At 47.0% G+C, this 144,179-nt stretch overlaps 1 long non-coding RNA gene across 1 annotated transcript; it reads left to right on the plus strand.

The window, feature by feature from the left end:
• The first annotated feature begins 48,127 nt into the window (after positions 1 to 48,127).
• Positions 48,128 to 100,778, plus strand: LOC140425786 (uncharacterized). The gene is made up of 3 exons (XR_011948005.1): positions 48,128 to 48,255; positions 49,185 to 49,455; positions 100,644 to 100,778. It is a non-coding gene; the product is annotated as an uncharacterized lncRNA (long non-coding RNA).
• Positions 100,779 to 144,179: the final 43,401 nt, after the last annotated feature.

The following is a 144,179-nucleotide window of genomic DNA, read 5'->3' on the forward strand; positions in this document are numbered from 1 at the left end:
AACGCATTTTCCCTTTGGTTGAAATAGATACATTATTGTGATGATATGCGTATAGGCATATCTATGTATCGTGTATCAATGTATGTATTTCTATATAACAGCGCCACTGTACATAGACACTGACCAACACATGTAGGGACAACTATGACCTCCCGCCAGCAGGTGAAACCAGACACCGACACAGATATCTATATTTCAGGGGACGGACAGGCGGCAGACACTTGGTAGCAGGACGGACAAGAGGATAGATATCTCCTTCCATAGTGTTACAGTATCGGAGACGGAATCGTTTGTACATAGAAATGCATGGTTACCATCAAGAATAAGTACTTGTAGCAATCGCATCTTCGTGTTCTATGTGTACCTTCATGATCAAGGAAGCAACCGAAACAATAATCAGGATTTGTTTTTCCACACAAATGCCTGATTTTAATGTTAGTGGATTAAGAATCCCCCAATTTGAAAAGAGGAGCAGAACATCTTAAAATAATGAAACATAAAGACAATTCTTTTGCATAAAACCTTCCTTTAGTTAGTAAGGAAGATATGGGATTCATCATGCAGCGGACTTCAGTTACCAGGCTATCTTGCTTGAATTAATTTTTAATACTGAGTAATAATCGGAATGACACTACTCTGTGTATGGAATTATAATTTCCCTGATTTAAAAGAAATATTTGGCAAGGGTTTTATGAGAAAAGGTGACCTCAGGTCTCCAAAGCTGATTGAGAAATTACAGCTAACAGTGAGCTTAACCCTCCATGCATTTCAAACTTCCCTTTGAATCACTGAAAAAACATAAGCTGACAAAACAAGCATGCTGTCGACCTCCAGAATTTTTTTCTTTCTATATTAAAACGGAGTAGTGTGCTGCCTGTAGCTCGATTGCCATAGCTCCTGAGATTCTTACCAATACATTATGGGCCATTTTAACCTAAATCACACAGCAGGTAGCTGATGGAATGAACTGACCAACCATTTTACACCCAGCTTGATTTTACTTTCTATTGAAGTCCTGCTGCTGTTCAAATCCCATCAGTTTCCTTCCAGGTGGGTTAGCTTAAGACTACTACCCTTATCTACCAGTTTAATTCCTGTATCGCGTAAGTTCCTCAACCCTTCAGTACCCATTAGTTTACAGATTTTGGAACTCCCACTCAAAAAGTACCTTCTCCGTGTGGATGGTGGGGATTCAAGAAGGCAGTTCAGCACCACCTTCTCAAAGACAAGTAGGGATGGACAATAAATGCTGGCTTTGCCAGTGATGCCTACACCCCATGAATGAATAAACAAACATGCGACTTGGGAATTCATGATTTCTTACATTACCATTTCTTAACCTATTGGAGGAACTCAGGATTTAAGTAAAAAAAATCCAAATCCTGGCATTTGGACAGTGAAGCAATAAAAGCTTCCCTGTTTGCAAATAAACCTGAAAATATGCAAACAACCAAAGAGCAGAATAGAAATCTATCGAGTAATTCCTATCTTAAATAGCTCAGTGAGAGCACAGTAACGTGTCAGTTTTTTCTGGAACATGTCACTGAGTTCAGCACAAGTACAGTTCTGGCCCACCGTATTTCTGGACGTAACAACAAAGTGAGTTTGTGAAACTGTAATGCTGACTGAGGTTGTCCTGAGTTGAGCATACCAGAGCAATGAAAATTGCTTCTCCCCTAACTGCGTTTGGTTTGTTGCTGCAACTCAATTGATGAATTGGTTCCAATTCTCCAAAGTAGATCTTTAGCGATAAGCTGCCTCCAGTTCAAAGTTAAAGATGGCATGAGTTTTGCTTGCCAGCCAGACAAACAATGACACAAATGCGAGTGTTAGAACGAATTGCAACTTATGCTGGGTGCAATTATATTAATTGAATTCTTCAGCTTCCAACCATTGCAGTCAAAAGATGAGGCAATCATCAGAAAACACTTCAGGGCCTGCAAGCAATAAATGTGTCCAAAACAAGCTATAGTTTGTACCACACCTACTTGGCACTGAATGTGTTTCCATCTGTCCATTTCAGCACTACCTGAGTTGTGATTTGTGCAGAAAGAATTTGTAACCAGCTAACCTCCCTGATGCAACAGGTGTCTGTATATCTTTCAGACATATACATGTCAGGAATGACATTATCCCTTCAGCAAGGGGAGTACGTGAGCGTAATGCAATTGTTGGGAATTGTTTTATGTAAAACATGGCGAGTAAAGCCAGTTCTGAACAGTAAACATCAAAAAATGAAACCCATGTAATTATGATGACATTTCATTCTTTTAACCTAAACCCGTTTTACCATTCGGATAGTTGTCTTTTATAAACATAACTTCTGTTCTGAGAACATTTCTGTGAACTTCTCAGAAACAAATAAAACAATGGAAATAGATTTTCCCCACAGAGATAAGAAAGTTACACCTTGCGCTCCTGTTGCTAAACATAGAGCTGAAATAGGTTAAACAATTGTTTTTCTTTGTATTTTTAATATATTGTCCACATTGGAGACCTTAGTTCGAGGGAAACAATTAGGAAAACTACTCTTTCATCCACAAAAATAAAGCATGACTATCTTGATGACAAATCTGTATTTTTTGTTTTTGTAAAGCTACTTTAAATTAAAACACAGAAACACGATATCTGAAGCAGGGTTATGCTTAAATTTGGAACCATTGTTTGCTTTTAATTCCGCTTTGGAAGCTTTGTTGCAGTTTCTGGCTGATGTCACACTGAGAGTTAAAAGAGAGCACAAGAGGCCAATTTTAAGTTGAGTTGTTGAAATATATGCTCAGTTCAAGTTAAACAATGCCAGCCTGCATAATATCGAGCTTGGAGGTGCTGAGCTGTGAAAAGAGTGTTGTGTTGGGTCCAGTTACTTGAATAGACTTGTTAAAGCCCGTGGCTGATGTATGCTAAGAAGGGCCAAGCAGGAGGGAGAGGGCAAGGAGGCTCAGCCAGCATATCACTCTCTGAGCCTGGGCCTGCACTTTGATTGCTCCTTTGGAGGTGTAAGTGAAAGCCAAACCTCGGAAACCTCCCTTTCTTTGCTTCTGCCATGCAAAGATAATCAGGTTTATGTAAAGTATGTGTGCTCTTTTGACAGTCCGCGATACCTCATTAATTCAATCATACCCAACAGCATTGTTCCAAAGTGTTTGAAATGCGGATAGGGACTGGGCTTTTTTAAATCCTGTCAATCAATGTTAACATTTTTCTTGCAGTTGCCATGGCCAGGGCCAGAGTTCATGAAAACACAGAATAAGCGCCAACAAAACAGGAATAAAGACTTATTTGAGATACTTTTTTTAAAGGACATCTACCATGCACAAAACATGGGAAGTAAATGTAGACAAGTTTAGACACTATAGCTCCACTGAGGGAGAAAGAGAATTTGAAAATCAGCAGGCCTATGAAAGCTTGACCAAAGAGTCTCTGGGAAAAACCTGATGAATCGGTCTTTGGTACAACAATGTTCTTTCTTTCGTGTGTTCTCCAAAAGTACAATGACTAATACATTTTAACACATGCCACTGATGTCTTTACACTGTTGTAAGCCATCTAAAACTGGCAGAATACCACAGGAGAACAAGAGAGGTTGTTCTTTGGTGACTGGAACCCGAGAACTGGGGACAGAAACAAATTTTGCATTTAATACAAAACAAGTGCACGCTCATGGATTAGTGAAGTCTCTGGTTAATGCATTTCATAATTCATGTTTCACAAAATGTCCAGGTGCTTCTTAAAGGGATATACAGTTGTTCAATTACTTTTACCGAATGCTGCGATTGGCAACGTCACAGATTATTTCAGATTACAAACATAAAAATGTTATTTCTAATGACAGAAAAAAATACAAAAGTAGCATTTTGTTTGTTTATATCGCAGCGTAGTGAAAAATAAAACTCTTTCACAAAATTTAAATGACCGATTGTAGCGGTCATTCATAGCACAAGGGTCAGTTTGTAGTAGACATTTTGCCTTTCAAAATAACTTCTGAAATTACTTCTAATGCGATCTATCCTTCTACCTTTAAAGTAGATCTTGTTTTATGTTAAATCATCTTAAAAAGGTTTGAATGCAACTTATGATTTAATCATTGTCAGGGATACACAATGGCTCAAAAGTAATTTGTACACTCTCTAAATGCCTAAAGGTCACTCTGTGACTGACAGTCATTTATAATACACATTTGTATAGATAAATATTCAGTATTGTTGTGTTTCTTGTAAAGAGAACTGCAATGTCCTGCTTAAGATGTACAGAGTTATTCAAATAATTCAGGTCTGTGGATATTTGTATGTCAAATGTCTGAATTATGAAGACTTGATGAATTAACAATTCAGGTCTATTCTAAAGCTTTGAAATGTAGGTTGTGAATTAATTTAAGAGTGGCACAAATGCCAGTCTAAGGCCAAACACACCAGGTGTTTTATTTTGATACATGTAAAATTACTTAAAATATGCATTGTTTTAAAACAAACACCCTGTTTACAGCCAGATCTACCACCAGAAAACAGGTTTTGTTTTTTAAAAGAATGGAATGTTTGATTTCTGACTCTAAGTACAGAATTCTGTGCACTCCCACTGTTCACATGATTAGTGCATGCCATTGATACAGAGCTATTGTGCTGTTAAACGTTATTCCATTATTAATCATTCAGTAAATATTTTCATAGTTGTCCTTTTTACTTTTTCATTGCATTGTGCTGTTTTCTGCCATCTTAGATGCTGCACATTGAACTGTCAGAGCTGCATTGTAGCTAGTCATTGTAGAGGTAAAGACAAACTGATAAACTCATTTATTAATATGTCAGATTCCTGACCAAAATGATCGAGATATTCAGAAACAAATTATATCGCAATCCTTTAGACTTCAGATCATCTAGATTGATCAGGCTTTAGTTATGTAAAATAATTTAATATTATCCGTCCTTTATTTCACAATCTCTCCCTCCTCCCCCCAAAAAAGTCAGAGAATAATTTTGGTTGTGTAGTGCTATGTTCTTTCAGTCTGTAAGATTGATCAAAACCTGATTAACATGGTGTATGCTCATTTACAGCACCTGGTTGTCATTGAAATACGTGAATGGAGTTTACAGGCTGCCCAATCTCCTACCAGCTAATTAAATTAGCAATGCATTTGTTTCCTAAATTTTTCTATCTTGGGGTCATGCTCAGTAGAAATGTACTTTTGTTCACCATGACTCCAAATGATTTACTTTTGTTTTACAGCTCCCAGCTCAGCTGCTAAATTGTAACTAGTAATAGGCAACCATTAGGTTTAGTGAAGCGTGTCGAAGATGTCAACGGAAATCGGTTCTTGAATGCACGCCACTGCTCTCATAAAAGGTAAGGTCAGGAAGGAGACTCTTCCACATTGTGTAGAGATTCACACATATTGGAGAGGAAAACATTCAATATCACTGCATGAAACCAGAGAGCAGCCAGTGAATATTTAATACTTTTCTTTATCATCTGCTGTACTTAACCTGAACCAATGACGCAAAGTGCACTTTGACTCTTGTATGACAGATGAAGGTTAACTTTTTCACTGCCATAGAGGCCATTCAGTGGTACGTCGTAAATAGATACAGTGTCTGATTTTTTTCTTTGACAGAAGCATGATTCTTAAGCTAAGAAGTGCCTGAGGATGTCCTTGTTTGCATAGTAGTTTTTCCCTGAAGAATGAAATCAGATGGAATCACTTTGAAAGCATAGCATACATACAATGATTGATGATTACACAGTGAAATATGCCCTTACACAGGAGGCCTGGAGGAAGCATACATACTATTAACATGCTACACAGAGGAAACCTTAGAAACTATAGCTTTACTGAGTAGAAATGCAACAGATACAATCATTAAGTTAATTCTTCAAACTTTAGAAAATGGTTTAGATGTTCCTCAAGTATTAATATTGAATCTTCTAACCAGATTGGAATTGCTTCCTAATTATTATCCTGCTGTGTTTCATTCCACCCCCATCATTAGCTTTATTTTCTAACTGTGATTCTCCACTTTCAATGTCTTTCTCTGAATGTCTAATCTGCAATGTGACCTTCGCACTCACAAGTAACAATACTGCAAGTGCATCCTGCCAGGCTAGGTGAAAAGGTCTAAACAGAAAATACTTTACCTGAAGAGAATGAGGCAAAAAAATAAACCTGTTGGAAAGTATGTGTGTGTGTCGGCATTAGGTGAAGACAGGGCAAGATTCTCCATTTGAGAGACTAAGGGCGCGATCTAACAGAAATTAAACTGAGTCCCATGTCGAGTGCGTTTAACGGGGTGTTTCCCAATGCCAGCAACACCGAGAATGACCCCTCTATCAACTGGGACTCTGCTTCATTTCGGAGCCAAAGATGCACTTATTCCCATTCCCTGCACTAACGAGCTCTGGCGCTTTAAAATGACGCCTCGGTCTCGCGATGGTCCCAACGCTAAACTCACCTATAAGGGGGTCATAGTCCACCACCCCCCTCCCCCCGCAGCCTAGCCATAAGGTCAGGGCACCCCTGCCAGCCTGGAAGAACCACCTGGGCACCCTGGCACCCACCTGGCATTGTCAGGGTGTCAGGCTGGCAGTGCCAGGGTGTCCCGATGGCATCAGGGGTGCCAGGGTACCACAGTGCACAGAGCCCAACCACACAGGGGCCTCTGATCACCTGTGAGCTCACCCCAAGTGCCATTACGTTGGTGGAGATCAGTACTAACCAGCGCTCGCTTGGAGTCTCTGAGGCGCGGGGGCTAGATTCCGCGTTTGGGTAACTCCAGTGTGTGCATATTAAGGTGAGCCAAACTGCACATGTTAATATGAAGATTTGTGTCCTGCCCATTGTGGGCATTAATATAAATAATAATCTTTATTAGTGTCACAAGTAGGCTTATAGTAACACTGCAATGAAGTTACTGTGAAAATCCCCGAGATCTTGCGAGGGACAGCGAGCCGGGTATTTAGCGGCTGCATCGTGTCCCGAGTCGTCCACAGTGTGGCCATTAGATTTCGCCCTAAGGGCAGCACGGTAGCATAGTGGATAGCACAATTGCTTCACAGCTCCAGGGTCCCAGGTTCGATTCCGGCTTGGGTCACTGTCTGTGCGGAGTCTGCACGTCCTCCCCGTGTGTGCGTGGGTTTCCTCCGGATGCTCCGGTTTCCTCCCACAGTCCAAAGATGTGCAGGTTAGGTGGATTGGCCATGATAAATTGCCCTTAGAGTCCAAAATTGCCCTTAGTGTTGGGTGGGGTTACTGGGTTATGGGGATAGGGTGGAGGTGTGAGCTTGGGTAGGGTGCTCTTTCCAAGAGCCGGTGCAGACTCGATGGGCCGAATGGCCTCTTTCTGCACTGTAAATTGTATGTATTGTATGTATGTATGTTGATGCCAGGATTGAATTTCGCAATCACATTGGGGATGCTAGTTCCGGAGATGCAAATGGGCCAGCACTGTCCTCACATGAATCTAGAGCAATTCTCATTCCCGCTGGTGTCGGATTTGCTGGGGCCGTAATTGGTGATAGAGAATTTGACAAGCTGGAGCTGCTCATAAGCACTCCATTCCCCATACACTCTCATTCCAGCCAAGAAGATAGCCCCGTGAAGAGCTGCCCTCGGTTTATGGACACAGATCTGGATAAAATGTTGGGTGCGGTGGAGGTGAGCTGGGACACTCTTTTCCCTAGGGTAGGCAAGAGGCTTCTGTCCGCGATGTGAACTGGGCCTGGGTACAGATGGTAGAGTCAGTGAGTGACACGCAGGGCAGGAAAAAGATGAACAACCTCATTATGGCAGCTCGGGTGAGACACCACCTATAGGCCCCTGGCATCACTTTTGGCCCTCGCCCTTCACATCACCCCCACTCCCCTCGAGGCCAATCAAAACTCATCTGCCTGCATTCCCCTTACATCCCACCCTGCACCAAACTCCAACACCTGTAGTGTCCTCACTGGCCAGGTGCCTCGCACATAGACCATCAGCTACAGACTTCCCGAGTAATTCGCCTCCATGCGTCTCACCGTGTCCTTTCTATATCCCCCAGGAAAAGATGGCCCATATCGCCAGGAGCAGGAGAAGACTGGAGGGGGTGCGCCGGAACTCAGGGCTCTCACCACCACGGAGCAGAGAGTAATGGAATTAGCCGGGAAGACAGAAGAAAGGGCTACATCCCATGCGGAGGTCCCAAGTGAGCCCCAAATGCAAAGTGATGTCACAATGGCAAGTGAGTCACCCCTCACTCCCACACCACTCCTATCCAAGATCTCACCGTGTGTCTTATATTCGGCTTGCAATATCACCGTCAGACCAGGCCCGTCTGGGGTACCTCGCCCCCAGCCACAACCCCAGCACACCCCGGAGAACCAGTCCGGGGATGATACCGAATTCTCGGCATTGCATTCACCTGCATCCTCCACCATCACAGAGACTATCACCTTGGTGGGTCATATTAGTGAAGAGGCTCCTGGGTCACCATCTGGTGCATACGTTACATAGAAACACAGAAAAAATAGGAGCAGGAGGAAGACATTTGGCCCTTCAAGCCTGCTCCGCCATTTATTATGATCATGGCTGACCATCCAAATCAGTAGCCGAATCGTGCTTTTCCCACATATCCTTTGATCCCCTTCATCCTGAGTGTTTTATCAAACTGCTTCTTGAAACCATACAATGTTTTTGAACTTAACTACGCCCTGTGGTATGAATTCCACAGGCTCACCACTCTGTGGGTGCAGAAATTTCCAGGTCCATGTCCAGGCCCTCCAGAGAATGGCCATCAAAGGCACCACAGATCAGAAGGTGAGATAGACAGCAAGCTCCCTCCACGTCTGATGTGTTGTCTGGGGTCACACCTAGAAGAAAAAGTAGGCCATGTAAAATAAAGAAGTTGGGGACCAGTTAAGTTGGCACGGGTGCAACACAGACATTAGAGGTAGGGGCCAAGGTACAATCATGTAAATAGGCAACATTAAAAATCTTTGCAGCAAAATTGTGACTTGCCTCATTCCTCTGTCTGAAGAGCGTGAGGAATGGGCTAGGATGGGCTGTGTGTGGAGGGTACGCCTGGTTGGAGGGGGGCGGATATGGGAGGTTGGTAGTGTGGGCTGAATGTGGGAGGATGGCATGGAGCAGGGCCCCAGGACAATTGGACGTTCTACCTGGGATCACCTTCAGAGGCAGCAGGCAAAGGGGCCAAATGTGTGGGACAGCTTACCCGCTGAGTGGCCCATCACGGCTCACCATCTCCATAACAGCCCCCCAAACTGACCAGGAGCAGTATAAATGGGAGCAGGGGAGTAGTAGGCAGGCATAGCTTGGAGACAGCTGATGATCCTGCAGAGTGCGCTAGCTGATAGTATCACTGATGAGGCCTCTGCCCTCAGAGGGGTAGTGTGTCAGGGAGGGTGCCAAAGGCTACGGTGCATGGGTCCTTTGTTTGGAGTGAGCTCTGCTATCCCGCTGCTTCCCTGCAGTGGGGCTGTGCTTCTGATGAGCGCACTGAGGACTGGCAGCACCTGGTGTGCCACTGATTGAGCCTGGCCACGCCCATCCTATTGTCCTATTGATGGGTCAGTTGGGGTCTGATGGTGTCCAGAGGGGTGGCCTGGGTGGATTCCCAAATGAACATTTACAGGACATAGTGAGAAGTCAGCAGAGTGAGCAACCAGGGGCCTGTAAACTATACCAACCAGGTGCATATAAAACAAATACTGCAGCAATGGTGGTCAGAATCAGGCTACCCTAATCCGGGTGGGGACATCCCGAATCCACAGATCTGTCATCAAGTCAGTCCCTAGTGCTCATCCCAGCCTTGGTGGCCACCCCCCAGCAAGCGGTATAATTTTTTTTCCAGTTTTTCAAAGTCTGCTTACCTTCTCTTCGGGATCCCTTGGCAGGGATAATCCCGGGAACTACAGGCCGGTGAGCCTTACTTCAGTGGTAGGGAAATTGCTGGAGAGAATCCTTCGAGACAGGATCTACTCCCACTTGGAAGCAAATGGACGTATTAGTGAGAGGCAGCACGGTTTTGTGAAGGGGAGGTCGTGTCTCACTAACTTGATAGAGTTTTTCGAGGAGGTCACTAAGATGATTGATGCCGGTAGGGCAGTAGATGTTGTCTATATGGACTTCAGTAAGGCCTTTGACAAGGTCCCTCATGGTAGACTAGTACAAAAGGTGAAGTCACACGGGATCAGGGGTGAACTGGCAAGGTGGATACAGAACTGGCTAGGCCATAGAAGGCAGAGGGTAGCAATGGAGGGATGCTTTTCTAATTGGAGGGCTGTGACCAGTGGTGTTCCACAGGGATCAGTGCTGGGACCTTTGCTCTTTGTAGTATATATAAATGATTTGGAGGAAAATGTAACTGGTCTGATTAGTAAGTTTGCAGACGACACAAAGGTTGGTGGAATTGCGGATAGCGATGAGGACTGTCTGAGGATACAGCAGGATTTAGATTGTCTGGAGACTTGGGCGGAGAGATGGCAGATGGAGTTTAACCTGGACAAATGTGAGGTAATGCATTTTGGAAGGGCTAATGCAGGTAGGGAATATACAGTGAATGGTAGAACCCTCAAGAGTATTGAAAGTCAAAGAGATCTAGGAGTACAGGTCCACAGATCACTGAAAGGGGCTACACAGGTGGAGAAGGTAGTCAAGAAGGCATACGGCATGCTTGCCTTCATTGGCCGGGGCATTGAGTATAAGAATTGGCAAGTCATGTTGCAGCTGTATAGAACCTTAGTTAGGCCACACTTGGAGTATAGTGTTCAATTCTAGTCGCCACACTACCAGAAGGATGTGGAGGCTTTAGAGAGGGTGCAGAAGAGATTTACCAGAATGTTGCCTGGTATGGAGGGCATAAGCTATGAGGAGCGATTGAATAAACTCGGTTTGTTCTCACTGGAACGAAGGAGGTTGAGGGGCGACCTGATAGAGGTATACAAAATTATGAGGGGCATAGACAGAGTGGATAGTCAGAGGCTTTTCCCCAGGGTAGAGGGGTCAATTACTAGGGGGCATAGGTTTAAGGTGAGAGGGGCAAAGTTTAGAGTAGATGTACGAGGCAAGTTTTTTACGCAGAGGGTCGTGGGTGCCTGGAACTCACTACCGGAGGAGGTAGTGGAGGCAGGGACGATAGGGACATTTAAGGGGCATCTTGACAAATATATGAATAGGATGGGAATAGAAGGATACGGACCCAGGAAGTGTAGAAGATTGTAGTTTAGTCGGGCAGTATGGTCGGCACGGGCTTGGAGGGCCGAAGGGCCTGTTCCTGTGCTGTACATTTCTTTGTTCTTTGTTCTTTGATCCTTAAGGGGAGGGGGAGCAGCCCCAAGTCATGGTCCACATAGGTACCAACGACATAGGTAGGAAAAGGGATAGGGATGTAAGGCAGGAATTCAGGGTGCTAGGGTGGAAACTTAGATCTCGGACAAACAGAGTTATTATCTCTGGGTTGTTACCTGTGCCACGTGCTAGCGAGACGAGGAATAGGGAGAGAGAGGAGTTGAACAGGTGGCTACAGGAATGATGCAGGAGGGAGGGTTTCAGATTTCTGGATAATTGGGGCTCATTCTGGGGTCGGTGGGACCTCTACAAACGGGATGGTCTACAACTGGACCAGAGCGGTACCAATATCCTGGGGGGGAAATTTGCGAATGCTCTTCGGGAGGGTTTAAACTAGTTCAGCAGGGGATTGGGAACCTGAATTGTAGCTCCAGTATACAGGAGGTTCAGAGTAGTGAGGTCATGAATAAGGTGTCAAAGTTGCAGGAGTGTACCGGCAGGCAGGAAGGTGGTTTAAAGTGTGTCTTCTTCAATGCCAGGAGCATCCGGAATAAGGTGGGTGAACTTGCGGCATGGGTTGGTACCTGGGACTTCGATGTTGTGGCCATTTCGGAGACATGGATAGAGCAGGGACAGAAATGGTTGTTGCAGGTGCCGGGGTTTAGATATTTCAGTAAGCTCAGGGAAGGTGGTAAAAGTGGGGGAGGGGTGGCATTGTTAGTCAAGGACAGTATTACGGTGGCAGAAAGGACGTTTGATGAGGACTCGTCTACTGAGGTAATAGTATGGGCTGAGGTTAGAAACAGGAAAGGAGAAGCAATGGAAAGTTGTGCGTGGAGTCCGAAGAGATAGGAGAGGTGCTAAATGAATATTTTTCGTCAGTATTCACACAGGTAAAAGACAATGTTGTCGAGAAGAATACTGAGATTCAGGCTATTAGACTAGAAGGGCTTGAGGCTCATCAGGAGGAGGTGTTAGCAATTCTGGGAAGTGTGAAAATAGATAAGTCCCCTGGACCGGATGGGATTTATCCTAGGATTCTCTGGGAAGCTAGGAAGGAGATTGCTGAGCCTTTGGCTTTGATCTTTAAGTCATCTTTGTCTACAGGAATAGTGCCAGAAGACTGGAGGATAGCAAATGTTTCCCCTGTTCAAGAAGGGGAGTAGAGACAACCCCGGTAACGATAGACCAGTGAACCTTACTTCTGTTGTGGGCAAAGTCTTGGAAAGGTTTATAAGAGATAGGATGTATAATCATCTGGAAAAGAATAATTTGATTAGAGATAGTCAACAAGGTTTTGTGAAGGGTAGGTCGTGCCTCACAAACGTTATTGAGTTCTTTGAGAAGGTGACCAAACAGGTGGATGAGGGTAAAGCAGTTGATGTGGTGTATATGGATTTCAGTAAAGCGTTTGATAAGGTTCCGCACGGTAGGCTACTGCAGAAAATACGGAGGCATGGGATTCAGGGTGATTTAGCAGTTTGGATCAGAAATTGGCTAGCTGGAAGAAGACAAAGGGTGGTGGTTGATGGGAAATGTTCAGACTGGAGTCCAGTTACTAGTGATGTACCACAAGGACCTGTTTTGGGGCCACTGCTGGTTGTCATTTTTATAAATGACCTGGAGGAGGGCGTAGAAGGATGGGTGAGTAAATTTGCAGATGACACTAAAGTCGGTGGAGTTGTGGACAGTGCAGAAGGATGTTACAAGTTACAGAGGGACATAGATAAGCTACAGCGCAGGGCTGAGAGGTGGCAAATGGAGTTTAATGCAGAAAAGTGTGAGGTGATTCATTTTGGAAGGAATAACAGGAAGACTGTTCACCTGAGGAAGGAGCAGCGCTCCGAAAGCTAGTGACATCAAAACAAACCTGTTGGACTTTAACCTGGTGTTGTAAGACTTTGTACTGTGCTCACCCCAGTCCAACGCCGGTATCTCCACATCAGGAAGACTGGGCTAATGGTAAGATTCTTGATAGTGTGGATGAGCAGAGAGATCTTGGTGTCCATGTACATAGATCCCTGAAAGTTGCCACCCAGGTTGAGAGGGTTGTTAAGAAGGCGTACGGTGTGTATTGGTAGAGGGATTGAGTTTCGGAGCCATGAGGTCATGTTGCAGCTGTACAAAACTCTGGTGCGGCCACACTTAGAGTGTTGCGTGCAATTCTGGTTGCCACAAAGAACAAAGAACAAAGAAATGTACAGCACAGGAACAGGCCCTTCGGCCCTCCAAGCCCGTGCCGACCATGCTGCCTGACTAAACTACAATCTTCTACACTTCCTGGGTCCGTATCCATCTATTCCCATCCTATTCATGTATTTATCAAGATGCCCCTTAAATGTCACTATCGTCCCTGCTTCCACCACCTCCTCCGGTAGCGAGTTCCAGGCACCCACTACCCTCTGCGTAAAAGGCTTGCCTTGTACATCTACTCTAAACCTTGCCCCTCTCACCTTAAACCTATGACCCCTAGTAATTCCCCTCTACCCTGGGGAAAAGCCTCTGACTATCCACTCTGTCTATGCCCCTCATAATTTTGTAGACCTCTATCAGGTCTCCCCTCAACCTCCTTCGTTCCAGTGAGAACAAACCGAGTTTATTCAACCGCTCCTCATAACTAATGCCCTCCATACCAGGCAACATTCTGGTAAATCTCTTCTGCACCCTCGCTAAAGCCTCCACATCCTTCTGGTAGTGTGGCGACCAGAATTGAACACTATACTCCAAGTGTGGCCTAACTAAGGTTCTATACAGCTGCAACATGACTTGCCAATTCTTATACTCAATGCCCCGGCCAATGAAGGCAAGCATGCCGTATGCCTTCTTGACTACCTTCTCCTCCTGTGTTGCCCCTTTCAGTGACCTGTGGACCTGTACACCTAGATCTCTTTGACTTTCAATACTCTTGAGGGTTCCACCATTCACTGTATATTCCCTACATTATAGGAAGGATGTGGAAGCATTGGAAAGGGTGCAGAGGAGATTTACCAGAATGTTGCCTGGTATGGAGGGAAGATCTGGGGCGGAATACTCCACAATCGGCGCGATGTCCGCCGACCGGCGCCAAAAACGGCGCGATGTCCGCCGACCGGCATTGCGCCGCCCCAAAGGTGCGGAATTTTCCGCATCTTGAGGGGCCGAGCCCTCACCTTGAGGGGCTAGGCCCGCGCCGGACTGATTTCTGCCCCGCCGGCTGGCGGGAAAGGCCTTTGGCGCTCCGCCCCCTACAAAACGGCATCATCAAGGAGTACACCGCACGTCGTTGGGATGGCCTCAGGACGTTAACTGAAGACCATTCCCCGGTGCTCCGCCCTCGATGGACTGAGTTCCTGATGGCGAGGAACACGTGTGCTCTGAGTTTTCGTAAACCCAGCATGGCGGCTGCGGACTGCTGTGTCCTGCGCTGCCACAGTCGGGGGGGCCGTGATGCTGGGGGGTAGTATCTGGTGGGTCCCGTCCGCGCGCATGTTGTGCAGTGCAACCGCTGCAGTTGTCGCCGTGCGCATGGACCCGGCAATTCTCCAGCCGTTTATATTGGGAAGGCCTTGCGTTTTATGTGGCGTGGCTGCTAGCCCCGCACCGGTTGGAACATCGGTGCGGCCTCACCAATTTTTCCGTCGTGGAACCTGACACTTCCACTGGACATAGCCTCACAATCGGAGAATCCAGCCCATGATCAGATAATCTGTCATGATAATAAGTCATGTTGGTTTGGAATAAATGCCGGCCAGGACACCAGATCAACTCTCCAGCTCCTCGTCAAAGAGGTACCATGTATCATGATATGCGGACACACACATAATGATATACAGACAAACAGCTAATGGACACAGAGAATGGACATGCCCAATAAGCAGGCAGGACACTCAGGGGTGGGATCTGACTATAAAAGACGCGAGGCACTCACACTCCGCCTCTTTCCACTGATGAACATCTAGATAGTCAGTCAAGGGTGTTGTTACAATCTCACACCTCCACCACGTGGCTAAGAGCTAGTCTGGTTCAGTCAGACAGAATAACCACACTTAAGTTAGCAGAGAGTCGAACTCACAGAGAACTGTGCTAACTGTGATATTAGTCCAATAAACCTGATTGAACTAACTTCAAGGTCAGGACTATCTTTTTGATCTAAGCTGCATCCAGTTGCAGCCAGTGTTATACCAGTGTACCTAACACGACATGATACCAGGAGACTCTAATATAAGGTGGCTTACCTCAGTCCATTGCGTGACGACCAGCAAATGTATCCTGGCACCATGGAGAAGATTCAAGCTCCTCACCAGCTCAGGACGTCCGGCTGTCTCAGTGCCAACTGGCAGATAATCAAGCAAAAATTTCTGCTGTACATCGAAGCTTGTCTGATGCAAGAACGATCGCGCTTCTCCTCTCGACAGCGGGTGATCAAGCCATCGAACTCTTCTACTCGTTTAACTTCACCGAAGGCCAGGATAAGACAAAGTTTCAGACCATCCTGGACAAGTTCGATAGTCACTGTGAAGTGGACACCAATGAAATCTTCGAGCGCTACATATTCAAACAACGTTTTCAAGGTAAAGATGAATCTTTCAATGCCTTCTTAACTAGCCTCTGCCTGTTGCGCTGTCCTGCAACTTTGGTGATATTGCTGACTCCATGATCAGAGACAAAATCATGTTTGGAGTTCACTCTAACCCTCTGAGAGAGCAGCTTTTAAAAATCAAGCATATGAGCCTGCCAGTCGCGATTGAAACATGTACAGTGCATGAGCACGCAGAAAATCGATATTCCCAATACAAATCGGCTGAAAATGAGAAACTTGCCTCCCACAAAGCAGAGAGTGTGCAGGCCATATCCCAGATGCAGCGCCTCAGCATTGAAGACAGCGGCCATCTTGTGCACTTTTCCCGGAGCCCCACGCATGCGCGATGCAAACGGGATAATGAAGCACCCGACACCCACACTGCGCAGGTGCAGTCGTCTGCCGACCGCACTGCGTATGTGCGACGACGTACACCGCGTCACGACGCCGATGTCATGATGTGCCCGAACTGGGGCAACGCCCACTTAAAGGGACACTGCCCTACAAGAGGCAAGCGATGTTTAAACTGCGGGAAGCGTGGACACTATGCAGCCTTGTGCAGGTCTGCACCACCAGTCAGAGGCCAGCGCTCCCAATTCTGACGAGGGCTCGTCTGGAATGTGCAACGACGATTACAGGATTTTGATCCTGGCAGTACAACAGATCCAGAGGACGAGTGCCTGGAGTCCGCCTACCAAGTGGGCATCATTACCACACGTGAACATGCCACACCTAACTCATCTCGCATTCAGTCCATCCTCGCTGTGGATTCTGCGGATGAATGGCGTGCGGTGATGCAGGTCAACCGCTGCTCCATCCAGTTCAACCTGGACACAGGTGCTTCTGCCAACCTCCTCTCACAGGCAGATTTCAAACGCAGCAAGAAGCCCCCCAAGGTTCTTCCAGCAGCCTGTCGGCTCCTGGACTATAACAGTAATGCCATCACGGCACTGGGGTCCTGCAATCTACTCATCTCCAACCGGAGTACCCACGCACGGCTAAGGTTTGAAATTGTCAAGCCGGACAGGGCATCCCTACTGGGCGCGCATGCCTGCAAAAAGCTAAACCTGGTGCTGCGGGTTTATTCAACGACATCCTCCAACGTCAATCTTCAAGCTGGCATTGACGACATCCTCGCTCAGTATCCAGATGTGTTTGACGGGATTGGCACTTTGCTATATCGGTACAAGATCCTACTGCGACCTGATGCCAAGCCAGTGGTCCATGCACGACGCCGGGTCCTGGCTCCACTGAAGGAGCGCCTGAAGGAACAGCTCAAGAAGCTGCAGCAACAGGGGATCGTTGCCAGGGTAACCAAACTGACTGACTGTGTCAACTCGATGGTGGTGGTTAAAAAACCCTCTGGAGACCTGCGCATCTGCATAGATCCCAAGGATCTCAACCAGAATATAATGCGTGAACACTACCCCATCCCGAAGCGGAAGGAACTCACCAGTGAGATGGCACATGCACGGTTTTTCACGTAGTTAGGTGCGTCACATGGATTCTGGCAAATCCAGCTGGATGAGATCAGCAGAAGGCTCTGCACCTTCAACACACCATTTGGCAGGTACTGCTATAACCGTATGCCGTTCGGCATCGTCTCGGCATCGGAGATATTTCATCGCATCATGGAGCAGATGATGGAGGGCATTGAAGGGGTTCGTGTGTATGTGGACGACGTCATCATATGGTCCACGACCCCTGAGGAGCATGTTTCCCGTCTCCAGCAGATATTCCGCCGTGTCCACACCAATGGCCTGAAGCTGAACAGGGCCAAATGTTGCTTTGGCATGTCGACACTCAAGTTCCTAGGAGACCAGATCTCTCAGCAGGGCGTGTGCCCCGACACAGACAAGGTCAAGGCCATCGCAGCCATGAAGGTCCTGGAAGACAAGAAAGCGTTATTGCGCTTCCTGGGCATGGTCAATTTTCTGGGCAAGTTCATCCCACCCATGGCCTCACACACCGCGGCCCAACGAAACCTAGTGAAGAAGTCCACTGCCTTCGAGTGGAAGGCTGCCCATGAGGCAGAGTGGCTGGAGCTGAAAGCCAAGCTCACCACTGCACCCGTATTGGCATTTTTTGACCCAGACAGGGAAACAAAAATCTCAACGGATGCGAGCCAGAATGGCATCGGTGCGGTCCTGCTGCAACGCGATGACACTTCATCCTGGGCACTGGTTGCCTATGCATCAAGGGCAATGGCGTCCACCGAACAAAGGTATGCACAAACTGAGAAGGAATGCCTGGGCCTTCTCACTGGCATTCTGAAGTTTCAGGACTATGTCTACAGCCTGTCGACATTCACAGTGGAGACGGATCACAGGTCCCTGGTCCACATTATCCACAAGGACCCTAATGACATGACGCCTCGGTTGCAGCGCATCCTCCTCAAACTCAGAGGGTACGACTTTGACCTGGTCTACATGCCTGGCAAGGAGCTCATCATTGCCGATACACTGTCCTGCTCCATCACCGTGCCTAGTGAACCACTGAATGTCATCCGGCAAATTGAGTCACAGGTTGAGTCACAAGTGCAGCTGTGTGCTAGCACCCTCCCGGCATCTAATGAGAAGGTGATTCATATCCGTGAGTAGGCAGCCAAAGACCCCCTCTTGCAGCGTGTTATGCAACACCTCGCCAATGGCTGGCAAAAAGAGCAGTGCCCTCAATTTTTCAATGTAAAGAACGACCTGACAGTGGTTGATGGTATCCTCCTCAAACTGTACCAGATTGTAATTCCACACAGTCTCCAGAGCTTGGTGCTCCGTCAAATCCATGAGGGCCACCTGGGTGGGGAAAAGTGCAGATGCAGAGCCAGGCAGGCTGTCTACTGGCCCGGGATCAGCCAGGACATCGCGAACATGGTCCTTAACTGTGCGACCTGTCAACACTTCCAGCCAGCACAGAGTAAGGAGACACTTCAGCAGCATGAAATCGAAACCTCTCCAAGGTTGGCATCGACCTCTTTCATGCAAATGGTCGTGATTACGTGTTAATCATTGATTATTTTTCCAATTACCCTGAAGCCGTGAAGCTCTCAGACCTCGCATCTCTGACCGTCATCAAGGCCTGTAAGGAGACGTTCTCCAGGCATGGTATCCCACTCACTGTCATGAGTGACAATGGCCCGTGCTTCAGCAGCCATGAATGGTCTGTTTGCCCAGTCATATCAGTTCAAACATGTCACTTCCAGCCCACACTATCCGCAATCAAACGGAAAAGTTGAGAAAGGGGTGCACATAGTGAAGCAGCTCATCTGCAAGGCCGCGGATTCTGCGTCTGACATTCACCTTGTGCTGCTTGCGTAGAGGATGGCCCCACTGTCCACTGGCATGTCGCTAGCTCAACTCCTGATGAACAGGGACCTGCGAACGACACATCCAGCCATACACGTGCCCAACCTGGATCACCTCCCGGTGCTGTAGAAGGTGCAGCAACTCCAAGACCGGCAAAACCAGGGCTATGATGCTCATGCCACCGATTAACCCGTGTTATCCCCATCAGACACTGTTCGGGTCAAGATCCCTGATGGAGGCTGGTCAGCTCCAGCTTTCGTTGTTCAACAGGCTGCCCCCAAGCTCGTATGTTGTGCGTCTGGCTGATGGTTTTGTTGTGCGATGAAACAGACTGGCACTGCGCAAAGTTGCCTGCCTGCAACCACATTCTTCCCTGTTTTCTTCTGTTGTTTTGCCACCTCCTGATACCTCGACTCACGAGGCCACCAGTCAGGCTTCAATCCCGCCCTTCAAGGCGCTGACGTCCCCACCACCACCTCTCCGGCGGTCGACCAGGATCAGATGCAAGCCACAGAGACTGAACTTATGAAATTTGTTCTGTTTGCTATGTTCTGTTTTCTCGTATTAGACAGCTATTTTCACATGTACATATGTTCACATCCATTGCATGTATATATGTTAATATTGGCTTATTCTTGTAAATACGTTCACATATGTCATCCAAACACACAAAAAAAGGGGAGATGTGGATACATATATAATGATATACAGACAAGTAGCTAATGGACACAGAGAACAGGACATGACCAATAAGCAGGCAGGACACTCAGGGGTGGGATCTGACTATAAAAGACATGAGGCACTCACACTCCGCCTCTTTCCACTGATGAACATCTAGAGAGTCAGTCAAGGGTGTTACAATCTCACACCTCCACCACGTGGCTAAGAGCTAGTCTGGTTCAGTCAGACAGAGTAACCACACTTAAGTTAGCAGAGAGTCGAACTCATAGAGAACTGTGCTAACTGTGCTATTAGTTCAATAAACCTGATTGAACTAACTTCAAGGTCTGGAGTATCTTTTTGATCTATGCTGCATCCAGTTGCAGCAAGTGTTATACCAGTGTACCTAACACGACACCATGGGATGATAAACATCCTCCTGAAAGAATTTAGAGGGACTCACCTTTACAATTCATCTGAAGAGTGGCAACAACAACAATGCAGCACTCCTTCAATACTGCACAAAAGTGCCACCATAGGTTATGTGCTCTAAGATCAAAACATTCTGTCTTTGAAGTGATAGTACTAGCAAATCAGCAAATGCTAACAAAAATGTTTAAATATTTAATATTTTATATATATTTATGTGTATTGCAGTGCTCTCTCAGTTTACCTTCCAGAACAGAGTCTGTTGCAGTGACAAAATGGATTCATTGAGGTGACCATCTGTTCAGCGATTACACGTTTTGTCACTGGTCTTTATCTGTGACTTAAATGTTAATAATATCGAGGAAAGCTTAGATGTTCCCCACACCTGAAATCATCGTATTTTTCCTCTCAGACTTCATCGCCTTACAAGTTTGTCCAGAACAGTACTGTTATGATTTCAGTTTGACAGCTAAGTGAAGTCTAAATCCGTTTGTTCCACCAAAATTATATTTGACTGCAAAGATCAGAGGCCCCTGCAAAGCTTACTGCTATTAATGTTTAAGGTGTATATTCTGGAGATTCGGGGAAATTATCAAGCACGTTGGTGTAAAGAGGAGACAATAATAAACATGAGGGAAGGCAGGCTTCCAAACTACATTTATAAATCTTACAAACATTAGACTCAGTGACATGAAATGCTGATATAGATGGGCGATGAGAGTGCCACTACCAGAAAATACCCCATATCTCTCTCTGATATGACTTCTGCAAATGATAAGTAATAGTTTTTAGATGGACAACAGGTTAAAGCATCTAATTATTGTACAGTACATTTTGTGGAAATTATGGGCTGGATACTCCGTCCTGGAGACTACGAGCTACCGTTATTCGGAGCACCGGCCAGGAGAAATTCATATCATGCAAATAGGCCAGCAGGCAGCCCTCATGCAGTCTGCACGGTTCCCAGTCCTGCTGGCGCCTGATTCTCTGGGGTCAGGAATCGTGTTAATAGCCTGACGCTTTAAGCGCTCCTCTCACCAAAGACTGTCATTCCAGGCAAGAAGATGGATGCTAAATTACCAGCACCTATGTTCCTGGAGTCGGAAATCGACCAAATGCTGGACATCATTGAGGAGAGAAGAGACAATCTCTTCCCTGAGGTGGGAGGAGACTCAAAACCGCCATTCTCAAGAAGGCCTGGGATTAGTTGGCAGAGGCTGTCTGTACTGCCAGTCTCACCTGGAGGACCGGTAAACAATGCCAGAAGAAGAAGATGAACAATCTCCTTCGACCAGACTGGCAGTAACCCTCTTTGTGCCCTTGGCATCACTCCCGTCCCTCACTCCTCATATCACTCCCCAATGCTAGAGGCCAACAACACCCCAGCTGCCTGCATCTCCCTCACTTCCCTCCCTCCACGTACCCCCAACACATGTATTGTCCTCCTTGGCCAGGAGCCATAAATACACATGCCACCAGCCACAAACCCCTTTTAAAACCCACGTCCCGGCATCTCACTATGTCCTTTCTGTGTCCCCAAGGAAGAAGGGCCCCATAATCCCCAGGAGCATCAGTGGACGGAGTGGGCATCCCAGATATTCAGGCCCATATCCCATCTGAGGAAAGTGCCCTGCAACTCAGCAGGGGAGGTCAAGGAGAGGGTAGTGGCTGAAGTGGAGGTTGGCATGCGCCAAACAAGGGAGAGTCCAATGCACTGCAGATGTCCCTATAGCAAGTGAGTCACTCCTCTCCCACAAACCATCCTTCCCAAGATCTCACCCTTTTGTCGTGCAGGATCACCATCGGATGAGGTCATGTCGTCCAGGTTCGTTGTCTGCAAAAAGGCCCCCTGATCACGGAGCACCACACCGGGGAAAACACCAACGTCTCGCCAATGTTTTCACTTGCACCATCCACTATCACAGAGACTATCACCTCGGTGAGTAGTGTTAGCGATTAAGCTGCTGGGTCACCCTCGAGTGAGCACCACACACATGTTGCAGCACAGATGGAGACAGGGACTCCCGAGAGAGCGAGCGGTCAGTGCGCTGCCCATTCGCAGTGAACAGCTGTTGCCCAGACAGGTGTTGCGCTTCTGGAAAAGATGGTCCCATCACTGTTGCAGATACATAAGCAGAGCCAGAATCTACATGAGGGGGTGTCAGCAACCTTCCAGCACCTGCAAGTACAGCTGACAGAGTCCACCCTCCTTCAGACGCTGGAGCTGACAATGCATGACACCCAAAAATGAAAGGGTGACACCCGCAGTGGAAGGCCTGGGGCAAGATGTGAGGGACATGTGTCAGCGCATCCAAGGCTTCGGGCACACTGTGCTGTCCAAGGCTGAGGCACAGGACAGGAGAGCCCAGTCATCGGGAGACATGTCCCGGGTGCAGATAGATATTGTTGTGGCGCTCCAGACCCTTAAATGTGTTCTGCAGGGCAGCACAGTGGCACAGTGGTAGCACTGCAGTCTCATGGCGCCGAGGTCCCAGGTTCGATCCCGGCTCTGGGTCACTGTCCGTGTGGAGTTTACACATTCTCTCCGTGTTTGCGTGGATTTCGCCCCCACAACCCAAAGATGTGCAAGGTAGGTGGATTGAACACGCTAAATTGCCCCTTAAATTGGAAAAAATGAAATGGGCACTCTAAAATTTTTTTTTAATTAAAACAAAACGTGTTCTGTCATTTCATTAAATTATGGCTGATCTGTGACTTAACTCCGTATACCCAACTTTTCCCTATGTCCCTTCATACCTTCAGCTATAAAAAACTAAAAATGTTTAAAGTTAACAATTGATTTTGCATCAATTGCCCTATGTGTAGGAGTGTTCCCAACTTCTACCAGCCCTTTGTGTGATTAGTGTTTCCTAATTGTGAAATTAGTGTTTCCTAATTTCACCCCTGAAAGCCTGACTCTAATATTTGACTGTGCCCCTCGACCCAGGCTCCTATTCTAGCAAAAATAATTTTCCCAATCTACGCTATTTGTTCCCCTTAACATCTTGAACATTTTAAACAAATCACACTGTCATCTTCGAAACTCCAGCGCATACAACCCAAGTTTATGTAACCAAAGAGAAAGTGCTGGAAAATCTCCGCAGGTCTGGCAGCATCTGTAGGGAGAGCAAAGAGCTAACTTTTCGAGTCCAGATGACCCTTTGTCAAAGCTTATCCTAGTTTAAGTAATCTTTCCTCATCATTTCCCTTGGAGTCAAGCGACCAGATTTTCGAGAATTGGGCCCGGAAATCAGAAATTCAGATTTATTTTCTCCCTGCACATACAGACCCAGGAGCAGAATTCCTTCTGATTGTGAAGTTTTGGAGGCTACTACTCAACTTGATAAAGCAATAAGAGAGACGGTACAAAGATAATTAGATAGCTGGAGAGAGTTTGGAGTTTACTTTGAGGTACCAGAATTGTCATTAGGTTGGATCTTAAATCTTTTTAGCTCTTCGCCACTCAGTTATGAGATTGCAGCACAGTCAAGATAAACGACATGTTTGTGCAGGATGATGTTTTTTAGAGAGAAGTGTTTCTGAAATCACGCAAAGAAGTAGCAGATGCAAAACATAAACGATGGAAACGAAACAAATGCAGCTGTTTAGTTGAATGATGTTTCCAGGATGTTTCAGTGAGATCTATTTTATTGAAAATATGTTGCGCTCAATTAAAAGCAGATGCTGCAATGTTATATTGGGCCTGAACTTTCATGTTGAAGTGGGGTAAATTCCCAGCGCATTTTAGAAAGAGTCAGGTTCGCTGGTACTTAAGTTGCAATTGGGGTTTTATTCGTTGAACAGATTACACTTACTGTTCAATAGACTGCACAAATATATAAAGGGTATACAGGTGGCACTGTTTTGTTGTGGAGAAGTGATTATTGAATACAATAAACTTGGAGTTGAAGAACCCAAGACTTGCTTCGGAGTTTAACAATGGTCGCACAAAATGGTTATTGCCTGTAAGAAAAAAGGATTCCAGATGAAGGTTTCTTTGAATGAAAATTCGGAACTCTAACCTGGTGAGTCATTTAGAGTAACTTGGAAAACAAATGGCAGAATCCAAAGGTAAAGTGATGGGGTACGATTACCCATCATTGTCTTCTATGCATCAGCCCAATGACCAATGGAAGAATGAAGTTAACATATGGAGACGGGTTGCGTCCTTGCTCAAGAACAAACAAGGAATGACCTTGGCACTTCCATATTTTCGGAATTAGAGCCGAAGCAATTGGACTTAGATAAAGGGTTGGATACAGTAGTAACTTTCATGGATAAGATTTACCAAAAGACATGGTAGCACAATGGTCAGCAATGTTGCTTCACAGCGCCAGGGTCCCAGGTTCGATTTCCGGCTTGGGTCACTGTCTATGCGCAGTCTGCTCATTCTCCACGTGTTTGCGTGGGTTTCCTCCGGCCGCTCCGGTTTCCTCCCACAGTCCCGAAAGATGTGCTGTTAGGTAATTTGGACATTCTGAATTCTCCCTCTGTGTAGCCAAACAGGTGCTGGAATGTGGCGACTATGGGCTTTTCACAGTAGCTTCAATGCAGTGTTAATGCATGCTTACTTGTGACAATAAAGATTATTATTTTATTATTTATTAAGTGCTTATGAGGCTTGGTCAGATTTTGACCAATTTAGAAAATCTGAGGTTACTTCCAAAGAAGGCTGCAAAAAATACGTCTATAAATTCCTCTATCCTCTATAAATGACCTGGAGGAGGGCGTAGAAGGATGGGTGAGTAAATTTGCAGATGACACTAAAGTCGGTGGAGTTATGGACAGTGCGGAAGGAGGTTACAAGTTACAGAGGGACATAGATAAGCTGCAGCGCTGGGCTGAGAGGTGGCAAATGGAGTTTAATGCAGAAAAGTGTGAGGTGATTCATTTTGGAAGGAATAACAGGAAGACAGAGTACTGGACTAATGGTAAGATTCTTGGCAGTGTGGATAAGCAGAGAGATCTCGGTGTCCATGTACATAGATCCCTGAAAGTTGCCACCTAGGTTGAGAGGATTGTTAAGAAGGCGTACGGTGTGTTAGCTTTTATTGGTAGAGGGATTGAGTTTAGGAGCCATGAAGTCATGTTGCAGCTATACAACACTCTGGTGTGGCCGCATTTGGAGTATTGCGTGCAATTCTGGTCGCCGCATTATAGGAAGGATGTGGAAGCATTGGAAAGGGTGCAGAGGAGATTTACCAGAATGTTGCCTGGTATGGAGGGAAGATCTTATGAGGAAAGGCTGAGGGACTTGAGGCTGTTTTCGTTAGAGAGAAGAAGGTTAAGAGGTGACTTAATTGAGGCATACAAGATGATCAGAGGATTAGATAGGGTGGACAGTGAGAGCCATTTTCCTCGGAAGGCGATGTCTAGCACGAGGGGACATACTTTTAAATTGAGGGGAGATAGATATAAGACAGATGTCAGAGGTCGGTTCTTTACTCAGAGAGTAGTAAGGGCGTGGAATGCCCTGCCTGCAACAGTAGTGGACTCGCCAACACTAAGGACATTCAAATGGTCATTGGATAGGCATATGGACAATAAGGGAATAGTGTAGATGGGCTTTAAAGTGGTTTCACAGGTCGGCGCAACATCGAGGGCCGAAGGGCCTGTACTGCGCTGTAATGTTCTATGCTCTATGTTCTATCCATGTGGGTATTCAAGATATTGGACTGTGCTAAAGTAACAAATATGGATAGGCTTCTGGTTTCGACAAGGGTTAAATTTACAGAAAGACACACCCTGCTAGAACAAATGTAAAAAGCTCTAAAAATGTTCCTGAGCAAATATTCCTTCCCTTCATGACATAAATGGGCCAATGAGCAATAAGACAGACTATGGAAGGCACAATGTTAATGGGATGGTGAGGTGGTCTAGAAACAGGCTGCAAGCTTTAATACGAAAGAAGATTCATAATTAAAAATAACGAGGACAGAAGCACCTTTAACAATTATGGAGGAGGACTGAATTGGGAATTTTCAACAGGAAAATGAACCCCAGAAAGGAGAAGTTTCAGTCTGGTGATGAAAGCGCTGGCCAGGGTCCAATTGTGCCATATTAGACAGCAGATGTCCATCTACAGTATGTGGAGTGGGCAGTTTGAAATGTTAACTGGACATTTCAAGTGATAAAGACAGGAACAAGATTAAGAAATTTGGAAGTTCCACGAGTTTCAGATTTGGGGATGATAATTCCCTTTTATCGCTGAAAAGAGTAGTGATTCCTTGTAAAATCACCGGAAGGAATCACTTTATTAGCATGGATGCCAAAATACCTATATTATTGAGCTGACCATCGATGAACAAAGCACCTATGAATCTTGACATGGAAAACAACAAGGCCATCATATTCGGAAAAACCATGGACTTGCAATTTACACAGTCTGGACACTATTATATCCCACTAATGAAGCCTAATTTTTCTTGTGAAGAAATTAAGGAAGTACTGTTAGCTTCGGAGAACAGGGGCAGGATTCTCCGATATCGGCGCGATGTCCACCGACCGGAGCCAAAAACGGCGCAATTCAGTCCAGCATCGCGCCGCCCCAAAGGTGCGGAATCCTCCGCATCTTGAGCGGCCGAGCCCTCACCTTGAGGGGCTAGGCCCGCGCCGGACTGATTTCCGCCCCGCCAGCTGGTGGGAAAGGCCTTTGGTGCCCCGGCAGCTGGCGCGAAACTGACTTTGCCGGGCGGCGCATGCGCGGGAGCGTCAGCGGCCGCTCATGGCATCCCCACGCATGGGCAGTAGAGGGGGTCTCTTCCGCCTCTGCCATGGTGGAGACCATGGCGAAGGTGGAAGGAAAAGAGTGCCCCCACGGCACAGGCCCGCCCGTGGATCGGTGGGCCCCGATCGCGGGCCAGGCCACCGTGGGGGCACCCCCCAGGGCCAGATCGCCCTGCCGATCCCCCAGCACCCCGGAGCCCGCCCGCACCGCCGTCCCCCGCCGTCCCAAAGGTGGTTCAATCCACGCCGGCTGGCTTGGGTTGACAGCGGCGGGACTTCGGCCCATCGCGGGCCGGAGAATCGCCTAGGGGGGGCCCACCAACTGGCGCGGCGCAATTCCCATCCCCGCTGAATATCCAGTGCCGGAGAATTCGGCAACCGGCGGGGACAGGATTCACACCAGCCCCCGGTGATTCTCCGACCCGGCGGGGGGCCGAAGTCCCGCCGCTGTCAACCTAAGCGGGGGGTCGGAGAATCCCGCCCCAGGAGTCTAAAAAACAAAAAGTTGATTGTGTTTAAAGTTTGCATCAGACCATCAATCTTCCCAAAGATTAAACATTTTGTCAGGGATGCGGGTGTAAGAGATGAAGAATATAACAAACTTTGGAACAGATAAGCGATAGCTGTGATATATATAGGACAAATTGAAGAGCACCATCGTGACCCATAGTGAGTCTGCCCTTAGTGGCAGATTTTAATGAAATTGTGGCCATAGATCTTAAGGTGTGGGATAAAGAAAAGAACATTTTCATTTTAAACTTTGTAGATCTGGCAACGAGGTTTAGTCAGTCAATGATTATACATCATAAAGAAAAGAAAATAATTGTGGAACAGATAATGGAAAAATGGATAGGGGCCAGACTGGGTCACCAGCAAAGTTCCTCACTGATAATTGGAGTATTTTCTAATGATGAATTTTGGGATATGTGTGAGAACATGAACATAATATTTATCAATACAACTGTATAATATTTATGAATACAACTGGGGATCTTATTGAAACTTACAGGATACTGCGAGGCCCGGACAGAGTGGATGTGGAAAGGATGTTTCCACTTGTAAGAAAAACTAGAACCAGAGGACAAAATCTCAGACTAAAGGGACGATCCTTTAAAACAGATATGAGGAAGAAATTCTTCAGCCAGAGGGTGGTGAATCTGTGGAACTCTTTGCCGCAGAAGGCTGTGGAGGCCAAATCGCTGAGAGTCTTTAAGACAGAGATAGATAAGTTCTTGATTAATAAGGGGATCAGGGGTTATGCGGAGAAGGCAGGAGAATGGGGATGAGAAAAATATTAGCCATGATTGAAAGATGGAGCAGACTCGATGGGCTGAGTGGCCTAATTCTGCTCCTATATCTTATGGTCTTATGTAGAAAGCCGATTTTGCAGTGGAGAATGCGAGATAAATCATGCTGTGATAGATTAAATGCTTCGTAAAATTTTGGCAGCTAGGCCAAATTGTAAATTAACTTCGGCCTGAGCGTGGGCCCTCCATGCAGAAAATTGACTACAGTTGGTTGGGGGCTACAGTCCATATCAGTTGGTTTGGGGGAGAAATCCCAAAATTCCTTCAGTCATGAATAATTACCCTTCAGCTTGGGAGGGGTCTATGATTAGCTCTATCTTTCTTGAGCATTTGAATGCAATCCATGTGGGCAGAAGAGCATTCCTTAAAGTAGAAATCTCAGAGAGCTTTGAGGCATAATGTACAGCCATCAGAAATTTTTTTCAATCCAGGAATTGGTATACTATACAAGAGATGGATTTAATGAGTGGAAAGGTCCAGGAAGGGTTATCGGCACAGATGGTAAAACAATCATTTTGCAGCATGGATACCAGACTATTCAGGCACATTCATTACGATTAGTGGGCACAGATTACAAGTTTGCTGATTCAAAAGGGGTTATTGAATGTGCTGCGGAACCAGGTACTTCTCATACACATGTGTTACAGAATTATGAGGATAAAATCACAGAAATTGACAAGGCATCCGAAGAGGGGCATAGTAATTCTGATGAACAGGATAAGGCTATTTGTCCCAAAGGGGAACACCAAAAGGTTGGCACTAAAGTAACATACTTGCCAGAATGAGATAGTCAGTGGAAGGATGCAACTACAGTTGGTAGAGCAGGTAAGGCCACCGGAATATATAAAAACTGGATGAATGTACAAGATAAAGTGGAGGAGGTTATTCCCATGGATTGGGAACATGAAGTTCAAAAATGAAGAGCACAGAAATGTAATATCAGTTCAGATGGTATGTCTAGCAGTAAACATACCACAAGAAAAGATTAAAAACTGTTGAAAGAACATCTCATAATAGAAAAAGGAGATCAAGCAGTAGCTGTCTGGAACAAGATATAAGGCAGGGTAGGGGGCACAGCTTAATAAGGTCAAGAAATATGGTACATACTAGGAATGCTACAAGGTGCAGGAGCCCATATGATCAAGAGGTCTTAGTGGCTTTCAACAAATTAGATGATAAATTAATAAAAGATGTAATACAGCAAGAACTGCAAAGTTGGAAAGAATTTGGGGTGTACATGGAGGTCCCAGATAGGGGACAACGAATTCTATCTCATAAATGGATATGCACGGAAAAGGTGTTTACTGATGGAACTTACAAGGCCAAAGCCAGGCTGGTGGCACGAGGTTTTGAAGAAAACTTGAGTGACCAAGATGTGAGGGTAGATTCACTAATGACACAAAAGGTTATTTTGAAGATCTTTTTGGTTCTGTTAGCTACAAATGCTTGGGACTGCCAGATATTAAAGCCGCTTTCTTACAGAGAGATCAGCTTGAAAGATACATTTTTCTTTGTCTTCTGAGAGAGGCACCAAACACAGAAAGCATACTCTGAAAGTTAAATAAATGTGGATATGGGTTGAATGACACCTCCAGAGTTTGGTATTTTTCAGTGAGGTCGGTTTTGTTAAAGTTGGGCTATCTTCAGTTGAAAGCTGACCCTGTGATGTTTAATTGACATCATGGACATCTTCGGGCATCTTCATGATGTATGTAGATGATTGTTTTGTGGGGTGGTAATAGCGAATTCAAAAATACTGCTATTAACGGGCTTAGAACGGAGTGCAAGATTGGTAGTCAAGCCTCTGGTGCATTCAAATAAATTGGGTTAGAAATCGGGCAGAGAGATTCGCATGTTACTCTACATCAGCAGTCTTACTTGGAGAATATGAACCCCATTGCATCTATTGGTGACAGGGCCTTGCAAAAGGTTTTGGCGGCTTCTGAAATGGAAAAAAAGGAACTCTGAAAGGTTAATTGGGCAGCTGAATTGGTTAGCTAGACAAATAAGACCAGATGCCAGTTTTGATGTTTTAGAACTAAGCACTAACATTAATGACAACAAACTTGAATAAATTGTTCAAGCAAACAAAACTTTGGCAAATTTAAAACTGCAGAATTAAAATCCCATCTTCAGGTGATATTAGAAAACTGAAACTGATTGTTGATAGTGATGCATCTTATGCTAATCTCTGTGATGGCTTTTCAACTGCAGGTGGATATATAGATTTTTTATGAGAGGAGAAAGATGAATGTTGCCCTCTGGCATGAGAAGCTAAAAAGATAAGAAGGGCGGGGTCTTTTGCCTCTGAGGCCCACGATTCGTGGTGGCAAAAGGCATGCCATTCACTTGCAGCTCCCGCCGTTATCGATGGGAATTCACATTGAAATCACCCTACTCTGCCGGTAATCCTGTGGTTGAGGGTGCTCTGCCATCAGGACCAGAGAATCCTGCCCCCAGCAAACAGCTGGACAATTCCAGCCGAAGGATGCTAAAAAGTACATTGGCGGCTGGTACACCTGCCCTAAGTGGAGGCAATAGACATGGCATTTTTTTCTATCCAGGATCCTGATCGAAATTTCAAATGGAACTGGGTATTCGGGAATAGTACCTATAAGAGTGTCACACAGACAATGGCTGGGATTCTCTGAGCCTCCATGCCAAAATGGAGCTCAGCGCAGGGACGGGGAAAGGGGACTCAGACCCACGATTGGGTCCGACGCCGGGACGTAATTCTCCAGCGACCACGGGTGGTCGATGCGACACGGTCGGGGGCTGTTGAAAGAGGCCCCCGCGACGATTCTCCGCCGTCTACCGGCGTGGTTCACGTATGGTTCCACCCAGCAGGAGCTCGGCGTCGCAGCTGCGGTGGCTGTCCTGGTGGGGGGCGGGGGGATCAGTCTCGTGGGGGGCTCCACAACGGCTAGGCCCGCGATCGGGGGCCACCTAGAACTCTCCAGCACCATGCTGGCCCCCTGTGGGTCACGGAATCGCTGGGCCAAGAGGCCCGTTGACGCCAGCGTGAAACACTCCAGTGCTTATGCCGGCGTCAACACTTAGCCGCGTTTTAGGAGAATCCCAGCCGATAAGTCCCTTTGAGAGAATGTCCACTCTACAAAATCTCCGTGTCAAGTCAATGAAAAGAGATTACAGATTGACACAGTGAGCCTAAAACAGACGCTAGAGAACACTGAGATTCGCAACATCAAGTGGGTTGATAGCAATTACCAATTATCTACCTGTTTGATTAAAAGAGGGGCTAACTCAAAGACGTTAACAGAAATAAATAGAGGGTGTGGTAAAACAAAAGGGGAATCGGGTGCATTTGTTGCAGAAAGAAAATACATATATTTGTGTTACGGTATATTGTAATTTACCTTAAAGTCAAAGATTAATTTTGTTTTCAATGACGAGGGGGAGTCTCTTAGGAAAGAGTTAATGTTCCTTGGTACTTAAGTTAGAATTGGGGTTTTAATTGTTTTGTAGATTGCACTTATCGTCAACAGACTGCACCAATATATAAAAGGGATACAGGTGGCACTGTTTGTTGTGGAGAATTGATTACTGGACAAAATAAACCTAGGGTCAAAGAAGTCAGGACTTGGACAGCACGGTAGCACTGCTGCCTCACAGCGTTGAGGTCCCATGTTTGATCCCGGCTCTAGGTTATTGCCCATGTGGAATTTGCACATTCTCCCCGTGTTTGCATGGGTTTCACCCCCACAACCCAAAGGTGTGCAGGGTAGGTAGATTTGCCATGTTAAATTGCCCCTTAATTGGAAAAAGTTAATTGGTACTCCAAATTTATTTTTAAAAAGGAAGTCAGGATTTCCTTCCTAGTTCTTATTATGAAGTTACCATCGGCGCTTAACATGTGGGTGGGATGGAGAAGGTCCGCTACCCCCCAGAACAGATATGGCCAGTGGGGCTGCCAAGTGCTGAGGTGTCCTGTTTAAAAGGCCCACCCTGGAACTTCTCTCTGGAACTTTGTTCCGGTTGTTTTCTTAAGCATTAGGCCCTCTAAGCCTCATCCCTCCCATCCCCACACTTCTCCCACCCACATTCTGTGATCAGACATGCTAGATAATACCAATTCAGGACCCTGACATCCCCCATGGCCTCCTGGACCCTCCATGTCAACTCATGCCCCCATCCCCTCCAAGGCACCTTATAGTTCCTATGCAGACTTAGTGCCAATTCTTTCCAACACTTGACTCACCCACCCTCATGGGCCTTATAATCCCTATTCTAACTTAGTGCCAATTCATAACAAATTATGCCACCTCTTAACTCATTCCGACAGCCCCCATTAACTGATATGTCAACTTACCTGGTATTCACCATACACAGACCCACTTTGTAAAAATATTCTTATCCCTAAAGACCAATCAGATACATTTAAATCCCCTCAACTACTTAATCAAACATTTGTATTCATAACCACACATTAGAGACCGCTGATCCTTTAATAAACTCTTTCAGCCGCCAATCAAACAGTGAATTTACAGCCTCCAACTATGATAATGATAGATTGTGAAAAGTAGTCAAGCATTAATAAAACTAAAATGAGTGCACTTAGAGTCATGTCAACAAACAGCTATTGAAAGGGCTAGAACAGATTTTTTTCAACTCTCACACACAGGTAAGCAGCTCTATTTTTAATTTTTAGATGACTGGCCATTTAAATAACTTGACAGCCTGACAGTTTCACAGATCTTATCCATCTTTCATGAGCATTTACAAATTATCTGAAGATTCATAACTTCTACATAGCAGGATAAGGCCTTTGCTCCAGCAAAAATGAGGTTTGTTTGAACTCACCAAATGGCCCTGCTGAGTTTTCAATTACCACAGTTGGGAGTTGAGACCCATCCACATTCCCCTCCACCACCCCCTGCAAAAATAGAATCTGTTGGAATTGGGGGTAGTGCTGCTGAATCTGGGGTCCAACTGATATATTTATTACATTGCAAAGTCGCCACAACTGTGAAAATCCAGGCCCTGGTATCGTGAAGGAAAACCTTCAGATATTTTTGTGATATATGCTGCTATCTTATGGTATGTACTGAGGAATTTGGGAAAACAGTTTCAAAAACAGATTCAAAAACAATTTAAAATTGGGAGTTGTGCTTGTGGAGTTTTAAATATATTGGTTTAGGTATTAAACAGAGTAGGTCTTAAATAACTTTAAATCAATAATCCTATTTAGAGAGTGTTACTCTCATCCCGGTTAATAAGAGAAATTAATATAATATAGAAATAAGAGAGAGCAATTGATTGGTCAGCCGCACCGGTTGGGCACTCTGACAAGATTTGGACTAACTTTGATGTATTGGGTTACATATTATGATGAAATACATTGAAGTGGATCATACCTTAAGGGCCAATAAAATATTTTAAAAAATAAATCTGGTGAAATATGTACATAGGCTTCCTTCCTTGGGTGACCCAAAACACATGAATCTAATTCTTTTTAGTGATGCTTCATATGCTTATCTTCCTGATAGGTATTCTAGTGCAGCTGTTTTCATAATATTTCTCCTGTGTGGAAATGGGAAATATTGGGCAGAATTCTCCGTTCCTGAGGCTAAGTGCCAGCGCGAATGGAGAATCTGCAGGAGTTTCATGACAGGAAAATCGAGGCGAATCCCTCACCGATTCTGGTACTGGTGAGGGGCTAGCAGCGGGGCCGCATAAAATGCCCACGGATCACGCGGAAAACGGCCGGAGAATCGGCGGGTCCGGGGCCGCGCATGTGCAGAGCTGACGGTCTGCACTGGTTGCGCCGGAGAAAATGGCGCCGGCCGTGCTGGAACCCTAACCCGCCAATCTCGGCCCCACAGCTCACCCCCTGTCCAACCCCCACCACTCTCCCTAGCCCTAGCAGAAGCCCCTGGCCAGCAGAATGGATCCCGGATGGGTGTGGCAGCGCTGGATACTGTCCGCAGCTGGCATGCCAGTTTCCCGACCGCTGGGACCACACATCGCCCACGCCTTCAGGAACCCGGCCCAGCGGGGGCAGAGAATCGCGGGTGGGCAGGCCGATGATGCACCAACGGCGTTGCAACTGCACGCGGTACACATCCTGAAAACGCCGGTTAGGAGTGGGTGGAGCATTGCGGACCGGCGTCAAACCAACACCTGCCCCGATTCCGGTGTCGGAAGCCATTCTCCGCCTGATTGCCAATTCCAATTTCGGCATCGGGCTACAGAGAATCCAGCCCATTGTTCTTTAGCTCAGGAAGCTAAGAAAAGTGTAAAATCGTGCTATGTATTTTAGCTGCTGAAGCAATGACTCTGGTGGAGGCAGCGGATATGGGATTCTATTTGTCAAATATTTTAAATTAATTTCTGAATTTCATACAACTGGTACAAGCATCTAGAGGAAATATACCACACTGATAGCTTTGTTCATTGAATCCTTCTTGCTGGGAATTAAATTAAAATTAGCAGCATGGGAGTGAATTCAGTGCTTACTGTATGCATTTGGAGCTGAATCTGAAATTTGTTTAAAGTCATTATTTAATATGTGTGTGAAGTAAAAGCTGGTAGAGAAATGGTACTGTTGTAAGCTTGATTTTTGGTATGGTGAGGAAAAGGTGTAAAACCCAACTGAGGGGGAGCGAGGATCAATCTCCACTGCAAGAACTCACTCAAAGCGTCAAGAAATTTGTAGCTTCAGTAAAGCGAACATATTTAATAGAGTTAAAAAAGGAACCCTGGAATGAGTATCCCAACAGGAAGCTATACTGATAGGCAGGCACAATTTGATACAGAGGTCCAGGTGCAATATCAACTCCCCCCCCCCCTTAGTTAGAAACGATAATTGCAATAATGAACATTAATGAACACTATGGTGATCATTTCCCCGTCAGATAAAGTATAGGAAAGAATAAGACCAGCAAGGTACAAATCCCTCAATGGTTGAATCAGACGTCAGCTTGCTAAGTAAAGGGTAGGAAATAGTGGCACCTCAATAATTGTGCAAATCTGGGAGTCACACTCTCTCAATGGTTCACAGTTTGAGAGGAACTTTCAAGAATAATATTCAATTCGCATTTTTACCTTTGCAGGGATGGCTTTATCCAAATGAAAATTCTGGATAGATGTCAATGTCAAACATATCACAGTTCATGGGCATCATTCTCCGACCCGGAGAATGGCCGTTGGCCGCCGTGAATTCCGCCCCCGCCGCCCGCTGAAGTCTCCGAAGGGAGAAAAGTCGGCGGGGCGTTAATGGCGCCGCAGACGTCGGAGAATGGCACGGGTGGGCGCAAGGCAGCCGATTTTGGGCCTGCCGATATTCTCCCGTCCGGATGGGCCGGAGTCCCGTCGACGTGATGACGGGTCACGTCGACGTAAATCAAACCTCCTTTTAATCGGCGTCAACCTGTGCTCCAGGTTCACGCCGACCAGCGTGGAGGTGGGTGACGGCCTGGGGGGTTGGCCGCTGGGCAGGCGATGGCGTGGATGTGTGGGGAGAGGTGTGTGTAGGGTTGTGTGTGTGTGTGTGTGCGGCGGGGGGGTGGTTAGGTTAGAGTGGGCTGGGCTCCGGGGGAGTGCCGGGAGGGGGGGTCAGTGCCGGGGAGGAGGATGGGGGGTCCGTGCCGGGGAGTGGGATGGGGGGTCCGTGCCGGGGAGGGCCAGGGAGGGGGATGGGGGGTCCGTGCCGGGGAGGAGGATGGGGGGGTCCGTGCCGGGGAGGGCCGGGGAGGGGGATGGGGGGTCCGTGCCGGGGAGGGGTATGGGGGGTCCGTGCCGGGGAGGGGGAAGGGGGGGGGTCCGTGCCGGGGAGGGCCGGGGAGGGGGATGGGGGGTCCATGCCGGGGAGGAGGATGGGGGGGTCCGTGCCGGGGAGGGGGATGGGGGGTCCGTGCTGGGGAGGGGGATGGGGGGTGCGTGCCGGGGAGGGCCGGGGAGGGGGATGGGGGGTCCGTGCCAGGGAGGGGGATGGGGGGGGTCTGTGCCGGGGAGGGCCGGGGAGGGGGATGGGGGGTCCGTGCCGGGGAGGAGGATGGGGGGGTCCGTGCCGGGGAGGGGGATCCGTGCCGGGGAGGGGGATGGGGGGTCCGTGCCGGGGAGGGGGATGGGGGGGTCCGTGCCGGGGAGGGCCGGGGAGGGGTATGGGGGGTCCATGCCGGGGAGGAGGATGGGGGGGTCCGTGCCGGGGAGGGCCGGGGAGGGGGATGGGGGGTCCGTGCCGGGGAGGGGGATGGAGTTTCCGTGCCGGGGAGGGGGATGGAGGGGTCCGTGCCGGGGAGGGCCGGGGAGGGGGATGGGGGGTCCGTGCCGGGGAGGGGGATGGGGGATCCGTGCCGGGGAGGGCCGGGGAGGGGGATGGGGGGTCCGTGCCGGGGAGGGTGAAGGGGGGTCCGTGCCGGGGAGGAGGATGGGGGGTCCGTGCCGGGGAGGGGGGTGGGGGGTCCGTGCCGGGGAGGAGGATGGGGGATCCGTGCCGGGGAGGGGGATGGGGCGTCTGTGCCGGGGAGGGGGGGTGCGAGGGGATGTGTGTTGGTCCACCTGGCCAGGTGCCAGCCTCCAACAATTGGACCCATGCGGTCCATGCCACCTGTCTGGGGGGAGGAGCGGGTATGGGCAATGATGACATGTCGTCGTTCCCCTCCCCCCCCCCAACCAGGCCGTCATGATTTCCGATCATCCAGCGATGTCTATGTTGCCCTGGATGAGGAGGAGGAGGAGCGTGCCAGAGAGGCGGCGCAGGCTGCCGCAGAGGGGCAGGCAGCAGCCGCCCAGGCTGGAGGGACACCTGACCGACAGGACGAGGAGGGGGAGGAGGACGTTGCGGCCCCACGGCAACGGAGGCACCCGAGGGCGCCTCGTTTGTACCGGCCCCAGCAGTCATACCAGGACCTCACGGACCGGGAATGCAGGAGGAGACTCCGGATGAGGCGGGAAACCGTGGCACACATCTGCCACCTGCTGGCACACCTGTCACCGCGTGGCACTGGCGGGGGACACCCTCTCCCCGTGTCCGTCAAGGTTACGGTGGCCCTGAACCTTTATGCAACGGGGTCATTCCAGGCACCGAGTGGGGACCTGTCCGGCATATCGCAGACATCGGTGCACTGGTGCATCCTGGCAGTGACAGATGCCCTATATGCCATGGCGCACCGCTACATCCGCTTCCCTGTGGACCGGGCCAGCCAAGATGCCCGGGCCGTGGGCTTCTCTGCCGTGGCCGGGTTCCCCATGGTCCAGGGCGCGATTGATGGGATGCACGTCGCCGTGCGGCCACCTGCAGATAACAGGGCCGTGTTCACCAATAGGAAGGGGGCCTATTCGATGAACATACAGCCCCTAGCCCCTAAAACTCATCTGTGCCCTGCACCTGTGCCAACTTACTCAGTGTCTAATTGTTTGGCCTTACGGACCCTATGACTACGTCTCCGTGGTTCCCCAGACGGTACAGCAGAACTAGAGGTGAACTCCTGTGATTCCTGCCCTCTGACACGGGATCCCTTTGGCGGCCGTTTCCTGGGGCGTCCTCGCCTAGATGGGCCAGGCTGCGGACCGGGCGACTGGGATGGCGAGCTGCCAGCCTGTCCTGCCCGTTGCCCACCCGATGCACCTGGGACGGAAGGCGGAGAGTCCGAGGTGTCACGGTGTTCCGGGACCTCCCCTACAGGGGGACCCGGGACGGACCACAGCACCTCCTCCTCCCTCGGGGTGCCCAATGGCCCCCAGGCCTCTACATGGGTGGGGGATGCGAACGAACTGGCCATCCGACGCCCCCCGACATCTGGCGCTGCCAGTCCTGGAGGCCCGTGCTGGTATCGACAGGGGTCTGCAGGATTGCAGCCATGGAGCTCAGGGGATTGGCAAACCTTGTCTGTGACTGTGCGACGCCGGCTCGCACATGGCCAATGGCGCCGATGCCCTCAGCGATGGCCTGCAGAGACTGGGCTGTGGCCTGCTGAGACTGGGCTATGGCCTGCTGAGACTGGGCTATGGCCTGCTGAGACTGGGCCATGGCCTGCAGAGACTGGGCTATGGCGTTGAGCGCCTCTGCCATCTGCCGCTGGCGCTGGCTCATGGCCTCCTGTGAGAGGGCAGCCATGTCCTGGGCCACAGACGCCGCCTGCACGGAAAGCCCCAGGCCTCGCAAACCGTTCCCCATGTCTGACACCGTCGCACCCATTGCCTCCACCGCGGACGCCAACCGTGCGGTGTCGGCCTGGGTGGCACGTATGACCGGCACCACTCCCTGCTCCTGCACGTGGGTGGACTCCTCCACCTGCGACTGCAGCCGCCGCAAGCCGGCCGTCACCCTCTTCGCTCGTCTCCGGTTCAGTGGTTGCATCGGATCTATGGGTGGGTGTGGTAACTCCAGGAACCCGGGATCCATCTGGGCGGCAGATGTTCGCTTGGGCTGGGCTGCCCTCTGACCGCCCGGCCCCTCTGCTGCTCCTACCTCCACTTGCTGTACCGGGACGGCTGTGTTGTACGCATCAGTGAGTGTACCAGACGCCTCATCACTATAGTGCCCAACCGAGGTGAGTGTTTCTGCGATGGCGGAGGGTGTTGCTGACAGCAGTGGCGTTGTGTCGTGCTCTTCGTCCCACTCTGAGTCCATAGCACTTTGGGGTGGCAGTTCGTCTCCGCCCATCCACTCTGTGTCACTGTCCGGTATTTCGTTTTCCTGGGTAGTGCTGTCCCGGGTAGGGGTGTCCTGGGTAGTGGTGTCCTGGGTAGTGGTGTCCTGGGTAGTGGTGTCCTGGCTCAGCTGTGAAGGGGGCCTGTGGCTGCCCCTCTCGTCGCTGGGTGGCACACGCCTGCGTCGTCACACCCGCACGAGACGGGGGCGTCGTCTCCCTGTTGCTCCAGGTCTCTCCGTCTCCAGTGGTCTCCAAGGGACATCATGCGGGCGTCGCATGCCGGAGGGTCCAGGTCTCTCCGTCTCCAGTGGTGTGCGAGGGGCATCCTGCGGGCGTCGCATGCCGGAGGGTCCGGGTCTCTCCGTCTCCCGTGGTGTGCGAGGGGCATCCTGCGGGCGTCGCATGCCGGAGGGTCCGGGTCTCTCCGTCTCCTGTGGTGTGCGAGGGGCATCCTGCGGGCGTCGCATGCTGGAGGGTCCGGGTCTCTCCATCTCCTGTGGTCTCCGAGGGGCATCCTGCGGGCGGTCTGCATCTGAGGGGATGGGTGCCTCGACGTTTGCTCCTGCGATACACAATGAAGCATGCATGGTTAGACACGCAGGCAGTGATCAGGTGATATGGGGGAGGGGGGATATAGGGGAGGGGGTTATGGGGACGGGCTGTCGGTGGCTCACTTGTTAGTATGCCCCCGACCTCTGCATCAGCAACCTCCCAGTCCTCAGGTCCGCCAGCCAGTTCCAGGGCCCTTTCCTCGTGTTCGGTCAGTGGCCACTCATCAGCGGGGCCTTCTCCAGTCCTCACATGCCCCCTATTTTTGTGTGCGCGCTTCTCTTGTGGGGGGTGGTGGCAGGGGTAAAAGGCAACAGTGTTAGGCAGGTATATGAATGCACGCCATCGGTTGCGCGTGTATTGCAGAGGTTAAGGTTAGAGCTGAATTCACTTGGGGATATGGGGGAGGGGGGATATGGGGGATATGGGGGAGGGGGATATGGGGGAGGGGGGATATGGGGGACGGGGGATATGGGGAGGGGGGATATGGGGAGGGGAGATATGGGGGAGGGGGGATATGGGAGAGGGGAATATGGGGGAGGGGGGATTTGGGGGAGGAGGGATATGGGGAGGGGGGATATGGGGAGGGGGATATGGGGGAGGGGGGATATGGGGGATATGGGGGAGGGGGATATGGGGAGGGGGGATATGGGGAGGGGGGTATGGGGGTATGGGGGATATGGGGGAGGGGGCACATGGGGGATATAGGGGAGGGGGGATATGGGGGAGGGGGATATGGGGATATGGGGAGGGGGGGTTTGGGGGAGGGTGGATATGGGGAGAGGGGATATGGGGGTGGGGGGATATGGGGATATGGGGAGGGGGATATGGGGGAGGGGGGATATGGGGGAGGGGGGATATGGGGAGGGGGATATGGGGGATATGGGGAGGGGGGATATGGGGAGGGGGGATATGGGGAGGAGGATATGGGGGAGGGGGATATGGGGAGGGGGGATATGGGGAGGGGGATATGGGGGAGGGGGGATATGGGGGAGGGGGAATATGGGGAGGGGGATATGGGGGAGGGGGGATATGGGAGAGGGGGGATCTGGGGATATGGGGATTGGGGATATGGGGAGGGAGGATATGGGGGATATGGGGGAGGGGGGATATGGGGAGGGGGATATGGGGGAGGGGGGTATATGGGGGCGGGGGGATATGGGGGATATGGATATCGGGCAGGGGGGGAGGCTCACCCTGGCTGCTCTGACGAGGTCGTTCACCTTCTTGTGGCACTGGGTGCCTGTCCGTGGTGTCAGGGCCACATCGGTGACGGCCTCTGCCACCTCCCTCCACAGACGCCGGCTGTGGCGTGGGGCAATTCTGCGGCCGTGCCCGGGATACAGGGCCTCCTTCCTCTGCTCCACTGCGTCCAGGAGCGCCTCCACATCCCGTGACTGGAACTTTGGGGCTGAGCGGCGGCCGGCCATCCAGTCGGGTGTTCCGGTCGGGTGTTCCGGTCGGGTGGGGGGGGAGCAGCGTGCCCTTATGAGCCGTCACGCCATGCAGCGTGTATGACGTTGCACGGCGTGAACCACGTGAGCAAGCGCGGATCCCGTCACGTCGCTGCTAGCCCATTCCGGGCCAGAGACTTCGCGACGTTTTTGGCGGCGTGATGCAGGTCGGATTTGCGCCGTTTTTTGCGCCGAACGGCGGACTTTGCGCCGATAACGGAGAATTTCGCCCCAGATGCCTGACCTCAACCCTACAAACTCAGAACACTGCAAATTATACTGGAAAATTTGTTTTGGACAAACATATCTGAATTGATATTTGCAAACGCACAATAGATTGTCCAACAAGCCACTAGAAATGTGTCAAAGAATAATGGCTCGGAGCTACTCCAGCGCAGCAATCATCATCAGATTATCGCTTCCCTTAAACTAATCCACACCGCGACACTGCTCTGCAATTCTTGCTGAGTCTTCTGAGCGAGAGTTCCCCAGAAATGCGGAGTGCAGAATTCCTCAGAGAACTCGATCGCAACGGTGTGAAGTCAGAGCAAAGACAAGGCACCCCCATTTCTACGGCACCAGCTACTGAATGAATGGTATGTTGATATGCCCACTGTGAATGTTAGTGAATGGGTGAATGGCTGAGTGGACGTGTAGGGATTTCGGGTGGCATGTGGGTAAGGAGATAGGTGGGAAGTGTGGCAGGTGGGTGAGGTGGTTGGGGGTGTCAGGAGTTAATTTGGTCGGGAGGGTTAGTCAGGCCAGGTGCTCTTCAGGTCAGGTCGGTTTGGCGGATAGTTGGGTGATGGAGGTAGTCAAGTCTGGTCAGGTATATAGTCAAGTGCCGATGGGTAGACAGTTTGGGTCGTGCCAGTTGGTAGTGTGGTTGGGTCGGACTATACTCTCGTGGGTGGGTTAGAAGAGTTTTCAGATCAGGTTGGGAGTTAGTCAGGGGGTTGAGCTGTGAGCCAGGGGGTCAGTGTGAGTAATTGGGGTTCAGTTCTGTAGTTATCTAGGAGTTAGACCAGCTTTTAATTTTGTCTACTATTTCTAGAGTAACAATCCAGGTGAGTACCATGGAACTTTCTGAAGTCTCCAGCATTAATTCAAAGTCAGAGACTTATGTGGAGGATCCTGGGAGTTGGGGAATTGCCCATCGGAAGTTCAAACACCCCTGGCAATTCCCACAGAGGTCAGAAATTCAGGATCCTGTGGGTTCCGGGCCAATATTTGTTGAATTTTTCACTCTTCTCCAGAATGAAGTGACAGTTAGGGAGAAATGTAAACAGCAGAATATTAGCCACAGAGTATTAGCTGCAGAAAGCAGGAATGATTTTGAAACTGAAAGCGTCAGTGTTTGAAAAATGAGCTGGTGTACTGTCAGGTAGATGTACCTTTAAGAAATGGGTGTTTATCAAATAGCTGCAGTGATGTCAGTGTGTGGGTGGAGCTGGGCTGTCTGTCTTTCATCTTCGTTTTGAGCTGGCAGCTGCAGCGTGTTTTTGGTTTTATTTTCAGAGTTGGAGAGCTGTATTCAAAGCAAGCAGATATGTAAAATGATCTTTCTCTCTACAAGCTAAAGAATATCTTCAGCTCATTGATGATTTCATAGTAATACCTGTTTCTGTAGAGAATTTAAACCTGCTGTCTTTGGAAAAAAATGGTTTAACTTATGGATGTTGCCAGGAAAGGTATCAAGGGTTACCTATAGAGTATTACATCTGTGGGGTTACGTGTATTGGTATTTGTTAAGATGTTTACTGTGTGTTTATAAACTGTTAACTGGGTTCATAGAATAAACATTGTTTTGTTTTTAAAATACCTTTTAGATCTCTGTTGCATCACACCTGTAAAGTGGGCCCTTGTGCTCCCCATAACCAAAATCTATTAAAAGTTGTGGGTCAGGTGAACTCCATGGTATACTTTGGGGTTCTCTATACCCTGGCTCATAATATATTGGGGGCTCGTGGGATAAAAGTCTATCTTTCGTGATTGGGTTGGCTTAGTGAACTTAAAGACAGTGTTTGCTTTTCAAGTGTGGTACATCAGTTTAAGTAGGGAGTGTGTTGTGGACAATGGCTCTTTCAGAGGTTCAAATGTTTTTGGGGGTGGAGAAGGTCACACGCAGTACCTTACGAACAGAGACAAAAAAGACTTTTAGATTTGGTAAAAACATTGCAGTTAGCGTTACCTGACAGCACACGAAAAGAGATACTTATGGCGGTAGCTGAGCATTTAAAATTGCCTGAGATACAGTCTGACTGATTAGAAATGGAAAAACATCAGTTACGGATGAAACAACTGGAACATGAAAAAGAATTAAAGCAGCTTGAATAAGAAATGAGGGAAAAAAAGAGTAGCCTGAGCAGAACAAAAAGAAAAAGAGAGAGAGGAAAGGGAAAAACAGAGAGAGGAAAAAGTGAGAGAGGAAAAATAAAAAGAGAGAGCGGGAAGGGAAAAAGAGAAAGAGTTTGAACTTCAGAAAATGGCCATGAAACATGACAGTCAGTTAAAATTGGCGGAGACAAAGGGAAATGTACAGTTTGAGGATAGTGATGAGGATAAAGAGAAAGAGCGTCATAGTTGAAGGCTTGCTGGGGATCTATTTAAATATGTCCAAACATTGCCAAGGTTTGATGAGAATCAGGTAGAAGCCTTTTTCACTTCATTTGAGAAGGTGGCTAAACAAATGAAATGGCCACAGGACATGTGGGTATTACTGATTCAAACAAAGCTGGTAGGTAAGGCTAGTGAAGTGTTTGCATCACTATCCGTGGAGATATTTGGGACGTATGAGGAGGTGATAAAATCCATCTTAGGTGCATATGAACTAGTGCCTGAAGCCTACAGACAAAGGTTTAGAAATTTAAGGAAAGAACCTGGTCAAACATACATGGAGTTTGAAAGGATCAAAGAGAGTAATTTTGATAGGTGGATAAGCCCTTTGAAAATAGATCAAACGTATGAAGCTCTCAGAGAAATTATACTTTTTGAGGAGTTTAAAAATTCAATTCCTGATGTAGTGAGAACTCATGTGGAAGAGCAGAGGGTTAAAACTGCGAGGTTAGCAGCAGGAATGGCAGATGATTATGAATTAGTTCATAAATCAAAGCTGGTTTCCGACATCAGTTTCAACCTGTGAGGGATAGAAACTGGAGAAACGAGAAATACCAAGTAGTAGAGGTCAAGGAGGTCTGATGGGAGATAATAAGGAGCGTGTATCTCAGATTAAAATAGAAATAGAGGGTGGAAGAGAAATTAATAGTTTCAAATGTTTTCACTGTAATAAACTAGGCCATGTAAAGTCACAGTGTTGGTGGTTGAAGAAAAGCACTGGGAAGGCTGATGTGGTAAAACAGGATAAGACAGTGAGGTTTGTTAAAGTGGTAAAGGAAAGCCCAAGAGAAGAGAAGCATGTGCAAAAGATTGTACAGCCTGATCAAGAGGTGATTGCTAAGAAGGTGCCAGATCTCTTTAAAGAATTTACTTGTGTGGGTAAACTTTACTCATGTGTACCAGAAGAAGTACGTAAAGAAGTCACAATTTTAAGAGATACGGGAGCTAGTCAATCCTTGATGTTCAGAGATGAGGAGTTATGTAGTTTGGGAGGAATATCGCCAGAAAAGGTAGTTATATGTAGAATTCAGGGCGAGAAGAGTCATGTTCCATTATATAAGGTAAGGTTGGAAAGTCCAATGAAGAGTGGTGAAGTGGTAGTAGGAGTAATAGAGAAACTATCTTGTCCAGGAATACATTATCTTGGGTAATGATACAGCTGGATCGCAGGTGGGAGTGATGCCTACTGTGGTTGAAAAGCCACTGGAAAATCAGACAACTGAAGTGTTGAAGGACGAATATCCTGGGATTTTTCCGGATTGTGTAGTAACAAGGTCGCAAAGTCACAGGTTAAGACAAGAGGAGAAATCAAAGAGTGAAGATGAAGTTGAAGTGCACTTATCAGAAACGATTTTTGATCAGATGGTTGAAAAAGAACAAGAACAGGTGGAGGATGAGGCGGATATTTTTAGTTCAGGAACATTGGCTGAGTTACAACAGAAAGATATACAAATAATAATAATAATAACACTTATTGTCACAAGTAGGCTTCAATGAAGTTACTGTGAAGAGCCGTATTCCGGCACCATATTCCGGCGCATGTTTGGGGAGGCCGCGAATTGAACCCGCGCTGTTGGCATTGTTCTGCATTACAAGCCAGCTATTTAGCCCACTGTGCTAAACCAGCCCCAGAAATAAAACGGATGTATCAGAAAGTATACACAGAGGAATGTTTACCAGAATGTTATTACTGTAAAATAGATGTCTTGATGAAAAAATGGAGACCTTTACATATGCAGGTGGATGAGAAGTAGGCAGAAGTTCATCAAGTGGTATTGCCGGTAGGGTATAGAAAGGAGGTGTTGCGAGTTGCACATGAGGTACCAATGGGAGGTCATTTGGGAGCAATGAAAACTCAAGCTAAAATACAAAAACATTTTTACTGGCCTGGACTACATAAAGATGTACTTAAATTTTGTCAATCATGTCACACACATCAAGTGATAGGGAAATCTCAATCAGTGATAAAAGCAGCGCCCTTAATAGCCATTCCAGCATTTGAGGAACCTTTTACAAGGGTCTTAATTGATTGCGTTGGATCGCTTCCTAAAACGAGTCATCCAAATTCAGTCCTTTTGAACTAATTTTTGGTCATGAGGTAAGAGGACCACTTAAATTGATTGAGGAAAAATAGGTGAGTGAGCAGTCAGAGCTTACATTATTGGATTATGTGTTAAATTTAGGTAACTATTAAATAGAGCTGGGGAATTGGCCAGGCAACATTTAAAAGTTGCATAAAATGTGATAAAACGGGTAGCGGACAAGAACACAAAAGTTTGTAGTTTTGCTAGTGGAGATCAAGTTTTAGTATTGTTACCAGTGGTAGGTGAATGTTTAAAAGCAAGGTTTCATGGACCTTATGAGATTGAAAGGAAATTAAGTGAGGTGAATTATGTGGTAAGAATTGCCAGATAGAAGGAAAACTCACCGAGTGTGTCATGTGAATATGCTAAAAAGGTACTTTGAAATGGAAGGAGAGCAAAGGAGGAGGTTTTAATGATTCTAACTTAAAGTGAAGAACCAAATCCAGATGACTTTGAATTTGACATCCCTCAAATTAAATTGGAAAACGAGAATGTTCTTAAAAATTGGGATAAATTGTTGAGTTACCTTCCAGAGGAAAAACAAACTGACCTGAAAGAGTTAATGATATCACATGGGCAAGTTTGTGGAGATAAGTTGGGAAGCACTAAAATGGCTATAGATGATGGAGATGTAGGAAATGCTGTTCCAATTAATCAACATCCATGTAGACTGAACTCTTTAAAATTGGCACAGGTTAACAAAGAAATTGAAAGTATGCTTAAAAATGGCTTTATTGAAGTGGGTTGCAGCCAATGGAGCTCACCCATAGTGATGGTACCAAAACTGGACGGTACTCAACAGTTGTGTGTGGACTATAGAAACGGACTCTTATCCTATCCCACGTTTGGAGGATTGCATTGAGAAGGTAGGACAATCAGCTTTTATTTCCAAACTGGATTTACTTAAAGGTTACTGGCAGGTACCTTTATCCGAAAGGGTGAAGGAGATTTCAGCTTCTGTGACTCCAGATGGTATATACCAATTCAAAGTTATGCCATTTGGCATGAAAAACGCCCCAGCGACATTTCAACGGTTAACTAACAAAGTTGTTTCAGTATTACTCAATTGTGCGGTATACATCGACGATCTGGTAATTGTTAGTCAGACATGGAAAGAACATTTAAAGCATCTGATGGAGTTATTTGATCGACAGGGTCGAATGGTCCCACGGTATGTGAAAACAAAAGTTATTGGGGAGTTTCCAATACCCTCGACACAAAGGGAAATAATGCGATTTCTGGGCAGGAGTGGATTTTACCGAATATTTGTGCCAATTTCTAGGAGCGTGGTTGCTCCACTGACGGACATGCTGAAGAACGTAGCAAATTTAAGTGGACAGTGGAATGTCAACATGCATTTGACTGCCTGAAGGCTGTGTTAACCAATGTTCCTGTGTTGGAGAATTACAAGGGGCTCTGTGATCAGATTGACCTAAAGTATCTGACTTTAAAGAGAAATGCTGAGATGCAGAGAAATGGATGGATCGTGCAGAGACCATCTTGTCCAAAGAGACTTTCAATCAAGAGGGATTCCAGTTGGAAGAGGAAGGACAGAAATGGACTATGTTATTATAAATGTTTGCGTGTTTTGTTTTGTTAAAAATAAATCTAAACATATCTTACTGTCAGCATTTCTTAAAGGAACATGAAATGGTGAAAAATGAAACTATCTTGAAGTTGATGGGGTTTTTTTTCTTGGGGGGGGGGGAGATGTCAGGTGGATGTACCTTTAAGAAATGGGTGTTTATCAAATAGCTGCAGTGACGTCAGTGTGTGGGTGGAGCTGGGCTGTCTGTCTTTCACTTTTGTTTTGAGCTGGTAGCTGCAGCGTGTTTTTGGTTTCATTTTCAGAGTTGGAGAGCTGTATTCAATGCAAGCAGATATGTAAAATGATCTTTCCCTCTACAAGCTAAAGAATGTCTTCAGCTCATTGATGATTTCACAGTAATACCTGTTTCTGTAGAGATTTCAAACCTGCTGCCTTTGTAAAAAGAAAGGGTTTAACTTATGGATGTTGCCAGGAAAGGTATCAAGGGTTACCTATAGAGTATTGCATCTGTAGGGTTACATGTGTTGGTATTTGATAAGATGTTTACTGTGTGTTTATAAACCGCTAACTGGGCTCATAGAATAAACATTGTTTTGTTTTAAAAATACTTTTTAGATCTTTGTTGCATCACACCTGTAAAGTGGGCCCTTGTGCTCCCCATAACCAAAATCTATTAAAAGTTGTGGGTCAGGTGAACTCCATGATATACTTTGGGGTTCTCTAAACTCTGGCCCATAATAGTACATAGAGTGTGTTAGTTTGATTTCTCTCTGGTTAATGTTTTGTATGCAGGATGCTTAAGCAAGGAGAAAGGAATCGAACCCACATGACCATGTGAGATGAATTTCCTTGAGTAGGACAGACAGTGATAAAAGGCTCCCACCTGCATCTGGTAGTGGTAGACTGCGCAGTATTCGAGTATGTCCAAGCTTCAAGTGACTTCATCATCTTCACCGGATCCTGTCATGACTGATGAATTTGATGCTGGATCAACGTGGACATCCACAAAACTTCATGTTGTTGTTGCTGGTGCTTGGAGGAACGTCTGCAGCAATACTGTCTCTGGTCACCCACTGGACTCACGGGATGGTGTGAGTTCTTGCCTCTACTTGGGCTATTTGTTGTAGTGTGCAAAGGTTTGTAAGTAAATATGATATTTCATATCATTTCTATTGACCACCATGACGATATTTGCTCCGGCAGTTCCCCATTGAGGATCTTCTTGGGGACACTGTAGTTATTACCTGCCCATCTTGGCAGCACAATAGCACAGTGGTTAGCACAGTTGCTTCACAGCTCCAGGGTCCCGGCTTCAATTAACGGCTTGAGTCACTGTCTGTGTGGAGGCTGCACATCCCATGTGTGCGTGGATTTCTTCCGGGTGCTCCGGGCTCCTCCCACAGTCCAAAGATGTGCAGGATAGGTGTATTGGCCGTGTTAAATTGCCCTTAGTGTCTAAAAACATCAGGTGGGGTTACTGGGTTATGGGGATAGGGTGGCAGCATGGGTTTAAGTAGGGTGCTCTTTCCAAGGGCCAGTGCAGACTCGATGGGCCAAATGGCCTCCTTCGGCATTGTAAATTCTATCCAAGGTGAATTTTCTGGAGAGAAGGACTTCATTGTTTGCGATTTTGTGCCGCTATCGAATTCTCATGATGGACTTTGGGTGTCTTTGATGGAAGGATTGCAGAACTTTAATGTGGTGCTTATAGCAGACCACGGATTCTGCGCCATATACCTGGTTGGTTTGTCTGGTTTCATCACTTTTTATTGATTTTTTAATGGTTTGATACAACTGAGTGGTGTGCTCGGCCATTTCAGAGAACATTATGAGTCAACCACTTTGCTCTTGGTCAGGCATCACATGTCGGCCAGACCAGGTAAGGACGGCAGATTTCCTTCCCTAAAGGTGGTGGGATTCGAACCCAGGATCCCAAGCATTACCGTAGGTCTCTGGATTACTAGTCCAGTGGTAAGACCACTGCACCACCATCTGCCAGCACACAGCAAACTCCCACAAAAAACAACGTGATACTGACCAGGTCATTTTTTTTTTGCAATGTTAGGAAAAATGTATGGATGCGACAGTGGTCTTGTCTGCCAGCTGGAGGGCCGATGAGGGACCCGCATTGCCTCCTTCGGGGAAGGCCTGCTGAATCATGCAGCAGTTGAAAGATCACCTGCAGGCCTTCTTTAGGGTCATATCATCAGGGGCCTGGAAGTCCACCCCAGATCAGAAGCCAGCAGCTCTTTTGCTCAGCAACACCACCATGGAGGCAGTGACTGGTGTTGGAAAAACATCCACTGGAGGCCAGGGGCATGGAGCAACCCAGTCCAGTAAGTAATGGCAGGAGGGGGTGTAATTAGTTTGTTTTTGTGGTAGAACGTTGTGTCGGGATCGTTGGACTCAAGAGCAGGGGATGGCTCCCAGTACAGGTCCCTGGATCAGGCCATGAATGTCTTTGAATGAAGGACACCTGTTCTCCCCCCCCCCCCCCCTTACAGCTTCCCAGGAGACCACAAGCAACTTACACAGGTTTGATCATTGTGCTCTCACGTGGTGACAGACCCACCCATTGCTGAGCTAAACAAGTGGCAGCCAACCATGAAGGGTACTCTATCCATAGACCAAGCTGGATTCGATAAGGAGTGCAGCACAGAAGACCAGGTACTTGCCCTCACCACCCACATCGAAAATGGCTTTCAAAGGCACCTGAAAACGGGAGGCATCAAACTCAATCTAACTGCAGCCGATGACACTGTGTGGCACAAAGATCTACTGGTCAAGCTTTCTAGGGTTCTGCCACCATGGGTTGTTGATACATCACTTCTCTTCTTCAAAGCAGACTACTCTGAGTCCAAATGGGGCTCAAAGCCAGCACATGGAAGAAGCAGTAAAATGGCCTACCTCAAGGATCAGTTCTTACTCTGTTCAACCTGTCCATAAATGAAACGCCAGCCACATGCAGCTGCAAGTTCATCGATACACATGGCATCTGCTGTGCATACCAAGAAAGAGATTTCAAGGACATTACCAATGCTCTTAATGATGACCTGAGTAAACTCTCTGACTACTGTCAAAACTGATGTCTCAAACCAAGTGCAGCCAAAACCGTATCATGTATCCACTACCTTGACAATGCAAGAAGTCACCAAGAACTTGACCTCTACCTGAACGGCAGCCATATCAAACACCAGCCTACACTTACCTATCTTGGTGTCGCTTTGGACTGCACACAACCCCAGAAAATCTCAGCTAAACTGAAGACTCACAGCAATCTCAACAGCAAACTAGCTGGAACCTGTTGGGGAGCCAACACGAGAACTTGTGAGAACCTCCTCTTTGACTCTCGGCTACTCAGTAGCTGAGTACTGCGCTTCTGTCTGGAAGAACTCTGTGCACTGCAAACTGGCAGTTGTCCAGCTGAATGAGACCATGAGGAACATCTCAGGAGTAATCCGGTCAACAAACACAAATTGGCTACCTGTCTCAGCAACATTGGGCCACCACAAATCCATTGTGAAGCTAGCCCAGCACGATTGCCAGAAAGGGTGCACAAAAATCCAAATCTGCCACTGGTAGAAGACACCACCCACCCTCCCAGAAATGCCAAATCTCAAGACGTCCAATCTGCCCGATATTGGCAGTTCTGCTGCAGTACTGTGGAAGGACCTGTGGCACAATACTAACAAAACAGCCCAGAATCAGCACTTGGTTGATAATCCCACATTGGAAATCCAAGACTTCGACACCCTGCATGGCAAATGGGTCAAACTGAACAGGTTTTGCACTGGCGATTGGACCCTACCACAACAACCTCTTCCGTTGGGGACACCATGACTCACCCCTGTGCAACCGTGGTGAAGTGTAAACCATGATGCTTATAATCGACAAGTGTCCCCGACCTGTGCTTCAGGGACATTCCAACTGCCCTTCACCAGGCAGATGAGGAGGCTGTCAACTGGCTGAAATATTTCACATTTGATATCGAACAGTTTCAGCAGTGGAAATGATAATAGGAGGAGTAGTACTAGTGGCAGTCGGATGAAGGATTATAGGAGAAGTAGTACTAGTGGCAGTCGGATGAAGGATTACAGGAGGAATAGTACTAGTGGCAGTCGGATGAAGGATTATAGGAGGAGTAGTACTAGTGGCAGTCGAATGAAGGATAATAGGAGGAGTAGTACTAGTGGCAGTCGGATGAAGGATAATAGGAGGAGTAGTACGAGTGGCAGTCGGATGAAGGATTATAGGAGGAGTAGTACTAGTAGCAGTCGGATGAAGGATAATAGGAGGAGTGGTACTAGTGGCAGTTGGATGAAGGATTATAGGAGGAGTAGTACTAGTGGCAGTCGGATGAAGGATTATAGGAGGAGTAGTACTAGTGGCAGTCGGATGAAGGATAATAGGAGGAGTAGTACTGGTGGCAGTCGGGTGACGGATTATAGGAGGAGTAGTACTAGTGGCAGTCGGATGAAGGATTACAGGAGGAGTAGTACTAGTGGCAGTTGGATGAAGGATAATAGGAGGAGTAGTACTAGTGGCAGTCGGATGAAGGATAATAGGAGGAGTAGTACTAGTGGCAGTCGGATGAAGGATTATAGGAATAGTTGTACTAGTGGCAGTCGGATGAAGGATTATAGGAGAAGTAGTACTAGTGGCAGTCGGATGAAGGATTATAGGAGGAGTAGTACTAGTGGCAGCCGGATGAAGGATAATAGGAGGAGTACTACTAGTGGCAGTCGGATGAAGGATTATAGGAGGAGTAGTACTAGTGGCAGTCGGATGAAGGATTATAGAATGAGTAGTACTAGTGGCAGTCGGATGAAGGATAATAGGAGGAGTAGTACTAGTGGCAGTCGGGTGACGGATTATAGGAGGAGGAGTAGTACTAGTGGTAGTCGGATGAAGGATTACAGGAGGAGTAGTACTAGTGGCAGTCGGATGAAGGATTACAGGAGGAATAGTACTAGTGGCAGCCGGATGACGGATTATAGGAGGAGCAGTACTAGTGGCAGTCGGATGAAGGATAATAGGAGGAGTAGTACTAGTGGCAGTCGGATGAAGGATTATAGGAGGAGTAGTACTAGTGGCAGTCGGATGAAGGATAATAGGAGGAGTAGTACTAGTGGCAGTCGGATGAAGGATTATAGGAGGAGTAGTACTAGTGGCAGTCGGATGAAGGATTATAGGAGAAGTAGTACTAGTGGCAGTCGGATGAAGGATTATAGGAGGAGTAGTACTAGTGGCAGCCGGATGAAGGATAATAGGAGGAGTAGTACTAGTGGCAGTCGGATGAAGGATTATAGAAGGAGTAGTACTAGTGGCAGTCGGATGAAGGATTATAGAATGAGTAGTACTAGTGGCAGTCGGATGAAGGATAATAGGAGGAGTAGTACTAGTGGCAGTCGGGTGATGGATTATAGGAGGAGTAGTACTAGTGGTAGTCGGATGAAGGATTACAGGAGGAGTAGTACTAGTGGCAGTCGGATGAAGGATAATAGGAGGAGTAGTATTGGTGGCAGTCGGATGAAGGATAATAGGAGGAGTAGTACTAGTGGCAGTCGGATGAAGGATTACAGGAGGAATAGTACTAGTGGCAGCGGATGACGGATTATAGGAGGAGTAGTACTAGTGGCAGTCGGATGAAGGATAATAGGAGGAGTAGTACTAGTGGCAGTCGGATGAAGGATTATAGGAGGAGTAGTACTAGTGGAAGTCGGATGAAGGATAATAGGAGGAGTAGTACTAGTGGCAGTCGGATGAAGGATAATAGGAGGAGTAGTACTAGTGGCAGTTGGATGAAGGATAATCGGAGGAGTAGTACTAGTGGCAGTCGGATGAAGGATTATAGAAGGAGTAGTACTAGTGGCAGTCGGATGAAGCATAATAGGAGGAGTAGTACTAGTGGCAGTCGGATGAAGGATAATAGGAGGAGTAGTACTAGTGGCAGTCGAATGAAGGATTATAGGAGGAGTAGTACTAGTGGCAGTCGGATGAAGGATTATAGGAGGAGTAGTACTAGTGGCAATCGGATGAAGGATAATAGGAGGAGTAGTACTAGTGGCAGTCGGATGAAGGATAATAGGAGGAGTAGTACTAGTGGCAGTCGGATGAAGGATTATAGGAGGAGTAGTACTAGTGGCAGTCGGATGAAGGATTATAGGAGGAGTAGTACTAGTGGCAGTCGGATGAAGGATAATGGGAGGACTAGTACTAGTGGCAGCCGGATGAAGGATAATAGGAGGAGTAGTACTAGTGGCAGTCGGATGACGGATTATAGGAGGAGTAGTACTGGTGGCAGTCGGATGATGGATAATAGGAGGAGTAGTACTAGTGGCAGTCGGATGAAGGATAATAGGAGGAGTAGTACTAGTGGCAGTCGGATGACGGATTATAGGAGGAGTAGTACAAGTGGCAGTCGGATGAAGGATAATAGGAGGAGTAGTACTAGTGGCAGTCGGATGAAGGATTACAGGAGGAGTAGTACTAGTGGCAGTGGGATGACGGATTATAGGAGGAGTAGTACTAGTGGCAGTCGGATGAAGGATAATAGGAGGAGTAGTACTAGTGGCAGTCGGATGAAGGATTATAGGAGGAGCAGTACTAGTGGCAGTCGGATGAAGGATAATAGGAGGAGTAGTACTAGTGGCAGTCGGATGAAGGATTATAGGAGAAGTAGTACTAGTGGCAGTCGGATGAAGGATTACAGGAGGAATAGTACTAGTGGCAGTCGGATGAAGGATTATAGGAGGAGTAGTACTAGTGGCAGTCGAATGAAGGATAATAGGAGGAGTAGTACTAGTGGCAGTCGGATGAAGGATAATAGGAGGAGTAGTACGAGTGGCAGTCGGATGAAGGATTATAGGAGGAGTAGTACTAGTAGCAGTCGGATGAAGGATAATAGGAGGAGTGGTACTAGTGGCAGTCGGATGAAGGATTATAGGAGGAGTAGTACTAGTGGCAGTCGGATGAAGGATTATAGGAGGAGTAGTACTAGTGGCAGTCGGATGAAGGATAATAGGAGGAGTAGTACTGGTGGCAGTCGGGTGACGGATTATAGGAGGAGTAGTACTAGTGGCAGTCGGATGAAGGATTACAGGAGGAGTAGTACTAGTGGCAGTTGGATGAAGGATAATAGGAGGAGTAGTACTAGTGGCAGTCGGATGAAGGATAATAGGAGGAGTAGTATTGGTGGCAGTCGGATGAAGGATAATAGGAGGAGTAGTACTAGTGGCAGTCGGATGAAGGATAATAGGAGGAGTAGTACTAGTGGCAGTCGGATGAAGGATTACAGGAGGAATAGTACTAGTGGCAGCCGGATGACGGATTATAGGAGGAGCAGTACTAGTGGCAGTCGGATGAAGGATAATAGGAGGAGTAGTACTAGTGGCAGTCGGATGAAGGATTATAGGAGGAGTAGTACTTGTGGCAGTCGGATGAAGGATAATAGGAGGAGTAGTACTAGTGGCAGTCGGATGAAGGATTATAGGAGGAGTAGTACTAGTGGCAGTCGGATGAAGGATTATAGGAGAAGTAGTACTAGTGGCAGTCGGATGAAGGATTATAGGAGGAGTAGTACTAGTGGCAGCCGGATGAAGGATAATAGGAGGAGTAGTACTAGTGGCAGTCGGATGAAGGATTATAGGAGGAGTAGTACTAGTGGCAGTCGGATGAAGGATTATAGAAGGAGTAGTACTAGTGGCAGTCGGATGAAGGATAATAGGAGGAGTAGTACTAGTGGCAGTCGGGTGACGGATTATAGGAGGAGTAGTACTAGTGGTAGTCGGATGAAGGATTACAGGAGGAGTAGTACTAGTGGCAGTCGGATGAAGGATAATAGGAGGAGTAGTATTGGTGGCAGTCGGATGAAGGATAATAGGAGGAGTAGTACTAGTGGCAGTCGGATGAAGGATTACAGGAGGAATAGTACTAGTGGCAGCCGGATGACGGATTATAGGAGGAGTAGTACTAGTGGCAGTCGGATGAAGGATAATAGGAGGAGTAGTACTAGTGGCAGTCGGATGAAGGATTATAGGAGGAGTAGTACTAGTGGCAGTCGGATGAAGGATAATAGGAGGAGTAGTACTAGTGGCAGTCGGATAAAGGATAATAGGAGGAGTAGTACTAGTGGCAGTTGGATGAAGGATAATCGGAGGAGTAGTACTAGTGGCAGTCGGATGAAGGATTATAGAAGGAGTAGTACTAGTGGCAGTCGGATGAAGCATAATAGGAGGAGTAGTACTAGTGGCAGTCGGATGAAGGATAATAGGAGGAGTAGTACTAGTGGCAGTCGAATGAAGGATTATAGGAGGAGTAGTACTAGTGGCAGTCGGATGAAGGATTATAGGAGGAGTAGTACTAGTGGCAATCGGATGAAGGATTATAGGAGGAGTAGTACTAGTGGCAGTCGGATGAAGGATTATAGGAGGAGTAGTACTAGTGGCAGTCGGATGAAGGATAATAGGAGGACTAGTACTAGTGGCAGCCGGATGAAGGATAATAGGAGGAGTAGTACTAGTGGCAGTCGGATGACGGATTATAGGAGGAGTAGTACTGGTGGCAGTCGGATGATGGATAATAGGAGGAGTAGTACTAGTGGCAGTCGGATGAAGGATAATAGGAGGAGTAGTACTAGTGGCAGTCGGATGAAGGATTATAGGAGAAGTAGTACTAGTGGCAGTCGGATGAAGGATTACAGGAGGAATAGTACTAGTGGCAGTCGGATGAAGGATTATAGGAGGAGTAGTACTAGTGGCAGTCGAATGAAGGATAATAGGAGGAGTAGTACTAGTGGCAGTCGGATGAAGGATAATAGGAGGAGTAGTACGAGTGGCAGTCGGATGAAGGATTATAGGAGGAGTAGTACTAGTAGCAGTCGGATGAAGGATAATAGGAGGAGTGGTACTAGTGGCAGTTGGATGAAGGATTATAGGAGGAGTAGTACTAGTGGCAGTCGGATGAAGGATTATAGGAGGAGTAGTACTAGTGGCAGTCGGATGAAGGATAATAGGAGGAGTAGTACTGGTGGCAGTCGGGTGACGGATTATAGGAGGAGAAGTACTAGTGGCAGTCGGATGAAGGATTACAGGAGGAGTAGTACTAGTGGCAGTTGGATGAAGGATAATAGGAGGAGTAGTACTAGTGGCAGTCGGATGAAGGATAATAGGAGGAGTAGTATTGGTGGCAGTCGGATGAAGGATAATAGGAGGAGTAGTACTAGTGGCAGTCGGATGAAGGATAATAGGAGGAGTAGTACTAGTGGCAGTCGGATGAAGGATTACAGGAGGAATAGTGCTAGTGGCAGCCGGATGACGGATTATAGGAGGAGCAGTACTAGTGGCAGTCGGATGAAGGATAATAGGAGGAGTCGTACTAGTGGCAGTCGGATGAAGGATTATAGGAGGAGTAGTACTAGTGGCAGTCGGATGAAGGATTATAGAAGGAGTAGTACTAGTGGCAGTCGGATGAAGGATAATAGGAGGAGTAGTACTAGTGGCAGTCGGGTGACGGATTATAGGAGGAGTAGTACTAGTGGTAGTCGGATGAAGGATTACAGGAGGAGTAGTACTAGTGGCAGTCGGATGAAGGATAATAGGAGGAGTAGTATTGGTTGCAGTCGGATGAAGGATAATAGGAGGAGTAGTACTAGTGGCAGTCGGATGAAGGATTACAGGAGGAATAGTACTAGTGGCAGCCGGATGACGGATTATAGGAGGAGTAGTACTAATGGCAGTCGGATGAAGGATAATAGGAGGAGTAGTACTAGTGGCAGTCGGATGAAGGATTATAGGAGGAGTAGTACTAGTGGAAGTCGGATGAAGGATAATAGGAGGAGTAGTACTAGTGGCAGTCGGATGAAGGATAATAGGAGGAGTAGTACTAGTGGCAGTTGGATGAAGGATAATCGGAGGAGTAGTACTAGTGGCAGTCGGATGAAGGATTATAGAAGGAGTAGTACTAGTGGCAGTCGGATGAAGCATAATAGGAGGAGTAGTACTAGTGGCAGTCGGATGAAGGATAATAGGAGGAGTAGTACTAGTAGCAGTCGAATGAAGGATTATAGGAGGAGTAGTACTAGTGGCAGTCGGATGAAGGATTATAGGAGGAGTAGTACTAGTGGCAATCGGATGAAGGATAATAGGAGGAGTAGTACTAGTGGCAGTCGGATGAAGGATAATAGGAGGAGTAGTACTAGTGGCAGTCGGATGAAGGATTATAGGAGGAGTAGTACTAGTGGCAGTCGGATGAAGGATTATAGGAGGAGTAGTACTAGTGGCAGTCGGATGAAGGATAATAGGAGGACTAGTACTAGTGGCAGCCGGATGAAGGATAATAGGAGGAGTAGTACTAGTGGCAGTCGGATGACGGATTATCGGAGGAGTAGTACTGGTGGCAGTCGGATGATGGATAATAGGAGGAGTAGTACTAGTGGCAGTCGGATGAAGGTTAATAGGAGGAGTAGTACTAGTGGCAGTCGGATGACGGATTATAGGAGGAGTAGTACAAGTGGCAGTCGGATGAAGGATGATAGGAGGAGTAGTACTAGTGGCAGTCGGATGAAGGATTACAGGAGGAGTAGTACTAGTGGCAGCCGGATGACGGATTATAGGAGGAGTAGTACTAGTGGCAGTCGGATGAAGGATAATAGGAGGAGTAGTACTAGTGGCAGTCGGATGAAGGATTATAGGAGGAGCAGTACTAGTGGCAGTCGGATGAAGGATAATAGGAGGAGTAGTACTAGTGGCAGTCGCATGAAGGATTATAGGAGAAGTAGTACTAGTGGCAGTCGGATGAAGGATTATAGGAGGAGTAGTACTAGTGGCAGTCGGATGAAGGATAATAGGAGGACTAGTACTAGTGGCAGCCGGATGAAGGATAATAGGAGGAGTAGTACTAGTGGCTGTCGGATGACGGATTATAGGAGGAATAGTACTAGTGGCAGTCGGATGAAGGATTATAGGAGGAGCAGTACTAGTGGCAGTCGGATGAAGGATAATAGGAGGAGTAGTACTCGTGGCAGTCGGATGAAGGATTATAGGAGGAGTAGTACTAGTGGCAATCGGATGAAGGATAATAGGAGGAGTAGTACTAGTGGCAGTCGGATGAAGGATAATAGGAGGAGTAGTACTAGTGGCAGTCGGATGAAGGATTATAGGAGGAGTAGTACTAGTGGCAGTCGGATGAAGGATTATAGGAGGAGTAGTACTAGTGGCAGTCGGATGAAGGATAATAGGAGGACTAGTACTAGTGGCAGTCGGATGAAAGATTATAGGAGGAGTAGTACTAGTGGCAGTCGGATGAAGGATAATAGGAGGAGTAGTACTAGTGGCAGTCGGATGAAGGATTATAGGAGGAGCAGTACTAGTGGCAGTCGGATGAAGGATAATAGGAGGAGTAGTACTAGTGGCAGTCGGATGAAGGATTATAGGAGAAGTAGTACTAGTGGCAGTCGGATGAAGGATTATAGGAGGAGTAGTACTAGTGGCAGTCGGATGAAGGATAATAGGAGGACTAGTACTAGTGGCAGCCGGATGAAGGATAATAGGAGGAGTAGTACTAGTGGCAGTCGGATGACGGATTATAGGAGGAGTAGTACTAGTGGCAGTCGGATGAAGGATTATAGGAGGAGCAGTACTAGTGGCAGTCAGATGAAGGATAATAGGAGGAGTAGTACTAGTGGCAGTCGGATGAAGGATTATAGGAGGAGTAGTACTAGTGGCAGTCGGATGAAGGATTATAGGAGGAGTAGTACTAGTGGCAGTCGGATGAAGGATTATAGGAGAAGTAGTACTAGTGGCAGTCGGATGAAGGATTACAGGAGGAATAGTACTAGTGGCAGTCGGATGAAGGATTATAGGAGGAGTAGTACTAGTGGCAGTCGAATGAAGGATAATAGGAGGAGTAGTACTAGTGGCAGTCGGATGAAGGATAATAGGAGGAGTAGTACGAGTGGCAGTCGGATGAAGGATTATAGGAGGAGTAGTACTAGTGGCAGTCGGATGAAGGATTATAGGAGGAGTAGTACTAGTGGCAGTCGGATGAAGGATAATAGGAGGAATAGTACTGGTGGCAGTCGGGTGACGGATTATAGGAGGAGTAGTACTAGTGGCAGTCGGATGAAGGATTACAGGAGGAGTAGTACTAGTGGCAGTTGGATGAAGGATAATAGGAGGAGTAGTACTAGTGGCAGTCGGATGAAGGATAATAGGAGGAGTAGTATTGGTGGCAGTCGGATGAAGGATAATAGGAGGAGTAGTACTAGTGGCAGTCGGATGAAGGATAATAGGAGGAGTAGTACTAGTGGCAGTCGGATGAAGGATTACAGGAGGAATAGTACTAGTGGCAGCCGGATGACGGATTATAGGAGGAGCAGTACTAGTGGCAGTCGGATGAAGGATAATAGGAGGAGCAGTACTAGTGGCATTCGGATGAAGGATAATAGGAGGAGTCGTACTAGTGGCAGTCGGATGAAAGATTATAGGAGGAGTAGTACTAGTGGCAGTCGGATGAAGGATAATAGGAGGAGTAGTACTAGTGGCAGTCGGATGAAGGATTATAGGAGGAGAAGTACTAGTGGCAGTCGGATGAAGGATTACAGGAGGAGTAGTACTAGTGGCAGTTGGATGAAGGATAATAGGAGGAGTAGTACTAGTGGCAGTCGGATGAAGGATAATAGGAGGAGTAGTATTGGTGGCAGTCGGATGAAGGATAATAGGAGGAGTAGTACTAGTGGCAGTCGGATGAAGGATAATAGGAGGAGTAGTACTAGTGGCAGTCGGATGAAGGATTACAGGAGGAATAGTACTAGTGGCAGCCGGATGACGGATTATAGGAGGAGCAGTACTAGTGGCAGTCGGATGAAGGATAATAGGAGGAGTCGTACTAGTGGCAGTCGGATGAAGGATTATAGGAGGAGTAGTACTAGAGGCAGCCGGATGAAGGATAATAGGAGGAGTAGTACTAGTGGCAGTCGGATGAAGGATTATAGGAGGAGTAGTACTAGTGGCAGTCGGATGAAGGATTATAGAAGGAGTAGTACTAGTGGCAGTCGGATGAAGGATAATAGGAGGAGTAGTACTAGTGGCAGTCGGGTGACAGATTATAGGAGGAGTAGTACTAGTGGTAGTCGGATGAAGGATTACAGGAGGAGGAGTACTAGTGGCAGTCGGATGAAGGATAATAGGAGGAGTAGTATTGGTTGCAGTCGGATGAAGGATAATAGGAGGAGTAGTACTAGTGGCAGTCGGATGAAGGATTACAGGAGGAATAGTACTAGTGGCAGCCGGATGACGGATTATAGGAGGAGTAGTACTAATGGCAGTCGGATGAAGGATAATAGGAGGAGTAGTACTAGTGGCAGTCGGATGAAGGATTATAGGAGGAGTAGTACTAGTGGAAGTCGGATGAAGGATAATAGGAGGAGTAGTACTAGTGGCAGTCGGATGAAGGATAATAGGAGGAGTAGTACTAGTGGCAGTTGGATGAAGGATAATCGGAGGAGTAGTACTAGTGGCAGTCGGATGAAGGATTATAGAAGGAGTAGTACTAGTGGCAGTCGGATGAAGCATAATAGGAGGAGTAGTACTAGTGGCAGTCGGATGAAGGATAATAGGAGGAGTAGTACTAGTAGCAGTCGAATGAAGGATTATAGGAGGAGTAGTACTAGTGGCAGTCGGATGAAGGATTATAGGAGGAGTAGTACTAGTGGCAATCGGATGAAGGATAATAGGAGGAGTAGTACTAGTGGTAGTCGGATGAAGGATAATAGGAGGAGTAGTACTAGTGGCAGTCGGATGAAGGATTATAGGAGGAGTAGTACTAGTGGCAGTCGGATGAAGGATTATAGGAGGAGTAGTACTAGTGGCAGTCGGATGAAGGATAATAGGAGGACTAGTACTAGTGGCAGCCGGATGAAGGATAATAGGAGGAGTAGTACTAGTGGCAGTCGGATGACGGATTATAGGAGGAGTAGTACTGGTGGCAGTCGGATGATGGATAATAGGAGTAGTACTAGTGGCAGTCGGATGAAGGTTAATAGGAGGAGTAGTACTAGTGGCAGTCGGATGACGGATTATAGGAGGAGTAGTACAAGTGGCAGTCGGATGAAGGATGATAGGAGGAGTAGTACTAGTGGCAGTCGGATGAAGGATTACAGGAGGAGTAGTACTAGTGGCAGCCGGATGACGGATTATAGGAGGAGTAGTACTAGTGGCAGTCGGATGAAGGATAATAGGAGGAGTAGTACTAGTGGCAGTCGGATGAAGGATTATAGGAGGAGCAGTACTAGTGGCAGTCGGATGAAGGATAATAGGAGGAGTAGTACTAGTGGCAGTCGGATGAAGGATTATAGGAGAAGTAGTACTAGTGGCAGTCGGATGAAGGATTATAGGAGGAGTAGTACTAGTGGCAGTCGGATGAAGGATAATAGGAGGACTAGTACTAGTGGCAGCCGGATGAAGGATAATAGGAGGAGTAGTACTAGTGGCTGTCGGATGACGGATTATAGGAGGAATAGTACTAGTGGCAGTCGGATGAAGGATTATAGGAGGAGCAGTACTAGTGGCAGTCGGATGAAGGATAATAGGAGGAGTAGTACTCGTGGCAGTCGGATGAAGGATAATAGGAGGAGTAGTACTAGTGGCAGTCGGATGAAGGATTATAGGAGGAGTAGTACTAGTGGCAGTCGGATGAAGGATTATAGGAGGAGTAGTACTAGTGGCAGTCGGATGAAGGATAATAGGAGGACTAGTACTAGTGGCAGCCGGATGAAGGATAATAGGAGGAGTAGTACTAGTGGCAGTCGGATGACGGATTATAGGAGGAGTAGTACTGGTGGCAGTCGGATGATGGATAATAGGAGTAGTACTAGTGGCAGTCGGATGAAGGTTAATAGGAGGAGTAGTACTAGTGGCAGTCGGATGACGGATTATAGGAGGAGTAGTACAAGTGGCAGTCGGATGAAGGATGATAGGAGGAGTAGTACTAGTGGCAGTCGGATGAAGGATTACAGGAGGAGTAGTACTAGTGGCAGCCGGATGACGGATTATAGGAGGAGTAGTACTAGTGGCAGTCGGATGAAGGATAATAGGAGGAGTAGTACTAGTGGCAGTCGGATGAAGGATTATAGGAGGAGCAGTACTAGTGGCAGTCGGATGAAGGATAATAGGAGGAGTAGTACTAGTGGCAGTCGGATGAAGGATTATAGGAGAAGTAGTACTAGTGGCAGTCGGATGAAGGATTATAGGAGGAGTAGTACTAGTGGCAGTCGGATGAAGGATAATAGGAGGACTAGTACTAGTGGCAGCCGGATGAAGGATAATAGGAGGAGTAGTACTAGTGGCTGTCGGATGACGGATTATAGGAGGAATAGTACTAGTGGCAGTCGGATGAAGGATTATAGGAGGAGCAGTACTAGTGGCAGTCGGATGAAGGATAATAGGAGGAGTAGTACTCGTGGCAGTCGGATGAAGGATTATAGGAGGAGTAGTACTAGTGGCAATCGGATGAAGGATAATAGGAGGAGTAGTACTAGTGGCAGTCGGATGAAGGATAATAGGAGGAGTAGTACTAGTGGCAGTCGGATGAAGGATTATAGGAGGAGTAGTACTAGTGGCAGTCGGATGAAGGATAATAGGAGGAGTAGTACTAGTGGCAGTCGGATGACGGATTATAGGAGGAGTAGTACTAGTGGCAGTCGGATGAAGGATTATAGGAGGAGCAGTACTAGTGGCAGTCGGATGAAGGATAATAGGAGGAGTAGTACTAGTGGCAGTCGGATGAAGGATTATAGGAGGAGTAGTACTAGTGGCAGTCGGATGAAGGATTATAGGAGGAGTAGTACTAGTGGCAGTCGGATGAAGGATTATAGGAGAAGTAGTACTAGTGGCAGTCGGATGAAGGATTACAGGAGGAATAGTACTAGTGGCAGTCGGATGAAGGATTATAGGAGGAGTAGTACTAGTGGCAGTCGAATGAAGGATAATAGGAGGAGTAGTACTAGTGGCAGTCGGATGAAGGATAATAGGAGGAGTAGTACGAGTGGCAGTCGGATGAAGGATTATAGGAGGAGTAGTACTAGTGGCAGTCGGATGAAGGATTATAGGAGGAGTAGTACTAGTGGCAGTCGGATGAAGGATAATAGGAGGAGTAGTACTGGTGGCAGTCGGGTGACGGATTATAGGAGGAGTAGTACTAGTGGCAGTCGGATGAAGGATTACAGGAGGAGTAGTACTAGTGGCAGTTGGATGAAGGATAATAGGAGGAGTAGTACTAGTGGCAGTCGGATGAAGGATAATAGGAGGAGTAGTATTGGTGGCAGTCGGATGAAGGATAATAGGAGGAGTAGTACTAGTGGCAGTCGGATGAAGGATAATAGGAGGAGTAGTACTAGTGGCAGTCGGATGAAGGATTACAGGAGGAATAGTACTAGTGGCAGCCGGATGACGGATTATAGGAGGAGCAGTACTCGTGGCAGTCGGATGAAGGATAATAGGAGGAGCAGTACTAGTGGCAGTCGGATGAAGGATAATAGGAGGAGTCGTACTAGTGGCAGTCGGATGAAAGATTATAGGAGGAGTAGTACTAGTGGCAGTCGGATGAAGGATAATAGGAGGAGTAGTACTAGTGGCAGTCGGATGAAGGATTATAGGAGGAGAAGTACTAGTGGCAGTCGGATGAAGGATTACAGGAGGAGTAGTACTAGTGGCAGTTGGATGAAGGATAATAGGAGGAGTAGTACTAGTGGCAGTCGGATGAAGGATAATAGGAGGAGTAGTATTGGTGGCAGTCGGATGAAGGATAATAGGAGGAGTAGTACTAGTGGCAGTCGGATGAAGGATAATAGGAGGAGTAGTACTAGTGGCAGTCGGATGAAGGATTACAGGAGGAATAGTACTAGTGGCAGCCGGATGACGGATTATAGGAGGAGCAGTACTAGTGGCAGTCGGATGAAGGATAATAGGAGGAGTCGTACTAGTGGCAGTCGGATGAAGGATTATAGGAGGAGTAGTACTAGTGGCAGCCGGATGAAGGATAATAGGAGGAGTAGTACTAGTGGCAGTCGGATGAAGGATTATAGGAGGAGTAGTACTAGTGGCAGTCGGATGAAGGATTATAGAAGGAGTAGTACTAGTGGCAGTCGGATGAAGGATAATAGGAGGAGTAGTACTAGTGGCAGTCGGGTGACGGATTATAGGAGGAGTAGTACTAGTGGTAGTCGGATGAAGGATTACAGGAGGAGTAGTACTAGTGGCAGTCGGATGAAGGATAATAGGAGGAGTAGTATTGGTTGCAGTCGGATGAAGGATAATAGGAGGAGTAGTACTAGTGGCAGTCGGATGAAGGATTACAGGAGGAATAGTACTAGTGGCAGCCGGATGACGGATTATAGGAGGAGTAGTACTAATGGCAGTCGGATGAAGGATAATAGGAGGAGTAGTACTAGTGGCAGTCGGATGAAGGATTATAGGAGGAGTAGTACTAGTGGAAGTCGGATGAAGGATAATAGGAGGAGTAGTACTAGTGGCAGTCGGATGAAGGATAATAGGAGGAGTAGTACTAGTGGCAGTTGGATGAAGGATAATCGGAGGAGTAGTACTAGTGGCAGTCGGATGAAGGATTATAGAAGGAGTAGTACTAGTGGCAGTCGGATGAAGCATAATAGGAGGAGTAGTACTAGTGGCAGTCGGATGAAGGATAATAGGAGGAGTAGTACTAGTAGCAGTCGAATGAAGGATTATAGGAGGAGTAGTACTAGTGGCAGTCGGATGAAGGATTATAGGAGGAGTAGTACTAGTGGCAATCGGATGAAGGATAATAGGAGGAGTAGTACTAGTGGCAGTCGGATGAAGGATAATAGGAGGAGTAGTACTAGTGGCAGTCGGATGAAGGATTATAGGAGGAGTAGTACTAGTGGCAGTCGGATGAAGGATTATAGGAGGAGTAGTACTAGTGGCAGTCGGATGAAGGATAATAGGAGGACTAGTACTAGTGGCAGCCGGATGAAGGATAATAGGAGGAGTAGTACTAGTGGCAGTCGGATGACGGATTATAGGAGGAGTAGTACTGGTGGCAGTCGGATGATGGATAATAGGAGTAGTACTAGTGGCAGTCGGATGAAGGTTAATAGGAGGAGTAGTACTAGTGGCAGTCGGATGACGGATTATAGGAGGAGTAGTACAAGTGGCAGTCGGATGAAGGATGATAGGAGGAGTAGTACTAGTGGCAGTCGGATGAAGGATTACAGGAGGAGTAGTACTAGTGGCAGCCGGATGACGGATTATAGGAGGAGTAGTACTAGTGGCAGTCGGATGAAGGATAATAGGAGGAGTAGTACTAGTGGCAGTCGGATGAAGGATTATAGGAGGAGCAGTACTAGTGGCAGTCGGATGAAGGATAATAGGAGGAGTAGTACTAGTGGCAGTCGGATGAAGGATTATAGGAGAAGTAGTACTAGTGGCAGTCGGATGAAGGATTATAGGAGGAGTAGTACTAGTGGCAGTCGGATGAAGGATAATAGGAGGACTAGTACTAGTGGCAGCCGGATGAAGGATAATAGGAGGAGTAGTACTAGTGGCTGTCGGATGACGGATTATAGGAGGAATAGTACTAGTGGCAGTCGGATGAAGGATTATAGGAGGAGCAGTACTAGTGGCAGTCGGATGAAGGATAATAGGAGGAGTAGTACTCGTGGCAGTCGGATGAAGGATTATAGGAGGAGTAGTACTAGTGGCAATCGGATGAAGGATAATAGGAGGAGTAGTACTAGTGGCAGTCGGATGAAGGATAATAGGAGGAGTAGTACTAGTGGCAGTCGGATGAAGGATTATAGGAGGAGTAGTACTAGTGGCAGTCGGATGAAGGATTATAGGAGGAGTAGCACTAGTGGCAGTCGGATGAAGGATAATAGGAGGACTAGTACTAGTGGCAGCCGGATGAAGGATAATAGGAGGAGTAGTACTAGTGGCAGTCGGATGACGGATTATAGGAGGAGTAGTACTGGTGGCAGTCGGATGATGGATAATAGGAGGAGTAGTACTAGTGGCAGTCGGATGAAGGTTAATAGGAGGAGTAGTACTAGTGGCAGTCGGATGACGGATTATAGGAGGAGTAGTACAAGTGGCAGTCGGATGAAGGATGATAGGAGGAGTAGTACTAGTGGCAGTCGGATGAAGGATTACAGGAGGAGTAGTACTAGTGGCAGCCGGATGACGGATTATAGGAGGAGTAGTACTAGTGGCAGTCGGATGAAGGATAATAGGAGGAGTCGTACTAGTGGCAGTCGGATGAAGGATTATAGGAGGAGCAGTACTAGTGGCAGTCGGATGAAGGATAATAGGAGGAGTAGTACTAGTGGCAGTCGGATGAAGGATTATAGGAGAAGTAGTACTAGTGGCAGTCGGATGAAGGATTATAGGAGGAGTAGTACTAGTGGCAGTCGGATGAAGGATAATAGGAGGACTAGTACTAGTGGCAGCCGGATGAAGGATAATAGGAGGAGTAGTACTAGTGGCAGTCGGATGACGGATTATAGGAGGAGTAGTACTAGTGGCAGTCGGATGAAGGATTATAGGAGGAGCAGTACTAGTGGCAGTCGGATGAAGGATAATAGGAGGAGTAGTACTAGTGGCAGTCGGATGAAGGATTATAGGAGGAGTAGTACTAGTGGCAGTCGGATGAAGGATTATAGGAGGAGTAGTACTAGTGGCAGTCGGATGAAGGATTATAGGAGAAGTAGTACTAGTGGCAGTCGGATGAAGGATTACAGGAGGAATAGTACTAGTGGCAGTCGGATGAAGGATTATAGGAGGAGTAGTACTAGTGGCAGTCGAATGAAGGATAATAGGAGGAGTAGTACTAGTGGCAGTCGGATGAAGGATAATAGGAGGAGTAGTACGAGTGGCAGTCGGATGAAGGATTATAGGAGGAGTAGTACTAGTGGCAGTCGGATGAAGGATTATAGGAGGAGTAGTACTAGTGGCAGTCGGATGAAGGATAATAGGAGGAGTAGTACTGGTGGCAGTCGGGTGACGGATTATAGGAGGAGTAGTACTAGTGGCAGTCGGATGAAGGATTACAGGAGGAGTAGTACTAGTGGCAGTTGGATGAAGGATAATAGGAGGAGTAGTACTAGTGGCAGTCGGATGAAGGATAATAGGAGGAGTAGTATTGGTGGCAGTCGGATGAAGGATAATAGGAGGAGTAGTACTAGTGGCAGTCGGATGAAGGATAATAGGAGGAGTAGTACTAGTGGCAGTCGGATGAAGGATTACAGGAGGAATAGTACTAGTGGCAGCCGGATGACGGATTATAGGAGGAGCAGTACTAGTGGCAGTCGGATGAAGGATAATAGGAGGAGTCGTACTAGTGGCAGTCGGATGAAAGATTATAGGAGGAGTAGTACTAGTGGCAGTCGGATGAAGGATAATAGGAGGAGTAGTACTAGTGGCAGTCGGATGAAGGATTATAGGAGGAGTAGTACTAGTGGCAGTCGGATGAAGGATTATAGGAGAAGTAGTACTAGTGGCAGTCGGTTGAAGGATTACAGGAGGAATAGTACTAGTGGCAGCCGGATGACGGATTATAGGAGGAGTAGTACTAGTGGCAGTCGGATGAAGGATAATAGGAGGAGTAGTACTAGTGGCAGTCGGATGAAGGATTATAGGAGGAGTAGTACTAGTGGAAGTCGGATGAAGGATAATAGGAGGAGTAGTACTAGTGGCAGTCGGATGAAGGATAATAGGAGGAGTAGTACTAGTGGCAGTTGGATGAAGGATAATCGGAGGAGTAGTACTAGTGGCAGTCGGATGAAGGATTATAGAAGGAGTAGTACTAGTGGCAGTCGGATGAAGCATAATAGGAGGAGTAGTACTAGTGGCAGTCGGATGAAGGATAATAGGAGGAATAGTACTAGTGGCAGTCGAATGAAGGATTATAGGAGGAGTAGTACTGGTGGCAGTCGGATGATGGATAATAGGAGGAGTAGTACTAGTGGCAGTCGGATGAAGGTTAATAGGAGGAGTAGTACTAGTGGCAGTCGGATGACGGATTATAGGAGGAGTAGTACAAGTGGCAGTCGGATGAAGGATGATAGGAGGAGTAGTACTAGTGGCAGTCGGATGAAGGATTACAGGAGGAGTAGTACTAGTGGCAGCCGGATGACGGATTATAGGAGGAGTAGTACTAGTGGCAGTCGGATGAAGGATAATAGGAGGAGTAGTACTAGTGGCAGTCGGATGAAGGATTATAGGAGGAGCAGTACTAGTGGCAGTCGGATGAAGGATAATAGGAGGAGTAGTACTAGTGGCAGTCGGATGAAGGATTTTAGGAGAAGTAGTACTAGTGGCAGTCGGATGAAGGATTACAGGAGGAATAGTACTAGTGGCAGTCGGATGAAGGATTATAGGAGGAGTAGTACTAGTGGCAGTCGAATGAAGGATAATAGGAGGAGTAGTACTAGTGGCAGTCGGATGAAGGATAATAGGAGGAGTAGTACGAGTGGCAGTCGGATGAAGGATTATAGGAGGAGTAGTACTAGTAGCAGTCGGATGAAGGATAATAGGAGGAGTGGTACTAGTGGCAGTCGGATGAAGGATTATAGGAGGAGTAGTACTAGTGGCAGTCGGATGAAGGATTATAGGAGGAGTAGTACTAGTGGCAGTCGGATGAAGGATAATAGGAGGAGTAGTACTGGTGGCAGTCGAATGAAGGATTATAGGAGGAGTAGTACTAGTGGCAGTCGGATGAAGGATTATAGGACGAGTAGTACTAGTGGCAATCGGATGAAGGATAATAGGAGGAGTAGTACTAGTGGCAGTCGGATGAAGGATAATAGGAGGAGTAGTACTAGTGGCAGTCGGATGAAGGATTATAGGAGGAGTAGTACTAGTGGCAGTCGGATGAAGGATTATAGGAGGAGTAGTACTAGTGGCAGTCGGATGAAGGATAATAGGAGGACTAGTACTAGTGGCAGCCGGATGAAGGATAATAGGAGGAGTAGTACTAGTGGCAGTCGGATGACGGATTATAGGAGGAGTAGTACTGGTGGCAGTCGGATGATGAATAATAGGAGGAGTAGTACTAGTGGCAGTCGGATGAAGGTTAATAGGAGGAGTAGTACTAGTGGCAGTCGGATGACGGATTATAGGAGGAGTAGTACAAGTGGCAGTCGGATGAAGGATGATAGGAGGAGTAGTACTAGTGGCAGTCGGATGAAGGATTACAGGAGGAGTAGTACTAGTGGCAGCCGGATGACGGATTATAGGAGGAGTAGTACTAGTGGCAGTCGGATGAAGGATAATAGGAGGAGTAGTACTAGTGGCAGTCGGATGAAGGATTATAGGAGGAGCAGTACTAGTGGCAGTCGGATGAAGGATAATAGGAGGAGTAGTACTAGTGGCAGTCGGATGAAGGATTATAGGAGAAGTAGTACTAGTGGCAGTCGGATGAAGGATTACAGGAGGAATAGTACTAGTGGCAGTCGGATGAAGGATTATAGGAGGAGTAGTACTAGTGGCAGTCGAATGAAGGATAATAGGAGGAGTAGTACTAGTGGCAGTCGGATGAAGGATAATAGGAGGAGTAGTACGAGTGGCAGTCGGATGAAGGATTATAGGAGGAGTAGTACTAGTAACAGTCGGATGAAGGATAATAGGAGGAGTGGTACTAGTGGCAGTCGGATGAAGGATTATAGGAGGAGTAGTACTAGTGGCAGTCGGATGAAGGATTATAGGAGGAGTAGTACTAGTGGCAGTCGGATGAAGGATAATAGGAGGAGTAGTACTGGTGGCAGTCGGGTGACGGATTATTGGAGGAGTAGTACTAGTGGCAGTCGGATGAAGGATTACAGGAGGAGTAGTACTAGTGGCAGTTGGATGAAGGATAATAGGAGGAGTAGTACTAGTGGCAGTCGGATGAAGGATAATAGGAGGAGTAGTATTGGTGGCAGTCGGATGAAGGATAATAGGAGGTGTAGTACTAGTGGCAGTCGGATGAAGGATAATAGGAGGAGTAGTACTAGTGGCAGTCGGATGAAGGATTACAGGAGGAATAGTACTAGTGGCAGCCGGATGACGGATTATAGGAGGAGCAGTACTAGTGGCAGTCGGATGAAGGATTATAGGAGGAGTAGTACTAGTGGCAGTCGGATGAAGGATTATAGAAGGAGTAGTACTAGTGGCAGTCGGATGAAGTATAATACGAGGAGTAGTACTAGTGGCAGTCTGGTGACGGATTATAGGAGGAGTAGTACTAGTGGTAGTCGGATGAAGGATTACAGGAGGAGTAGTACTAGTGGCAGTCGGATGAAGGATAATAGGAGGAGTAGTATTGGTGGCAGTCGGATGAAGGATAATAGGAGGAGTAGTACTAGTGGCAGTCGGATGAAGGATTACAGGAGGAATAGTACTAGTGGCAGCCGGATGACGGATTATCGGAGGAGTAGTACTAGTGGCAGTCGGATGAAGGATAATAGGAGGAGTAGTACTAGTGGCAATCGGATGAAGGATTATAGGAGGAGTAGTACTAGTGGAAGTCGGATGAAGGATAATAGGAGGAGTAGTACTAGTGGCAGTCGGATGAAGGATAATAGGCGGAGTAGTACTAGTGGCAGTTGGATGAAGGATAATCGGAGGAGTAGTACTAGTGGCAGTCGGATGAAGGATTATAGAAGGAGTAGTACTAGTGGCAGTCAGATGAAGCATAATAGGAGGAGTAGTACTAGTGGCAGTCGGATGAAGGATAATAGGAGGAGTAGTACTAGTGGCAGTCGAATGAAGGATTATAGGAGGAGTAGTACTAGTGGCAGTCGGATGAAGGATTATAGGAGGACTAGTACTAGTGGCAATCGGATGAAGGATAATAGGAGGAGTAGTACTAGTGGCAGTCGGATGAAGGATAATAGGAGGAGTAGTACTAGTGGCAGTCGGATGTCGGATTATAGGAGGAGTAGTACTGGTGGCAGTCGGATGATGGATAATAGGAGGAGTAGTACTAGTGGCAGTCGGATGAAGGATAATAGGAGGAGTAGTACTAGTGGCAGTCGGATGACGGATTATAGGAGGAGTAGTACAAGTGGCAGTCGGATGAAGGATAATAGGAGGAGTAGTACTAGTGGCAGTCGGATGAAGGATTACAGGAGGAGTAGTACTAGTGGCAGCCGGATGACGGATTATAGGAGGAGTAGTACTAGTGGCAGTCGGATGAAGGATAATAGGAGGAGTAGTACTAGTGGCAGTCGGATGAAGGATTATAGGAGGAGCAGTACTAGTGGCAGTCGGATGAAGGATAATAGGAGGAGTAGTACTAGTGGCAGTCGGATGAAGGATTATAGGAGGAGTAGTACTAGTGGCAGTCGGATGAAGGATAATAGGAGGAGTAGTACTAGTGGCAGTCGGATGAAGGATTATAGGAGGAGTAGTACTAGTGGCAGTCGGATGAAGGATTATAGGAGAAGTAGTACTAGTGGCAGTCGGATGAAGGATTATAGGAGGAGTAGTACTAGTGGCAGCCGGATGAAGGATAATAGGAGGAGTAGTACTAGTGGCAGTCGGATGAAGGATTATAGGAGGAGTAGTACTAGTGGCAGTCGGATGAAGGATTATAGAAGGAGTAGTACTAGTGGCAGTCGGATGAAGGATAATAGGAGGAGTAGTACTAGTGGCAGTCGGGTGACGGATTATAGGAGGAGTAGTACTAGTGGCAGTGGGATGAAGGATTACAGGAGGAGTAGTACTAGTGGCAGTCGGATGAAGGATAATAGGAGGAGTAGTATTGGTGGCAGTCGGATGAAGGATAATAGGAGGAGTAGTACTAGTGGCAGTCGGATGAAGGATTACAGGAGGAATAGTACTAGTGGCAGCCGGATGACGGATTATAGGAGGAGTAGTACTAGTGGCAGTAAGATGAAGGATAATAGGAGGAGTAGTACTAGTGGCAGTCGGATGAAGGATTATAGGAGGAGTAGTACTAGTGGCAGTCGGATGAAGGATAATAGGAGGAGCAGTACTAGTGGCAGTTGGATGAAGGATAATCGGAGGAGTAGTACTAGTGGCAGTCGGATGAAGGATTATAGAAGGAGTAGTACTAGTTGCAGTCGAATGAAGCATAATAGGAGGAGTAGTACTAGTGGCAGTCGGATGAAGGATAATAGGAGGAGTAGTACTAGTGGCAGTCGAATGAAGGATTATAGGAGGAGTAGTACTAGTGGCAGTCGGATGAAGGATTATAGGAGGAGTAGTACTAGTGGCAATCGGATGAAGGATAATAGGAGGAGTAGTACTAGTGGCAGTCGGATGAAGGATAATAGGAGGAGTAGTACTAGTGGCAGTCGGATGAAGGATAATAGGAGGAGTAGTACTAGTGGCAGTTGGATGAAGGATAATCGGAGGAGTAGTACTAGTGGCAGTCGGATGAAGGATTATAGAAGGAGTAGTACTAGTGGCAGTCGGATGAAGCATAATAGGAGGAGTAGTACTAGTGGCAGTCGGATGAAGGATAATAGGAGGAGTAGTACTAGTGGCAGTCGAATGAAGGATTATAGGAGGAGTAGTACTAGTGGCAGTCGGATGAAGGATTATAGGAGGAGTAGTACTAGTGGCAATCGGATGAAGGATAATAGGAGGAGTAGTACTAGTGGCAGTCGGATGAAGGATAATAGGAGGAGTAGTACTAGTGGCAGTCGGATGAAGGATTATAGGAGGAGTAGTACTAGTGGCAGTCGGATGAAGGATTATAGGAGGAGTAGTACTAGTGGCAGTCGGATGAAGGATAATAGGAGGACTAGTACTAGTGGCAGTCGGATGAAGGATAATAGGAGGAGTAGTACTAGTGGCAGTCGGATGACGGATTATAGGAGGAGTAGTACTGGTGGCAGTCGGATGATGGATAATAGGAGGAGTAGTATTGGTGGCAGTCGGATGAAGGATAATAGGAGGTGTAGTACTAGTGGCAGTCGGATGAAGGATAATAGGAGGAGTAGTACTAGTGGCAGTCGGATGAAGGATTACAGGAGGAATAGTACTAGTGGCAGCCGGATGACGGATTATAGGAGGAGCAGTACTAGTGGCAGTCGGATGAAGGATTATAGGAGGAGTAGTACTAGTGGCAGTCGGATGAAGGATTATAGAAGGAGTAGTACTAGTGTCAGTCGGATGAAGGATAATACGAGGAGTAGTACTAGTGGCAGTCTGGTGACGGATTATAGGAGGAGTAGTACTAGTGGTAGTCGGATGAAGGATTACAGGAGGAGTAGTACTAGTGGCAGTCGGATGAAGGATAATAGGAGGAGTAGTATTGGTGGCAGTCGGATGAAGGATAATAGGAGGAGTAGTACTAGTGGCAGTCGGATGAAGGATTACAGGAGGAATAGTACTAGTGGCAGCCGGATGACGGATTATCGGAGGAGTAGTACTAGTGGCAGTCGGATGAAGGATAATAGGAGGAGTAGTACTAGTGGCAGTCGGATGAAGGATTATAGGAGGAGTAGTACTAGTGGAAGTCGGATGAAGGATAATAGGAGGAGTAGTACTAGTGGCAGTCGGATGAAGGATAATAGGCGGAGTAGTACTAGTGGCAGTTGGATGAAGGATAATCGGAGGAGTAGTACTAGTGGCAGTCGGATGAAGGATTATAGAAGGAGTAGTACTAGTGGCAGTCAGATGAAGCATAATAGGAGGAGTAGTACTAGTGGCAGTCGGATGAAGGATAATAGGAGGAGTAGTACTAGTGGCAGTCGAATGAAGGATTATAGGAGGAGTAGTACTAGTGGCAGTCGGATGAAGGATTATAGGAGGACTAGTACTAGTGGCAATCGGATGAAGGATAATAGGAGGAGTAGTACTAGTGGCAGTCGGATGAAGGATAATAGGAGGAGTAGTACTAGTGGCAGTCGGATGTCGGATTATAGGAGGAGTAGTACTGGTGGCAGTCGGATGATGGATAATAGGAGGAGTAGTACTAGTGGCAGTCGGATGAAGGATAATAGGAGGAGTAGTACTAGTGGCAGTCGGATGACGGATTATAGGAGGAGTAGTACAAGTGGCAGTCGGATGAAGGATAATAGGAGGAGTAGTACTAGTGGCAGTCGGATGAAGGATTACAGGAGGAGTAGTACTAGTGGCAGCCGGATGACGGATTATAGGAGGAGTAGTACTAGTGGCAGTCGGATGAAGGATAATAGGAGGAGTAGTACTAGTGGCAGTCGGATGAAGGATTATAGGAGGAGCAGTACTAGTGGCAGTCGGATGAAGGATAATAGGAGGAGTAGTACTAGTGGCAGTCGGATGAAGGATTATAGGAGGAGTAGTACTAGTGGCAGTCGGATGAAGGATAATAGGAGGAGTAGTACTAGTGGCAGTCGGATGAAGGATTATAGGAGGAGTAGTACTAGTGGCAGTCGGATGAAGGATTATAGGAGAAGTAGTACTAGTGGCAGTCGGATGAAGGATTATAGGAGGAGTAGTACTAGTGGCAGCCGGATGAAGGATAATAGGAGGAGTAGTACTAGTGGCAGTCGGATGAAGGATTATAGGAGGAGTAGTACTAGTGGCAGTCGGATGAAGGATTATAGAAGGAGTAGTACTAGTGGCAGTCGGATGAAGGATAATAGGAGGAGTAGTACTAGTGGCAGTCGGGTGACGGATTATAGGAGGAGTAGTACTAGTGGCAGTCGGATGAAGGATTACAGGAGGAGTAGTACTAGTGGCAGTCGGATGAAGGATAATAGGAGGAGTAGTATTGGTGGCAGTCGGATGAAGGATAATAGGAGGAGTAGTACTAGTGGCAGTCGGATGAAGGATTACAGGAGGAATAGTACTAGTGGCAGCCGGATGACGGATTATAGGAGGAGTAGTACTAGTGGCAGTAAGATGAAGGATAATAGGAGGAGTAGTACTAGTGGCAGTCGGATGAAGGATTATAGGAGGAGTAGTACTAGTGGCAGTCGGATGAAGGATAATAGGAGGAGCAGTACTAGTGGCAGTTGGATGAAGGATAATCGGAGGAGTAGTACTAGTGGCAGTCGGATGAAGGATTATAGAAGGAGTAGTACTAGTTGCAGTCGAATGAAGCATAATAGGAGGAGTAGTACTAGTGGCAGTCGGATGAAGGATAATAGGAGGAGTAGTACTAGTGGCAGTCGAATGAAGGATTATAGGAGGAGTAGTACTAGTGGCAGTCGGATGAAGGATTATAGGAGGAGTAGTACTAGTGGCAATCGGATGAAGGATAATAGGAGGAGTAGTACTAGTGGCAGTCGGATGAAGGATAATAGGAGGAGTAGTACTAGTGGCAGTCGGATGAAGGATAATAGGAGGAGTAGTACTAGTGGCAGTTGGATGAAGGATAATCGGAGGAGTAGTACTAGTGGCAGTCGGATGAAGGATTATAGAAGGAGTAGTACTAGTGGCAGTCGGATGAAGCATAATAGGAGGAGTAGTACTAGTGGCAGTCGGATGAAGGATAATAGGAGGAGTAGTACTAGTGGCAGTCGAATGAAGGATTATAGGAGGAGTAGTACTAGTGGCAGTCGGATGAAGGATTATAGGAGGAGTAGTACTAGTGGCAATCGGATGAAGGATAATAGGAGGAGTAGTACTAGTGGCAGTCGGATGAAGGATAATAGGAGGAGTAGTACTAGTGGCAGTCGGATGAAGGATTATAGGAGGAGTAGTACTAGTGGCAGTCGGATGAAGGATTATAGGAGGAGTAGTACTAGTGGCAGTCGGATGAAGGATAATAGGAGGACTAGTACTAGTGGCAGTCGGATGAAGGATAATAGGAGGAGTAGTACTAGTGGCAGTCGGATGACGGATTATAGGAGGAGTAGTACTGGTGGCAGTCGGATGATGGATAATAGGAGGAGTAGTACTAGTGGCAGTCGGATGAAGGATAATAGGAGGAGTAGTACTAGTGGCAGTCGGATGACGGATTATTGGAGGAGTAGTACAAGTGGCAGTCGGATGAAGGATAATAGGAGGAGTAGTACTAGTGGCAGTCGGATGAAGGATAATAGGAGGAGTAGTACTAGTGGCAGTCAGATGAAGGATAATAGGAGGAGTAGTACTAGTGGCAGTCGGATGAAGGATTATAGGAGGAGTAGTACTAGTGGCAGTCGGATGAAGGATAATAGGAGGAGTAGTACTAGTGGCAGTCTGGTGACGGATTATAGGAGGAGTAGTACTAGTGGTAGTCGGATGAAGGATTACAGGAGGAGTAGTACTAGTGGCAGTCGGATGAAGGATAATAGGAGGAGTAGTATTGGTGGCAGTCGGATGAAGGATAATAGGAGGAGTAGTACTAGTGGCAGTCGGATGAAGGATTACAGGAGGAATAGTACGAGTGGCAGCCGGATGACGGATTATCGGAGGAGTAGTACTAGTGGCAGTCGGATGAAGGATAATAGGAGGAGTAGTACTAGTGGCAGTCGGATGAAGGATTATAGGAGGAGTAGTACTAGTGGAAGTCGGATGAAGGATAATAGGAGGAGTAGTACTAGTGGCAGTCGGATGAAGGATAATAGGCGGAGTAGTACTAGTGGCAGTTGGATGAAGGATAATCGGAGGAGTAGTACTAGTGGCAGTCGGATGAAGGATTATAGAAGGAGTAGTACTAGTGGCAGTCAGATGAAGCATAATAGGAGGAGTAGTACTAGTGGCAGTCGGATGAAGGATAATAGGAGGAGTAGTACTAGTGGCAGTCGAATGAAGGATTATAGGAGGAGTAGTACTAGTGGCAGTCGGATGAAGGATTATAGGAGGACTAGTACTAGTGGCAATCGGATGAAGGATAATAGGAGGAGTAGTACTAGTGGCAGTCGGATGAAGGATAATAGGAGGAGTAGTACTAGTGGCAGTCGGATGTCGGATTATAGGAGGAGTAGTACTGGTGGCAGTCGGATGATGGATAATAGGAGGAGTAGTACTAGTGGCAGTCGGATGAAGGATAATAGGAGGAGTAGTACTAGTGGCAGTCGGATGACGGATTATAGGAGGAGTAGTACAAGTGGCAGTCGGATGAAGGATAATAGGAGGAGTAGTACTAGTGGCAGTCGGATGAAGGATTACAGGAGGAGTAGTACTAGTGGCAGCCGGATGACGGATTATAGGAGGAGTAGTACTAGTGGCAGTCGGATGAAGGATAATAGGAGGAGTAGTACTAGTGGCAGTCGGATGAAGGATTATAGGAGGAGCAGTACTAGTGGCAGTCGGATGAAGGATAATAGGAGGAGTAGTACTAGTGGCAGTCGGATGAAGGATTATAGGAGGAGTAGTACTAGTGGCAGTCGGATGAAGGATAATAGGAGGAGTAGTACTAGTGGCAGTCGGATGAAGGATTATAGGAGGAGTAGTACTAGTGGCAGTCGGATGAAGGATTATAGGAGAAGTAGTACTAGTGGCAGTCGGATGAAGGATTATAGGAGGAGTAGTACTAGTGGCAGCCGGATGAAGGATAATAGGAGGAGTAGTACTAGTGGCAGTCGGATGAAGGATTATAGGAGGAGTAGTACTAGTGGCAGTCGGATGAAGGATTATAGAAGGAGTAGTACTAGTGGCAGTCGGATGAAGGATAATAGGAGGAGTAGTACTAGTGGCAGTCGGGTGACGGATTATAGGAGGAGTAGTACTAGTGGCAGTCGGATGAAGGATTACAGGAGGAGTAGTACTAGTGGCAGTCGGATGAAGGATAATAGGAGGAGTAGTATTGGTGGCAGTCGGATGAAGGATAATAGGAGGAGTAGTACTAGTGGCAGTCGGATGAAGGATTACAGGAGGAATAGTACTAGTGGCAGCCGGATGACGGATTATAGGAGGAGTAGTACTAGTGGCAGTAAGATGAAGGATAATAGGAGGAGTAGTACTAGTGGCAGTCGGATGAAGGATTATAGGAGGAGTAGTACTAGTGGCAGTCGGATGAAGGATAATAGGAGGAGCAGTACTAGTGGCAGTTGGATGAAGGATAATCGGAGGAGTAGTACTTGTGGCAGTCGGATGAAGGATTATAGAAGGAGTAGTACTAGTTGCAGTCGAATGAAGCATAATAGGAGGAGTAGTACTAGTGGCAGTCGGATGAAGGATAATAGGAGGAGTAGTACTAGTGGCAGTCGAATGAAGGATTATAGGAGGAGTAGTACTAGTGGCAGTCGGATGAAGGATTATAGGAGGAGTAGTACTAGTGGCAATCGGATGAAGGATAATAGGAGGAGTAGTACTAGTGGCAGTCGGATGAAGGATAATAGGAGGAGTAGTACTAGTGGCAGTCGGATGAAGGATAATAGGAGGAGTAGTACTAGTGGCAGTTGGATGAAGGATAATCGGAGGAGTAGTACTAGTGGCAGTCGGATGAAGGATTATAGAAGGAGTAGTACTAGTGGCAGTCGGATGAAGCATAATAGGAGGAGTAGTACTAGTGGCAGTCGGATGAAGGATAATAGGAGGAGTAGTACTAGTGGCAGTCGAATGAAGGATTATAGGAGGAGTAGTACTAGTGGCAGTCGGATGAATGATTATAGGAGGAGTAGTACTAGTGGCAATCGGATGAAGGATAATAGGAGGAGTAGTACTAGTGGCAGTCGGATGAAGGATAATAGGAGGAGTAGTACTAGTGGCAGTCGGATGAAGGATTATAGGAGGAGTAGTACTAGTGGCAGTCGGATGAAGGATTATAGGAGGAGTAGTACTAGTGGCAGTCGGATGAAGGATAATAGGAGGACTAGTACTAGTGGCAGTCGGATGAAGGATAATAGGAGGAGTAGTACTAGTGGCAGTCGGATGACGGATTATAGGAGGAGTAGTACTGGTGGCAGTCGGATGATGGATAATAGGAGGAGTAGTACTAGTGGCAGTCGGATGAAGGATAATAGGAGGAGTAGTACTAGTGGCAGTCGGATGACGGATTATTGGAGGAGTAGTACAAGTGGCAGTCGGATGAAGGATAATAGGAGGAGTAGTACTAGTGGCAGTCGGATGAAGGATAATAGGAGGAGTAGTACTAGTGGCAGTCAGATGAAGGATAATAGGAGGAGTAGTACTAGTGGCAGTCGGATGAAGGATTATAGGAGGAGTAGTACTAGTGGCAGTCGGATGAAGGATAATAGGAGGAGTAGTACTGGTGGCAGTCGGATGACGGATAATAGGAGGAGTAGTACTAGTGGCAGTCGGATGAAGGATAATAGGAGGAGTAGTACTAGTGGCAGTCGGATGAAGGATTACAGGAGGAATAGTACTAGTGGCAGCCGGATGACGGATTATAGGAGGAGTAGTACTAGTGGCAGTCGGATGAAGGATAATAGGAGGAGTAGTACTAGTGGCAGTCGGATGAAGGATTATAGGAGGAGTAGTACAAGTGGCAGTCGGATGAAGGATAATAGGAGGAGTAGTACTAGTGGCAGTCGGATGAAGGATTACAGGAGGAATAGTACTAGTGGCAGCCGGATGACGGATTATAGGAGGAGTAGTACTGGTGGCAGTCGGATGACGGATCATAGGAGGAATAGTACTAGTGGCAGTCGGATGACGAATTATAGGAGGAGTAGTACTAGTGGCAGTCGGATGAAGGATAATAGGAGGAGTAGTATTGGTGGCAGTCGGATGAAGGATAATAGGAGGAGTAGTACTAGTGGCAGTCGGATGAAGGATAATAGGAGGAGTAGTACTAGTGGCAGTCGGATGAAGGATTACAGGAGGAATAGTACTAGTGGCAGCCGGATGACGGATTATAGGAGGAGTAGTACTAGTGGCAGTCGGATGAAGGATAATAGGAGGAGTAGTACTAGTGGCAGTCGGATGAAGGATTATAGGAGGAGTAGTACTAGTGGCAGTCGGATGAAGGATAATAGGAGGAGTAGTACTAGTGGCAGTCGGATGAAGGATTATAGGAGGTGTAGTACTAGTGGCAGTCGGATGAAGGATTATAGGAGAAGTAGTACTAGTGGCAGTCGGATGAAGGATTATAGGAGGAGTAGTACTAGTGGCAGTCGGATGAAGGATTATAGAAGGAGTAGTACAAGTGGCAGTCGGATGAAGGATAATAGGAGGAGTAGTACTGGTGGCAGTCGGGTGACAGATTATAGGAGGAGTAGTACTAGTGGCAGTCGGATGAAGGATTACAGGAGGAGTAGTACTCGTGGCAGTCGGATGAAGGATAATAGGAGGAGTAGTACTAGTGGCAGTCGGATGAAGGATAATAGGAGGAGTAGTATTGGTGGCAGTCGGATGAAGGATAATAGGAGGAGTAGTACTCGTGGCAGTCGGATGAAGGATAATAGGAGGAGTAGTACTAGTGGCAGTCGGATGAAGGATTATAGGAGGAGGAGTACTAGTGGCAATCGGATGAAGGATAATAGGAGGAGTAGTACTAGTGGCAGTCGGATGAAGGATAATAGGAGGAGTAGTACTAGTGGCAGTCGGATGAAGGATTATAGGAGGAGTAGTACTAGTGGCAGTCGGATTAAGGATTATAGGAGGAGTAGTACTAGTGGCAGTCGGATGAAGGATAATAGGAGGAGTAGTACTAGTGGCAGTCGGATGAAGGATAATAGGAGGAGTAGTACTAGTGGCAGTCGGATGAAGGATTATAGGAGGAGTAGTACTAGTGGCAGTCGGATTAAGGATTATAGGAAGAGTAGTACTAGTGGCAGTCGGATGAAGGATAATAGGAGGAGTAGTACTAGTGGCAGTCAGGTGAAGGATAATAGGAGGAGTAGTACTAGTGGCAGTCGGATGAAGGATTATAGGAGGAGTAGTACTAGTGGCAGTCGGATGAAGGATAATAGGAGGAGTAGTACTGGTGGCAGTCGGATGACGGATCATAGGAGGAATAGTACTAGTGGCAGTCGGATGACGGATAATAGGAGGAGTAGTACTAATGGCAGTCGGATGAAGGATAATAGGAGGAGTAGTACTGGTGGCAGTCGGATGACGGATTATAGGAGGAGTAGTATTAGTGGCAGTCGGATGAAGGATTATAGGAGGAGTAGTACTAGTGGCAGTCGGATGATGGATTATAGGAGCAGTAGTACTAGTGGCAGTCAGATGAAGGATAATAGGAGGAGTAGTACTAGTGGCAGGCGAATGAAGGATAATAGGAGGAGTAGTACTAGTGGCAGTCGGTTGAAGGATAATTGGAGGAGTAGTACTAGTGGCAGTCGGATGAAGGATAATAGGAGGAGTAGTACTAGTGGCAGTTGGATGAAGGATAATCGGATGAGTAGTACTAGTGGCAGTCGGATGAAGGATTATAGAAGGAGTAGTACTAGTGGCAGTCGGATGAAGCATAATAGGAGCAGTAGTACTAGTGGCAGTCGGATGAAGGATAATAGGAGGAGTAGTACTAGTGGCAGTCGAATGAAGGATTATAGGAGGAGTAGTACTAGTGGCAGTCGGATGAAGGATTATAGGAGGAGTAGTACTAGTGGCAATCGGATGAAGGATAATAGGAGGAGTAGTACTAGTGGCAGTCGGATGAAGGATAATAGGAGGAGTAGCACTAGTGGCAGTCGGATGAAGGATTATAGGAGGAGTAGTACTAGTGGCAGTCGGATGAAGGATTATAGGAGGAGTAGTACTAGTGGCAGTCGGATGAAGGATAATAGGAGGACTAGTACTAGTGGCAGTCGGATGAAGGATAATAGGAGGAGTAGTACTAGTGGCAGTCGGATGACGGATTATAGGAGGAGTAGTACTGGTGGCAGTCGGATGATGGATAATAGGAGGAGTAGTACTAGTGGCAGTCGGATGAAGGATAATAGGAGGAGTAGTACTAGTGGCAGTCGGATGACGGATTATAGGAGGAGTAGTATTAGTGGCAGTCGGATGAAGGATTATAGGAGGAGTAGTACTAGTGGCAGTCGGATGACGGATTATAGGAGGAGTAGTATTAGTGGCAGTCGGATGAAGGATTATAGGAGGAGTAGTACTAGTGGCAGTCGGATGATGGATTATAGGAGGAGTAGTACTAGTGGCAGTCAGATGAAGGATAATAGGAGGAGTAGTACTAGTGGCAGGCGAATGAAGGATAATAGGAGGAGTAGTACTAGTGGCAGTCGGTTGAAGGATAATAGGAGGAGTAGTACTAGTGGCAGTCGGATGAAGGATAATAGGAGGAGTAGTACTAGTGGCAGTTGGATGAAGGATAATCGGAGGAGTAGTACTAGTGGCAGTCGGATGAAGGATTATAGAAGGAGTAGTACTAGTGGCAGTCGGATGAAGCATAATAGGAGGAGTAGTACTAGTGGCAGTCGGATGAAGGATAATAGGAGGAGTAGTACTAGTGGCAGTCGAATGAAGGATTATAGGAGGAGTAGTACTAGTGGCAGTCGGATGAAGGATTATAGGAGGAGTAGTACTAGTGGCAATCGGATGAAGGATAATAGGAGGAGTAGTACTAGTGGCAGTCGGATGAAGGATAATAGGAGGAGTAGTACTAGTGGCAGTCGGATGAAGGATTATAGGAGGAGTAGTACTAGTGGCAGTCGGATGAAGGATTATAGGAGGAGTAGTACTAGTGGCAGTCGGATGAAGGATAATAGGAGGACTAGTACTAGTGGCAGTCGGATGAAGGATAATAGGAGGAGTAGTACTAGTGGCAGTCGGATGACGGATTATAGGAGGAGTAGTACTGGTGGCAGTCGGATGATGGATAATAGGAGGAGTAGTACTAGTGGCAGTCGGATGAAGGATAATAGGAGGAGTAGTACTAGTGGCAGTCGGATGACGGATTATTGGAGGAGTAGTACAAGTGGCAGTCGGATGAAGGATAATAGGAGGAGTAGTACTAGTGGCAGTCGGATGAAGGATAATAGGAGGAGTAGTACTAGTGGCAGTCAGATGAAGGATAATAGGAGGAGTAGTACTAGTGGCAGTCGGATGAAGGATTATAGGAGGAGTAGTACTAGTGGCAGTCGGATGAAGGATAATAGGAGGAGTAGTGCTGGTGGCAGTCGGATGACGGATAATAGGAGGAGTAGTACTAGTGGCAGTCGGATGAAGGATAATAGGAGGAGTAGTACTAGTGGCAGTCGGATGAAGGATTACAGGAGGAATAGTACTAGTGGCAGCCGGATGACGGATTATAGGAGGAGTAGTACTAGTGGCAGTCGGATGAAGGATAATAGGAGGAGTAGTACTAGTGGCAGTCGGATGAAGGATTATAGGAGGAGTAGTACTAGTGGCAGTCGGATGAAGGATAATAGGAGGAGTAGTACTAGTGGCAGTCGGATGAAGGATTACAGGAGGAATAGTACTAGTAGCAGCCGGATGACGGATTATAGGAGGAGTAGTACTGGTGGCAGTCGGATGACGGATCATAGGAGGAAAAGTACTAGTGGCAGTCGGATGACGGATTATAGGAGGAGTAGTACTAGTGGCAGTCGGATGAAGGATAATAGGAGGAGTAGTATTGGTGGCAGTCGGATGAAGGATAATAGGAGGAGTAGTACTAGTGGCAGTCGGATGAAGGATAATAGGAGGAGTAGTACTAGTGGCAGTCGGATGAAGGATTACAGGAGGAATAGTACTAGTGGCAGCCGGATGACGGATTATAGGAGGAGTAGTACTAGTGGCAGTCGGATGAAGGATAATAGGAGGAGTAGTACTAGTGGCAGTCGGATGAAGGATTATAGGAGGAGTAGTACTAGTGGCAGTCGGATGAAGGATAATAGGAGGAGTAGTACTAGTGGCAGTCGGATGAAGGATTATAGGAGGTGTAGTACTAGTGGCAGTCGGATGAAGGATTATAGGAGAAGTAGTACTAGTGGCAGTCGGATGAAGGATTATAGGAGGAGTAGTACTAGTGGCAGTCGGATGAAGGATTATAGAAGGAGTAGTACAAGTGGCAGTCGGATGAAGGATAATAGGAGGAATAGTACTGGTGGCAGTCGGGTGACAGATTATAGGAGGAGTAGTACTAGTGGCAGTCGGATGAAGGATTACAGGAGGAGTAGTACTCGTGGCAGTCGGATGAAGGATAATAGGAGGAGTAGTACTAGTGGCAGTCGGATGAAGGATAATAGGAGGAGTAGTACTAGTGGCAGTCGGATGAAGGATAATAGGAGGAGTAGTACTAGTGGCAATCGGATGAAGGATAATAGGAGGAGTAGTACTAGTGGCAGTCGGATGAAGGATAATAGGAGGAGTAGTACTAGTGGCAGTCGGATGAAGGATTATAGGAGGAGTAGTACTAGTGGCAGTCGGATTAAGGATTATAGGAGGAGTAGTACTAGTGGCAGTCGGATGAAGGATAATAGGAGGAGTAGTACTAGTGGCAGTCGGATGAAGGATAATAGGAGGAGTAGTACTAGTGGCAGTCGGATGAAGGATTATAGGAGGAGTAGTACTAGTGGCAGTCGGATTAAGGATTATAGGAGGAGTAGTACTAGTGGCAGTCGGATGAAGGATTATAGGAGGAGTAGTACTAGTGGCAGTCGGATGAAGGATAATAGGAGGAGTAGTACTAGTGGCAGTCGGATGAAGGATAATAGGAGGAGTAGTACTAGTGGCAGTCAGGTGAAGGATAATAGGAGGAGTAGTACTAGTGGCAGTCGGATGAAGGATTATAGGAGGAGTAGTACTAGTGGCAGTCGGATGAAGGATAATAGGAGGAGTAGTACTGGTGGCAGTCGGATGACGGATCATAGGAGGAATAGTACTAGTGGCAGTCGGATGACGGATAATAGGAGGAGTAGTACTAATGGCAGTCGGATGAAGGATAATAGGAGGAGTAGTACTGGTGGCAGTCGGATGACGGATTATAGGAGGAGTAGTATTAGTGGCAGTCGGATGAAGGATTATAGGAGGAGTAGTACTAGTGGCAGTCGGATGATGGATTATAGGAGGAGTAGTACTAGTGGCAGTCAGATGAAGGATAATAGGAGGAGTAGTACTAGTGGCAGGCGAATGAAGGATAATAGGAGGAGTAGTACTAGTGGCAGTCGGTTGAAGGATAATAGGAGGAGTAGTACTAGTGGCAGTCGGATGAAGGATAATAGGAGGAGTAGTACTAGTGGCAGTCAGATGAAGCTCTCAATTGGACATTCATTGCCCACTTAAGGACCTCATTGACAAGAGGGCTTGAAGGCCACCCAGAGGCCTTCCCGACAAGGACTTAATTGGGATGGAGGCAAGAAGGTGGCAGAGGCCCCACATACCACCATGCCACCTGATTAAATGTCCTCCTCATCTCCAAACACACTACACGTGAGGGCAAAAGATTTCACCCACTAATGGAGGGAGAAAAATTGGACAAAATACCAGGGATAACTCTCCTGCTGTTCTTCAAAATAGTGTCATGGGACCTTTTACATCATGTTGAGAGGGCAGTTGGGACCTTGGTTCAACATTTTGGCTGGAATTCTCCGGCCGTTTGCTGAGAGCAGGATTCTATGATCTTGCCGGCCGCGCACCCCCACCCATGAGTTTCCCGGCGCCGTGGGGTAGCTTCGATGGGAAATCCCAGTGACAGCAGTGGGAATAGATTGTCCCGCTGCCAGCGAACGGTACGCCACCTCCTGCCACCGAGAAACATTTGGCTGGAGGTCCAGGGAATCCATCCCTTTATCTAAAAGATGGCACTGCCGATGGTGCAGCATTCCCTCACCACTGGTGTGTCAGCCTATATTTTTGTGTTCAAGTTTTGCAAAGGGATTTGAACCTTGAACTCAAAGTTGAGAGTGCCTTATGAAATCAAGTGAACCTCAGTTGCATAAGCGAACTGAATTACAAGATATAGCCTAGCACTGTGAATCATCAATCTGTACCATACATCACAGCAACACACTGTATTCAATACTTAAATATAGGAATCTCAGGGCAATCTATTTAAATTAAGTAACACCAATCATCACCCTGGTGCACTATTATTTCCAAGCCTTGCAATTTATCCTGAACAGGAATATTTAATGGCATCAATTAATATAGTCACAGCAGAAAATATTGGAATTGAATTTCTGCAGGACCTTGCTTGATTGTCTGCCATTTCTCTGAGATTTGGATGACTCTTTCATTGAAAGGAATGTGCACGAGTAGAAGAAACTCTGACCTAAATATTTAACACTTTGGCCGAGATCTTCCAGCCCCGCTGGGGCACGACTTGCCATGGGAGATCCACTGGCCCAGCCAAACGTTCATTGACTTTAGGCAACACCCGACCATCCAGGAGGCAGGTGAGGCTGGAAATTCCCACCTTTATCTGAAGTCCTGAAGAAAATCAACATTCATGACAGACAACCTCAAAAAGTTCATTTGAGGCAAAATAAATTTTAAAATATTGCAAAATATTTTTTATTTGTTACATATAGCTTCGTTGGAGACAAACACTGAACAAAAATATTTATACTCATGATGCCAATAAACTCATCAGCTCATCTTCAATAAATCCCCCTTGATTTTTTGTGCAACAAAGGAGAAAAATTGGTTCAAATAGTTTATGATTCAGTCTTTCAAATGCTGCAATTGGACCCAATGGCTTCAGTTGTCCATTCTAAATGTCCCATGAATAAATAATTGGTTATCACAAAATTGATGCACATTTCTTTCAGTGAGTTTATAAACTGAGGAAAAGAAATTGAATCAGATTTTCCTGCCCTTCTCTCTCCAATGCGGCACAAGTGTATCACATCTAAATGAGCCAGGAATATCAGGATATTCAGAACTAAACGTCTGACCGGTGGGCAATAAAAATTAATTACGGAATTTGATCACTAAATCATCAATAAATGTCACAGAACACCATGTTATGAAAACAGCACATTCTGACTTATAAGTCAATATATATTACAAATAAAGTATGCTCTAACTATTCATGAACAATGGCATTGGAAACTGCTTAAGCACATCTTGCATACGTACACATTCCATGTTTGGGGAAACATGGAAATCTCCTCAGGCTTTCATAGATGTGCAATGCTTGCATAGATGTTCAACATTTCTGATTGTCTATTCAAGGGAAACTACATCAATGGTTATAGAATTAGAATGGCAACCAATTGTACTGGTAATAAATACATTGGGGAGAAGTGGATCTCTAATTGTTAATGATAAACAATCACGTGCCATATGGTGTAAGGATTGTTTCTCAGTGGTTACAATGTTGACTTTGTTTAATGGATTGTATTCAGGTTGATACTATTGACTTTGGTCTTTATTATAAACCAGAAAACGCGAGTACGTTCTGTGTATTGGACAAATTACCACACAACCTGTATATTAGTTCAATTATAGTTTATTATCAAACATAGGATTGGTTCTATACTTAATAACTTACACACTACTACACATTAGACTATATCTAACAGCTTAAATGACCTTTACTAAACTTCCAAGTGACCAACTCTGTGCAGGCTAGATAAGGCCTTTATCTGGTTCCCCACATGTGGTGGCTGGAAGTTGTCAGGTATGTCTGGGCTGAGGCTCGTCCTTCTGGTAGCAATCGCAGGTCCTTGAAATTGGCTGGTTGATATGCTGCAGTTGGTGGGGCAGAGGCCGGTCCCAAAAGAGACAGAGCGTTGGTCGCGCAGTTCCTCTTATCCTCCGATCTTTCACGCTCTTTTGGTCGGTCCCAACTCAGGATCCAATGGATCGATAGGATTTTGATCACCCTAATCGATTCTGGCCAATTAGGGGTGGGTACCTTGATAGCTGGGTAGGTCCTGGTTGTTATTGTCCAAGGCACGTATGCACTCCCAAATAAGGTGGATAGGCACCCCCCGAGTATGTTACTACTATTATGTTTCAAACTGAGTCCCATTGCCCTGGGGAGATCAGTGATCGACCTCTAGCAGGTGCAGGTTACTGTATAGATCTGGTTTGCTTTTGCAAAATACAGATGGGCTGTGTCTTGTCTGTGTCCCAGCCTGACCACAATTCCCATTATCCTTTGCGGGCAGCCATTTTAGATGGCCACAATACCATGAATCCAAAACACTTTGAATACTTGTTTCTGCGGTTGTCAAAGTTATTCAGAAAATAAATTCCTCTCCTCTTGAGGATGATGACTCATGCAGAAGTATTGGTCACCCACCGCTTCTTAACTAAGTGACCCTATTCCATTTGAAAACCTAGACAGTGAGTAGACACTGGGAGATTATTGGACAGAATAACCTAACTTAATCTGGCCTAAAGATCCAAACCCATAGGCTTTCCAACTAGGATCATTGGATAGTGAGGAATAAAAACCCTGGCTGATTCATTTTTCCATTGCTCTGGAAGGTGAAAATTAATGTCAGCCCCTTTTCCTGGTGAGATCAGGTAGCTTGGCACAGATCAGGGATTACATCCAAGTTTTTTCTCATTTATATGGATCAGATCGCACTGAGCAATATGAACCTGACTAGAACCTAGTCAAGAAAAAGATACCTACAACATGTCTCCTGAACATCTCCATGCACTACAAGGATACGAAAATTAATTATTTCAAAGTTACTACAGGAAAGCCACAATTCAATCAAATTCTCTTCACTGCACTTGGAATATCAGCATTCTCAAAGCTGTGAAAAGGGAAATATGGGAAAGAATGGAATGGCATTTTTTCATAGGTTCATAGATGTTTACTGCACAGAGTGTGACCATTCAGCCCACCATGTCTACCCCGGTCAACAAAAATCTGACTACACTAATCCCATTTTCCAGAACTTGGCACATAGCCCTGAAGGTCATGGCAGTGAAAGTGAATATTTAAATACTTCTAAAATGTTGTGAGAGTTTCTGACTCAACCACCCCTTCAGGCAGTGAGTTCAGACTCCCACCACTCTTTGGGTAAAAAAGGTTTCTCCTCAACTACTCTCTTAACCTATTACCTCTTACCTTAAAGCTATGCCCGCTGGTAATTGATCCCCCCCTACTAATGGAAAAAGTGCTTTCCTACCCACCCTATCTATGCCCCTCATAATCTTATACACCTCTATCCCCTCTCACTCTTCATTGCTCCAAGGATCCAAGGAGAACAGCCCTAGACTATCCAATCTTTACTCATAGCTCAGACCCTCCAGCCCAGGCAACTTCCTGGTGAATCTCCTGCACCCTATCCAGGACAATCACATCCTTCCTTAGGGGAGGCAGTGGTATTATCACTGGACTGGTACTCCAGAGATGCAGAGACATGCTCTGGGGATCCGGGCTTGAATCCCGCTATGGCAGATGGTGAAATTTGAATTCAATTTAAAAAAATCTGGAATTAAAAGTCTTAAGACTGATACCATTGTTGATTGTTGCTAAAAACATCTGGTTCACTAATGTCCTTTAGGGAAGGAAATCTGACATCCTTACCTGGTCTGGCCTACATGTGACTGCAGGTCCTCAGCAATGTGGTTGACTCTTAACTACCCTCAGGGATGGGCAATAAATGTTAGCCCAGCCAGTGATGCCCACATCCCCTGAACAAATAAAAAAAAATTATGTGGAGACCAGAACTGCACACAGTACTCCAGATGTGGCCTAACCAGCATGTTATACAGTTCCAGTGTGACCTCCCTGCTCTTGTATTCTATATCTTGGCTGATAAAGGAAAGTATCCCATGTGCCTTCCTACCATCTTATCTACCTGCCCTCCCATCTTCAGGGATCTGTGATTATGTGCCCCAAGTCCGTCTGATTTTCAATACTTTCCAGGGACCTAACATTCACAGTGTAATCCTTTGCCTTCTTAGCTCTCCCTGAGTACATTACTTCACGTTTTCCTGGTTGAATTCCATTTGCCACTGCTCTGCACACCTGGCCAATCCATTGATATCCTCCTGTAGTCTACAGCTATCCTCCTCACTATTTACCAGCCAAACAATTTTCATGTCACCTGCAAATTCCATTACCATACTGTCTACATTTAAGTCCAAATCGAAAATGTACATCATAAGTAGCAAGGGCCCAAGCATCCAGCCCTGAGGAAGCCCACTGGAAACAGACTTCCAGTCACAGAAACATCCCTCAACCATCACCCTATGCTTTTTGCCTCTCAGTCAATTTTGGATCCAATATGCCACTATGCCTTGGGTCCCATTGTCCCTTACTTTCTTGGCCAGTCTACCATGAGGGACCTTGCTGAAGTCCAGATAAACCACATCAAATGCATTCCCCTCATCAACACTCCTAGCTACCTCCTCAAAAATGTTATTAAATTTGTCAAACACGACCTTCCTTTCACAGATCCTTGCTGACTGTTCCTAATTAATCTCTGTCTGTCCATATGCAGATATATTCTGTCCCTCAGAATTATTTCGAGGAACTTTCCCATCACCGAGGTTAGACTGGCTAGCCCATAATTTCCTGGTCTATGCCTACCCCTATTTTTTATAATGGGACAATGTTAGCAGTCCTCCAATCTTCTGGCATATCATTTGGGGCTAGAGAGGATTTGAAAATTACTGCAAGTGTCCCTGATATCTCCTCCTTTGCCTTCTTCAACAGCTTGGGATACATCTCATCCAGCCCTGTGGAGTTATCCACTTTTAAGGTTGCTTAACCTGCTTGTACCTCTTTCTCTCTGTGTTAATTTCCTCTACTATTTCACAATCCTCCACCCTGATGTGTACTGTTTGGTACCAATGAGCCTATACTTTCAGCAGGCACAGGTCCAAATGCTTCTATTTTAATAAGAAAAATAGAGGTTGTTCTGAGGTTCCCACCGCATTTTCTGCATCGTCTGTTCAAGATAAGGGGCGAGATTCTCCGACCCCCCGGTGGGTCGGAGAATCGCCGGGGGCTGGCGTGAATCCCACCCCCGCCGGTTGCCGAATTCCCCGGCACCGGATATTCGGCGGGGGCGGGAATCGCGCCGCACCGGTTGGCGGGCGCCCCCCTTGCGATTCTCCGGCCTGGATGGGCCGAAGTCCTGCTGCGAGAATGCCTGTCCCACCGGCGTGGATTAAACCACCCCTCTTACCGGCGGGACAAGGTGGCGCGGGCGGGCTCCGGGGTCCTGGGGGGGGCGCCGGGCGATCTGGCCCCGGGGGGCCCCCACGGTGGCCTGGCCCGCGATCGGGGCCCAATGATCCGCAGGCGGGCCTGTGCCGTGGGGGTACTCTTTTCCTTCCGTTTTCGCCACGGTCTCCACCATGGCGGAGGCGGAAGAGACCCCCTCCACTGCGCATGCGCGGGGATGCCTTGAGCGATGCTGACGCTCCCGCGCATGCGCCGCCCGGCAATGTCATTTCCGCGCCAGCTGGCGGGGCACCAAAGGCCTTTCCCGCCAGCTGGCGGGGCGGAAATCAGTCCGGCGCGGGCCTAGCCCCTCAAGGTTAGGGCTCGGCTGCTCAAGATGTGGAGGATTCCGCACCATTGGGGCGGCGTGATGCCGGACTGATTTGTGCCGTTTTTGGCGCCGGTCGGCGGACATCGCGCCGATTACGGAGAATTTCGCCCAAGGTTTCTGAAGAAAATAACTGATCCTGGGGCTCCCAGGGTGATACTTTGGATGGGCTACAAAAGAAAGAGGCCTATTAGTGACTTCCCCATTGACACCCCTCCCTCCCATCCCAAGGGCGATCTACTGGTTTCAAGATATTTTGATTCTGTAGAAGCAGTCAAGTGTTACAGGTGCCAGACCAGGTCCAAACATTGGCTAAATACAGGACAGAACCGCAATGTTTTTTTTATTTTTAAGATTGTGCGAAAAAAGTGATTTGCTCCAGGAGTGATTGCATGAGAAATAGGGCTTGGTTATTTTTACAAGAAACACTTTATCATAACCAAAGAAAAACAATATTTAAACTTTTAAACTTTGGACCTAACAAGAACAGCTTACATGTGTCGCTTAACCCTAACACATGATTTTCCATTAAACAGCATGCAAAAGGAATATACAGCTCTCAAATCCACTTACACAGGAGGCCAAAAATGATACTTGCATTACAGAACATATTCTGGCAGGTAATGAGGCTCTTTCAGACCCTCTCAAAAAGCCTATTTCTGTGACAACTATTTCATGGCCTCTCCCTATCATTCTCCAAATCCTTCTGCCTCCACCTCTTTGAACAAGATTCTTTTATCACTCTGAACTCTGCCCAGCCCCTCAAAGTTGATTCTGTCCAGACATGTCTAGATTGGATTTCATCATTACTATCTGAACTTTTGATTACCCACTCCCATTTACACAAAAGAACAGGAACATGCTATGAATATGCAACTAACCTCCAATTTATGGACAAAAGAGGCCGCCAGACTAATGGCTGGTCAGACAAGAGTGTCCCGGAGGACAATGGATCTTGAATGAATCACCCCGCTGAACAGGGGTATCCTGTTTATTCCTATTAATAAGTTTAACTTTAAATGGGACAATGTAACTCAGGCCAGGTGTCAGCGTTTACCTCTGACTCAGTTTTACCTTCAGGCTGTTAACCCCTAAATTGCCCACTACATCTTCAATCCAATTTCCTAGCATCTCCCAGTCGTCACACAAGATGTGCCTGCTTCTTCCCCAAATTTCCGGAGGGGGTTTGAAAGGAGTTTGGCGAGGCGGGGGATGAAGGAACAAGAGTCAGGTTGCTAGTGCTGGTAAGTCACCCAAGATGTGAAAGTGGCTGAGAGTTGAACAATTGTGACATCCACCTTGACAACATGTTTAACATAACTCAGGTGCACTGCATCAATCAACTGCCAATGAGATCACTGGGCGAAGAATGTCAATCCTATGATGGCTTTGAAACACAGTAATAACTGGAGTTCGGACGGGTAATACATAATCAAGTTCAACAAAAGCATCATCCAACATTGTTATAACATTCATAGCTCTGGGAATTCAAGTTTCCAATTCTTTTTCAACAAAAGGAAATTGCTAATATAAAGGCAAACAAAGTGTATAAATAAAAAGACTGAGGTCAGCAGTGACAGGCAAAATAAACTCTCTTTATCTGCTTCATAAAGGGCATGCTGGACCAAGCAAATAATTTCCTATTAAATGGGTAGGCAATAGCACTAGAAACATCACAACAAAACTGTATACACACAAAGCAATGTTCCAGAAAACAGAGATCAGCACAGAAGCATTCAAACCACAGATAGCAAGAAAAAAAAGTCTTTACAAGCTGTTAACAGAGGGGTTGTGCAAAAAACAAGTGCACAGATTAACACCGCGGCCAATCGAAACCTTACATTGAGAACAGTGATAGAAGTGTTTTCACAACAAAAGAACCAACTCCAAAGAATAATTATGGCAGTGAAAAGATTGCAACCAAGAAGTAAAACTGAATCGCATTCCCTCTGTACAGACAGGTCAACACCCCGATCTGTCAATCAAGTGATTCAATCACATTTGTTGGGAATGCAATTACAAAGCAGAAAATGTAACATTTCCCCCAAATGTGGCATTATAAATGTTACTGCTGATGCAAAAATATCATTCTGTTTATGATTTTATGAAACCATTTTAAATTGTAAATCTCATCATGAAATGGTTGACATTCCTGAAACTATGCACGGAGCACAATGTTGCTTCATTTAGTTCAGATTTTTAGCAACTTCTCCACCTTTATCCATCCCATCCCACTCTCTTCATGCATTGAAAGAAAAGTTACTGCAATGTGATGTCAATTCCTGAGCAGATATCCACCTACTAATCTTGGCTTAAGTCCAGTGTGCACATTGCTGCAAGGCAAAACACTCGATTGCAAAAAGAAACTGAATATGGTTATAATAATAAACCTCTACAGTTTCTATTTAGTGTGAGAACTGCTTTAATACATAAGGAGGCAGGTGATGGAAGGCAGTGTGCAACATTGTTTATTTTAATGCCGGTGAAATATGTAGCTTTCACCAGCATTGAAAGTATAAGTTCAGTGGCAAGTGCTTAAAACACTAATAATCCAGGAATTTGTACCCATAGAATAAAGATTGGGATTTTAAGTTTTTCAAATTACATATTAGTTTTCTGATGTATATTTCCTTTGTTCTTTTTTTTTCAAAGGATAGGCGAGAGTAGCAAAAAAGCAATTGTGACAGTGCACTGATTTTAATTGGAGTGACAATCTCATTGATCCACTATAATAGGAATATCCTTCTAGATGGCAAAGAATAATTATTTCCAAGAGTATTTCAAAATCTGTGAGGTATACTTTAAAATAGCAATCAATTTGAACCCATGGAACCACAGGACACAACCTAATTTACCCTACTGATAATATCAAGGATAATCAAAAATCAAGTTGCATTATTTAGGCAATAACGTGGTCATATTCATTGTGTAGGCAGGAGTCTACTACTCCTTGATCCATGCTCCACACTCCTATGAGTAAACACAATGAACTACATTATGTATAACACAAATACCAAAAATGCACGCAAAGACTTCGATCTTAGTTTATGAGTATCTGAATTCTGTTTTATGAGTATTTAGGTTTATGAGTATCTGAATTTTGTTTACCAAAACAATGAAAATTGAAAACAAACCCCTCAATTCTGAAACCAAACACACTGATTGGCAAGTAGGGTTAAAGCTCTGTTGGTTCATCAGGAATTTCAATGTATAACAGTGGTAGACTGCTGGAGAGCCAGACGCAAACCATCCTCTGGCAGTCAGTGACTTTAACATTTTCCTCTCCACATTCTGCTAGCAAAATAAATAGACACAACTGGCAAAAGCTGATGTGAACCACTAATCCATAATAATAAAAAAAAAGAATTTGGCACATTCACTCCCAGTTTTTATTGTAGGGAAATGCCTCAGAGGATTGAAAAATAGATTTTGCATGATTTGCACCCTTTTGTAGGATAAGCAGATTATCTCAAACACATTCAAATTCAAACTCAACCAAGTTCATAATTCTTTGAAGAGAACCAGATCAACCCAATACATATTCATTTGAATTCAGCACTCATCTAAACATGATTGGCAAATAGGCAGCTGAGGATGTAGCCAAGACAAGCAAGTAAAAGTCAGAGGAGATTTTCCTGAGACTATACAGTCCTCTGGTCAGACCATTTTAAGAAAGGGTCAGTCTTGAAAGCTGAGTGATAGCATTTATAACTGACTAACATCTGAAGGAACGAACACAATGAACAGCTATTGTACAGACAATAGTGGATCAGCAAACAGTATTCTGGCTATTGAAGCCAAAACATAGCTCATTTACAATACTAGGAAGACATGCCATGATCAGAAATCTGAGTGGTGTAAACAGTATTGTGATCAAAATCAAGAAAAGTAGATTGGAAAGGCCCATTGCAGAACATCAAAGCACACGTTTCGATCCCAGGAAAAGCGGGTGATATATTTTCGATGTCCAGTTCAGCAAAATATAATTTATGCACCGTAAACACTGCATTTTGCAAGGATCATTATATCCAATTGGAGCTGAGTTTTAAAAAAAATAAATTTAGAGTGCCCAATTATTATTTTTTTCCAATTAAGGGGCAATTTAGCATGGCCAATCCATCTAACCTGCACATCTTTTGGGTTGTGGGGGTGAAACTCACGCAGTCACGGGGAGAATGTGCAAACTTCACACGGACAGTGACCCAGGACCAGGATTCGAAACTGGGTCCTCAGCACCGCAGTCCCGATGCTAACCACTGTGCCACCATGCTGCCCTATTTGGAGCTGAGTTGAGTGCCCTACACCACACTTCGCCCAACTCTCAATCAAATATGGCGCATTTTAATCATAGAAATAGGGCCTAAAAGAGCTATGAGACTGCTCCTTTATAGGGCATAAACTCTGGCCTATTGACCTCGGCTGCAGCCATATAAGAATTGACCACTTAAAGGTTTATAAGCTAGGAAGTAGCTTGGTTAAATTTTAAACCTTATGGAATTTAGATAAGCAAGGAGACAGGGTTTCAAAACAGCAAAAGATAAATAAGGAATAAATGTTAGAAGTATTTCCTTAGCATAAAGGTGTGGAATAAATATCTGGGTTGGCTGCTGGAGCTGGAAACATTTTTTAATTTTTCCAATTAAGGGCCAATCCACCTATCCTGCACATCTTTTGGGTTGTGGTGGGTGAGACCCACGCAGTCACAGGTGTGGTGTTCTTTGTGATGCTGTTTTCAGGATGGATGTTGTAGTGTTCACAAAGACCACAGAAGCTAAGTTCATTAACAAAGCTAACATTTATTCACACTATTTAAATTTAGCTCAACCACTGACTCCTATAGAAAATAATAATTATAGTAATCTACACACTCTACTAACACTAGTCTCGACACTCTAACTCTAACTGTACTCTATCCTCTCTAGATCGCTCCTATGCACTCTACTCTAGCCTTCACTCTCTCCCAGAAATCTGAGAATCAGTATTTTATATAGTCCTGCATCTAGCTCCATCTAGTGGTTAATTGTAACATGACATTAACTCTTTGTATACTGAACATTTCTATAATATCACAATGGGGAGAATGTGCAAATTCCACAGGGTCAGTGACCCGGGGCGAGAATTGAGCCCGGGTCCTCGGTTCCATGAGGCAGCAATGCTATCCATATGGGCATCTGAAAAAGAATGAATCTCCAGATGAGGGAATTAAGTTGGTCTGGGTGAACTGTTTGTAACTATCAAATAATTCATGATTATAATTTTCTTATATGCCTTGCTTGTCTTAAGATGCCCTAATTGAATTCAATGGTCTTTGGTTTCTAAGCATCCATTTTTAATACATTAAATGTGGCATACCTCTCGCTCACTAATATTCATGAATTTGAATTTACTTCCTCTATGTTAGGAAAGACGAGGCATCAGTATTTGAAAAAGATTTGACTATTGTGTTTCCGCATGACTGACATCATACACATCCACACATCTGGAGGTTTCCATGTTACTTTGATAAATGTCCAGTGCATCCTAAAATGAGCTTGCACCATGGTTTTATGCAAGGTTTGTTAAAAAAAATGCAAAGGAACAGATTTAAAAATATCCTTTCTAAAGAGGTATTAGTACAGCATTTTAGTGTACCAAAGATTCTATTCCATGAAATATTCAATTGTGTTTATCAGCAAAAGCTAACAGATGTGTTGCTGAAATCTGGTATTAACAGTAAAGATGTAAGATTCAACCTAGTCTACATCGGGACCAAATAATAAACATCAGGCTGGAGGATGGACAATAAGATACCTTTCAAGTGAAGAGAGGAAGGAGTACGACAAGGCTGTGTACTGTCACCAAAATTATTTAATCTGTACGCAGATCATTTATTCAGAGAATTAGAAGAATTAGGAGTACAAATTGGAACCAAATACATAACAAACATACAGTATGCTGTTGATAGAACACTATTTACCGAATCAGAAGAGGCCCTCTAAAATATTGCAGATCATTTAAAATCTAGAAGTTTAGAATACAGTTTGAGTATTAACATCAAAAAAGACAAATAAGGCAGCACGGTGGCGCAGTGGTAGCACTGCAGTCTCACGGCGCCGAGGTCCCAGGTTCGATACCGGCTCTGAGTCACTGTCCGGCTGGAGTTTGCACATTCTCCCCGTGTTTGCATGGGTTTCGCCCCCACAACCCAAAGATGTGCAAGGTAGGTGGATTGGCCATGCTAAATTGCCCCTTAATTGGAAAAAATTAATTGGGTACTCTAAATTTATTTTTAAAAAGACAAATAAAAACAATGGTTGTCAGAAGGAATTAATCAGAACAGGGTTTTACAAACTCTTCCAGCCACAGAAATCTTTTCATCGACCAAGAGAACTGAAGGAGCCCCTGAGAAACATTGTTACTTTGATGAGTTCAAGCACAATAAATTACTGTTTTCACGCAATAGATACAAACAGATAGACCAAAGAGAAGGAATTGGTAGATGTTGAGTCTGGAGAAGGGGGTGTAGATAGCCTGGGTCACATTGTGATCCAAAAAGACGAGGTGTTGGATGTCTTAAAAAATATTAAGGTAGATAAGTCCCCAGGGCCGGATGGGATCTACCCCAGAATACTGAAGGAGGCTGAAGAGGAAATTGCTGAGGCCTTGACAGAAATCTTTGGATCCTCGCTGTCTTCAGGGGATGTCCCGGAGGACTGGAGAATAGCCAATGTTGTTCCTCTGTTTAAGAAGGGTGGCAGGGATAATCCCGGGAACTACAGGCCGGTGAGCCTTACTTCAGTGGTAGGGAAATTACTGGAGAGAATTCTTCGAGACAGGATCTACTCCCATTTGGAAGCAAATGGACGTATTAGTGAGAGGCAGCACGGTTTTGTGAAGGGGAGGTCGTGTCTCACTAACTTGATAGAGTTTTTCGAGGAGGTCACTAAGATGATTGATGCAGGTAGGGCAGTAGATGTTGTCTATATGGACTTCAGTAAGGCCTTTGACAAGGTCCCTCATGGTAGACTAGTACAAAAGGTGAAGTCACACGGGATCAGGGGTGAACTGGCAAGGTGGATACAGAACTGGCTAGGCCATAGAAGGCAGAGGGTAGCAATGGAGGGATGCTTTTCTAATTGGAGGGCTGTGACCAGTGGTGTTCCACAGGGATCAGTGCTGGGACCTTTGCTCTTTGTAGTATATATAAATGATTTGGAGGAAAATGTAACTGGTCTGATTAGTAAGTTTGCAGACGACACAAAGGTTGGTGGAATTGCGGATAGCGATGAGGACTGTCTGAGGATACAGCAGGATTTAGATTGTCTGGAGACTTGGGCGGAGAGATGGCAGATGGAGTTTAACCTGGACAAATGTGAGGTAATGCATTTTGGAAGGGCTAATGCAGGTAGGGAATATACAGTGAATGGTAGAACCCTCAAGAGTATTGAAAGTCAAAGAGATCTAGGAGTACAGGTCCACAGATCACTGAAAGGGGCTACACAGGTGGAGAAGGTAGTCAAGAAGGCATACGGCATGCTTGCCTTCATTGGCTGGGGCATTGAGTATAAGAATTGGCAAGTCATGTTGCAGCTGTATAGAACCTTAGTTAGGCCACACTTGGAGTATAGTGTTCAATTCTGGTCGCCACACTACCAGAAGGATGTGGAGGCTTTAGAGAGGGTGCAGAAGAGATTTACCAGAATGTTGCCTGGTATGGAGGGCATAAGCTATGAGGAGCGATTGAATAAACTCGGTTTGTTCTCACTGGAACGAAGGAGGTTGAGGGGCGACCTGATAGAGGTATACAAAATTATGAGGGGCATAGACAGAGTGGATAGTCAGAGGCTTTTCCCCAGGGTAGAGGGGTCAATTACTAGGGGGCATAGGTTTAAGGTGAGAGGGGCAAAGTTTAGAGTAGATGTACGAGGCAAGTTTTTTACGAAGAGGGTAGTGGGTGCCTGGAACTCACTACCGGAGGAGGTAGTGGAAGCAGGGACGATAGGGACATTTAAGGGGCATCTTGACAAAGATATGAATAGGATGGGAATAGAAGGATACGGACCCAGGAAGTCGGGCAGTATGGTCGGCACGGGCTTGGAGGGCCGAAGGGCCTGTTCCTGTGCTGTACATTTCTTTGTTCTTTGTTCTTTGTTCATACAAAGGCACAACTTATATAACGCTTTTCCATTTCTTATATTTACATTTAATTTAATTTAAAAGTTATTTTCTTAAAAGTGCACTTAAGTCTTACCTTTGTCATTTTTAATGGGAGGACTGATACTGGAAAGCTGGATTCTCATAAGTCACACGTGCACACATTCACCTCTTTCTCACATGCACACACACACACCTCTCTCTCCCACATGCACACACGCACTCACCTCTCTCATACACTCACCTCACACACGCACACACTCACCTCACACACACACTCACCACACACACACTCACTTCACACACATCCACCTCTCCCTCTCGTATACATACACTCACCTCTCTCTCACACTCACCTCTCTCTCGCAAACACACTCACTTACCTCCCTCTCATATACACACACCCACCTCTCTCACATACTCACCGTCTCAGACACACACACACTCACCACTCTCTCTCACACAAACACTCACCTCTCTCATTCTCTCACATACACACTCACCTCTCTCACACACTCACCTCTCTCCCTCTCATACACACACGCACACTCACCTTTCACTCTCTCACACACGCACACTCACCTCTCTCTCTCACACACACAAACTCACATCTCTCACACACATGCACATTTCTCTCACACAGGCACACATTCACCTCTCTCTCACACACACTCACACTTACCTCTCTTTCTCACACACACTCACCTTTCTCTCTCAAACACAAACTCACCTTTCTCTCGCACACACACTCAGCTCTTACTCTCACATAAATGTACACACATTCATCTCTCTCTCTCACACACACTCACATTCACCTCTCTCTCTCTCTCACACAACATATTCACCTCTATCACACACACAATCACCTCTCTTTCACACACACACACACTCACCACTCTCTCACCAAGGACCACTCACATCTGACTCTGAGGTCCGCTCCCATCTAGCTCCGAGGCCCACTTTAATCTGACTCTGAGGCTTTCTCCATCTGGATTCGAGGCAAACTTCGATTTGGCTCCGAGGCCCACTTTTACCTGACTCTGAAGTCTGTTCCCATCTGGCTCCGAGTCCCAGCTCCACCTGATTTTGAGGGCCACTCTCCCCAACACTCCACTGTCTGCTCAACCTGAAATGGAGATTTGAATTTTGTGTTCTTCACAGCTTGTCCAATCAGAGGCTGGCTTCTCTGGAGCATTTTTCAAATTTGACTTATGAGCTAGGCCTGCCATGAAACCCCTGGGAGGCTCCCTCAGAATCCCAGCGTTCCGTGGAACCCAGTTTTGGAAACCCTGCATTGGAAGAAACTAGCGTGAAGATCGAAGTGGATGATGTCACACCGGAGAATGCAGATAAGTTTGTCTATTTTTGACAAATGATGCCAGAAGATGCTGAAGTCACAAGAAGGATAGAGATAGCCGGAAATAATTTTGTGAAGATGAAGGATATGTTAACAACAAGAAACCTCAAGCTTACAGAATGTAAAGTCTCAGAAGATGTTTCATTATCCATTTTTTTGCATGCCTCAGAAACCTGGACAATAAATAAAGATCAGTGGAAGAAAACAGGTCTTTGAAATGTGGATGCTCAGACATTTGCTTAAAATTCCATATATGGTCCATAAGGCAAAAGAATAGCTACTTGAAATAGCAACAGAGAATAGCACTCTAAAAAGGTGGCATCTAGAAAAGAAAATGTCAGTATTTTAACCTTTTAATCAGAGTGGAAAAGCTTGGGATCTCTTCTAGAGGGCGAAATGGAGGGCAGCTGAAAGTGGGGTCCACTAGGCATAGCTGGAGGACAATTATCAAAGAGCAGTTGCAGATCAGCAATGATGGTTGGATGAGGTTGGCACAAGGCATATAATCGTGATACACTGTGACAATGGATCAGAGTAGCTACAAGCAGCAGAGAGATTAGAGCTGCCCTACCCAATGAGTTCTGGGGCGAACTTCTCCGACCCCCCGCCGGGACGGAGAATCGCCGAGGGCTGGCGTGAATCCCGCCCCCGCCGGTTGCCGAAGTCTCCGGCACCGGATATTCGGCGGGGGCGGGAATCGCGCCGCGCCGGTTGGCGGGCCCCCCCGCTCGATTCTCCGGCCCGAATGGGCCGAAGTCCCGCCACTAAAATGCCTGTCCCGCCCGCGTAAATTAAATCACCTACCTTACTGGCGGGACAAGGCGGCGCAGGCGGGCTCCGGGGTCTTGGGGGGGTCGCGGGGCGATCTGGCCCCGGGGGGTGCCCCCACGGTGGCCTGGCCCGCGATCGGAGCCCACCGATCCTCGGGTGGGCCTGTGCCGTGGGGGCACTCTTTCCCTTCCGCCTCCGCCACGGTCTCCACCATGGCGGAGGCGGAAGAGATTCCCTCCACTGCGCATGCGCGGGAATGCTGTCAGCAGCCGCTGACACTCCCAAGCATGCGCTGCCGGGAGATGTCATTTCCGCGCCAGCTGGCGGGGCACCAAAGGCCTTTTCCGCCAGCTGGCGGGGTGGAAATTCGTCCGGCGCGGGCCTAGCCCCTTAATGTTGGGGCTCGGCCCCCAAAGATGCGGAGCATTCCACACCTTTGGGGCAGCGCGATGCCCGTCTGATTTGCGCCGTTTTGGGCACCAATCGGCGGACATCGCGCCGTTTCCGGAGAATTTCGCCCCTGATTTCAACCATACCATTGAGCCACTTCCAGGTCAGAACTGAGTTGAAGACCTTCTAAATGAAGAAGGGGGGTGAAATTCTCCGGAAACGGCGCGATGTCCGCCAACTGGCGCCCAAAACGGCGCAAATCAGACGGGCATCGCGCCGCCCCAAAGGTGCGGAATGCTCCGCATCTTTGGGGGCCGAGCCCCAACATTGAGGGGCTAGGTCGCTGACAGCTTCCCACGCATGCGCAGTGGAGGGAGTCTCTTCTGCCTCCGCCATGGTGGAGACCGTGGCGGAGGCGGAAGGGAAAGAGTGCCCCCACGGCATAGGCCCGCCCGCGGATCGGTGGGCCCCGATCACGGGCCAGGCCACCGTGGGGACACCCCCCGGGGCCAGATCGCCCCGCGCTCACCCCAGGACCCCAGAGCCTGCCCGCGCCGCCTTGTCCTGCCGGTAAGGTAGGTGGTTCAATTTACGCCGGCGGGACAGGCATTTTAGCGGCGGGACTTCTGCCCACCCGGGCCGGAGAATCAAGCGGGGGGGCCCGCCAACCGGCGCGGCACGATTCCCGCCTCCGCCGAATCTCTGGTGCCGGAGACTTCGGCAACAGGCGGGGGCGGGATTCACGCCAGCCCCTGGCGATTCTCCAACCCGGCGGGGGGGTCGGAGAATCTCGCCCGGAAATCAAACCTACTATCCGGCACCTATAAAATGGCAGAGGATAGACAACTTTTTGAACAGACCAGTCAGAAAATTGTGTTTCACAGAGAAAGGCCAGCGGGAAAACAAAAATAGAGGGAGAAATAAATAGTTTTGTTCTAACACCATTGCTCTGTGCTGGATTTCTCAGGCATTACAACTTGAAAATGACAGGAACACTCAACACTTCAGGAAGCATCTATATACAGAACAGACAAGTTCATGGTTAAGGTGGACACCCTTCGTCCAAACTTATCGGACACGTGTAGTTCCTGAAATAGCAATAAACCAACTCCAAAAATGTGGAGGTGTGATTTTTACGGGGTTTTTTTGCATTTCAGTTTTGGGAAATGAAAGTGATAATGTAAGGTTACAAAAATGACAAATTGAGCAATATACCAGGGAAATGACATTCCTTGGAAATGAAGGTGGAAGAGGAGAAGGATAAATACTTTTTTGATGGGATTCTGCTCCATATCAGTGGTCTGTGGGGTTGGTTTCACTGTCACTATGGGGGTGATATTGATCCGCACTAGCTGTCGAGCAACATGGCACGAGCCCAAAATTGAGAGAGAATCGGAAAATGGGGTCTGGAAGCTGGCTTGCTGGCCTCGCTGCATCCTTCCTCCTGGGCTGGTGCTCAAATTGCCACTGAGGGAGTGCCCGTCCATAGTGGGAGCTGGAAAGTGGGTGGAAGGAGCTCAATACAAAGGTTCAGCACTGGGGGGCAACTAGGTTATCATAGAATCATAGAACATACAGTGCAGAAGGAGGCCATTCGACCCATTGTGCCTGCACCGGCCCTTGGAAAGAGCACCCTACTTAAGCCCACGTCTCCACCCCATCCCCCGTAGCCCAGTAACCCCACCTACCCTTTCTGGACACTAAGGGCAATTTATCATGGCCAATCCACCTAAACTGCACATCTTTGGACTGTGAGCGAAAACCGGAGCACCCGGAGGAAACCCACGCACACACGGGGAGAATGTGCAGACTTCACACAGACAGTGACCCAAGCCAGGAATCGAACCTGGGACCCTGGAGCTGTGAAGCAAATGTGCTAACCACTGTGCTACCATGCTGCCCATGAGTGTCATTGCTTGGAATCCCAAGCAGACCGTCTTATACCAGGACCTGCTCAAAGTCTGGAATATGGTTGTCTTGCACTGCAACTGTCCCCTGTCTGGAGTAGTGGCTGTTGTCAGGGAGCCAGTGCTCAGAAATCCGCACTTCCACCAACGTCATTTTGGGTGGCTGGTGGAGAGGCGGGCTGTGGCTGCTGGGGTAACCAGGATCGGGGTCAAGCTGGGTGGCGGAGGAGTGGGCTGGATGACATCACACGAGTTGGCATGTCGCGCAGCACTGAATGTCCAGCTCGCAGCCAAGGCCATCCATGACCTGGGTGGGCACCCTTCTGAGCGGACCCCTTCTCAGGTGGAATTCCACTTGGAATGAAGCCCCGAACCCCCCTCAGGAGCCAGAGTCCCACAGCCCTAGCCAGCTGCAGTGCATCTTTACTGCGTCGTTAGTGTGGGAGGAGGAGGGGGCAGGCATTGCGCTGCCATTCTCACACTGCACAGGGATAAAGCTCTGAGTGTGCATTGAGGTTAGTGGAGTATGGTGCCATGAAATGACAAGTCCTGAGATGACCTTTGAAGGGCAGCCCCTGGGGAATGCTGGGGAGAGGTTTATATGGAGGCCCCCCGCCCCCCCAGTGATTGCAGTGATTAAGATCCCTAGTGTGAACAAATCAGTGGGAGGCTGCCAAGCGCGCAGCGCAATTCGCTTGCAGAAGAAACCTTGGGCGGGATTCTCTAATCCCGCGGCAGAGTGTCCACGCCGTCGAAAACGACGTCACGTTTTACGACAGCGTGAACAGGCCGACCTGACGACTAATCCTGGCCCGCAAAAAGGGCCAATGCGGCACTGGAGCGGTTCACGCCGCTGCAGCTGCTGACCCCGGCCCGAACTGGGCGCCGCAGGATCCACGTATGCACAGTGGCGCCGTCGCCAACACGCGCATGCGCAGTGGATTCCTGCAAAATGGCGCAGGACTACAGGGACCGGCGCAGAAGAAATGAGGCCCCCAGCCAGAGAGGCTGGCCCGCCGATCGGTGGGCCCCGATTGGACGGCCCCCCTGGGGTCGGATCCCCCCCCTCCACCACAGGCCGCCCCTGACCCTTCCACGCCGAGGTCCCACTGGCTGAGAGCAGGCGTTTTCACGACGGCCGCTCGGCCCATCCGGGGCTGGGAATCTGCGTAGAGCGGCCCCCAACCGACGCCGTGCCAAACACACGGGCGCCAACGGTGCCGATTCTCCGCTGTGGAGAATCGTGTGTCGGCGTCGTGGCGCGATTTGCACTGGTCACGGGGATTCTCTGGCCCGGCCCTGGGCTGAGAGAATCCCGCCCCTTTTGCTTCAGAAGGTTAAAATTCCATGATATTTCCCACTGACGCTGCCGGCAGAAATCGCACCATTTTCCTCACGGGATGGAACTAACACTTTGCTATTTTCTGGTAAGGTTCCTCCCTATGTTTTGGACCATCATAATTAGGGTTGGGAAGATTTCCAATAGTTGGTACTTCAAGTAAAGTTGTAAACAAATTCTCTTGGGAAACATAAGGGGCACAGTAATGTGACCCTCATACAGTGATGTCAGTGCCATTCATGTACAAGAGATTGTTGCATCTGATTAGAGATCTTTGGATCAGATGTTATATACTAGCATGGATTGAAGCTAAGTTAATAGACAGAAAACAGATAGCAGAAATAAACGAGCCATTTTCAAATTGGCAGGTTATGATTCGTGGAGTGCAGTAAGGATCAGTGGTTTGGCCGCAACTATTTACAATCTATATTAATGACTTAAATGAGGGAAATGAGTCTTTGTTGATGATACAAAACCAGATGGCAAAATAAACAGTGAGGTTGATGCACAGAGGCTGAAAAGGGATATAGAAATGTTCTGTAAAATAGCAAATAGGTGGCCAATTAAGTACAATGTGGGGCAATGTGAACTTATCCACTTTGGGAGGGACAATGAAAAAGCAAAAGGTGAATGAAGGGTAAAAGTACTGCTGGAATCTGAAACGAAAACAGAAAATACTGGAAAAACTCAGCATGTTTGACAGCACTGTGGAGAGAGAAACAGAGTTAACGTTTCAAGTCCATGTGGCTCTTCTTCAGGGTTAAAGAGAGGGAGAAATGTATTGCATAAGAGGAGGTGGAGCAGATAGAACGGCATAGTTGGTACAACTCTGTTTTATTGTCTAATCAATGATAACAACTAACTACTGGCTACTGGCTTGGGTACGTGCTTCACCATCTAACATGTGGACCCAGCCCTATCACTATCCTAGTGAGGCACTCAGCACATGGTCTATGTCTGAGTGGCGCGCTGTGAGCTCTGTGCTCTGAGCTATCTCCTGGTAGAATGAACGGGAACTGTGGTGTTCCCTGTTTTATAGTGCGTGTGCTCTCACTGGTGATTGGCTGCAATGTTATGTATGTGCTGGTTGGTCCAACTGCCTGTCCATCAGTGTGTGTGTGATTGCACCATGATATGCTGATGTGGATATCATGACAGGAGAGATTGCGGCAAAGGTCACGAGATAGAAGGAGCGTTAATGGCAGGAGAAGGTACAGGTAGTAGCATAAAGGCAAGATATATTGCTAGTGTCACACGGGAGGGTTTAAACTAGTATGGCAGGGGGGTGGGCACGGGAGCAATAGGTCAGAAGGTGAGGGCATTGAGGGAGAACTAGGGAATAAGGACAGTGGGGCTCTGAGGCCGAGCAGACAGGGAGAAGTTGCTGAACACAGCGGGTCTGGTGGCCTGAAGTGCATATATTTTAATGCAAGAGGTATTACGGGTAAGGCAGACGAACTTAGAGCTTGGATTAGTACTTGGAACTATGATGTTGTTGCCATGACAGAGATCTGGTTGAGGGAAGGGCAGGATTGGCAGTTAAACGTTCCAGGATTTAGATCTTTCAGGCGGGATAGAGGGGGATGTAAAAGGGGTGGCGGAGTTGCGCTACTGGTTAGGGAGCATATCACAGCTGTACTATGGGAGGACACCTCAGAGGGCAGTGAGGCTATATGGGTAGAGATCAGGAATAAGAAGGGTGCAGTCACAATGTTGGGGGTTTACTACAGGCCTCCCAACAGCCAGCGGGAGACAGGGGAGCAGATAGGTAGACAGATTTTGGAAAAGAGTAAAAACAACAGGGTTGTGGTGATGGGAGACTTCAACTTCCCCAATATTGACTGGGACTCACTTAGTGCCAGGGGCTTAGACGGGGCAGAGTTTGTAAGGAGCATCCAGGAGGGCTTCTTAAAACAATATGTAGACAGTCCAGCTAGGGAAGGGGCAATACTGGACCTGGTATTGGGGAATGAGCCCAGCCAGGTGGTAGAAGTTTCAGTAGGGGAGCATTTTGGGAACAGTGACCACAATTCAGTAAGTTTTAAAGTGCTGGTGAACAAGGATAAGAGTGGCCCTCGGGTGAATGTGCTAAATTGTGGGAAGGCTAATTATAACAATATTAGGCGGGAACTGAAGAACCTAGATTGGGGGCGGATGTTTGAGGGCAAATCAACATCTGACATGTGGGAGGCTTTCAAGTGTCAGTTGAAAGGAATTCAGGACCGGCATGTTCCTGTGAGGAAGAAGGATAAATACGGCAATTTTCGGGAACCTTGGATAACGAGAGATATTGTAGGCCGCATCAAAAAGAAAAAGGACGCATTATTTGTCAGGGCTAAAAGGCTGGGAACAGACGAAGCCTGTGTGGAATATAAGGAAAGTAGGAAGGAACTTAAGCAAGGAGTCAGGAGGGCTAGAAGGGGTCACGAAAAGTCATTGGCAAATAAGGTTAAGGAAATTCCCAAGGCTTTTTACACGTACATAAAAGGCAAGAGGGTAGCCAGGGAAAGGGTTGGCCCACTGAAAGATAGGCAAGAGAATCTATGTGTGGAGCCAGAGGAAATGGGCGAGGTACTAAATGAATGCTTTGCATCAGTATTCACCAAAAAGAAGAAATTGGTAGATGTTGAGTCTGGAGAAGGGTGTGTAGATAGCCTGGGTCACATTGAGATCCAAAAAGACGAGGTGTTGGGCGTCTTAAAAAATATTAAGGTAGATAAGTCCCCAGGGCCTGATGGGATCTACCCCAGAATACTGAAGGAGGCTGGAGAGGAAATTGCTGAGGCCTTGCAGAAATCTTTGGATCCTCACTGTCTTCAGGTGATGTCCTGGAGGACTGGAGAATAGCCAATGTTGTTCCTCTGTTTAAGAAGGATAGCAAGGATAATCCAGGGAACTACAGGCCAGTGAGCCTTACTTCTGTGGTAGGGAAATTACTGGAGAGAATTCTTCGAGACAGGATCTACTCCCATTTGGAAGCAAATGGACGTCTTAGTGAGAGGCAGCATGGTTTTGTGAAAGGGAGGTCGTGTCTCACTAACTTGATAGAGTTTTTTGAGGAGGTCACAAAGATGATTGATGCAGGTACGGCAGCAGATGTTGTCTATACGGACTTCAGCAAGGCCTTTGACAAGGTCCCTCATGGTAGACTAGTACAAAAGGTGAAGTCACACGGGATCAGGGGTGAGCTGGCAAGGTGGATACAGAACTGGCTAGGTCATAGAAGGCAGCGAGTAGCAATGGAAGGATGCTTTCCTAATTGGAGGGCTGTGACCAGTGGTGTTCCGCAGGGATCAGTGCTGGGACCTTTGCTGTTTGTAGTATATATAAATGATTTGGAGGAAAATGTAACTGGTCTGCTTAGTAAGTTAGCAGACGACAAGGTTAGTGGAATTGCGGATAGCGATGAGGACTGTCAGAGGATACAGCAGGATTTAGATTGTTTGGAGATTTGGGCGGAGAGATGGCAGATGGAGTTTAATCCGGACAAATGTGAGGTAATGCATTTTGGAAGGTCTAATGCAGGTAGGGAATATACAGTGAATGGTAGAACCCTCAAGAGTATTGAAAGTCAAAGAAATCTAGGAGTACAGGGCCACAGGTCACTGAAAGGGGCAACACAGGTGGAGAAGGTAGTCAAGAAGGCATACGGCATGCTTGCCTTCATTGGCCGGGGCATTGAGTATAAGAATTGGCAAGTCATGTTGCAGCTGTATAGAACCTTAGGCCACACTTGGAGTATCGTGTTCAATTTTGGTCGCCACACTACCAGAAGGATGTGGAGGCTTTAGAGAGGGAGCAGAAGAGATTTACCAGAATGTTGCCTGGTATGGAGGGCATTAGCTATGAGGAGCGGTTGAATAAACTCGGTTTGTTCTCACTGGAACGGCAGAGGTTGAGGGGCGACCTGATAGAGGTCTACAAAATTATGAGGGGCATAGACAGAGTGGATAGTCAGAGGCTTTTCCCCACGGTAGAGAGGTCAATTACTAGGGGGCACAGGTTTAAGGTGAGAGGGGCAAGGTTTAAAGTACATGTACGAGGCAAGTTTTTTACGCAGAGGGTAGTGGGTGCCTGGAACCCGCTACTGGAGGAGGTGGTGGAAGCAGGGATGATAGTGTCATTTAAGGGGCATCTTGACAAATACATGAATAGGATGGGAATAGAGGGATACGGACCCAGGAAGTGTAGAAGATTGTAGTTTAGTCGGGCAGCATGGTCGGCAGGGGCTTGGAGGGCCGAAGGGCCTGTTCCTTTGCTGTACATTTCTTTGTTCTTTGTTCTTGTTCTTATATGTGTGTATGGGAAAATAATGGTCATCGCTCAGTGAAAGCAAAACTTAAGAACAAATGATAGATGGTCTGGCATGTGGGTGTGGGTGGAGGGGGTTTCACCGGGACAAAAGTGCTTTGGACATAATGTGCCTAATCGGAAGATGATGTTCTGCTCCTCCAGTTTAAGTTGAGTTTCACTGGAGCATTGCAGCAGGCCAAGGACAGCCATGTGGACATGAGCGCAGGACGGTGAACTGAAATGATAAGTGCCAGGTTGGCGTCATGCTTGCGGGCTGAGCGAAGGTGTTCTGCAAAGCAGTCACCCAGTCTGCATTCACCCGGACTCGAAATGTTAACTCTATTTTGTCTCTCTCCGCAAGTTGCTGCCAAACCTGCTGAGTTTTTTCAGCATTTTCTGTTTTTGTTTCATATTCAGCATGGATTGAGTTCTCTTTTACTCGAATCTCAGAAAGCCAACACACAGGAACAGCAATCGATTGGGAAGGCAAATACATTACTCTTTATTGGAAGAATGTCAGAGTACAACAGAAAGGAAATTTTGCTTGGAGCTTCCCGGCTGGATTTTCGCTAATGAGGTGGGAAGCTTGAGTCGGCACATTTCCCAACATGGCTGACCCATCTCCATATAAAAGGCAGTATTATCGATCTGGGAGAGTGGGAGGGATCAAGCTGGGGACCACCAACCCCAGAAACAGTTCAGGTGTGGCCACCGAGTCAGGTGAGTGCTGAGGTGGGCTGTTTAGAGGGCCTGCTTCAGTTCTCTGGGACTTCAGCTCAATTGGATTAAATGCTGTTATATACTCTCGCATCACACCTGCTCATCCCCCACTCACTCCCCATGCCCCCTCTATAACCCCCTTGGCATTTCTTCCCCCTCCTACATGCCCACTCACCCAGAACAAATAAGCCTATCCCCACAGTTCGATTGTGCAGGGTACGGACTCCCTACCCACATCCTTATCCCATGCTGTTAGAAATTACTGGCCTCAGTCATGGGGCGGTTAATCCTGGAATCAGATCCCTTCCATCATTCTTATAGAACTCCAGCATCAGCCCAACTCTGCAAAAATCCAGGCCTTGGTCTTTTACCTGAGGAAAGAGTGCTTGCCCATCCACTCTATCCATTCACCTCATGGTTGTCCTGTGAGGCAAGACTGAGTAAATGGACCTATATCTTCTGGAGTTTAGAAGAACAGGAGGTGATCTCATCTAAACGTACGCCATTCTTCGAGAATCGCTGCTGAGAGGTTTAACTAGGGGTGGTTTCTGGATAAGAATTGGTCATTTAGTTATGAGAGAGAGAGAAATTTCTTTACTCAGACGGTGTGAATCTTTGAAATTCTGTATCCCAAAGGGTGGAAGATACTTTGTCATTGAGGATATACGAGGCTGAGTACGATTAATTTTTAGGCACTGAGGGAATCAAAGGATATGGGGTGTGATGAGATGGTGGAGTTGATGTTGATGATCAGCCATGATCTTTTTGAGTGGCAGAGCAGGCTCGAGGGGTTGTACGGTCTCTTCCTTCTCTAGTTCTTATGTTCTTAAAACTGTGCTCCTTTTTTCTGTTGTCTGTCATCTACTATCCTATTTGCTCTTTGTCCCACTTATTTAATTTTTCTGTTCTTCCCTGTACTTTTTGCATTCAGCTTGGTTCTCTACTGAACATAATATTTATCATAAGCTTCCCATGTGTGGTCCATTTCAACAGCTATTTCTTTAGTCCTCCAGGGATTCAGCTTTCTTTCCTCCTCGTGGGAGAATGTCTAGGCTGGACCCAAACTATTTCTTCTTTCAAGGTCTCCCATTCAAACCTACTGTTTCACCTATCAATCGGGGCGGCATGGTAGCACAGAGGTTAGCACTGTTGCTTCACAGCGCCGGCTTGAGTCACTGTCTGTGCGGACACTGTTCTCCCCATATCTGCATGGGTTTCCTCCAGGTGCTTCGGTTTCCTCCCCAAGTCCCGAAAGACTTGGTAATTCGGACATTCTGAATTCTCCCTCTGTGTACCCGAACAGGCGCCGGAATGTGGCGACTAGGGGACTTTCAGAGTAACTTCATTGCAGTGTTAATGTAAGTCTACTTGTGACAATAAAGATTATTATTATTATCTTTGATTCCAATTCTTCTGGGGCAAATCCTCTTTCATCGCACTGATATGCTTGACCTCCCCCAGTTGAATGCTTTATTTTTCATGTCCTTCTCCATAACTACGATAAGCCTAATGACATAGAAATCAATGTTTTCCACTTAAACCAGCTGCACTCGCCCCACTTCACTCTCCTGAACTTGACCTGTTGGACTGGAAATGTACCAATAGAGAACATTCATTATTATTCATTCCGTTCCCCTCTTTGCCCTTCAGATTCTTATTTTCCCAGCTTATATTTAAGTAGTTGAAGTCCTCCATTATCACTAAAGTTCTTGCCTGCTTCAGAAATTTACTTGCAAATTTGCTCCTCTGTTTGGTTTCCTATGGTATTCGCCCAGCAGCGTACTAGCTCCAGAGGGGTTGATCAATTCTCACCTAATAGATTCTACCCTTGAATTCTGAAGTACATCGTTCATTTCTCGTGCTGCAACAGTATCTATGATCAATTCTACCAGTTCCCTCTGTTTTTTCCTTCCTTAACTTTCTGGAATATATTGTAGCCTGAATATTAGTATTCATTTCTCTCTTTGTTTCAGCCAGCTCCACATTTTCACCACTATGTTATAATCCCATGTGGCTATTTGCACCTGAAGCTCGCTATATTTATTTACCACATTCCAGGATATCAGACATATGCACTCTAAGCCCAATTTAACCTGTGGAACACTTTGCCGCATGGGGCTGGTTTAGCACTGGGCTAAATCGCTGGCTTTGAAAACAGACCAAGGCAGGCCAGCAGCACGGGTCAATTCCTGTACCAGCCTCCCCGAACAGGCGCGGAATGTGGCGACTAGGGGCTTTTCACAGTAACTTCATTTGAAGCCTACTTGTGACACTAAGCGATTTTCATTTCATTTCAGAAGGCTGTGGAGACCAAATCACTGAGTGTCTTTCAGACAGAGATAGATGGGGCAGCACAGTGGCGCAGTGGTTAGCATTGCTGCCTCTCAGCGCCGAGGTCCCAGGTTCGATCCCGGCTCTGGGTCACTGTCCGTGTGGAGTTTGCACATTTTCCCCGTGTTTGTGTGGGTTTCGCCCCCACAACCCAAAGGTGTGCAGGGTAGGTGGATTGGCCACACTAAATCGCCCCTTAATTGGAAAAAATGAATTGGGTACTCAACATTTTTTTAAAAGACAGAAATAGATAAGTTCTTGATTAATAAGGGGATCAGGGGTTATGGGGAGAAAGCAGAATAATGGGGATGAGAACAATACCAGCCATGATTGAATGGCGGAGCAGACCCGATGGGCTGAGTGGCCCAATTCCGCTCCTATATCTTGTGGCCTTATGGTCTTGCATTTCCTCCTGTTTGACCTCTGTTATGTCTGAGTTACTGTACAGTCTAATACTGTTTGTCTTTTCCAGTCCTCTGTGCAGTTTGCATCTCTGCTCTAATGCCTCTCCCTGTAAAATTAGTTTAAACCCTCCTCCACTGCAGTCGTTAATCTCCCTGAGAGGCGATTGGTCCTACGCCAATTGATGAGCAATCTGCCTGCCTTGTATAAATCCTTCCTGCTGCAGAAATGGTTCCAATACACCTGGTTTGTGAAGGCCTCCCTCCTACATTATTTCTCCAGTCACATATCTTATCTTACTGTTCCTATACTCATTAGTACGTGGCAATGTCAGAATTGCGATCTATAACCCGAACAAGTAATGCATCAGTTACTAGTTGATGTAATTTTGGACTGAAGGTCGGGAGATCTGTCAAAGATTTCCTGCATTTAACCTGGAAAAGTTCAAAGCAGCTGAAACTTTGACAACCATTGTGAAAAATGGTCCAAAAATTTGGCTACAGGACTGTTTCTTTAGAGTTCGATCATGCTTTTCTCTGGGAATCAAAGTCTGTGCTGCCACATTTCTTCAGATAGATTGAACGAAGAGATCTTGGCCCTAGATGCATGATTGGGTGCGTTAGGACATAGTATCATGGAACGTTAAAGTGCAATCCTTTCAATCTTTCCCACCTCTCTCGTCCGGCTTCTTCCTGATCTTGAATTTGCTGGGTATTCCCAAAGGATTATCCATAGCTCAAAGGCATAAACCTCTAGCAAACCCAACTGTGCAAACAGTAGCAAAATATTGCTTTTAGTAGTTGCTTTGCAGACTACATAAAACTCCAGAACTTTTTTCTGTTACACGATAAAGCAGTGCATTAAACACTGCAGCCATTCAACAATCACATTGATATCTCGACCCACACAAGATCCCCACTGACCGTCCCCTAGTAACCCCGAATTAATGAGGTTTTCAACCTATCAGCTTCCTATCTTCCAAAAATACTATTGTGATAGGGTACTGTTGATTAACTAAAAGTGTAGACTGATGAGGCTTGCACCACCAGTTCAAGTTATGCATCCCCTCCACATTATAAAGTGCTTGGCATATCAGGTACTGAGGAGAGGTCAGGCCTGCAACTATGCATCAATAACCCAACATTGAATTATCAGCTGCATGTTTTGCTGGAAACACCATTGAAAGAAAATCCTCCTTTATTTGCTTGCTGACTAAAAGAAAATGTATCCCCTCAAACCCCCCGCCTCATTACATATCATTCCCAGAATCAGGGTAGAATGCTTCTTCCGTTGATTCATTTGCTTTTTCGGATTCCTTGTATAAAATATTGGGTCTAGTAAGTCCATCTAACTTGACAGTAGTACTCTAAACCCACAACAGCACTGATGTGTCAGCAATGCAGCAAGCAATCCCATTGCAACTCCTGTATAGCCAGATGGCCTGTCAGTCAACTATCACTTCTATCATCGGATTGTTACCCAGCGGAGAGACTCAACCGATTCATCATACTATACCTGTAACTGCATATTGAACACAGCTCCACTGAGATCTGTTGGTATAAAATATTTGAGCATTGTGTCAATAAATATAAATGTGATGATTTTTAAGTAAGTATCCAGACACAGTCATCTAATAACAAAATCAAAAGGTTTGAACCATTGTTAGAAAATGTAACTTTGTTCGCTGACCAAGCTAATGTTGAACGTAATATGATATTTGCATTCTTTACTCACTGCACATATTATTTTATTCATTAATGGTTACATTTTCATGAGCTTACTCGATGATCTACTTTTTCCACTGGTTTACCATGGGAGATCTGTGGATCTGCTCAGTGGTGACTTGTTCCCCGGGCAACTTTAAATGAACGTGGCCACTGACAAAAGAAATTATCTCATACTTGAGAATGTTTGAGATGTTTAATAGTTATAACTGGAAGTATTAGGAGACAGCAGGAGCTTAGTGTGAGGCTGTTAGCATTGGAGAGGTGCACAGGTAAAGCAGTGAATCTGGATTTTAACTTTGAGTCCTGATTGCCAAGGAGGAGGGCTGGGTGAGGGGAATGCCATGCATTGAGAAGTGTGAGAGATCGATGTAACAGTGGATAGGAGATGTCATGTGAAGATACATCTACTGACCTTAAGTGCCTCTGTAAGGTCATTGAACTTCTTGCGGCACTGCTGTCAGTTCCTCAGGGTGGAATTTTCCACTTCAGAGACTAAGTGCGGTGGTGGGCAGGTTTCATGGTGCTTTTGGGCGGCTTGGAGGGAAATCCTTCCCAATTTCAAGCTTGGAAACTCATTAATTATGCATCGTTGAGTAGCTCGCCGAGTCACGTGGCAGGGCGGGCAGTAATTAGTCTGGCCCATCAATACCTAATGGGGTTGAAGGTCATATTTAAATGCCACACAATTATTACTCTCAGAAGACCAGCTTTGTGCAAGAAACTCCTTGATATAGCTCCACTGAAGGAAAGAAACTGCTCCCATGTTCAGCAATGACTTCTCTGAGGAGTCCACCAGCACCGGGATGTCCTACCCAAGGGATGGCTCCAAGAAGCCCACCAATGTCTCCTCACTCAGCTGGAAGGCACTTGCAATTATGGTCGGCTCATCGGACACCCTTCGAGAAACTCCATCCAGTGCAGGAAGAGGATGAATGATTTGTCCGCTCCACCAGAGTAAGTCACTTGGAAGGGGCCTTCCTACTTGTCCATGTTTATTCCCTATTTATTCACTAATGTCCCCTTTTATTTTTGCTGTTACACTTTTTTGATCCATAGATGTTTAATGGACCTTTCACTTTAAGGCAAAGCAGCCTGAAAGCGGCCTACACGTTTAATTCAGACAGAAGGCTGTGCTAATTTAAATAGTTGATTTCAGGTGGACTGGCACCAATGTCAGAGATTGGCTGGCATCAATAATGACTCAGTTTGATTGATTTGGCTGCTGGCCAATGAATTGCCCCAAAAGGCTGTGCTCTGCCCAGAAACCGCGGTTGATTGGATCTGATGCCACTGGAATGTTTCAGAGCTTCAAGGGTTGAGTTTTGGTTTCAGTTTGACTCCTGGCAGACCCAAGGAAGGACTGATGTCCTCTCCTCGCCATTTTCTCTGGGAAAGCTGTGCTTCTGAACTGGCAAGGAGCCTAGATGAACATATGTACAGGAGAAACAATACAGACTGTGCAAACAGGGGAGAACCAATCAACCAAGGATAAGCTGATGTAAACTGACTCTCTCTCCAGAAAAGGCGGAGACCTGGAAATAAACCACAAACTGAAATCAGAGTTGATGTGAAGCAAAAGGGCCTCTCCAGGAAAATCTGTGAGTAATACATTTCTAAACTACAGAAAAGATCATTACAGGTTATAAACCAAGGACTTTGATTAACCAGCATGCTGTGAGGAAAGTGTGTTAAAGAACAACAATTTGAAGCAAAGACTTTTATCTTTTGACCTTCACCCCTTATTATTTTCATCCGTTTCCTCCCCTCTGTGTTTGTCTGTCTTCTGTATGTGGGTAGAGGGTGGGATAGTTAAAGGGAGTAGTAGGTTAGCTTGTCGTTATCCAGTTGTGTTTACTGCATATTCATCATTATTCTTGTTATAAGTAAACAGCAATTGTGTTTCAACTTACAAACCTGGTGGCTGTAATTATTTGGCAGCCAAAGACTTTGGGAATTTTTATAAGAGTTATTGGTTAATTCCCTTGTGTTGTGATTCTGGGTACATGGGGCTATAATTGATTGCGCACTCTTCAGGGTATCGCAACACACTCTTCAGCTCATTTGCAATCTCACACTCTCATAATGACATTGTGCACTCAAAGGGTTAGACTGCTCATGCATCTCACACCATATTAGTGGGGGAGGCATCAGCAATGATTGTCTCATGGACAATTTAACATCATTAGTATCTCAGCTGTCATGCTGTGCAAACTCCATCCTTAGCCCTTACTGGGGAGGGATCAATACACACAGTAGATATGCACGCTTCCCAACCTCTCCTTCATCTCTTCTCATCACATTACATTACATTTATCTTCATGCAGGCCATGTTTAGCCACCCCTGGAGGCTGATATTCTAGTTGGGAGGAGGGATGGCAGATGTCCAGGACCTGTCCAACTTTGAGGAGGATGCTATCAAGCTGGCAGGGGAAGACAAAGGTTGTTCCTGTGGAGAAGACGATATTGGCCTCTCCCATCAAGCCAGTATGGAAGCGCTCTCCATGAGTTGCTTACATCTTGATAATCAATGGGTGACATTCAATGTTGGATTATGCCAGCTTGTGACCAAAATCTACCATCTCTCTCTCTTACAGGCACCAGCAGGCCCAGGCAGACCATCAGAGCTACCATAAACCCAAGCCTCCAGCCCACCTCACAGGAGGATTCTGAGGATGAAGATCCATCGTCCTGCATTCACTTGCACCCTCCATCAACAGAGAGGCGCACACCCCAGTGGATGATGGATCAAGATCATGGGGTCACATTCTGTGGAACACCTCACTGACACGACGGCACAGCAGATCTGGTCTCATGCCCAATTCTCTGGCATTTGGGTGACTGCCGGAGACAGTCACCCACTGAGTTTACGTCAGATGATGAGTCTTTGGAAACGGCTGTCTCTAACGAGCTGGAAATGTAAAACCAGGAGGAGGAAAATCAGAGTTCGAGAGGCAATCAACAGACTTGAGTGGAGGATGGAAGAGACTGTCCATGTCCTGCCTGATGTTATAGCTCCAGTACGTGAACACCTCAAGGTCTCCATGGGAACGGTATTGGCTGCTTTGGAGAGCTTGGTCCAGCAAATCCTGCTGGATTTGTAATCAGATCCTCACTCCATTGGAGGGATCCATCAGTGGCTGTATGGAGGTGGGGGGAGGCAAACATTGACCTCACGTCTGGAGCCCCGACACCTCAGGGAGTCAGGTAGGGACCCTCAGTCACTCAGATGGACAAAGACCAGCAGCTGGAGACCCTGAATCATCCACCCAGATGCATCTGAGAGATTCTGAACCCCTCTGCCCATGATCCCATCAGCCCCAGCTATACAGGTAGTGCAGGATGCAGCTTCTGCACATCAGGACATCCAAAGCAGTCCTGGGCCCTCCAGTGCTCAGCCCTCTAGATAATACACACCAAAGACAACAGACTGCAGCAGTCAGCAGGCTGCCTCCACTTTTGCTGAGGATATCGGAATGCACCAAGATGTATTTGTAGAGTTTACAAATGTAAAAAAACTTTGACATCAGTGAAACATAGGAAATACATGCAGGAATAGACCATTTGACACTTCGAGCCTGTGCCACTATTCATTTTGATCATGACTGATTTTCTATCTCAGAACCTTTACCATACCCATTGATACAGTTAGAGTGCTGGGTCACTGTCTGTGTGGAGTTTGCACTTTCACCCTGTGTCTGTGTGGGTTTCCTCTGGATGCTCCAGTTTCCTCCCACAGTCCAAAGATGTGCAGGTTAGGTGGATTGGCCATGTTAAATTGCCCCTTAGTATCCAAAAGCTTAGGGGGGGTTACTCGGTTACGGGGATAGGGTGTAGGCATGGGCTTAAGTAGGGCGCACTTACCAAGGGCTGGTGCAGACTAGATGGGCCAAATGGCCTCCTTCTGCACTGTATGGATTCTATGATCTATGGATTCTATTGTGAATAGCTGGGGCCCAAGCATTGATCGCTGCGGGACCCCGCTAGTCACCATCTGCCACTTCAAAAAAGACCCATTTATTCCTACTCGTTAATTCCTGTCTGCTAACCAATTCTCAAACCATGCCAATATGTTACCCCCAATCTCACGGGGTTTAAATTTTCACATTACCCTCTTATGTGGGACCTTATCAAAAGCTTTCTTAAAATCCAAATACACCACATCAACTGGTTCACCCTTGTCTATTCAACTAGTTTTAACTGGCCCTTCCGTATAGTGTGCTATGTGGCATAGTCTTGTGATGTCATTTTGATGGACTTGGCTAACAGTCAATTGACTCTTCTAAAATTCTGGGTCTTATTTGATTCTCGATTATTATTGGTGGAGCCTTCAGAAGCTTCCAGAAAGTTCTGCAAGGAAAGGCAGGTTGGCTCTCAGGTTTAAGTTTCATTTTCAGAACAGAGCTGAAGAAGGCTTTAAGTTATCTCTCCCTGAAGGGGGTTGATCTCTCTCAACACCACCCCCCCCCCCACCCCCCCCCCACCCCCAGTAGGTATGAGTTGGTAGGTATTCTATGTGTGACTCGTTTTCATGTTAGTTTTCGGTTGGATCAAGAAGAGGACACACCCTGATCTCTGTGATGTGATTGGTCTCTGTCGAAGGTGCAAATTAAAGACTTTTCTCTCTCTAAAGTCAGACTAACTCCAGGAAGTTCAGTCCAACAGCAGCTGCAGGCAAGGTCAGTGGTTTAAAGAAACCTCATTAAACTCACATGCGGGGAATGCCCATCTTACCTCAGTGAGGCTGAGCGCAAATCTGGTGGAGGCCAGCCAGGATTGAATCGACCTGAAGGGAAATCTTCCGTGTGAAGACCCCGATAGCTAAAAGGGAAGGTGACTCCCCAGACGATGTTTTACAGACTGAGAGTTATAATTGAAGATAGATACTAAAATATCCAAACCAACTAACGGTTTTCAACACCTCTATTCAGAAGAGATCACCACCTACAAAGACCTCAGCCTCAGCAGCGAAGATCCTCAAATTTCCCATACCTAGTCTAATCGCTGTTACTTTGATCCTAACCTTGCCCCCACTGTGTGTCTGATTTATATATCTTTGGGTGGAGGGTGGAACGGTGTTAGGGGAATAATTAGATTAGCAGTAGGTTCTATTAGTACCATTACAAGTTTAACTCTTCTTTTGTTATAAATAAACAATTCTTTTATAATTTACTTACAAATCTGGGGCGAAATTCTCCCCAAACGGCGCGATGTCCGCCGACTGGCGCCCAAAACGGCGCCAATCAGATGGGCATCGCGCCGCCCCAAAGGTGCGGAATGCTCCGCATCTTCGGGAGCCGAGCCCCAACATTGAGGGGCTAGGCTGACGCCGGAGGGATTTCCGCCCCGCCAGCTGGCGGAAACGGCCTTTGTTGCCCCGCCAGCTGGCGCGGAAATGACATGTCGGGGCGACGCATGCGCGGGAGCGTCAGCGGCCGCTGGAAGTTTCCCGCGCCTGCGCAGTGGAGGGAGTCTCTTCCGCCTCCGCCATGGTGGAGACCGTGGCGGAGGCGGGAGGGAAAGAGTGCCCCCACGGCACAGGCCCGCCCGCGATTTGGTGGGCCCCGATCGCGGGCCAGGCCACCGTGGGGGCACCCCCCGGGGTCAGATCGCCCCACGCCACCCCCAGGACCCCGGAGCCCGCCCACGCCGCCTTGTCCCGCCGTTCAAAAGGTGGTTTAATCCACGCCGGCGGGACAGGCAATTTATCGGCGGGATTCGACCCATCCGGGCCGGAGAATCCAGCGGGGGTGCCCGCCAACCGGCGCGGCCCGATTCCCGCCCCCGCCGAATATCCGGTACCGGAGACTTCGGCAACCAGCGGGGGTGGGATTCACGGCATCCCCCGGAAATTCTCCAACCCGGCGGGGGGTCGGAGAATGGCGCCCCTGGTGCCTGTAGTATAAAGTAATATAAAGATGATTAGTAAGAGTTCCTATAGATATTAAAATGTGAAAGGAGTTAACAAAGTGAGTGTCGATTCTATAGAAAGTGAGTCTGGGAAATTAACAATGGAAAGGAAGGCTATGATGGATAAATTACACAGATATATTGTATTGCTCTTCACGAAAGAGGACACAAGGAGCATCCCAGAAATCACTGTAAGCCAGGAAATGGAAGGGAGGGAGGACCTCAGGAAAATTACAGTCAGTAGGGAAGTAGTATTGAGCAAATCATTGGGTCTACGGGCTGACAAATTCCCAGGTCCAGATGGGCTTCACCCAAATAAGATAGCTGATGGAGACTCCCGGTGACGGGGATGTGCTGAGCAGATGCACAAAAGGTCGCTCTCCTCCTGAGAATTTTAATTTAGGCACTTCTTACCAAAAATAACCCGCTAGAATCGGGAAAAAATATCCCCTCACCCTCTTCCAACAACAGCAAGCCTAACAATGCCTCGCAGTAGCAGCTCCAAGGTCCAAAAGGGGGTGAAAGGCAACAAAAGTGCGTCACGGTAGCACAGTGGTTAGCACTGTTGCTTCACAGCTCCAGGGTCCCATGATCGATTCCCGGCTTGGGTCACTGCCTGTGCGGAGTTCTCCCCATGTCTGCGTGGGTTTCCTCCAGATGCTCCGGTTTCCTCCCACAGTCCAAAGATGTGCAGGTTAGGTGGATTGGCCATGCTAAATTGCCTCTTAGTGTCCTAAAACGATAGATGGGGGTCACTGGGTTATGGGGATAGGGTGGACGTATGGGCTTAAGTAGGGTGCTCTTTCCAAGTGCTGGTACAGACTCGATGGGCCAAATGGTCTCATCCTGTACTGTAAATTCTATGATCGATGAAAAGCCTGGATAAGTGAACAGAGGAGACAGCGAATGAATGGGGCGACGCGGGCCCAGCTACACCCAACAAAGAGGAACCACCAGGTCGTGCACCGAGCTCCGCCTCGCCGATGGGAAGGTGGCGAAGGTTTCTCACAAAGGAACTACAAGAACCCAAAGAGGCCATCAAAGCTGATATGAGGGTAATGGTTATGGTGGCAGTGGTGGGCGCACTGACTGCCCTGGAGAGGCAGCTGGAGGCCCAGAGGAACACCATAAAAGAGCTGGAAAAGGCCTCAACAGACCAGAGCGACCGGATCGTGGCACTGGAATCGGATGGGGCAAGGTTGGTGGCTGCACAGGGGACCTGAAGAGGGAAAATCGAGGACCAGGAGGATCGGTCGAGGTGCCGGAACCTGCAGATAGTGGGCTTACCGGAGGGGACCGAGGGCAGGAACTCCACGGAATGCGTGGCCCAGATGCTAGGAAACCTGGTGGGAAGAGGCAGCATCCCCAAGCCATCAGAAATAGACAGGGCCCACCGAAAGCCAGGGTCAGGGAACAGCCATAATTGAAAAGCTGCGCCGGTACCAAGACCGGGAAAGAATCTTGAACTGAGCCAGGCAGACAAAGTCCTGCAAATGGGAAGGACACCCGCTCAGGATCTACCAGGACATTGTGACAGATCTGGCCAAGTGCCGAGCCGAGTATAATAGAGCGAAGGCAACCCTATACAAAAGCGGGGTAACATTCAGAATGCCAAACCGAAGGTCACCTTCCGGGCAAGGACCATGACTTCACTGCATCTGCAGAAGTGGCCAAATTCTTCCATAAACGAGCTGGGAAGACAGCAGCAAAGTCAGAGATGAAGCGGACATCCTGGCAAAGTGAATGCTTAAAAGACGATTTGTGCGGGACTGCAACTCCTCGATCTGAATGTGGAAGCTAAGGCTCAGATAGGTGTGGGCGGGAGCAGAAGGGCGCAGAGGAGACTGAAGAGGAGGAAGAGGGAGAAGACAGGTAGTGGACGAAGGAGAGGCTTTGGCCGACCACAGGAGGGGAGCCACCACAGTAACGGAAAACCTAACGCGAGGACGTATTAGCAAGGGGGGACCGCAGCTCATTTCCAGCTGGGGAGAAAGCGCCTGGTGATAGGGGACATGAACACCATCAACGGGGCGGGGGGTAGTTAAGAGGGTAAATGGAGTTGAAAAAGGGAGGTGGGCAACTACAGGGTCAAGGGGGGGAGAGGGGGGGATGAAACAGAGCCCAAGGGGGGAACGGGCTCAGGCTGTCTACGACAGATCAGCTGTCTACGACAGATAGAGCAGCTAAACACGTAGCGAAACAGCTGGTGTAGGAGGGAGGGTTTCCGCTATGTGGACCACTGGGATCTCTTCCGGGGCAGGTGTGACCTCTATAAGAAGGACGGGTTGCATCTAAACTGGAGAGGCATAAATAACCTGGCTGCGAAGTTTGAGTGTCACACGGGAGGGTTTAAACTATTATGGCAGGGGGGTGGGTACCGGAGCAAAAGGTCAGAAGGAGAAAACAATGAGGGAGAACTAGGGAATAGGGCCAGTATGGCTCTGAGGAAGAGCAGACAGGGAGATGTTGCTGAAAACAGAGGGTCTGGTGGCCTGAAGTGCATATGTTTTAATGCAAGAAGGATAACGGGTAAGGCAGATGAACTTAGAGCTTGGATTAGTACTTGGAACTATGATGTTGTTGCCATTACAGAGACCTGGTTGAGGGGAGGACAGGATTGGCAGATAAATGTGCCAGGATTTAGATGTTTCAGGCAGGATAGAGGGGGAAGTAAAAGGGGTGGCAGAGTTGCGCTACTGGTGAGGGAGAATCTCACAGCTGTACTGCGGGAGGACACCTCAGAGGGCAGCGAGGCTATATGGGTAGAGATCAGGAATAAGAAGGGTGCAGTCACAATGTTGGGGGTTTACTACAGGCCTCCCAACAGCCATAGAGGAAATAGAGGAGCAGATAGGTAGACAGATTTTGGAAACGAGTAAAAGCAACAGGTTTGTTGTGATGGGAGACTTCAACTTCCCCAAGATTCACTGGGACTCACTTAGTGCCAGGGGCTTAGACGGGGCAGAGTTTGTAAGGAGCATCCAGGAGGGCTTCTTAAAACAATATGTAGACAGTCCAACTAGGGAAGGGGCAGTACTGGACCTGGTATTGGGGAATGAGCCCGGCCAGGTGGTAGAAGTTTCTGTAGGGGAGCATTTTGGGAACAGTGACAATTCAGTAAGATTTAAACAAAGAACAAAGAAATGTACAGCACAGGAACAGGCCCTTCGGCTCTCCAAGCCCGTGCCGACCATGCTGCCCGACTAAACTACAATCTTCTACACTTCCTGGGTCCGTATCCCTCTATTCCCATCCTATTCATGTATTTGTCAAGATGCCCCTTAAATGTCACTATCGTCCCTGCTTCCACCACCTCCTCCGGTAGCGAGTTCCAGGCATCGACTACCCTCTGCGTAAAAAACTTGCCTCGTACATCTACTCTGGGGAAAAGCCTCTGACTATCCACTCTGTCTATGCCCCTCATAATTTTGTAGACCTCTATCAGGTCTCCCCTCAGCTTCCTTCGTTCCAGTGAGAACAAACCGAGTTTATTCAACCGCTCCTCATAGCTAATGCCCTCCATACCAGGCAACATTCTGCTAAATCTCTTCTGCACCCTCTCTAAAGCCTCCACATCCTTCTGGTAGTGTGGCGACCAGAATTGAACACTATACTCCAAGTGTGGCCTAACTAAGGTTCGATACAGCTGCAACATGACTTGCCAATTCTTATACTCAATTCCCCGGCCAATGAAGGCAAGCATGCCGTATGCCTTCTTAACTACGTTCTCCACCTGTGTTGCCCCTTTCAATGACCTGTGGACCTGTACTCCGAGATCTCTTTGACTTTCAATACTCTTGAGGGTTCTACCATTCACTGTATATTCCCTACCTGCATTAGACCTTCCAAAATGCATTACCTCACATTTGTCCAGATTAAACTCCATCTGCCATCTCTCCGCCCAAGTCTCCAAACAATCTAAATCCTGCTGCATCTTCTGACAGTCCTCATCGCTATCCGCAATTCCACCAACCTTTGTGTCGTCTGCAAACTTACCAATCAGACCAGTTACATTTTCCTCCAAATCATTTATATATACTACAAAGAGCAAAGGTCCCAGCACTGATCACTGATTCACCAAAGGCAAGGAATTGGTGGATGTTGAGTCTGGAGAAGCGTGTGTAGATAGCCTGGGTCACATTGAGATCCAAAAAGACTAGGTGTTGGGCGTCTTGAAAAATATTAAGGTAGATAAGTCCCCAGGGCCTGATGGGATCTACCCAGAATACTGAAGGAGGCTAGAGAAGAAATTGCTGAGGCCTTGACAGATATCTTTGGATCCCCACTGTCTTCAGGTGATGTCCCAGAGGACTGGAGAATCGCCAATATTGTTCCTTTGTTTAAGAAGGGTAGCAAGGATAATCCAGGGTACTACAGGCCGGTGAGCCTTACGTCAGTGGTAGGGAAATTACTGGAGAGAATTCTTCGAGACAGGATCTACTCCCATTTGGAAACAAATCTACTTATTAGCGAGAGGCAGCACGATTTTGTGAAGGGGAGGTCGTGTCTCACTAACTTGATAGAGTTTTTCGAAGAGGTCATAAAAATGATTGATGCAGGTAGGGCAGTGGATGTTGTCTCTATGGACTTCAGTAAGGCCTTTGACAAGGTCCCTCATGGCAGCCTGGTACAAAAGGTGAAATCACACGGGATCAGGAGTGAGCTGGCAAGATGGATACAGAACTGGCTAGGTCATAGAAGGCAGAGAGTAGCAATGGAAGGGTGCTTTTCTGATTGGAGGATTGTGACTAGTGGTGTTCCGAAGGGGTCAGTGCTGGGACCCCTTCGGGTCCTGAGACACAGACAGAGTGAGAATTTAGTAATTTGGTGCAGTGAGGTAACCAGGAAAGGTAAGTGGTTAATCTAATTTTGTTGTTTTTCAGTTAAACGTGCAGTGTAGATTAGTGTCTGATTGGCTGAAGCTGCCCCCACCCTAATTGCTGAGATGCAGTTATCTGGCAGTCACCTGAGGCCTGTTAAGGGGCACAAAGGTACACATTGTATTCTTCTCTTTGAAGTTTTAGTGTGAGTCATCCTAAAGTCTGTATAAAAGACAGACAGAAAGCGCACTGTGTTTCAGGAGGCAGTCACACCTGTCAGAGTAAGTAGTTTAAATCCTGTCAGTAGCCAGGGACAGCAGGGTGTGACTGCAAGTCAGGCAGGTAAAGGGAACCAGCAGTCAGGAACTCAGGAGCCTCAGCCCTTGACGCTGTCCAACAGGTATGAGGCACTTGCTCACTGTGTGGATGGCGAACTGATCTGCAGGAAGGATGAGTCAGCTGACCAAGGCACCATGGTGCAGCAGGCCATTCAAGGGGAGGGAGTAAATAGGCAAGTTGTAGTTGTAGGGGATTCTATTATCAGGGGGATAGATAGTATCCTTTGTGAGCAGGATAAAGAGTCCCGCATGGTATGCTGCCTGCCCGGTGCTAGGGTGCGGGACATCTCTGACCGGCTTGAAAGGATACTGGAGAGGGAGGGGGAGGATCCAGTTGTTGTGGTCCATGTCGGTACCAACAACATAGGCAAGTCTAGAAAAGAGGACCTGTTTAGAGATTATAAAGAGCTAGGATTCAAATTAAAAAACAGGTCCTCAAGGGTCATAATCTCCGCGAGCCACGTGCAAATTGGCATAGGGAGGCAAGAATAAGGGAAGTTAACACGTGGCTGAAAGAGTGGTGTGGGAAAGAGGGGTTCCTTTTCATGGGACACTGGCATCAGTTTTGGGACAGGGGGGACCTATACCGTTGGGATGGTCTCCACCTGAATCGAGCTGGGACCAGTGTTCTGGCGAAAAGAGTAAATAGGGTGGTCAATAGGACTTTAAATTAGAGATTGGGGGGGAAGGGAAAGTCAGGGAACCAAGAGGTGAAGTAGTCAGTGGGAAGCGTAGCTGCTTAGGAATACAAAAAAGCACGAAAAGACAGAACTCAGGAGAGGTTACGATAGTCCCCATCCCACAAAATATGACACAGTGTATGGAAAGGCTCAGTAAACCAAGGTCCAACACACTAAGAAAACAAAAGGGGACGGTCAATAGAGAATTAAAGGTGCTATATTTAAATGCGCGCAGTGTACGGAACAAGGTAGATGTGCTTGTGGCCCAGATTGTGACTGGCAGGTATGATGTGGTAGGCATCACAGAGACGTGGTTGCAGGGGGTTCAGGACTGGCATTTAAACATTCAGGGATTCACAACCTTTCGAAAAGACAGAGAGGTGGGCAGAGGGGGCGGGGTTGCCTTGTTAATTAGGAATGAAATTAAATCAATAGCACTAAACGACATGGGGTCAGATGATGTGGAGTCTGTGTGGGTAGAGTTGAGGAACCACAAAGGCAAAAAAACCATAATGGGAGTTATGTACAGGCCTCCTAACAGTGGTCAGGACCGGGGGCACAAAATGCACCACGAAATAGAAAGTGCATGTCAGAAAGGCAAGGTCACAGTGATCATGGGGGACTTCAATATGCAGGTGGACTGGGTAAATAATGCTGCCAGTGGACCTAAGGAAAGGGAATTCATTGAATGTTTACAGGAGGGCTTTTTGGAACAGCTTGTGATGGAGCCCACGAGGGAACAGGCCATTCTGGACTTAGTGTTATGTAATGAGCCAGACTTGATTAAAGATCTTAAAGTAAGGGAACACTTAGGAGGCAGTGATCATAATATGGTAGAATTCAATCTCCAATTTGAAAGCAATAAGGTAGAATCAGATGTAAAGGTGTTACAGTTAAATAAAGGTAACTACAGGGGCATGACGGAGGAACTTACTAAAATCGACTGGGAGCAGAGCCTAGTGGGAAAGACAGTAGAACAGCAATGGCAGGAGTTTCTGGGAGTAATTGAGGACACAGTACAGAGGTTCATCCCAAAGAAAAGAAAGGTTATCAGAGGGGGGATTAGGCAGCCGTGGCTGACAAAGGAAGTTAGGGAATGCATCAAAGCAAAAGAGAAAGCCTATAATGTGGCAAAGAGTAGTGGGAAGTCAGAAGATTGGGAAGGCTACAAAAACAAACAGAGGATAACAAAGAGAGAAATAAGGAAAGAGAGGATCAATTATGAAGGTGGGCTAGCCAGTAACATTAGGAATGATAGTAAAAGTTTCTTTAAATACATTAAAAACAAATGGGAGGCAAAAGTAGACATTGGGCCGCTCCAAAATGACGCTGGTAATCTAGTGATGGGAGACAAGGAAATAGCTGAGGAACTAAATAAGCACTTTGCATCAGTCTTCACAGTAGAAGACATGAGTAATATCCCAACAATTCAGGAGAGTCAGGGGGCAGAGTTGAATATGGAGAAAGTGCTAGAGAAACTAAGAGGTCTAAAAATTGATAAACCTCCGGGCCCAGATGGGCTTCATCCTAGGGTTCTAAAGGAGATAGCTGAAGAAATAGTGGAGGCGTTAGTTATGATCTTTCAAAAGTCACTGGAGTCAGGGAAAGTCCCAGAGGATTGGAAAATCGCAGTTGTAACCCTCCTGTTCAAGAGGGAACAAGGAAAAAGATGGAAAATTATAGGCCAATTAGCCTAACCTCGGTTGTTGGCAAGATTCTAGAATCCATTGTTAAGGATGAGATTTCTAAATTCTTGGAAGTGCAGGGTCGGATTAGGACAAGTCAGCATGGATTTAGTAAGGGGAGGTCGTGCCTGACAAACCTGTTAGAGTTCTTTGAAGAGATAACAAATAGGTTGGACCAAGGAGAGCCAATGGATGTTATCTATCTTGACTTCCAAAAGGCCTTTGATAAGGTGCCTCACGGGAGACTGCTGAGTAAAATAAGGGCCCATGGTATTCGAGGCAAGGTACTAACATGGATTGACGATTGGCTGTCAGGCAGAAGGCAGAGAGTTGGGATAAAAGGTTCTTTTTCGGAATGGCAACCGGTGACGAGTGGTGTCCCGCAGGGTTCAGTGTTGGGGCCACAGCTGTTCTCTTGAAATATTAACGATCTAGATGACGGGACTGGGGGCATTCTGGCTAAGTTTGCCGATGATACAAAGATAGGTGAAGGGGCAGGTAGTATGGAGGAGGTGGGGAGGCTGCAGAAAGATTTAGACAGTTTAGGAGAGTGGTCCAAGAAATGGCTGATGAAATTCAACGTGGGCAAGTGCGAGGTCTTGCACTTTGGAAAAAAGAATAGAGGCATGGACTATTTTCTAAACAGTGACAAAATTCATAATGCTGAAGTGCAAAGGGACTTGGGAGTCCTAGTCCAGGATTCTCTAAAGGTAAACTTGCAGGTTGAGTCCGTAATTAAGAAAGCAAATGCAATGTTGTCATTTATCTCAAGTGGCTTGGAATATAAAAGCAGGGATGTACTTCTGAAGCTTTATAAAGCATTAGTTAGGCCCCATTTAGAATACTGTGAGCAATTTTGGGCCCCACACCTCAGGAAGGACATACTGGCACTGGAGCGGGTCCAGCGGAGATTCACACGGATGATCCCAGGAATGGTAGGCCTAACATACGATGAATGTCTGAGGATCCTGGGATTATATTCATTGGAGTTTAGGAGGTTGAGGGGAGATCTAATAGAAACTTACAAAATAATGAATGGCTTAGATAGGGTGAACGTAGGGAAGTTGTTTCCATTAGCAGGGGAGACTAGGACCCGGGGGCACAGCCTTAGAATAAAAGGGAGTCACTTTAGAACGGAGATGAGGAGAAATTCCTTCAGCCAGAGAATGGTGGGTCTGTGGAATTCATTACCACAGAGAGCGGTGGAGGCTGGGACGTTGAGTGTCTTTAAGACAGAAGTTGATAAATTATTGATTTCTCGAGGAATTAAGGGCTTTGGAGAGAGAGCAGGTAAATGGAGTTGAAATCAGCCATGATTGAATGGTGGAGTGGACTCGATGGGCCGAATGGCCTTACTTCCGCTCCTATGTCTTATGGTCTTATGGGACCTTTGCTGCTCATAGTATATATAAATGTTTTGGAGGACTTGGGCGGAGAGATAGCAGATGGATTTTAATCCGGACAAATGTGAGGTAATGCATTTTGGAAGGTCTAATGCAGATAGGGAATATACAGTGAATGGTAGAACCCTCAAGAGTATTGACAGTCAGAGAGATCTAGGTGGACATGTCCACAGGACACTGAAAGGGGCAACACAGGTGGAGAAGGTAGTCAAGAAGGCAAACGGCATGCTTGCCTTCATTGGCAGGGGAATTGAGTATAAGAATTGGCAAGTCATGTTGCAGCTGTATAGAACCTTAGTTTGGCCACACTTGGAGTCTCGTGTTCAATTCTGGTCGCCACACTACCAGAAGAATGTGGAGGCTTTAGAGAAGGTGCAGAAGAGATTTACCAAGATGTTGCCTGGTATAGAGGGCATTAGCTATGAGGAGCGGTTGAATAAACTCAGTTTGTTCTCACTGGAACGACTGAGGTTGAGGGGCGACCTGATAGAGGTCTACAAAATTATGAGGGGCATAGACAGAGTGGATAAGGAGAGGCTTTTTCCCAGGGTAGAGGGGTCAGTTACTAGGGGGCATAGGTTTAAGGTGAGAGGGGCAAGATTTAGAGTAGATGTACGAGGCAAGTTTTTTCACAGAGGGTAGTGGGTGCCTGGAACTCGCTGCCGGAGGAGGTGGTGGAAGCAGGGGCAATAGTGACGTTTAAGGGGCATCTTGACAAATACATGAATCGGATGGGAATAGAGGGATACGGACCCAGGAAGTGTAGAAGATTTTAGATTAGACGGGCAGCATGGCCGGCACAGGCTTGGAGGGCTGAAGGGCCTGTTCCTGTGCTGTACTTTTCTTTGCTCTTTGTTCTTTGATCACAGATGGCAGCAAGGAACACAAAGGCACCGCAAACAGCCACGTTGGGGAGTCCTCAAACAAAGGGAAACCCCAGAGTGCAGTGGCTCACCCACATGGCGTACACACAGTTGGCAGCAATGTTGGGTGGCTCCTGGACAAAGGGAAACCCAGGAGTGCAGGGGCCCGGCCTCATGGTCAGTATGGTGACTGCGCCCATTTTGGATGGCCCCAAACAAAGGTAAACCCTGGAGTGCAGATGTGCATGCACAAGGTAAGTATGGTTGATCCCGCAGGGTGTTGGGAGGGCGGGGGTGCAGAAAGCCCCATCAGAATAGTCACCTGGAATGTCAGGGGACTTAAACGGCCCAGTGAAAAGTTCCAGAATCTTATGGCATACAGGACCTCATAAAACAGATGGGGGCAGTGGACCAGTGGAGATTTATACACCCAGGACAGAAGGAGTTCTCCTTCTCCCAGGTACACAAAGTATATACCCGGATTGACTTATTTGTAGTGGGGGAATCGGTGCATCCAGGGTAGTAAGAGTGGAATACTCCACAATTGTAATCTCCGACCACGCTCCGCACTACATGGATGTGAGCTTGGAGATGGCCATGCCCAGCGCCCCCAATGGAGGCTGGACAGAACCCTACTGGCCAATAAGGCCTTTTGGAAACAATATCACAGACCATAGGCGGGTGCACTACCAAACACTAGAACAGGGAGGTCTCACCTTCCATGTTCTGGGAGGCGCTGAAGACTGTCATCAGGGGAGAGATTATCACTTACAAAGTGCGCAGAGATAGGAACGAGAGGGCAGCTAGACAACAGCTAGTTGACTCAATGTGGAGGTGGACCAGCGATACTCCGAGGCCCCAACTGTGGAACTGCTGGTGGAGAGGAAAAAGCTACAAATGAACTTTGACCTGCTCTCCACTAGGAAAGCCATGCATCAGCTCCGCCAGCGATGGGGGACCTTCTAGGAACACGGAGACAAATCCAGTCACGGGGGAAATAGCACAGATCAGGGACAATAACGGCAGGTTGGTGGCTGAACCAGAAAAGGTGAATGAAGCATATGAGCCATTCTATACGGGCTGTAAAGCTCCGAGCCCCCCGATATTGAAACAGTTCTTCAATGAACTCGACATGCCATTCGTGGGGGAGGGGAGGAAAACGGGCTGCAAGCACATCTAGAACTGGGGTCATGGAGAGCATTAACTTCATACAGGCGGGGAAGGCGCCGGGGCCAGATGGATTCCCGCAGACTTCCACAGAAGATTTGCGACAGCACTGGCCCCACACATGTGGGGAATGTTCGCAGTCTCTCTAGTAAGGGGCAATCTGCCACCAACACTAGCACAAGACTCAATCTGCTGATACTCAGGAAAGACAAAGGCCCAACTTAGTGCGGGTCCTACAGACCCATCTCACTCCTGAACAGAGACACGAAAATCCTGGCCAAAATCCTGGCTAGGCGACTGGAGAACTGCGTACCATAGGCGGTTGCAGAAGACCAGATGGGCTTTGTCAAGGGTAGGCAGGTAACATTGAACATCAGGTGCCTGCTGAACATGATAATGACACCAACTGGGGAGACAACACCAGAAGTGATCATCTCCCTGGTGCAGAAAAGGCCCTCGGCAGAGTTGAGTGGAAATACTTCATAGTACTGGAACAGTTCTGGCTCAGAGCAGGGTTCACCTCCTGGGTGACAATGTCTGTACAACGCTCCCATGGTGAGCATACGGACTAACACCACCAGTTCTAAATACTTCCAGCTGCACAGAGGCACAAGGCAGGGATGCCCACTGTCCTGGCTTCTGTTCGCCCTAGCAATCGAGCCACTGGTGATCACCCTCAGAGCAGCGACGAGTTGGAGGAGGGGCATCCAGAGAGGGGACAGAGACCACAGACTCTATGTGGATGACCTGCTCCTCTACGTCTCGAAACCCCAAGTCAACATGGAAGGAATCACGGGCTACAAACGATTCAAGAGAAAAGTGGGAGGAAGAACTAGGGATAGGGGAAGTAGGGGAGGGGACTCTGGTTCAAAGCACTACACAGGACAAACTCCACCTCCACATGCGTAGGGATAAGCCTAATGCAACTAAAGGTGGTGCACAGAGCGCACCTAACCTGAACCCAAATGAACAGGTTCTCCTCTGAGGTGGAGGATATATGTAAATGGTGCCAGGAAGGCCCGGACATCCACAACCACATATTCTCAGCATGCCCCAGACTTGTTGGGTTCTGGACAACCTTCTTTGAAGCAATGCCCAAGGTTCCCAAAGGTGGCAGTCTGCCGGGTCTCATACCAGCCTCAACTCTTCATGGGGAGGGGGACAGATACCCTAGCCTTTGCCTCCCTAATCACCCACCAAAGAATCCTGCTCAGCTGGCAATCAGCAACACCACCCAAAGCTCCTTTCTTGCTACCTTCAAAGCCACATGGACGATTTCAGAAGTGATAGAAATTTAGAAAAGCAACATTTCATTATCTCGTTCACAACACCGAAGATGTATGTTGTAATAACAAAAGGCGACTCAATGAAGCAAGTAATGAACTAAAGGATTTCTTGACTAAGAAGCACGATGAAACTAAGGGTTTTAACTGCACAAATATACAAGTCCACTCCTAACAACGCCGTGGTTCCAACAGTCACCCTCCAACCCCAGATTCACGCGCTAGCGCTCCAACACCTACGGACCAGCAATGTGGCCCGTGAAGGAGTGCCCATCAAAAGGGCCACGTCACCATCCCTCCCCCCCAACTCCTGAAACCACTGATGATAAAATAAAAACAGCAGACAAACAGCAAAATTACAGAAGGGACACCAGGGAAAGACAGTTGGCAATGTCAGTCTGTCCGGAAACCTCTGGACACCCGTGGAACTCCGCAACTCTTTTAGGGGTTCTTCAGCAGCTGACAACACAGGTACTGTTGATGTAGTGGACCTGCTGTCCACCTCTGGAGCTAAGCCTTTGCCGACCCCTTCTTCCATCTCAGCCACTGAAGCCAGAGGGCGCAGAAATCTCTGGTTCAGGGGCTGGTACATACGAGCTTGATACAGGACACACTTGCTGGTCTCCTGATGTTGGCTCTACCCTCTTGCATAAGTTATCGACATGCTTCTTTACTCGATGATCCTGTGCGTCTGACCTATATGAGGCTGGCCCTGTCTTCTCCACAACTCTCCTTGGTACCCACGCAGGTATGCCACCAAAATTCCTGACCAAAATGAGCTTGTCAACATTAAACGACTTATCCCTTCTCTGAGAGTCATGATACACTTTCTGAGAGGTTGCCTAACCTCCACCCTCCCCGGAAAATTTGGGAACAGTAAATCTAAATGGGTACTCAGGCATTGACCCATTAACAATTCTACAGGCATGACCCACCGTGGTAGTGGCATGAGGTGTGGTATTGTAAGACAACAGAAAACCTGCCAATGGCCCATGATCCTGCTTCTTCACGGAAGCATTGAAAGTCTGCATGGCTCGCTCTGCCAATCTAGTTGAAGCAGGATGGTAGGAGGCCACCCTAACACAACAAATGAGGCTTGACGTAAATCGGAAATTTGTCAGCCGTGAATGCTGTTCCATTGTCTGATACCAATACTTTGGAAAGACTATGGAATGCGAAGATCTGCCCATAGTAGATGAGGTTGTGGTGGATAAGCTGAACGTCCAGCCTCTTAGAAAGTGCATCTGCCAGGATTAGGAACATGTGCTTCAAAAAAGGCCCAGCAAAATCTATGTGAAGCCCCGACCATGGACGGACTGGCCACTCCCAAGGACACATGTTCGCTGGTGGTGGTGATGCTTGCAGGGTCTGACAATTCACACATTGTCCAACCATTTGGGCAAATTCTCTGTCAATGCCAGACCACCAGACATGGCTCTGGACAATGTTTTCATCTTGCTCTAACCAGGACAGGCATCATGTAACTCTTGGAGCAGTGACAAGAGCCCTCCACAATATCGCTCCATCTTCCCAGGTTATCCCATCCTTGCGTTGCTCTGAGTGGCTTCATTAGCTCTGCCTTGTCGAAGTACCACCCTGTCAGCATCATTTTCTTGACCTTCAAGAGCAATGGGTCCCTATCTGTCCATGACTTAATGTGGGCTGCTGAGACAGGCAGGTCCAAAAAATCCAAAGCCAAAACTATCGCCTGTGTAATAGGCAGTGACAATGTGGTCTGTGGCAGTGGGAGGTGGCTAAATGCATCTGCATGTGAGATCTGTGTACCCAGCCTGTATTGGGAAGTATAACTGTATGCTGCCAATAACAAGGCCCATCTCTGCACACTGGCCGAGGCAATAGGCGGCCCCGACTTATCCTTCAAGAAAAGCCCCAACAATGGCTTGTGGTCTGACAAGATGGTGAAGTGTCCTCCGTACATGTACTGTTGAAATTTCTTCACCTCATAAAAGACTGCTGGCTTTCTTTGTCCATTTGAGAGTACTTTTTCTCAGCATCTGACAAGGTTCATGTAGCAAATACAATTGGCTTCTCCACCCCATCTGACATTTTATGGGATAAAACTGCTCCATCTCCACATGGTGATGACTACTAGCTTGCTCAGGTCGAAGTGTACAAGTCAGGTCAGCACGGTGGCACAGTGGTTAACACAGATGTTTCACAGCACCAGGGACTTGGGTTTGATTCTTGGCTTGGGTCACTGTCTAAGGGGAGTCTGCATATCTCCCCATATCTGTGTGGGTTGCCTCCGGGTGCTCTGGTTTCCTCCCACAAGTCCGAAAGACGTGCTGTTAGGTAATTTGGGCATTCTGAATTCTCCCTCAGTGTTCCCAAACAGGTGCCAGAGTCTGGCAACTAGTGGATTTTCACAGTAACTACTTTGCTGTGTTAATGTAAGCCTATTTGTGACACTAATAAAGATTATTATTACAAACAATGTTGGCAACTGTAAAAACTGTTTGACTTAGGCAAACACTTCTTTCTTCACGTCTCCCCATTTCCATCACCAAAGTTCTTTTAAAAGCTGGTATAAAGAGCCAGAATTGTTGATATGTTTGGCAGGAATCTTCCGTCGTAATTGACCATTCTTCGGAAGGATTTCAGTTCTGTAGCATTCTTAGACACAGGCATTCCCTTAATAGCTTCCACCTTGTCATCAAGGGGATGAAATCCTAATGCACTCACTTTGAACCGAATGTACATAACCCCATCAGCATGAAACTTACATTTCCCACATTTTAAATGTATGCCAACCTCTTTAAACCTCCTGAGGACCTCCTCCAGATTTGCTCTATGCTCTTTGGGAGGCGCACCTGTAATTAAGACATTGTCCTAGTATACCATTATTTGGGGGTTTCCTTGTAACAGGCTCTCTGTAGTGTGCTGAAAAATGACGCAGGCTGACAAAACACTAAATGCCAATGGAGTGCACTGTTATGACCCCTTGTAAGTATTTATTGTTACTAACTTTCTGGATCCAGTTCCAACTGTTGCTAAACATGATATGGGTCTAGCTTAGTATATATGAGCCTAACTTATTGCAAAGGTCCTCTACCCTCAGAATGGGGTAACCATCCAGTTGAGCTCCCAGTTTATCGAAAGTTTGTAATCACCGCAGATCGTCACAGTGCAGTCCGGTTTCAGGAAATGGGACAATCGGCGTGGCCCATTTGGAAAATTGCACAGATTTGATAATGCCTAGGTCTTCTTACCTCTCCAGTTCCAGCTTGACTTTACGGCATAATGCATAAGGCACAGGCCGAGCTCGGACACGTAGGTATAACCTGACGATTTTGATAAATCCCTCTTATCCACCCAGTTCTCTCTGGAATACCTCCTGATATTCACGTAGGAAGTCTTGGAATGCCCCATCCTGGACACTAAGTATTCCCAGCCAGTTCAGTTTGAGTTGTTTTAGCCAGTCCCGTCCCATGAGACTGGGCCTCTGTCCTTCAATCACCATGATGAGTAGCTGAGCTGACTGGTTCCCATTAGATGCAGGCACGAGGTTATCCCTATTATGTTAGTGTACATCGCTAAAGTAGCTTCAGAATGGCTTAGATTTAAGGGTTGCAGTCCCTCCTGGAGATGTTTGAATGTTCTTTCACCTATAACGGTGGCCGCATTGCCAGTGTCGACCTACGTTTTCAGGGGCAACTATTGACCATTAAAACAATTGGAGGTATCTTGTTGAGTTGGAGTTGTTTGAATATGTAAGCCTCACTTCCCTCCTTTGGTTCCTCTGCCAGTTTATTTCCACGATGTGGAGGTGCCGGCGTTGGACTGGGGTGAGCACAGTAAGAAGACTTTCAACACCAGGTTAAAGTCCAACAGGTTTGTTTCGAATCACTAGCTTTCGGAGCACTGCTCCTTCCTCAGGTGAGTGAAGAGGTGGGTTCCAGAAACTTATATATAGACAAAGTCAAAGATGCAAGACGATACTTTGAATGCGAGCCTTTGCAGGTAATTAAGTCTTTACAGATTCAGAGAGAAGGGTAATCACAGGTTAAAGAGGTGTGAATTGTCTCAAGCCAGGACAGTTGGTAGGATTTCACAAGCCCAGGCCAGATGGTGGGGAGTGAATGTAATGCGACATGAATCCAAGGTCCCGGTTGAGGCCGTACTCATGTGTGCGAAACTTGGAGTTTCTGCTCGGCGATTCTGCGTTGTTGCGCGTCCTGAAGGCTGCCTTGGAGAACGCTTACCCGAAGATCAGACGCTGAATGCCCTTGACTGCTGAAGTGTTCACCGGCTGGAAGGGAACATTCCTGCCTGGCAATTGTCGCACGATGTCCGTTCATCCGTTATCGCAGCGTCTGTACTATATTTAGTCCTGGATCTGAAACAGATAAAAGTCTTGCGTGGCCTGTCTCTTGAGAGTGGTCTCCTCCACACCAAAAACATGCCTCAGACCCCGGTGCTGAATGATTTTTCTCAGGCTCCGCTGTGTCTGCAATCAGGCTGTTTCTAGCAGCAGTCATTTCCCCCCACATCCAGTTCACCTCATTCTGCACGCCTTGCAGTTCACTAACGCCTTGCTCAGCGCACTCAGTTGCTTGAGCCATCTTCACTTATTTTTCTAGTGAAATATTGGTTTCAACAAGCAGTATCTTTTGGATATTGAAGTTGTAATTCCACAAACCAAACAATCCCTCACCATGTCCCCTAATACAGTCCTGAACTCGCAGTGATCAGTCAGCTGTCTGAGTCTGGCCATAAAGCCGGAAAGCATCTCTCCTGGTTCCCTAATAGAAGAGTGAAATTTGTACCTTTGCATAAGAATGGAAGGTTGGGGGCTATAGTGATTTTTAACTAAATTGACTAACTGATCGAAGGTTTTTGTGTCTGTAGCTTTGGGTGATGTCAAACTCCTCACTAAGCTGTAAGTCGGTGGGCCACAGACAGTGAGCAGTCTCCTTCTGTTTTCCTCAGTGGTTATTTTGTAAGTCGCAAACAAATAATGAAGTCCCTCAATGTACTGCCCCAACTGTCAACGTCAGGGTCAAATGATTTTATTTTCTCAAATAGTGACATCTTTAACAAAGTCTGTACCTTTTTCCTTCGGACTTCGAGTGATTACTCTCCTCCCCATCCAGCTCTATCCTGTGGGCTTTCAACAACTGATCTAGCCGCCACTCAAGGTGGCAAAAAATGAACTAAAGCAGTCTTTTTCAAACTTTATCTCCCTGGACGCACTTTTGCCAACACGCCGACCTTCGCAGTTCACGCCGGCTGACCTTCGCAACCCACGCCAGCCGACCTTTGCAACACTCACCACATTCGCTTACCATTAATCCGAATGGGGAGATGCTTGGCTTTTGCGATCTCAATTGAATCAGGTTCAAAGGAGGAGAGGACAATGCACCCATCAGTTGCAGACTTCAATCAGTTCCTTTGTGCTCATCTTTATGCAAATGAAAAATCCAACCTCACACATGTAGGGCGTCGTGAAGGGCAATAGCAACAAAATGCTTATTGTACGGGATACTCCTGAGAGATGCTACTCCAGAATACTGACAGCCTCATTTGATTTTGCTGTATTTTTAATGTGGTATCACAGGTCAGCTATCGCAGCATAGTCTGTTCATTTGGATTCAACTGTAAGTTAATAACTGAGTCTGGGGTCTCAACCTCAAAAGGAATTTTTTACCCACCACTTCTCCTCTAATTTGCCAGTACTTCCCTGCATGTAACACAAATGGGTTTGCATCCTTATTTGCATTGGCACAATTGGCAAAACCATACCTCAAGAAATCATCTTTATACTGCTTTGTTCCCGAGTTAGGCTGTTAACAAGAGGCACTGGAGCTCTGTACAAAGATAACACTAGCACTGCTCTGACTTGCCCTGGACTCTCCAGCGCAGCGCTCTCCAGCAATTTCTGTTATGAGATCCTGCCCGGTAGGTACACTACCTATTGGAGTCTCTACCAATCTCTTACTTTTAAGAAAATGATCCAACTTCACAGTCCTCTTGCCAGCAGCTAGTAAATGGAAACAGCTGTGTTCCGTGATTTGGCGCCAAAAGCACGAATAGGGCGTTTGATGTCAAGTGTCCATGCAGGGCTGCCGCTTTTGCAGCCTCAGTTATTTTCATATAAAAGGCGGCAGCGGCCTTCTCCAGTGAGCAGGACCACCATGGGAACAGTACAACCGATTGCTCTGCGACCCTCCCGACACCCGCCCACGACCCACCCCGCGGGTTGTGACACGCACTTTAAAAAACCCTGGACTAAAAGATTTATTGACTAAGAAGAACTTTGCGCATTAAGAGTTTTACAACATAAATGGACAAGTCCACTAATAACACCCTGGCTCTACTGCGACCCTCCAGCACCAGATTCATGCGTTCACTCTCCAACAGTTCCGGCAGGGTTACGTGGCCAGTGAAGGATCACCCATCGAAGGGGCCACGCCACCATTTGTCATCGTGGTTTTTGTAGGTTTTTAGTCAGATTAATTTTTCCTGCAGGTTTTCTTTGCTTTTTTTCAGTTAGCTATCTTGGTTAGATGGCTAACATGTGGCAGGCATCAGAATAACACCAATGGCACAGGTTCAATTCCTGCTCTAGCTGAGGTAGATTTGAGACCTATCTCCTCACTCTGTCCCTGAAAGTGAAAGACAATGGCAAACCAGCACTGATTTAAACACTACAAAGAAAACTGCTCAGAAAGAAGCATAAGCAGAAAATGAGTCAGGAATCTGCCTTTTTCTTTACTCGTATTAATTGCTTTAATTTCCTCACTCTCATTAGACCATTTTATAAAGTATTTTTTAATGTCTTTGCCATTCCCATTATAATTATTATTCCACATTATAATTTCTCCTTTAAGGGATTCACTTCCTTTTGGTAATCTCATCCCTTTTATGGAATTACAGAAGCACTTACAATCTGTTTTTATATATGTTGATAAGGTTTTGTAAAGGTTTGAGTTTGCAAATGTGCTCTGATAGTGAGACTCCAGGAGCCCTTTCCATCTTAGACCATGTACACTTGCAATATTTTCTGAAACGGAGAGTTTTTTCAGATTGTTTAGAGTTAACACGCAATGGCAGCCTTCCAGGTTCTTACATACTGAAGGTTAATTTAGCCACAACAGTAGCAATACTCTTCAGTGAGAAGTCTGAGACACCCAGCTCCTTAATTGTGATCGCACCCTGACTGCCACCCCAGAGGAGTGTATTAAAGGCACCGTCAGTACATGACTGGAGCTGTCTGCAGTCTCTGCTGCTAGTTGGTGACCTAAGGACTCACAAACAGGCAGAATTGATGTCAAAAGGAGGGCAATATCAGTGATTTATGGCTCAAGAAGTTGAATATGAGCTCTCTGACGCTGCCACAATTACTGAATGCAGCGGCTGTTATTCTTCCCCTACAAGCTGTGGTCATGTTTGAGTGGTCCGATCTACATGTCTTCAGCCTGCCTTGTCCACTTAAAACAGCATTAATCACCGCCTCAGTTTATAAATCAGGGAGGCCAACTTGCTGAGAGCAATTATGAGGTCACAGCTTTGCAGAAGTACTTAACCAATTCCCAGACTTGATATTTTCTCGTGGTCGACAATTCATCATCATTCACCCTGTGAGGAATAATGGAGGAGGTAAAAGAGTGACTGGGCAAGAAAACAATATACAGAAGAAATGTTTTTTAAAATTCCAGCAGGTCCCTGACTAGCCCCAGTGCCTTTTGTACAAAGTACATCCATTCTTCGTCTAATTTAATGGTCAAATTATTTCAGACAAAACCAAGACGAGTGTCTTTAAGAGTCAGTATAGTGCAAGTGGCAGTTAAATTCTGAGTGCAAAGGCAGCAGACTAACTGCTGTCGGCTTAGATGTCTGAAAGCTCTGGGACTATGGTGCTTCTGGTACACACAAGTGGAACGGATAGGCAAGCTGCATGGGCCTTCATCCTTGCTAATAGAATGCTAGACAGACCCTCTGGGGCTTGTTGAACCCAAGACACCATTAGCACTGAAGCAAAGAGGGACAAAAGAGACAGACATTGGTGTTATTTTAAGCAACAGTCTCTTCTGCTTTTTTTAGCAAGTAAAAAGCCAATGTTTTACTTATATAGGCAAAAATTGGTCTGAATTAAAGGGAAACAGACCCTGACAAACATAAGTGGAATAGACAGTTTCCATTACCCCTTGTGCTCACCAGAGAATAATTTGCAAAGGCTGGCTAAATTGTGTTTTAAGAAGTGTAATGACGTGTAATAATTTCCTGTCAGGATGTCACTTGCATGTAGGCTGAGTGGAAAGAGAGCAAAGTAAGGCCTGATACAAAAACTGCTGCTTGAGAAGCTAATGAAGCTGTAATTGTAAACCAGGTGGGAGTATTAAATAAAAGTAAAAGCTATAGAGAACTATCTGGACACTAATTCATATTTGCCTCCCCATTAATCTTATGTGATCTGAGACCGGTTCGCATGCAGGGATTAATGGTAGCAGCAAACTTAAAATGTGTTTGTGTCTGTGTCCGCCCCCCCCCCCCCGCCGCCCCCCCGATCTTTTGTTTCTTCACAAGTCTGCGCAGATTCAAGAGTAACCTGGCAAAAATCAACTTAATTTACACATTTATCATGGAGGTTATTTTCACGGCATCTACCAGGTGGGTTCATGGTCATAGTGCTAGAAAATCATGGTGCAACACTTACTATCCCATTCCATTGTCATTCCAGCCGCTACTATTTTGACCTTCCTGGAAATAGATGGCCAGAGTGCCCAGCAGTTTCAGGCAGAGTGCTAATTTTAATATGCCAATAACGAATCTATGACATTTATCAAACCTGATCACAATTTTGAGATGCCGTTTATAACAGGCATTTTGTGGTCTAATCTTAATTGCATTTGTTACATTGTTAAATTAATCAAAAAGAGTTAGGAAGTATATTGTTATTTGCATGTATACACATATATCCAGAACACCGCATTACACAATAGTGTGATAGAATCAGTGTACCAGAGTAATAATTCCATCCCCCGGATGGAGAACTGCAAGAAATACAGTCAATAAAATTCTAGTATCAGGCCGGTATGAGATTATTTTGAACTTGTGGGAAAGGCAGGGTATAACATGATGGTGTTTGTAAGTAAAGCCCAAACATGATAAATGAAATTAATGCAAAATTAGATTGAGAAAATCCACCCAACCTCTTGCCATAGACAGAAAGAACTGAGGTGAATTGTGCAAAAACAAGATGGCCACCGCGACAGCAATGAACACACAACTCCGGCCCAAGATGAATTGGGAGGTCAATAATATCATGGAGACATTTGAGAAGTTTAATCAAAAGTTAAGCTTGAAATTCAGTAGTTTTCTAAAAGACACTAAAAAAAAGAAAATGGTAAGTTACTTGAATAAGGACACGGGGAGTCCCGAGAAAGATAACAGGCTGGATTCTCCATTTCAGCGGCTAAGTGCCGGCACCAGCGGAGCATGTGTGGAGCAAAAAGACTACATGAAACCCTCACTGATTCTGGGACCGGTGAGGGGCTACCACCAGAGCCGGGTAAAACTCCTGCCTCCCAGGCAGTGCATGCGCACGGTGACGACGTGCAACAGTCGAGCCATACAACATAGTGCTGGCCATGAGCGGACCCAACCCACCATCCGCGACCCCACAGCCTACCCCCTGGCCAGCCCCCCCAGCCCTCGCGGAAGTACCCCCCGGCCAGCGGCACGGTTCCCGGCCGAGTGTGGCGGCACTCGACCACAGTCCGCTGCCGCCATGCTGGGTTCCCTCACAGCTGAGACCACACGTGTACCGCGCCATCGGGAACTAGGCCCATCAGGGGCGGAGCATCACGGGTGGGCCGGCCGATGACTCTCCAACGCCATTGCAACAGCGCGGATAATGCCATTTCCGAGAAGGCGGAGCATGGCTGACCGGTGCCGGCCCCAATTTTGGCGTCAGAGCCCATTCTCCGCCCGATCGCGAACATGATTACGGCGTCGGGCAACGGAGAATCCCGCCCAAGAACTTTAGTTTATTTACAATTACGTTAAATCCAACTCCCGATTGATTCCTACTGGGTCTCTCCTTGGTCAGTGCCTTACTGACCAACATTTTATACACAGTTGAATGGAGACCCCGCCACTCAGCGGGAACCACGGCGAAGATAATCATTCTCATCCTGGAAGTCCCGTGTGGGATATTATATTCCTCCCTGTCCCCCTGCAAAGTCCGAAGACACCCTCGACGGCCGATGAGGTGGAGGGCGTCGGACCCTCTTCGGCTCCGGTGAAACGTCAAACTCCCAAAGCACCTGATCAGGCAAAGTATACCTCGAAGCGGAACATCATCTATGGGAGGAACGCTGTGTTGGACGATCAGCAAGAGACGGCTAAATCGTTCCACCTGCATCTGAAACCTCAGACTACAGCATCTTCAAGTCTGAATCAGAAGATACAACATCAGGCATGTCGGCGTTGACACAGATGGAGGTGTCAATGGTTCGGAAATGCAGTTGGAGGATTCAAGACAGGATTCTTCCGAGGAACCTCACGAAGGACCAACCTCCACGAGCAAATATAATAATAATCTTTATTGTCACAAGTAGGCTTACATTAACACTGCAATGAAGTTACTGTGAAAATCCCCTAGTTGCCATATTCATTCGCCTGTTCGGGTACACAGTGGGAGAATTCAGAATGTCCAAATGACCAAGCAGCACGTCTTTCGGATGAAGGGCTGAGTACACTGGGCAGGATTCTCCGAAATGGAGGCAGAGTGTTCGCGCCGTCGTGAACGCCGTCGAGGTTCACGACGGCATGAAACAGCCCCTATCCCGACCGATTCAGGGCCCGATAATGGGCTAGGAGCGGCGCCACGTCATTTACACACGCCAGGCCTTGGCGCCGCGTAAAGGCGGCGCCGCATACATGACGCGGCCGGCACCGCATAACTGGCGTCACCCGCGCATGCTCGGGTTGGCCGGCGCCAACCCACGCATGTGTGGTTGCCATCCTCTCCGAGTCCGCCCCGCAAGAAGATGTCAGACGGATCTTGCGTGAATCCCGCCCCCGCCGGTTGCCGAATTCTCCGGCATCGTAGATTCGGCGGGGGCGGGAATCGCGCCACGCCAGTTGGCGGGCCCCCCCGGCGATCCTCCGGCCCGGATGGGCCGAAGTCCCGCTGCTAGAATGCCTGTCCCGCCGGCATGGATTAAACCACCTCTCTTACCGGCGGGACAAGGCGGCGCGGGCGGGCTCCGATGTCCTGGGGGGGGCGAGGGGCGATCTGGTCCTGGGGGTGCCCCCACGGTGGCCTCGCCCGTGATCGGGGCCCACC

This window comes from Scyliorhinus torazame, chromosome 6, assembly GCF_047496885.1.
Source record: "Scyliorhinus torazame isolate Kashiwa2021f chromosome 6, sScyTor2.1, whole genome shotgun sequence".
NCBI classification, from domain to species: Eukaryota; Metazoa; Chordata; class Chondrichthyes; order Carcharhiniformes; family Scyliorhinidae; genus Scyliorhinus; species Scyliorhinus torazame.